General features: G+C 37.2%; 3 protein-coding genes across 4 annotated transcripts; 2 read left to right on the forward strand and 1 right to left on the reverse strand.

Annotated features, from left to right (window-relative positions):
- Positions 1-5,852: 5,852 nt before the first annotated feature.
- On the forward strand, positions 5,853-6,504 carry LOC122005191 (nudix hydrolase 8-like). Its single transcript, XM_042560141.1, has 4 exons — positions 5,853-6,036; positions 6,172-6,249; positions 6,339-6,388; positions 6,475-6,504. The coding sequence occupies exons 1-4, from the start codon at positions 5,938-5,940 to the stop codon at positions 6,476-6,478; spliced, it is 231 nt and encodes a 76-aa protein (XP_042416075.1). The 5' UTR covers positions 5,853-5,937; the 3' UTR covers positions 6,479-6,504.
- Positions 6,505-37,642: 31,138 nt separating this feature from the next.
- On the forward strand, positions 37,643-78,312 carry LOC122026036 (mitochondrial Rho GTPase 1-like). 2 transcript variants are annotated; one of them, XM_042584707.1, is made up of 15 exons: positions 37,643-37,996; positions 38,072-38,204; positions 38,296-38,445; positions 39,393-39,569; positions 39,700-39,951; positions 41,497-41,565; positions 42,370-42,425; positions 47,040-47,121; positions 54,823-55,034; positions 55,193-55,262; positions 56,188-56,300; positions 59,374-59,524; positions 60,568-60,754; positions 74,041-74,081; positions 77,971-78,312. In XM_042584707.1, the coding sequence occupies exons 1-14, from the start codon at positions 37,770-37,772 to the stop codon at positions 74,076-74,078; spliced, it is 1,917 nt and encodes a 638-aa protein (XP_042440641.1). In that variant the 5' UTR covers positions 37,643-37,769; the 3' UTR covers positions 74,079-74,081; positions 77,971-78,312. The 2 variants fall into 2 exon arrangements, with proteins under 2 accessions (XP_042440641.1, XP_042440640.1); XM_042584706.1 differs by lacking the exon at positions 74,041-74,081.
- Positions 78,313-99,988: 21,676 nt separating this feature from the next.
- LOC122026062 lies at positions 99,989-109,530 on the reverse strand. Its single transcript, XM_042584709.1, has 2 exons — positions 105,169-109,530; positions 99,989-100,951 (listed from the first exon to the last, which is right to left on the reverse strand). The coding sequence occupies exon 1, from the start codon at positions 109,528-109,530 to the stop codon at positions 108,169-108,171; it is 1,362 nt and encodes a 453-aa protein (XP_042440643.1). The 3' UTR covers positions 99,989-100,951; positions 105,169-108,168.
- Between the last annotated feature and the right edge of the window lie 34,649 nt (positions 109,531-144,179).

A 144,179-nucleotide genomic window follows, 5' to 3' on the forward strand; every position in this document is an offset into this window, starting at 1 on the left:
GTTTAAGTTTCAAATTAATTTAAGTTAATAATTAGTTAAGTTAGAAAATAATTTAGGTGGTTAACCTTATTTATTTTTTATTTGAATTTGAATTTAGAGTTTGAATTTAGAGTTTGGTTTTTTAAATTTTAATTAGAATTATTTTATTTTATTTTATTTTAATTAAATTTTTAATATAATTAAATCTAATTTAATTTAATTTATTTAGGTTAAGAAATTAATTTAAGAAACAAGTTTAAGTTTCAAATTAATTTAAGTTAATAATTAGTTAAGTTAGAAAATAATTTAGGTGGTTAATCTTATTTAATTTTGAATTTAGAGTTTGAATTTTGAGCTTGGATTTTTAAATTTTAATTAGAATTATTTTATTTTATTTAAATTAAATTAAATTAAATTTATTTTATTTTATTTTATTTTATTTTACTTTAATTTTTAAATTTTAATTTGATTTTTTAATTTAATTTATTTTAATTTGATCTTTAGTCATCTCTCCCGATCTATATTTTCAATTAGAGAATCCTATGATTTTGTGAGATGAGCTTGATTAAAATTCAAGGTTTGGTTTAACTTTGTGTTAGATTCAAGTTTAGCTTTGGGTTCAACAAACATGCATTCTTTGGATAAACTTCTAAGTTATGGTGAGTCACCTAGACATCATTAAAATAATCATGCTTTCGAAATTTTTCAAATAGTCTTAACCACTAAACTTAATGCAAACTTTGGTCTAACCAGTTATGATTCATAAGGGGTAGCTTCAGATAGTTCCCCTAAGCCAAATGCACTAAGTCGAAGTCATATCTTCCTAGACATGCATAGACAGAGTTTTCCTAACCTACTATCATCCAAAACTTCACCAGGATCATTTATCAAGTTAAATCTTTATCTCTTTTTAAACTAGTCCTAATTGTTAGGATATATACTAAAAGCCTAGCTTTTGTATGAACGTTTATTTTGAAATGAGAATCACATTGGTCAAATGATTGCATTTATGTTAAATGTAGTTGTCCATTTAATTTATATTATAGATAACATGGTGTGTGATGTCACACAGAAGATCATGTTATCAGTTCCTTATAAAGTATAAATAGTAGCTCACGACCAAGATGGATAGGGACAAACCATTGGAACGGTCGTAGTATAATTTGGTATTAGTTTATCTTAACTATAAAATTACACTAGTACACTATGAGTGTATTGAGCAGGACCATTTAAGGTTGTTCCTTTTATACTGAATGCATAAAAGAACATAACCTCTATTATTATGGATGTGTGTACTCTTAATCCGGATATAATAACAAGCACATATACTTAGTATTTATTTCTTTAATTTATCAATGGGTGAGATTTATTCAGTTGGATCAATAGGCCTGATAAGTTGGGAAATAATATTATTTATATGGTGTGTTGTTGATTATAGAAGGAAATTGTGTCCTAATAATCTAGGTTGATGATGTCCCCTTGAGGAGCTCATAAGGATTGTCATGTAAACCCTGCAGGTGGATCTAGTCCGGCATGACAATAAAGTTGAGTGGTACTACTCTTGGAGCTAGATGTTAATTAAGTGAGTGTCAGTAACTCATTTGATTAATAGACATTCGATATCTTAAACATAGGAAGATTAACGCACTCATAAAAAGAAGGAGCTCATAATGTAATATGGGATTGATGCGGTAGTTCAATAATAACTCTTTAGTGGTATGATTTATTATTGATGAACTTGAGTTGGATGTTCAGGTCGAACACAGGAAGCTCAAGCTCATCGGGAGACCAAAACCAATTCCTCCTCTCGATCCCTTGTATCCATAAAGTCGACTTCTTACCCAAGTAATGGATCGGATACATTCTTGCTTGGTGCAAGGGGGTCGGCCAAGAATTAGCTTGGAGCCCAAGAGGTAGCCGGCCAAGCTTGGTGCCCAAGCAAGGGGCCGGCCACATAGGATTAAAAGGAGAGATTTTATTTTTTGTTAAAATCTTTCCTTTTATAGCCATCCACATGGTTTTAAAAGAGAGTTTTAAATTTTAAAATCTTTCATTTTATAGCTATCTACAAAGGTATAAAAGAGAGATTTTAATTTTGTTAAAATCTTTCCTTTTGTAGTTATCTATAATGTTTAAAAAGAGATATTTTAATTTTGACAAAACTTTCCTCTTTTGTAACCATGATTTAAAAGAGAAGTTTTAATTTTAATCTTTCCTCTTTTTTTTGTAGTCTTCTACATTGTTTAAAAGAGAAAGATTAATTTTAAAACTTTCCTTTTGTAGCCATCACAATAAGAAATTTAAAAGAGAGATTTTAATTATTATTAAAATTTCCTTTTTTGTCATGACCAAGGATTATAAAAGAGAGGTAGAGGGTGCCTTAAAAATATACACATATCTCTACAATTTCTCTCCTCTCTTTTCCTTGGTGGTCGACCTCTCTCCCTTTCCTCTTCCTAAGGCCGGCGACACTTGTTTCTTCTCTCCCTTTCTTCTTTCTAAGGTCAGCACCCATCTCTTCTTAGTAGCCAAAACTTGAAAGAAAAGAAGGAGCACTAAGAGGTCGGTTGCTTGAGAGGAAGAAGAAGATAAGAAAGTTTCCTATTTTGGCATTCCTTGGTGGCCGGAATTTCTTGGAGGAAAAGAAGTAGTTCGGGTAGATTTCATCTTGGTAGATCATCGCCCACACGACATCCAAGAGAAGGAGAGGAATACAGCAGAAGATCAAGAGGTCTTTGTTTATAAAGAAAGGTATAACTACTTCTTAATTCTGCAACGAAACTAGTTTTTCTTTGTATGGATCCTGAAATACCAACACAAGAGGCTAGCGATTTCATGTTTCATTTTTTGTGTTTCGATTTAGTGTTTTGATATTGTGCTTCTATTGAGGTCTCTGTAGTTAAACTTAGGGTTACTGTAAGAAGTTTAAATATCCAATTTCTTTGAAAGGTTTTGTCTAGGAAGTGGTGGATGATCTCATACCCAAGAAGGCCGAGTGCCTCGCCATGTTTAACCTAGAAGTCAATCCTTGAAATAGATATTTAATCAACTTCTACAACATGGGATGAATTTGGATTAATAATGTTAAGTATCGTTTGCAATCTAAGTTTTAACTACTGAAGAACACATGAGTTGAATTTGAAGTAAAAATGTTAAGTTCCGTTTCCAATTCAAGTTTAACTCATGAGGAACACATAGGTTGTTAGGAAAGTTCGATGCTTGAACAAAATTTTGGTACAGGGGAAGCAGAACAGAATTCTAAGTAGCGACCAACAATTAGTATCAGAGCTAGTTTTCTACCTCTGTATGTTTGGTTTTCAATTAAATTATGCACTTTTCATACATAAATTTAGGTGGGATAATAGTATAATATGCAAATAGATTAACTCTGTGGTTACAGGCATCCTAGTTCCAACTATTATGGCCCTATTGTGTTTGTGTGTGATTGAACCCTCGGACATGTTGAGGGCATTTTATATGTGTGCATGATTGTAATTTTTAAATACAGCAGGAGCTGTATTAGTTTTAGGATTTAACATTTTTGTTCGATCTAGATTACATGTAAATTCCTTCGTGGAATATAGGATCGATAAATGTAAAATTTTATTTTGTTGCGGATCGTATCCTTGCGAGGCGTGGTGCTATTTGAGGACCGGAGGCATAGCGGAAAAGGAAGCAAGAAGGATGCAATGACATAAACCCTAGGGTCGACGGCCAGAGTTGGCGGTGGCTAGGGTTAGCGGCATACAGAGGATAGCTATGGATGAGACCATAATAGTTGGAAAATTAGTTTTCATATTTATTGTCTTTTATGCTGTGATGTGTGTGCTATGTTTGTATGCTTGTGTGCATGTTAAAATTCCTCGTTTCTAAATAACTAAGTGGGAGAGGAATTATTTAAATTCCACGATCTCTATTACTGGTTTGTAAGTGATGCATTCAAACTTGCGCGTTGGCTCTTATTGCCTTCCTCCACAACGGATGAGTTTGTTTGCGGATCACTAGATCAAACTTCCTTTATGGATGATTATAGGAAGTTATTTAGGTGCGTGTGATCTTCTCCAACTGAAGGGGCACACTCTTATTTATGGACTAAGTATCAAGTAATGGTATACACTTAGGCGCATTTAATAGTATCCACCTCATCGGAGTCACTGCTATTATTTGTGTGACCGAAGAAAAACCAACTATTAATTTTATTTGTCATAAAGTTAGGATGACAAGATAATAAAATTAATGGGTAAAACATCCTCTTACAAATGTTTGAATTTGTATACGTCCACACTAACGTGGCATAAAAAATTCACGGTGTTTTGAGGTGTTGGTGAATTTAAATGATATTTTTTGAGGAATCAATATTATTTTAAATTCTAAAGTATTGAAAAAATATTTTGTGATTCTTAGGATTTCAAATGGCCTTCAAACCTCCTGCTGTTATATTAAAGAATAAATTACAAGTCCCAATTATATTGATTGGAAACAAAAAGTAGACTGCCCTCGTAAAATTGAGAATAATAAATGTGTATCCTATTCATTAGTTGTTGAAACATGTTTAGTGGTGTTATCTACCGGTACCTAGTGTGTAGATACGGGAGTCACTGATCATGTCTGTAATTCATTGCAGGGGTTCCAGGAAACCCGACGACTACATAAAGGGGAAATCACCGTCTACATGGGCAATGCAACGAAAGTGGCGGTTGTTGTAGTGGGAGATGTTTATTTATCTTTTGATAGGAATAAAACATTGATTTTGAGAAATTGTCTTTACGTACCAAGTTTTAGAAAGAAATTGATTTCAGTTTCTAAACTATTTAAGGATGGATATTTTGTTTCTTTTGATGACAAAATTGTTATCAAGAAAAATAGGTTAGTTATCTGTTCTGGTACATTGGTTGACAAATTATATACTCTAAATCTAATAACTCCCACGATGCAATAAATGAAAATTAATAACACATCTTCTAATTCTAATAAGAGAAAGCAACGTTCAAAAATAAACCAAGCATATCTTTGGCATCTAACTACAAGAAAACAGGGTATCAGAAACAGAATTTTAACATGGGAAAAAAATCCATTTTAAATTTTAATAAATTATAAACGGATTTGCTACGGAATTATTAATTCGTTTAACTTTTAAAAAAATTAATATAGAAAAAAAATTAAAAAGGATTTTAAAATAAATTAGAAACAAAATTTATAAATTAATTTTTATAAACAAAAATAAATACGAATTAGCAACGAAATTTGATACAAAACTTTTTTTGTTTATAAATCTGTTTAAAGATATTGTAACCAGAAAATAAATCTGTTTATAAATTATATAATATGAGAAATAAATTATTAAGTAATTATAAATATATTTTATTTTATATAATAAAAAAATCCCTAAACCCAATTTGAGATTAACTTCACATTTTCTCTCCTAAACTCGCACATGCGATTTCTTCTTCGTCGGCGCACACACGATTTCTTCTTCGTCGGCGCACACTCAATTTCTTCTCCGGCTGCACGCATGCGATTTCTTCTCCGACTTGCATGCGATCTTCTTCTCCAGTCCCAAATCAAGCACGGCTCTGACTTAAGGGGCAAGCGATCTTCTTCTATGGCTCCAAATCAGGCTCGACTCTAAGGCGCACAACCCTCCGACTTAAGGCACACATAATCTTCTTCTCCGGCGTTCTTTCCACGATCCACTGAACAAGCTTAAGCTTAGGTAATCCTAATCTTCTTTTCCAGCCTTCTTCTCTGTTCTAGAATGCGCAACACCAGTTGCGTCCTACTCATGCGATCGAGGTCATTCGTGTGACCTAATCGCGCGGTGGCTGTTGCACATGACGCCAGTCGCTCACACGACCTAACACTAGGCAGGTTAATTAATAATGATTACTATTTAATATTTCTCCACTATTAATTTGCCAGGAGGGTTTTAGCTATCACCATGTTGATCCAAGATATGTAATGTTAACCTACTGGATTCCTGATGAACCTTGCATGCTTCCTGGCACAGCAACTCATCAAATTAGAGTAGGAGGATTTGTTATCAACGATAACAAAGAGGTTGTTCTTGAAAACTTTGAATACCAATAAAAGTTCTTCTGTGTTATTTGTTTTATTTTTTTTTAAATACAAATTCAGCATTATCTTCACAAGTTAATTCTCCAATATGCTGGTGTATTATTTCTCTCCATTCAGGTGCTAGTTGTGAAGGAAAAGAAATGCCCTTCAAGGTGCCATGGGATATGGAAATTGCCAACTAGGTTCATCAACAAGGTATTCTAATTTCCAAGATTTTCCAAATATACCAATGCAATTTCTTAAATGAGTAGTGCTAAATGAATTTTGTTACTCAAATTTCTCAGTCGGAAGAAATATTTTCTGGAGCTGTAAGAGAAATCAAAGAAGAGACGGGGTGAGGGGATTCGTGTGGTCTTGCTAACTTAAAACTAAAACTTCCCTCTGTTTTTTTTTCTCTCACAATGTTCTATGTTATTGTAGATAGTGTTATGAATGGAAAGCAAGTTATGTAGATAGTGAAAAGCTCGAGGAAGAACTTGAAGATTTTGATGAAGATGAAGAAACACAAGATGAAACAGATTGTGACTCTAATAATAGTGATAGTGAATTTTTGTAGTTTATTGTACTATTTTTTCCCTTTGGAGCAAAGTGTACTCAGAGTAATATTGTAGCTTTTGTATAATAAATGTTGTTGCTACATTGCATTCCTTGAGTATATATCTAGTTATTTTAATTTAGTTAAGATTGTACCAAGTTGACAAGTTGTTCTCCGAAATGATTTTGAAACTTAAATAGGTATAAGCTTCTCCATATCATGACATTTCTTTTTTTATGTAACGTGGCAAATTCTCTACATCATACAATTTTTTAATTAAATATATTGATTATATTTTAACAATATTGTAGGATGTCAAAGTAGAGGAAAGGATATTAGTTCTAACAAATAGAGATCAAGGGGAAGAGGGCGACGAAAATGGTAATCTTTGACGATACATGTAACGTCCGAAAATTCTCAAATTAATTTTAGAAATATTCTATTATTTTTCTGGAATTTTAGGATATTTTTAGGGAATTTTTGGAATAGCAGAAGTAGAAAAATTAAATAAAAACGTAAAACGGCCTAAGCGGGAATTGAACCCGCGACCTATGGACTCTATGACATATAGGGTGATTTAATAACCAAGGGGCCCCAGCAGGGGTGTGCTGAAAGAAGAGGAGAGAAATTTTATTTATGGTCGAGTTGTGTTATATTAATCACTTAATATAAATAGGGGATTTAAGTGGGAGTTTATGGATTTTGATCGACAACTTCTCTTCTCCCTCAAACCCTCACCGCCGAACCTCTCTCTCTCCCGCACCCTCTCTTCACGCCAAACCAAGGAAACCTAGGGTTCCATCCCTAGGGTCGTAGGAGCACTTTCCAGCGACAACTCCGGCACGAGGACGTTCCTCTCCGCAAGAAGAATGCGTAGACATAAGAAGATCGTCGAAGAGATCTTCGGCTCCGGAAATCTAGCGATCAGATTGTAAGAAAACTTAGCGCAGGAAGTGAGTAACCCCTCACCTGTAGTATAAGTAGTTAATTGTATGCTTTTATACCCTTAGTGCAGCCATATGCAGAATTAGAGCACGCCAGGTGCCCGATAAAATGCCTAGTACAGTTATATGCTACAGTAGGCATTTTAATAGTTCAGTTAAATGTCATAGTTACATTTTAAATAGCATACATAGGCTTGCTCAGTTTATATGGGACTACGGTCCAATGGGTGGGCTCCCATAGTCGTCTCTAGGTTCAGATAACCATGTAAGAGCAGGATAAGATCAATCAGCTTATAAACAGTATTTTACTTTTATCAGTGGCACTGTACTGGACTCTCAGATGTCCTTGGGTTGGGCTCCCATAGTCGTCCCTATGTTTAGATAACCTAGTAAACCCTACTAGATTCGGGACTAGCTACCTCGGGTTTAGTTAGGGATGCGCGCATAGCAAGTGCAGTTATCGAGCCCATCAGCAGCATGATTATTATTTTTACCTATTTATGAAAATATTTTTCAAACTTCACGAACCAGATATGTGAATACAGCTTAGCTTCAGTTTAGTTTTCTTTTTGATATAATCAATAGCTTAGCTTATGTATCGGTTTAGCTTGCTTGTTGATACAATGAATAGCTTTATGTTCAGTAATCGATTAGTACAACTTGTATGTCCATATGTCATGTTTTAGCATTTTCAGCATGATCATCAGCATGTATTTCAAAAAGCATCCTTGAAAGCATGATTTCTTCGAATACATGTTTTTGTGAGGTAGATGGTTCTTACTAAGCTCCCAAGCTTACAATTTCCTTTTTCCTTATACTGCAGATAAAGGTAAAGGGAAGATGGATTAGCGGAGGCTGGAGGGCAATGTGATCAGATGTGTGTGAGAATGAACCTAGAATAAAGATCTTTGGAGACTAGTAAACTTTAAAAAAAACTTAGTATTTCCTTATGTTGTTACTTCTCTGCACTTTTAGGATGCTAAGTATCATAAATTGTGAAACTAGCAAAGTATAAGTAATAACCTATCTAGTAGTATTGTTTTATGTTTTGGTTGAGTTCTGACAATTCTGTATGAGTTCGTGGGTGATTTCAGTGAAATCAGAAACTCAATCGATCAGTTGATCGATTGAGAAGTTCTCAATCGATCAGCCGATCGATTGGGAGGTAATTCCCCGCGAATAGTGAGCAGGTGAGTCAATCAGCTGATCGATTGAGAGGTCCTCAATCGATCAGCCGATCGACTGGGAAGCGATCTGCTGCGTACAGAAAGCTGATGAATCGATCAGCTGATCGATCGGCCACGAGTCGATCAACTGATCGAACGGGAATTTAATTTCCACGAACAGAGAGCCTCTAAATCGATTATCAGATCGATTGGCCAAGCTGGATCGATCAGCCGATCGATCCAGAATTGACCTCGTGCACAGTAGCACGCTGAATCGATCAATGGATCGATCAGACAACTCTAATCGATCAGTCGATTGATTGAAATGTCTGATTTCAGCTAGAAGTGTCTAATTTCAGCTTTTTGATCAAATAGAAGGTTAAGCCCCCTTCTTTAGCTTATGTACAACTTCAGAAGTGTATTCTGCGTATAATTTTCAGATTTTATAGTAAATAGCAAAGAGTTTTAAATTAGATCAGCTTTTCCGCACTTTATAGTTTAGTTTAGCATAATGTAACCCCCAGCCTCGCAGCCTAGACAGTAGGAGGCGGGTCGTTACAGAGTGGTATCAGAGCAAGTTTCATACTTCCTACACACACACATCAGCATTGAACCTGCAGCTTTCAAGTAAGAATACTTCTCACCTTATTTATGTTTCTTGCTTTCATGTTAATAGATAACTAAAGTTGGTTTATATATGATAACATCTAACATGATAATAGTAGTTATGTACATATGATTGTATTAGTTATGTATGTCCTCTATTTCTCTAGAAAATGGTACGAGGACGCCCAACTAGAAGGACACTAGCTACTGAGCCCCAGCATGAGGCAGACAGCTCAGTGCCTCCCCCAGACCTTACAGCAGTAGTGGCTCAGTTACAGAAACAACTAGTTGAACAGCAACAGGAGATAGCCACCCTAAGGGCTAATCAGCAGAACACTCCCACTGTCACTCCAGAACCTAACTTAGCAACCCCAGTAGTTATAGAGGTTCCATCAGTCCAACCTACCACACCAGTAGCCCCAGCAGCAGGGGCAAGGAGAGAAGTCTATCTGATCCAGTGGCAGAAGATCAAGCCAAAGAATTTCTCAGGCACCAGTGAACCATGGGATGCCCAAGCTTGGTTCAAAACACTGGAAAGTACGATGGAGCTTCTGGACTGGCCAGAGTTTGAAAAGGTGAAATGCACCTCCTTCTGCCTGGCAGGAGACGCACGTATGTGGTGGGAGAGAATTAAAGCGAAGCGCCCCGTGAACCAGATGACATGGGCCAACTTTTAGAGAGAATTCTTTGAGGAGTTCTTTCACATGCGGGTCACAAACCGCCACTACGACGAGTTCACTGAATTTCGTCAGGGCAACCTTTCAGTTGAGGAAGTCGTGAAGAAATTCAACAGACTGGCTCGTCTATGCCCTGAACTAGTTAACACTGAAAGAGAACGGGTCCGGTTGATGCTCAAAATGCTAAGGCCGAAAATAGCAATGAACGTGGCCAACGGCGTTCATAGGCCGCAAACCACTGAAGAATTGGTAAGTAGTGCTCTGATCACCGAGCACTACCAGAATAGCATCAAGCAGCAGAAGCAAGCCTTCTCAGAGTCCAAAGGCCAAGGAGGCTCAGGTACTCATAAGCATCAGGGCCACAGCTCTAATTGGAAAAGGAACTCCAGTCACAAACGTAAGCCAGGGAGTTACCCAAAAGGAGGACCAGCTAGTAAACAGCCTAGCTATCCCAAGTGTTCTACTTGTGGGAAATTCCACCCCGGAGTTTGTCGCAAGGGCACACGAGGATGCTTTGAATGTGGCCAGGAGGGGCATATGGCTAAACAATGCCCGAACAAGACCAGTTTTCCTCCACCACAGCCGATTCAGTACGGAGACAAACCAGCGCAGTTACACTGGATGCAGGCTGCTATAGATGGTCCACACATCAGTCAGGGCAGACTAGAAGCCCCCTCAGCCACGATGAACTCGAGGATCTACTTATTCACCAGAGAGGACGTAGCGAATGTCTCGACAGTTGTTATAGGTCAGATCAGTATTTTACAGCAAAGTGCAACTGTCTTATTTGATACTGGGGCAACCCATTCTTATATATCCAGGGCATTCGCCGAAAAATTAGCAATATCTCCAGAGGTACTCAGTGGTCAGTTTTTGACAACCCTACCTTCAAGAGAAATTCTGGTATCCACGCACTGGCTCCGAGCAGTGCCAGATATTATAGCAGACAGAGAGCTTTTTGGTGATCTGATAGTGCTAGATATGGCTGACTACGATGTCATCTTGGGAATGGACTTTCTGATCAAGTACGGTGCCTCCATAGAGTGTCGTAAACAGAAAGTTGTATTCCAACCCGAAGCAGGAGTGCAGTTTAGGTACATCGGAGAACCAAAGAGAAAGACCAAGAAGTTTCTCTCAGATCTGAAAGCACAGAAATTACTGGGTTCAGGATGTAAGGGATTCCTAGCACATGTAGTCAGTACTAGTCAGAACAAGGACCAAAAGCTAGAAGAGATCCGAGTTGTATGTGACTACCCAGCAGTCTTCCCTGAGGAGTTACCGGGCCTAGCACCAGACAGAGAAATTGAATTTGGGATAGAACTCATCCCCGGTACGAATCCCATCTCCAAAGCACCCTACCGCATGGCTCCAGCCGAACTGAAGGAACTTTAGGAGCAACTACAGGAGATGCTTGACAAGGGTTTCGTACGCCTTAGTCACTCACCATGGGGAGCTCCTGTATTGTTCGTGAAGAAGAAGGACGGGAGCATGTGCCTGTGTATAGACTACCGAGCACTAAACCAGGTCACGATTAAGAACAGGTATCCTCTTCCCATGATAGATGACCTGTTTGATCAACTAAAGGGAGCAGCAGTGTTCTCTAAAATAGACCTCAGATCGGGATATCACCAGGTTAGAGTTAAAGAAGGTGATATACCCAAGATGGCTTTCAGGACCAGATACGGACATTATGAGTTCGTAGTCATGCCCTTTGGCGTGACGAATGCTCCAGCTACTTTCATGGACCTCATGAACAGGATATTCAGAGAATACTTAGATAAGTTTGTTATTGTGTTCATCGACGACATTCTTATCTATTCCAGAACTCAGGAGGAACACGCAGAGCACCTGAAGATAGTACTGCAGAACCTTCAGCAGAATCAGCTATACGTCAAGTTCACGAAATGTGAATTCTGGCTCGATTAGGTATCCTTTCTGGGTCACATCATCTCCAAGGATGGTATCATGGTAGACCCCAGTAAGATAGAGGCTGTGAGTAACTGGAAAAGACCTAAGAACGCCAGTGAAATCAGAAGCTTTCTGGGACTAGCAGGCTATTACAGAAAATTTGTAGAGGATTTCTCCAGTATAGCCTCCCCACTGACGGCTCTCACCAGGAAGAACAGGAAATTTCAGTGGACAGAGGACTGTGAGAACAGTTTCATCGAGCTAAAAAGAAGATTAACCAGTGCTCCCATCCTAATTCTACCAGAAAACACAGACAGCTTTGACATTTACAGTGATGCCTCTAAATTGGGACTAGGAGCAGTATTAATGCAAAATGGCAAGGTGATCGCTTATGCCTCCAGACAACTCAAGGACTATGAGAGGAACTATCCTACTCATGACCTTGAGCTAGCAGCAGTTGTTTTCGCCCTAAAAATTTGGAGACATTACTTGTATGGAGCTCAGTGCAGAGTGTACACAGATCATCAAAGTCTGAAGTACTTCTTCACTCAGAAGGATCTGAATATGCGACAGCGCAGATGGCTTGAGTTGGTCAAGGACTATGACATAGACATCCTCTACCACCCAGGAAAAGTCAATAAGGTGGCAGACGCACTTAGCAGGAAGTCCAGTGCTACCTTACTATCCCTAGCAGTCATGTCACCGCCCCTACAAAAGGAAATTACATATTTCGGTCTCGAACTTATAGTGGGACATCTCTCTACTATGACATTAGCATCTACCCTACTAGGTGACATCCAGACAGCTCAGGATCAGGACCCTGAAATTCAGAAAATCAAGCAAGGGTTAGCAGAATCAGAAAGTGGAGAGTTCAGAGTATCTGATAGTGGGGTACTGTATTTTAGTGACAGACTATGCATTCCGGATCAGGAGGAACTACGAAGGAAGATCCTAGACGAGGCTCACAAGACTCCTTATGCGATGCATCCTGGTTCCACTAAGATGTATCAAGACCTAAAGAAATGTTTTTGGTGGTCGGGAATGAAAAGAGACATCGCTAGATATGTCAGTACCTGTCTGACCTGCCAGAGGGTCAAGGCAAAACACGAGAGACCAGGAGGAGTTCTGCAGCCTATTCAGATTCCAAAATGGAAGTGGGAGGATATTTCCATGGATTTTATAGTGGGACTACCCAGAACCACGGATGGTTTTGATACCATCTGGGTAATAGTAGACAAATTGACTAAATCAGTCCACTTCTTAGCTATCAGGATATCCTACTCCATGGAGCAACTAGCTCATTTATATCTCAAGGAGATTGTCAGACTGCATAGAGTCACATGGACCATTATATCAGACAGAGACGGTAGATTCACATCACACTTCTGGGAGTGTGTACAGTCAGCACTGGGCACCAGGTTAAAGTTTAGCACAGCCTTCCATCCTCAGACAGATGGTCAGACGGAGCGCATAAATCAGGTACTCGAAGATATGCTCCGAGCATGTGCCCTAGAGTTTAAGGGAAGTTGGTGCAAATATCTGAGTTTAGCAGAATTTACATACAACAACAGCTATCAGGCCACTATCAGCATGACACCTTACGAGGCTCTCTATGGGCGGAGGTGTAGATCTCCAATATGCTGGTATGAAAGTGGTGAACAGAAAGAACTAGAACTTCAGACGGATCTAGTAGCAGATACCACAGCAGCTATACAGCAGATCCGCCAGAGGATAGAGACAACTCAGAGTCGCCAGAAAAGCTATGCTGATACACAACGTCGACCCTTAGAGTTTTCAGTTGGGGATACAGTGTTCCTCCGAGTGGCTCCCATGAAGGGAGTAATGCGTTTTGGAAAGAAGGGCAAATTAAGTCCCAGATATATGGGACCATACCTTATCACCAGAAGAGTTGGCAATGTAGCATATGAGCTAGAGCTACCCCAGGAGATGTCAGCTATCCATAACGTATTTCATGTCTCTATGCTGAAGAAGTATATCCCAGATGTCACCCAGGTGATTGAGCCTCAGTCGGTACAAGTCCGCGAAGACCTCAGCTATGACAATCGGCCTATTCAGATAATAGACCGAGCAGTTAAGAAATTACGGAATAAGGCAGTACCATTAGTAAAAGTTATTTGGCAAAATCACACAACAGAAGAGGCAACTTGGAAGACAAAAGCTAGTATGAGACAGAAGTACACAGAGTTATTCTAAGTTCGAGGATGAACTTTTTATAAGGTATGGGGGATTGTAACGCCCGAAAATTCTCAAATTAATTTTAGAAATATTCTATTATTTTTCTGGAATTTTAGGATATTTTTAGGGAATTTTTGGAATAGAAGAAGTAGAAAAATTAAATAAAAACGTAAAACGGCCTAAGCGGGAATTAAAACCGCGACCTATGGACTCTATGACATATAGGGTGACTTAGTAACCAAGGGGCCCCAGCAGGGGTGTGCTGAAAGAAGAGGAGAGAAATTTTATTTATGGTCGAGTTGGGTTATATTAATCACTTAATATAAATAGGGGATTTAAGTGGGAGTTTATGGATTTTGATCGACAACTTCTCTTCTCCCTCAAACCCTCACCGCCGAACCTCTCTCTCTCCCGCACCCTCTCTTTACGCCAAACCAAGGAAACCTAGGGTTCCATCCCTAGGGTCGTAGGAGCACTTTCTGGCGACAACTTCGGCACGAGGACGTTCCTCTCCGCGAGAAGAACGGGTAGACGTAAGAAGATCGTCGAAAAGATCTTCGGCTCCAGAAATCTAGTGATCAGATTGTAAGAAAACTTTGCGCAGGAAGTGAGTAACCCCTCACCTGCAGTATAAGTAGTTAATTGTATGCTTTTATGTTCTTAGTTCGCTTTTATACCCTTAGTGCAGCCATATGCAGAATTAGAGCACGCCAGGTGCCCGATAAAATGCCTAGTACAGTTATATGCTACAGTAGGCATTTTAATAGTTCAGTTAAATGTCATAGTTGCATTTTAAATAGCATACATAGCCTTGCTCAGTTTATATAGGACTACGGTCCAATGGGTGGGCTCCCATAGTCGCCTCTAGGTTCAGATAACCTAGCTCTAGGTTCAGATAACCTAGTAAGAGCAGGATAAGATCAATCAGCTTATAAACAGTATTTTACTTTTATCAGTGGTACTGTACTGGACTCTCAGATGTCCTTGGGTTGGGCTCCCATAGTCATCCCTAGGTTTAGATAACCTAGTAAACCCTACTAGATTCGGGACTAGCTACCTCGGGTTTAGTTAGGGATGCGCGCATAGCAAGTACAGTTGTCGGACCCATCAGCAGCATGATTATTATTTTTGCCTATTTATGAAAAAAGTTTTCAAACTTCACGAACCAGATATGTGAATACAGCTTAGCTTCAGTTTAGTTTTCTTTTTAATATAATCAATAGCTTAGCTTATGTATCGGTTTAGCTTGCTTGTTGATACAATGAATAGCTTTATGTTCAGTAATCGATTAGTACAACTTGTATGTCCATATGCCATGTTTTAGCATTTTCAGCATGATCATCAGCATGTATTTCAAAAAGCATCCTTGAAAGCATGATTTCTTCGAATGCATATTTTTGTGAGGTAGATGGTTCTTACTAAGCTCCCAAGCTTACAGTTTCCTTTTTCCTTATACTGCAGATAAAGGTAAAGGGAAGATGGATTAGCGGAGGTTGGAGGGCAATGTGATCAAATGTGTGTGAGAAGGAAAATGGAATAAAGATCTTTGGAGACTAGTAAACTTAAAAAAAAAACTTAGTATTTCCTTATGTTGTTACTTCTCTGCACTTTTAGGATGCTAAGTATCATAAATTGTGAAACTAGGTATTATGCCATGCTTAGACTGCTTATTATCTTGATATTAGCTAGCAAAGTATAAGTAATAACCTGTCTAGTAGTATTGTTTTATGTTTTGGTTGAGTTCTGACAATTCTGTATGAGTTCATGGGTGATTTTAGTGAAATCAGAAACCCAATCAATCAGCTGATCGATTGGGAGGTAATTCCCCGCGAACAGTGAGCAGCTGAGTCGTTCAGCTGATCGATTGAGAGGTCCTCAATCGATCAGTCGATCGACTGGGAAGCGATCTGCTGCGTACAGAAAGCTGATGAATCGATCAGCTGATCGATCGGGCACGAGTTGATCAACTGATCGATCGGGAATTTAATTTTCGTGAACAGAGAGTCTCTGAATCGATTATCGGATCGATTGGCCAAGCTGGATCGATCAGCCGATCGATCCAGAATTGACCCCGTGCACAATAGCACGCTGAATCGATCAGTGGATCGATCAGACAACTCTAATCGATCAGCCGATCGATTGAAATGTCTGATTTCAGCTAGAAGTGTCTAATTTCAGCTTTTTGATCAAATAGAAGGTTAAGCCCCCTTCTTTAGCTTATGTACAACTTCAGAAGTGTATTCTGCGTATAATTTTAAGATTTTATAGTAAATAGCAAAGAGTTTTAAATTAGATCAGCTTTTCCGCACTTTATAGTTTAGTTTAGCATAATGTAGACAAGATGAGTATGTATATTTAATTATTATGAATGGAATACAATTTGATCACACTATTGATTAGTTACATAATATTACTTTAATAATGATGCATGTAGGCAACATGATACAACACATGGACTTGATAACATACCAAATGAAATACAGGTATGCTAATTTTATCTCGATATTGTATTTATTGAATAATTACTTATATTACCAAACAAGATATAACATAACATTAGGCAGGTTCCACATTCATAGAGAAATTTATTTTGTTATAACGTGTCACCACTCACCATAAAATACAAAAAATGACATCAAGTATATAGGGCATACAATTTTAATAGGGCATCAAAATTGAACCACGATGATCCTTAAAATCAAGAACAATACAATTTTAAGCCATCCCACTTAACAGATATGAGCATTAGTATAAAGGGCATCAAGTATACTAATGTTGATGATCAGTCTACTCGACCTTCATTAATTTTCTATTAGCTTACGTTAATTCTTACTTGTTGGTTTTTATATTTGTTAAACTAATACAAGCTCTTGTAATATGGACAGGAACAATATAAAGAGAAACAAAATGTTGATGATCAGTCTACTCGACCTTCATTCAATCTCAAATCATGGTGTGATGTGGTGGGTTACCCATGTAAGGGGAGGGTGTACGGATTTGGACGCAATCAACATTTTAGAAGATCATACAATGGAAGTTCCAATGAAATGTGCTTTCATGAGAAGAACAAGAAATTATCTCAAGAAATTAAAGATATGTGTGCTATTAGCGAGGATGGAGGAAGAAATTACTGAAAGAAAAAATAAATTGGAACTCGTTATCAAAGAAAATAGACAGGGGGAATAACAACTTATCGAGGAAGGTAGGCAAAGAGAAGAAAATTTAAAAGAGATGGTTCGTAAAATGATTCAAGAGGCGGGATATACAAATCATTTATATCCAGGAGGATCTGGTCCCCGTGAGTGCCGTGATAAGCGAAATAAAATTAAATTACTTTATCTTTGATTAATGGTTAAATGTATTTAGATGATATGAATATTTATTTATTTCAATATTGATTTTATGATACTTTTGCATTAGAAATTAATTGTTTTAAATATTTTAAATTTGTTTGAAATGTCTGCTTGTTAAAAGTATCATGTAGATGATAAATATAAAAAATAATATAAATTTAGTGATAAATTTAAAAATGAGGCTATATACAAATTTATAAATAAAATTATAAATGGATTAATAAACAGATTAAAATCATATTTAATATGTTATTTGAGACAAATTAACGATGGATTTAAAACAAAATTTGAGACTGAATTTATAAATCGAATTATAAATGAATTTATAAACAAATTAAAATTATATTTTTTTATATAATTTGAGACAGACTAATGACAGATTTAAAACAAAATTAGAAACAGAATTTATATTTTCAATTAATTTCATTTGGTCAAATAAAAACAGATTCACAAACAATTTTTTAATTTATTTTTTAAATTTGAGACGGAATATTTCCGTCTCAAATTTAGCCACGGAGGTTTCACTAACGGATATTTGAAACGGAATATTCCATCTCAAATATTTTTTAGAGGCAGAAAAATGACTTTCAGAGACAGAATTTTTCGTCTCTGAAGCCCTGTTTTCTTATAGTGTAAGGCTTTGTCATATTAACTTGAGTAGGATTCAAAGGCTAATAGCTGATGGACTTTTGGGTTCATTAGTGGTGGAAAAATTTCCAACATGTGAATCTTGCTTGAAAGGAAAAATGACCAAGAGACCTTTTAAGGTCAAGGGGTATAAAGTCAAAGATGTGTTGGAATTGGTTCATTTTGATTTGTGTAGTCCAATGACCATCCAGGCAAGAGGTGGTTTCGAATATTTTGTCTCTTTTATAGATGACTATTTGAGATACGGGTACATTTACTTGATGCGCCACAAGTCTAAGTGCTTTGATAAGTTCAAAGAGTACAAGGCTGAAGTGGAGAAACGTCATGGTAAAAGTATCAAGACACTACGGTCTGATCATGGTGGCGAATACCTCTATGAAGAGTTTAGGAGTTACTTATCAAAGACCAGGATTCAATCCCAACTATCTGCACCTGGTACACCCCAACAGAATGGTGTGGCAGACGAAGGAATATGACTCTTATGGAAATGGTTTGATTAATGATGAATTATTCAGAATTACCAAATTCATTTTGGGGATATGCTCTGGAAACGACAGTGTACATTCTGAACTTGGTACCTTCTAAGTTAGTATGCTCTACTCCCATAGAATTATGGAATGGGCATAAGCCTAGTCTAAAACATATTCAAATGTGGGATAGTCCAGCACAAGTGCTGAAGGGAGACGTTGATAAGTTGGAATCACGTACAGAAGTTTGCTTGTTTGTGGGTTATCCTAAAGGAACTAAAGGTGATTTATTTTATAGTACTAAAGATCAGGAGGCCATTGTTAGCACCAATGCCCGATTTTTAGAAGAAGACTATGTAATTAACCACAAGCCCATGAGTAAAATTATTTTTGAGGAAATAAGAGAAGACACATCTACTTTAGTACCAACGGTACAAGATGAGATACCACAAGAAACTGTAACATGTGTCACAAATGATGCACAACCACAAGTAGTGCCTCGTCGTAGTGGAAGGGTTGTTAGGCAACCTGAAAAATTCATATTTTGGGAGAATCTTCAGACTTGATCCCTAGTGAACATGAACCTGATCCCCGGGCATATGATGAAGCACTCCAAGATAAAGATGTAGCATCTTGGCAAAGTGCAATGAACTCTAAAATAGAATCTATGTATTCTAATCAGGTCTGGGAGCTTGTAGTACCACCGAACGGTGTAAAAGCCATTGGATGTAAATGGGTTTACAAAAGAAAAAGAGGGACGAACGGGAAGGTGGAAACCTTCAAAGCAAGGCTTGTTGCAAAAGGGTATTCTCAGAAAGAGGGAATCGATTATGAGGAAACTTTTTCGCCGGTAGTCATGCTCAAGTTTATTCGAATTCTTTTATCTATTGCCACTCATATGGATTATGAGATTTCGCAAATAGATATCAAGACAGCTTTCCTTAATGGAAGTCTTGAAGAAAACATCCATATGTGTAGGATCGAAAAGAATTTAGATATCTCCACAATGGTATGATATTGTCCACTTTGGGCCTAAGCCCTCATGGTTTTGCTCTTGGGCTATCCCCAAAAGGCCTCATGCCAATGGAGATATCTTTTCTCTTATAAACCCATGATCTTTTCCATGTGTTTTCAATATGGGACTATGTTTGTAACCTTGCAACCCCAACAATCCCCTCCCCCTCAAACAAAGGACCATAGGCTTTCCACGTCCGATCCTCGACCCACCAGGTCTTCCTGCCCCTCGGTCCACCCAACCTACTAGGACTTTATTGCCTAGTCGTAACTAGGACTTCCTGCCTGGTGTCTGGTCCTCTTGATCCGAACATAAGAGCCCCCACTTTCTTTGTTCGAGGTTAATATTGTACCCACATTTCTCAATCAGACCATAACTCTTATGCACAGTCGGCGGTTAAACCTTCTGGCAGTCCGGACTCTGATACTAATTGTAGGATCGAAAGAATTTAGATATCTCCACAATGGCATGATATTGTCCACTTTGGGCCTAAGCCCTCATGATTTTGCTCTTGGGCTCTACCCAAAAGGCCTCATGCCAATGGAGATATCTTTTCTCTTATAAACCCATGATCTTATCCATGTGTTTTCAATATGGGACTATGTTTGCAACCTTACAACCCCAACAATATGAAACAACTAGAGGGATTCATTGCGAAGGGCAAAGAGCATCTTGTATGTAAGCTCAATCGGTCTATTTATGGACTAAAACATGGTTCAAGATCTTGGAACATCCGGTTTAATGAAGTGATCCAGTCTTATAGATTTATTTAGTGTCCGGATGAGTCTTGTGTATACAAGAAGAGTGACGGAAATATGGTGGTATTTCTTGTACTACATGTAGATGATATTTTGCTCATTGGCAACAATGTCAACGTATTGTCAGACAAAAGGGTATGATTGTCCAAGCAGTTTGATATAAAGGACTTGGGAGAATGTGGACATATTCTTTGGATCAAAATTATAAGGGATCGCGAGAAAAAGATGTTGTGCTTATCCCAAGCTTCATACATTGATACTATCCTTGCTCGTTTTACCATGCAAAACTCCAAGAAAGGTTTCTTACTTTTTCGGCATGGAGTACCTTTATCTAAAGAGATGTGTCCTAAGACATCAAAGGAGATAGAGGATATGAAGGCAGTTCCTTATGTTTCAGTTGTAGGAAGTCTAATGTATGTGATGCTATGTACGAGACCGGATATCTATTTTGTCGTGGGCATGGTTAGCAGATATCAAAGTAATCCAGGACAGGGATATTGGACTGTCGTAAAGCATATATTGAAGTACCTGAGAAGGACTAGAGATTATATGTTAGTTTACCAGATAGATGATTTGCTCCCTATGGGTTACATGGATTCTGACTTCCAATCAGATAGGGACAATAGTAAGTCGACTTTGGGGTATGTGTTTACTTTGGGAGATGGAGCCATAACATGGAGGATTGTTAAGCAGAAATGTGTTTCAGACTCCACCATGGAAGTTGAGTATGTGGCAGCCTCTTAGGCCGCCAAAGAAGTTGTATGGCTAAGAAACTTCTTGATGGACTTAGATGTGATTCCTGTTTTACCCAAAATTATCACAATTTATTGTGATAATAGTGGTGCAGTAGCAAACGCGAAGGAACCACGAACCCATAAGGTAAGTAAACACATTGAGCGCAAGTACCACCAGATACGAAACATCGTAAAGCGAGGAGAAGTTGTTATCGCTAAGATTGCATCAGAAGATAACCTGGCAAATCCTTTCACTAAGGCCCTTCCGGCGAGAGCTTTTGATGGGCATATTGAGGGGATGAGAATCAGATGTATGGCAGCATAGTCTTTTAGTATAAGTGGGAGATTGTTAATATACTAAAAGCCTAGCTTTTGTATGAACGCTTATTTTGAAATGAGAATTACATTGGTCAAATGACTGCATTTATGTTAAATGTAGTTGTCCATTTAATTTATATTGTAGATAACATGGTGTGTGGTGTCACACAGAAGATCATGTTATCAGTTTCTTATAAATTATAAATAGTAACTCACGACCAAGATGGATAGGGACAAACCATTAGAACGGTCATAGTATAATTTGGTATTAGTTTATCTTGACTATAAAATTACACTAGTATACTATGAGTATATTGAGTAAGACCATTTGAGATTATTCTTTTTATACTAATTATATAAAAGAACAGGACCTCTGTTATTATGGAAGTGTGTGCTCTTAATCTTGATATAATAACAAGCATTGATCCCGTCCGGAGGCTGAGTCGGACAGAGGCCGGTCGCGGTGGACTGGGCGTTGACGGGAAGTCGCGGGCGATACAGGCTCCCCACGGGTGGCTGATGCCGCTACAGGACCCTGCGCACACTCAGACGATCTCCCCTCTCACGTTAGGGACTGAAACCCAGGGAAAAAGTCCCCGGATCAGGCCCTCCGACGCTCAAGTCAGGTCCTTTTTCCCCAGAAAGAACAGAGAGAAGCAGAAGGAAAAACAGTTGTGGAAAGAAGTGACCAGAGAGTGTGTGCGCGTACCTGCGTACGAGGGATTTCTCCCCTTTTATCCGTTCTCCTGCTAGAACCTGCCCTCCTGTCAGAAAACATTGGACGCCCGGCTTTGTCCTCTAGTCCTGGACACCTGTCGTGCTTCTATTTGTTGTGAAAGCATCTTTCTGTTTAGGAACCTCCGCCTTCGCACTTTGGGTTTTGTCCTGCACTTGGGTTTTGTCCTGTAGTGAGAGACAGCTGGCAGGCTACTACTGGCTACAAGGGCATCTTTTCGTTTCAAGAACCTTCGCCTTCGCTCGCATTGTTGGTATGTAATGATTACCCCTGACGGACCGTTGAGATTCTCCGCTCCCGTATTACTTAGCTCCTCCGATTCATTGTGCCCCCGCACCAGCCTGCACCTGTGGTTCGCATTTCCAGGCCTCCCACTCGTAGCCCTGCAGCCATAACTGTCTAGACATAGCTACACTGATCTTCAACCTGCATCCTGTGCTTTGTACTTCCTGGCCCTCAACCGCAGGTCTGTAGCTCGGGCTGCTTCTGAGCAGCTCTGCCGCTTCCGACCCATTGGCCTATACTTCCAGTTCTTGGCCTCTGCTTAGCTCTGCCGATACCGTCTTGCGTCCTGCACTTTGTACTTCCTGGCCCTCAATCGCAGGTCTGTGGTTCGGGCTGCTTCTGATCAGCTCTGCCGCTTCCGACCCATTGGCCTATACTTCCAGTTCTTGGCCTCTGCTTAGCTCTGCCGATACCAACGTGCATCCTGCACTTTGTACTTCCTGGCCCTCAACCGCAGGTCTGTAGCTCGGGCTGACTCCGCTCAGCTCTGCCGACCCTGACCGGCCTATGTGCTCTGTGTTTCCGGGCCCTCTACTGCAGGCCTGTGGATCGAACTGACTCCTCTCAGCTCTGCCGACCCTGACCGACCTATGTACTCTGTGTTTCCGGGCCCTCTACTGCAGGCCTGTGGATCGAGCTGACTCCTCTCAGCTCTGCCGCTCCCAACCCGCTTCTGCCTATGCTGAGCCCTGACTGCCCTGTCAGCCTGCCTTTTTGACCGCCAAGTCGCCATGACTATTGACCACCACCTCCTCGTGACTTTTGACTGCCACATAGCCTGGACTTTTCTAATCCTTTCCTCTTGGGCCCCTCCATCACTAACCGTATCAAGCATATATACTTAGTATTTATTTCTTTAATTTATTAATGGGTAAGATTTATTCAGTTGGATCAATAGGCTCAATAAGTTGGGAAATAATTTTATTTATATGGTGTGTTGTTGATTATAGAAGGAAACTGTGTCCTAGTAATCTAGGTTGATGATGTCCCCTTGAAGAGCTCAAAAGGATTGTCATGTAAACCCTGCAGGTGGACCTAGTTCGGCATGACAATGAAGTTGAATGGTACTACTCTTGGAGCTAGATTTTAATTAAGTGAGTGTCAGTAACTCATTTGATTAATGGGCATTCGATATCTTAAACACAGGGAGATTAACGCACTCATAATAAGAAGGCGCCCATAATGTAATATGGGATTGGTGCGGTAGTTCAATAATAACTCTTTAGTGGCATGAGTTATTATTGATGAACTTGAGTTGGGTGTTCAGGTCGAACACAGGAAGCTCAAGCTCATCGGGAAACCAAAACAAATTCCTCCTCTCGGTCTCTATTGTAGCCTCTATAAAGCCTTGTATCCACAAAGTCAACTTCTTACCCAAGTAATGAGTCAGACACATCCTTGCTCAGTGCAAGGGGCCAACCAAGTATTAGCTTGGAGCCCAAGAGGTGGCCGGCCAAGCTTGGTACACAAGCAAGGGGTCGGCCACATAGGATTAAAAGGAGAGATTTTATTTTTTGTTAAAATCTTTCCTTTTATAGCCATCCACATGGTTTTAAAAGAGAGTTTTAAATTTTAAAATCTTTCCTTTTATAGCCATCTACAAAGGTTTAAAAGAGAGATTTTAATTTTGTTAAAATCTTTCCTTTTTATAGTTATTTATAATGTTTAAAAAGAAAGATTTTAATTTTGATAAAATTTTCCTTTTTTGTAACCATGATTTAAAAGAGAAGTTTTAATTTTAATCTTTCCTTTTTTAGCCTTTTATATTGTTTAAAAGAGAGAGATTAATTTTAAAACTTTCCTTTTGTAGCTATCATAATAGGAAATTTAAAAGAGAGAGATTTTAATTATTATTAAAATTTCTTTTTTTACCATGACCAAGAATTATAAAAGAGAGGTAGAGGGTGCCTTAAAAATATACACATATCTCTACAATTTCTCTCCTCTCTTTTCCTTGGTGGCCGACCTCTCTCCCTTTCCTCTTCCTAAGGCAGGCGACACCTTGTTTCTTCTCTCCCTTTCTTCTTTCTAAGGCCGCCACCCATCACTTCTTGGTGGCCAAAATTTGAAAGAAAAGAAAGAATACTTGGTGGCCGGTTGCTTAAAAGGAAGAAGAAGAGAAGAAAGTTTCCTATTTTGGCATTCCTTGGTGGCCGGAATTTCTTAGAGGAAAAGAAGTGGTTCGGGTGTATTTCATCTTAGTAGATCGTCGCCCACATGACGTCTAAGAGGAGAAGAGGAATATATCAAAAGATCAAGAGGTCTTTATTTACAAAGAAAGGTATAACTAGTTCTTAATTTCGCAGCGAAACTAGTTTTTTTTGTATGGATCCTGAAATACCAACACAAGAGGCTAGCGATTTCGTGTTTCATTTTTTGTGTTTCGATTTAGTGTTTTGATCTTGTGCTTCTATTGAGGTCTCTGTAGTTAAACCTAGGGTTACTGTAAGAAGTTTAAATATTCAATTTCTTTGAAAAACTTTGTCTAGGAAGTGGTGGATGATCTCAAGTGTGTTCAAGTGTACACACCTTTAGAAGTATCCACAAGAACAAGAGATGGAGAGGAAACCTTAGAGTGTGCTAGCACTCCAATGAATCTCGGTAATGGAGGAAAAGAGGGAGAGCAAGAGAGGAGAGAAGGAAGAAGATAGATTGAATGAATGCACACTAATGTGATTCCTTAATGTGGTCGGCCACACATGGAGGTTTTTAAACCTCCATGTAATACCAAGAGTCAAGACTCTTGGTATTCCTCATGAGGTGGCATATCATGAAGTAACCTTGATGATGTGGCACATCATCATTGGTCGGCCCTATGCCAAGTTACAATGACATGACATTTGGTTAAGTCAAGGTCAAGTCAAACTTGACTCTTCATCTTCCCTCTCAAGTCAAGTCAAACTTAACTTAAATTCTCCCATGGTTGATCAAATCTAACCATTGATTCAAGCCAATTTGATTTAATGAATCTCTATTCATTAAACTAAATTGATTTAATGAGTCATAATCTAAATTAAACTCATTGGACACATGAATCAAATTGAGTCCAACTCAATTAGTTTAACTTGGATTACTCTTAATCCAATTTGGTTCATCACATGAAATTAATCCTCTTGGTTCATCATATGAACCTAATCTCCATCTAATTGTCCTTTGTGTGTGACCCTATAGGTTCTTGTAACGTTGGTAATGCTCCTAAACCCATTTAGAAGCATAAGTAATGAGCGGTATCTAGCAACACATCATTACTACCCAAGTTACAAAAATGTTGAGATCCAACATCACCTTGTGACTACTAATTGTGACCCTCACAATATATGATAATGTCCTTCTATCCTTGACATCTAGATTGATAAAATTGAGGCATAGACCGTGTCATCCTCTAATCAATCTATATCTTGAACTCCAAGTAGACTCACTCTAAACAAATAAGTTCAATATCTCATATTGACTCATTTGGGCATGGCCATGCACTTAGTGGTCTCACTCTATCAAGAATAATGATGTCACTACCGTCATATAGGAGGGATAGATCTCGTCTACATCACTCACATCTCTCCGCATAATTTATTACATACCCAGTAATCGCCTTTATGATCCACCCAACTACGGGTGACGTTTGACGAAGCCAAAGTATGCAACTCCTTATGTAGGGAACTATGGTGACTTCAGGTCCAAGGACTAATAGTCAAACTAATAGCCACATGAGAAAGTATATGACACTCATAAAACGATCTATGATACTTTCTCATGGCGGGTCATTCAGTATACATTCTCCAATGCATACCCATGTATCAACTTGATATCTCTATATCCATGACTTGTGAGATCAAGTCATCGAGTTGACCTACATACTAGTCTCATCGTATTAATATTGTCTCTGAATGTTAATACTTAACTAGGAATAATTAAGAGTAGTGTTCTCTATATCATCTCACTATCGATTCAACCAATCGATTGATATAGATAAGAACCCTCTACTTAAGGACGATATTATACTTAGTTATTTGGCACCAATACAAGTAAGTATAATAACCATAATGAAATGCCTTTATAAATATATAGGAATATGATACATCGAGTCCATACAATAATCATCATATGATTGGCTCTAGGGCTCTAACTAACAATCTCCCACTAGCACTAGTGCCAATCAGTGTAGGCTCTAAGGCCCAATGACCTAGTGTGACCATCATGCTTTCTCTGTGCCAAAGCCTTGGTCAAGGGATCGGCGATGTTAGCCTCTGTGGGTACTCTGCAAATCTTCACATCTCCTCTATCGATGATCTCTCAAATGAGATGGAAGCGCCGTAGTATGTGTTTGGTCCGCTAGTGTGAGTGAGGTTCCTTAGCCTGAGCAATTGCTCCATTGTTGTCACAATAGAGCTCAATAGGATTTGCAATGCTTGGAACCACCCCAAGCTCAGTAATGAACTTGCGGATCCAAACTGCCTCCTTTGTTGCTTCTGATGCAGCAATATACTCGGCCTTGTTGGATTGAGACGCGCTAGAGGGGGGGTGAATAGCGCTCGTGGCTATTTCGTTTTTCGAATCGCAAAACTAACGAAGTAATTAAAGCGCAGCGGAATAGAATAAGGACACACAAACAGAAGGACACAGAGAATTTTACTTCGTTCAGAGCCTTGATCGACTCCTACTCGAAGGCCCGCGATCCTTGATCGCTTTGTGTGGGCAACAACTATAAGTTCGATAAAATGATTGCAAGATGAAGTACAAGTAAATGCAAAAACTAATTATACCGACGATAAAAGTAGAATCTCGGAGCTTCGGGTCGTCGTAAACTTGTAGCAGTACTTTCGGGCGTCTTTCAGAGCAACACGTTGGAGACAGAAGACTTGGAAATCGTTGTAGTGAGCTGCTGGTCGAGACCCCTTATAAAGGCTGTTCAAGGCGCCTTCTACTGTTCACCAAGGCGCCTTGAATGAGCCGAGTCAACCGCGGAGATAAGTGCTGAACTGGTCGAACCTTATTAAGTTCAAGGCGCCTCCAACCACTCCAAGGTGCCTTCATGAAGCTGTCCAAGGCGCCTTGGCTTCCTTCAAGGCGCCTCCAAGCTTGCTTCACAGCCAGCTCAGGTTTTGCACCCGAGGCGCCTCCAAACTCCATGGAGGCGCCTCGGACACTGTTCATCCGAGAGTAATTGTGCACTTTGGTACCTGCAAGATATGTTAATCACACAAAATACCCTGCAGCACAAAGTTAGCATAAAATGACAGTATAAATATGATCAAGAATATTGTGACAGTCTCAGGACTGTCTGGGTCTGACTTCGGATTTCCGACCGGAAACCCTAGGTCGACCCGACGCCTACTGTTCCCTCTACGGGGAACGCGTCCTCACCTACTCCACTCAAGAGATTTTACCTGTTGTCAGTGCGATCCTCCAGATCGACTGGACTTTTGCTCAGCACTCGACGCTTCCGGACTTTCTGCTGGACATCCGCTTCCCGGCTAGTCCAATCTTTCACCTGGTTCGCGACACTAGGACTTTCCACCTAGGGTTACCACCCCCTAGGACTTTTGCCTGAAGCCATCGACCTGCCAAGACTTTCCGCATAGGGTTACCTCCCCCTATGACCTAGGGTTACCACCCCCTAGGGTTTTTCCCTTTGCCTAACCGCAGCTAGGACTTTCCTGAAATACTCAAGCAGACTTGTTAGATCACAAGGTACCTTAACTTTGAATCCTTTGTCATTATCAAAACACGAGTTCGATCGTCGGATACTTCCCGCATCAACAATCTCCCCCTTTTTTATTATGGCAATTCGAATTCAAAGTTAAGTAAACAGATATCAAACAAAAACATTTAAAGCAAGCTTAGCAAATTATTTTACTAAGGTAAACTTTATGAATTTAAAGTGTAGGCTCCCCCTTAACTGTTGCTCCCCCTTTAATATTCATTATTTTTAAGTTTGAAGTATTTGAGTTAAGTATTTGAATTTTCTACTCTCCCCCTTTGCCATATATCAAAAATAAGCAAAAATAGTCTTTTGATTTAACAAGATTTTGAAAAACATTTAATAGTTTAGCTAAGTGAGAAACTGAAAAATTATACAACTACTAGAAAGTGGATCTTTTTGATAGTTTAAAAGGCTAGTAAAACTATAATTTTTATTTAGAATACTTTTGAAGTAGCTTTTTAATTTTTGAAAAATGTGCTTTAAACAAGAGTTTATAAAAAAATAAAGCTAAGTTCTTTGCAAGTATTGGATTTTGAAAGCTATGGCTTAGAGAAAAAACTTAGCTTAATTTTAAACGATACTTATTAAATTTTAGGGCTAGGAGGGAGCAGAGTAGCTAAAAATTTGGTTTAGAAAGTCAGTTGGTCCTTAAATCCAAGCATGAGTCAAGTTTAAAAGATTGACTTTTAAGAGGTATCAGAGACGTAAAGATCAAAGCATGCTTAACCAGATAACTGAGTGTCCTTTACCAACTGTCTAACCTTTAGCTACTTGCTTATTGCCTACAGGGCAACAGCTTTCACATGGTTAGTCAAGTTAAGTCAATTTGGTCCAGTTAGCTTTGACTAGAGCTGGAGGACTTGACTTGATTGATGTATATTGCGTGTTTAACGCCCAGACTCATATTGATGCACAGATATAAGCATTCTTGAGTTCAGGTTGTACCCTATGCATCTCACACCATTCTAAGTCTTTCAAACACAATCAAGGTATACCTAGGTGTTTGTGAGATGCTCTGGCTTAATTCTAGGGGAACAAGATTTCTAGGGGTAAAGCCTAAATTAAAACCAACTTTTTAAAACTTCTAAGAAATGAGTTTTTTGAAAAATGTTTTTCCTAGAATTTGAAAAATTATAATAGGTAAACCCAGATTATTTGAAACTGAGTAAGTTGTTGACTAAGCATGCAAATAAGTATATCACTTCAAGAAGGTCTGACAAAATAAGTAGATAGTGAAATGAAGGTGTTCATAGGCAACAATCCATAGTACAATGCATAAGAGGGTCATATCAAATAGCAGGATCATCTACTCGAGGAGCATCAGCTGGCGGGTCATCAGCGGGAGGTGGTGCATGGGGCTGCTCGGGTGCTGGCTGACCTAGACGTTGTATCTCGTCACGGAGGGACGTAAATCCGGCAGCCATCTCGGATCGAATGGAGAGAACTATCCGACGTGTCTGGATGGACTCGACCTCGAGTCGAGCAAGTCTGTCCTCGACGGAGAGTGATGCAGAGGTCGAAGGTCTAGCTGAGGTGGATGGTCCGGCAGACGGGGCTGGATCCGCGAAAAGATCCTTAGCTAAGAAATCAGCCCACTCCTCTCCCTCGCCTGGAATATCCTCGGCTGCTGGAGCGATAGGGGCAACCGCTGGCTGTGGTCATCCTGTCCAGGCTAGAACTCCATCAGCGGTGATATCAGCACCGGCTAGTCTACAACTACGGGATCCTAGCTCGTCATATATAGTAAGAGGAATGACTGTCCCTCTGGTCACATCTATACCCTCTATGGTCGAAAAGAAGCGTGTCAAAATATGACAATAGGGCATGTCTACTATCCTGGAAGTGACTGTCCCAGATGCACAAATAATGTTCTGGAACATATGCAAGGCTATATCGATATCTAATCGATGACACAAGGCGTACAAGAAAAATGAGTGTGAAGGCCTCATCTTCGGGACATCCCGAGATGAGATCGGCAAAACGGCAGGTCCCTACTGGGGGAGTCGTTTGTTGGGATTTGAGGGGGAGTCGTTTGTTGGGGAGGATGTTTTCAGGAGGATCCAAACCCATGTCTACCGTTCCTTGGATATTCACTCGGATATTGTGCTCCATCAACCACCTTGATGTCTGCCACACTTGGAGGGAGGTCCTAGGGGAGCTGCACCAGCAGGTGGAGTGAAGGAGATTTTGGTATTATTTATTTTTGGTTTTTTGTTTTCTTTGTTGTCTTGGTTTTCATGCTATCTTGCTAGTATTGTACTGCTTGTTTTCTTTTGGGAGGAAAAAAAAAAGAGAAAAAAAAAAGAGAGGGAAAGAAAAAAAAGGGGAAAAAAAGGAAAAAAAGGGAAAAAAAACAAGGAAAAAAAAAATCAAATCAAAATCCGATTTCAAGCAATTCTGTGTAACTCCTCCTCTCCACCATTGGATGGTTGCAAGCTCCTCCTCTCCACCACTTGGAGCCACTTGATGTTTCATTCTTCACCACATGAAGTTTTGAACCTCCATAGATGATTGCTGCATGGTTCTGAGCTCATCTCTTCAAGATTGACCACATGGTTTAAAGTTCCATTCTCCACCACGTGATGGACCACATAGAGCCACTTGATGTTTCATTCTCCACCACATGAAGGTTGAACCTCCACAGAAGCTTGACACATGGTTCTGAGCTCCTCTCCTCAGGTTTGACCGAATGGTTCTAAGTTCCATTCTACACCACCTGAAGACTGCCACTCGAAGATTGTCCACATGGAGGCCACTTGATATCTTCAGCTCTTCCCTTTCACCATTTGGAGCTCACCTTGATGTTTCATTCTCCAGCACCAGCATGTGATGTTCTCCACTTCACAGAGAAGATGCAGTCAATGGGGGCCTCAAAGAGTGAGAGTGTGAGGTGAGGCCAATAATGTATGTGTGTGAGTGATCACATCTTGGGCATGTAGGGAGCTGTACAGAGAGGGGAAAATGAGAGTGAGGGCGGTAAGGGTGTATTTGGGTTATTGTGGGGGTGAGGTTTGGGTGAGGAAGGTGAATAGATCCACCATAACGATCTATCTAGTCCGCAGCAAACGGCTAGCGGTAAAGACAACACCAAATCCGTTGATGGCTGGGGTTTTGCCAAAAAGCCCAAGAGGGTGAATAGGTCCACCATAACGACCTATCTAGTCCGCAGCAAACGGCTCGCGGTAAGGACAACGCCAAATCCGTTGATGGCTGGGGCTTTGCCAAAAAGCCCAAGAGGGTGAATAGGTCCACCATAACGACCTATCTAGTCCGCAGCAAACGGCTCGCGGTAAGGACAACGCCAAATCCGTTGATGGCTGGGGCTTTGCCAAAAAGCCCAAGAGGGTACATAGATCCACCATAAGGATCTATCTAGTCCGCAGCAAACGGCTCGCGGTAAAGACACGACAAATCCGTTGATAGCTGACCACTTGCTAAAAGTGGGGCGACGACACTTTGATGCAGGATGACATCCTTGGCATGGTGACCTTGTGGGACTTTGCAGAGTCATTACAGGAGATGGACTGCACATTATAGCAGACGGATGCATTTACGGGCGGTTGCTACGGTTGAGAGCAGGGCAGTGGATGAGGTGCAGTTGAGTTACGGCCAGGGCCGGACACACCCTTGATGCAGACACTTGTGGGCCTTGCATGCTTGAGATGCAGGATACATGGAGGATGCTTGTGGCCAGTGCTGGGCCACCTTTGCATAGACCTAAGGCTGATGAGGTCAGATACATGGAGGATGAGCACGATGATCTTGGCACCTCATGGTATCTACAGAGCTTAGTGCAGTGGAGTGCGAGACATTGATTGTATTTTGGTGGATGGTATAGTGAGCACATGTGAGACAGGATGTATTTTGAGAGGATGGTACAGTGAGAGTACATTGCATGTACAGGGACTTCTTTGAGGCCATACCGCAGATAGCCATCTGGATCTGACACTTCGTCAGATCTGAATAGATATCCTAGGTCATGTAAATTGTACACATTTCTTTGATGATATATAATTTACCTTTCATCAAAAAAAAAATGATAATCCATATGAGCTCCTCAAGGGGACACCATCAACCTAGATAACTAGGACACAGTTTCCTTCTATAATCAACAACACACCATATAAATAATATTATTTCTCAACTTATCGGGCCTATTGATTTAACGAATAAATCTCACCCATTGATAAATTAAAGAAATAAATACTATGTATATGTGCTTGTTATTGTAGGACCGTTGGGTCGGCTAGAAGGGGGGGTTGAATAACCCTGTAAAAAAACAAAAGCAACCCTTCTCGAACTCTTAAACTAACACTTGTATAAAATTAGCTAAGCAGAAATACAAGAAAGAAACGAGGCACCATGTTTGACTTGGTTACAACCGGGGAGGTTGTTAATCCAAGAAAAGTGATCGCACTAAAAACTCCTTCGGGCGGAGAAGCCTCTTACACCGGTGAAAGCACAAAAGCAGAAGCTATACTAGAACAATGAGTGCACAAGTGTTTGGAATGCTAATTATTGAGTTGATCTGAAGCTTCTGGACCAAGGCTATATATATAGCCTTGGTCGGGCGCCTGGAAGGGTTTCGGGCGCCCTGGGGGGATAAAACTTTATCCCCCAACGTCCAGAACGCGAAAGATGTGTTCTGGTCAAACTTCATGTTCCGGGCGCCCCGGAGCAAAAAGTCAACTCTGGTTGACTTTTGCGTCCGGGACCTCTGCTCCGTTTCAGTCCCGTCTCGGTCCGGGTCTTCCGCTCAGGATCCGCTTACTTGGGTGATCTCTGCCATCCGGAATAGGGCTCACCTGAACCCAACTTCCGGTCTTCTCGAGCGTGCTTCCCTCCGACTTCTCGTCCCTCGGAATTGCCGCATGTTTCCTTCTCGTCCGCCAGCGTACTCATCCGCAGTCTTCGTCCCTCGGTCGTCGACCTTCTCGCTAGCTACGTCTCTTGCTCCCCGAGCAATCTTCCGCTCCGGCTTTCGTCCCTCGGAACCACCGCGCGCTTCCTTCTCGTCCGCCGATGTACTCTTCCGCAGCGCCTCGTCCCTCGGACGCACAGCGTGCCGTCCTTCTCGCTAGCTGCGTCTTCCGCTCGAGTACCTGTGCTCCTAAGCTCCTGCATACTTAGACACAAGGTTAAATACACACAGGACCTAACTTAACTTGTTGATCACACCAAAACAACCTTGGGGTTCCAACAATCTCCCCCTTTTTGGTGTGATCAACCCAAGTTAAGCTAGGGTAAAAATAGACATTTAATAAAATTAAATACATTAACTTAATTTACAATTTAAGTACAAAAAGATAGAAAAATCTATCTACCTACCTCCCCCTAGACTTATACTTTCCCTTTCTCCCCCTTTGATCACAAAAAATGGGGTTCCAAAAAAATAATCTAAGGGTTAAAAAAATATTTCTAAGTAATTTAAGCTGAGATTTCTTGTTTAAAAAGATTCTTAACAAAAAAAAAGTGATTTTTGTGAATATTTTAAAAAATTCTAAATAAGTAAATTTGAAATAAAATGTTTTGAATAACCTTTTTCAAGCACTAATTAATTCTTGTATTAATGCTTCATTAGTAAGTTAATTAAACATTTATTTCAATATTTTGGCTTCCAGGTCGTGGCGAGGCACTAGGCCTTCTTGGTTATTGGAGCAACAACCACTTCCTTAGACAAAGCCTCATAAAGAAATTATTTGTTTAATTTTCTCACTTAAAGCGCTAATTTTAATTTTAAAATTAATTTAAGCATGATTTAGGAACCCCATATAGGTTCCAACCTACTGGATTAACTAAAAAGTTTTTAGGGACATGTTTTCTTGAGATGTTCCTAATTTGTCCCGAGTGATATTTAAAGTACCAATTTAAATTATTAAATCTTCTAAAATTGGTTTTAGATGAACATGCATAGTTTTTTAAGTTATCTATTTGAATTTTCAAATTTTGATTTTCTAATTCCAATTTTTCATTTTTCAATTTTAATTTATCTAATTCTTCTAAGAGACAAGACTTAGCTAGAATTATATTAAAATTTTTATTTTCACTTTCTAATTTGCAGCAGTCTTTTGTTAAAAGTTTAACGAACTTAAACATTTTATCGGGAGGAAGAGATCGTACCTGACTTACCTTGTCGATCTCGTTGTCCGTTTCTCCCCCTGAGCTGCTGCTTTCTTCCGACGTGTCTCCCCCTTCATCGATGCTCTCGATGCTCATTTCGGAAGAGCTTGAATCGTAGTCGTCGTCTTGATGGCTCGCCATTAGTGCGAGTCCGGAAAATGCTTCGACTTCCGATTCGGATGACGTATCGTCCCACGTCGCCTTCAGGGCCTTTCGTTTCTGGATAGGCTTCTTACCCTTCTCCTTGTCTTTGTTCTTTAGCTTGGGGCAGTTGTCCTTGACGTGCCCTTCTTCGTCGTAGTGGTAGCAGCAGATTGTCCTTTTCTTCTTTCCCTGCGGATGGTCAGTAGATCTAGATTTACAAAGTTTCTTAAATCTTCTTACCATCATTACCATTTCCTCGTCGTCGAGAGAGGATTCTGACTCAGGTTCGTCTCTCGAAGCTTTGAGGGCGACATTGTTCTTGGGCTCCTTTATTCCTGCACATCTTGACTCATGGACTTCAAATGTTGAAAAAAATTCTTCTAATGAAATTTTTTCTAAGTCCTTAGAAATGTAAAAAGCATCTACTAGTGATGCCCATTTTGAATTTCTTGGAAATGAATTTAAGGCGTACCTGAGCGAATCTCGGTTACTTACCTTTTCTCCGAGATTCGTGAGTCCGGTGATGATTTCTTTTATTCTGGAGTGCAGATGTGCGATTGTCTTGTCTTCCCCAAGTCGCAGGCTGGTGAGCTGATTGCGAAGCAGATCTCGTCTAGCGAGCTTGGCTTCGGACGTCCCTTCGTGCAGCTCAAGAAACTTCTCCCAAAGTTCCTTTGCGGAGTTGTATCTACCGATCCTGTTGACTTCTTGAGGCGGAAGAACGCTCAGTAGATGGTACTCTGCTTTGCCGTTTGCCACGAAGTCGGCCTGCTCCTTTTTTGTCCATTTATCTATTTCCTTGTCCTCTGGAGCTTCAAAGCCAAATTTCATTGTTAAAAATAATTTAATATCTGTTGTAAGAAATACCTGCATCAGTTTTTTCCAGGTAGCGAAGTCCCCTTCATATTTCGGCGGGTGGATGCTTGGTCCGGCCATCGTGTTGCTTCGTTCGGCGGTTAGTCCTCCTGAAGCGCCTTGGCTCTGATACCACTTGTAGGACCGTTGGGCCGGCTAGAAGGGGGGGTTGAATAACCCTGTAAAAAAAATAAAAGCAACCATTCTCGAACTCTTAAACTAACACTTGTATAAAATTAGCTAAGCAGAAATACAAGAAAGAAACGAGGCACCGTGTTTGACTTGGTTACAACCGGGGATATTGTTAATCCAAGAAAAGTGATCGCACTAAAAACTCCTTCGGGCGGAGAAGCCTCTTACGCCGGTGAAAGCACAAAAACAGAAGCTATACTAGAACAATGAGCGCACTGGAATGCTAATTACTGAGTTGATCTGAAGCTTCTGGACCAAAACTATATATATAGCCTTGGTCGGGGCGCCTGGAAGGGTTCCGGGCGCCCTGGGGGGGATAAAACTTTATCCCCCAACGTCCAGAACGCGAAAGATGCGTTCTGGTCAAACTTCATGTTCAGGGCGCCCCGGACTGTTCCGGGCGCCCCGAAGCAAAAAGTCAACTCTGGTTGACTTTTGCGTCCGGGACCTCTGCTCCGTTTCAGTCCCGCCTCGGTCCGGGTCTTCCGCTCCGGATCCGCTTACTTGGGTGATCTCTGCCATCCGGAATAGGGCTCACCCGAACCCAACTTCCGGTCTTCTCGAGCGTGCTTCCCTCCGACTTCTCGTCCCTCGGAATTGTCGCATGTTTCCTTCTCGTCCGCTAGCGTACTCATCCGCAGTCTTCGTCCCTCGGTCGTCGACCTTCTCGCTAGCTGCGTCTCTTGCTCCCCGAGCAATCTTCCGCTCCGGCTTTCGTCCCTCGGAACCACCGCGCGCTTCCTTCTCGTCCGCCGGTGTACTCTTCCGCAGCGCCTCGTCCCTCGGACGCACAGCGTGCCGTCCTTCTCGCTAGCTGCGTCTTCCACTCGAGTACCTGTGCTCCTAAGCTCCTGCATACTTAGACACAAGGTTAAATACACACAGGACCTAACTTAACTTGTTGATCACACCAAAACAACCTTGGGGTTCCAACAGTTATTATATCGGGATTAAGAGTACGCGCATCCATAATAACAGAGGTTATGTTCTTTTATGCAGTCAGTATAAAAAGAAACAACCTCAAATGGTCCTGCTCAATACACACATAGTGTACTAGTGTAATTTTATAGTCAAGACAAACTAATACCAAATTATACTACAACCATTCCAATGGTTTGTCCCAATCTATCTTGGTTGTGAGCTACTATTTATAATTTATAAGGAACTGATAACATGATCTTCTGTGTGACACCACACACCATGTTATCTACAATATAAATTAAATGAATGCATTTAACTAAATGCAGACATTTAATCAATATGATTCTTATTACAAAATAAATGTTCATATAAAAAGCTAGGCTTTTAGTATACATTCTAACAATGATAACTGTCAAGAAGATGATTATAAAATCCCCGATAAAGACCAACTCTTAAATAAAATTTAAAACTCTAAATGATACTCTAAATTTAATATGAAATCAGGATTTTAGTAAGTTAAAATCCATTCTGATTTCATTGAATAGACAACCTTTTTCTGCTCTGAGGGATATTTTGAGTGGCTTGTTATGCCTTTTGGTCTTAAGGTAACCCCTCAAATATTTCAAAGAAAAATGGATGACATTTTTCGAGATGTTTCTCTTCTTACTTGTGTATATATAGATGATATTCTAGTTTTTTTTCTAAAACTAAACAAGAACATTATGCTCATCTTCATATTTTTTTTAAACTTATTTGGAAAACATGATCTTATTATTTCTGGAAAGAAAATGACAATAGCAACTACTCATATTGAGTTCCTAGGAGCTGAGATAGGCCAGAGACAAATAACCCTTCAACCTCATATTTTTATTAAAATCTTTACTTTTCCAGATAAAATGAAAGATACTAAAGCTCTAAGAGTTTTCTTAGAACTCTTCAATTATGCAAGACCTTATCTAAAAAATATCGATAAAATTAGTGACCCCTTATATAATAAGATTTCCTTAACAGGACAAATACATTTTAATCAACAAGACATAATACTTGTACAACAAATTAAACAATTAATAAAAATATTTTTTATATTAATATTTCTATTTAATTCTGACTATTTAGTTATTGAAATAGATGAATGTAAAATAGGATGAAAAAATATTTTATTTAGAAAAATTTCTAAATATGATCCTAAAATTATTAAAATCTTATGCTCTGAGAAATTTTAAGAAAAAAATATTTAATTTTATTATAATAATAATAATAATTATAATAATAATAATATACGAAAAAGGGGTATTTTACCGATACCAACAGCCCTAAAACCTCTGCCTCGCCTCCAAGTTCTCGGACGCCTTGATTAATTAGGGCACCTTCCTCGGCGCCGCCTCTTGACTGTCAATCCCTCACCATCCTCCAGCAGGCGTTTGCCAAATCAATCAATGGCCAGTGATCCAGCTGCAGCAGCTGGTGGAGGGAACTTCGCTGGCCAGGTGAATGTCCGGGTGGTTGTGGTGGGGGAGGCCGGCACCGGTAAGTCTAGTCTCATCGTAACCGTCGCCACGGAGTCTTTCCCGGAGAACGTTCCCCACGTATTGCCCCCAACTCGTCTCCCTTCTGATTACTACCCGGATCGCGTCCCCATCACCATTATCGATACCTCCTCTAGGTATGTACGCACAATGTACCACCTTTCTTCATCTTCATCCTCTTTACTTGTCGTTCAGATGCTGTTCTGTTCCAGACCGGAACACAAAGCAAAGCTGATTGCGGATTGCAAGGCCGCCGATGTCATTGTCTTGACCTATGCCTGCGACCGACCTTCCACCCTAGACCGCCTGAGTACTTATTGGCTTCCCGAACTCCGCCGACTGGAGGTTCTCTAATTATGCCTCTCTTCACACGGATTAGCTCTGCATTTAGTAGGTCTTATTTTCATCTCTTCTATTTGATTTACCGGATGGGCAGGTAAAGGTGCCAGTACTTGTGGTTGGATGCAAGCTTGACCTCCGAGATGATCCACAACAAGTTAGTCTGGACCAGGTTATGGCTCCAATCATGCAACAATTCCGGGAGATCGAGACATGCATAGAGTGTTCTGCCGTCAGACAGATTCAGGTTTGAGTTGGTTGTATGTTTTAGTTGTTTCTTTGGTACATCTGGCTAGTATTTATATTATCAGGATGGGACATAAGGCTGAGTTAAATCAGTTAACTGATGGTTGAGATAGACAATGGCAAGGATCTGCGCAGTTTGTTGATTTGCCAGGAGTTCTTACGTCATCCCTTCTTACTATTCTCATGCAACTTAATGCTCTTGTTTGTGCAAATATGTAATCAATGCTTTGGTTATTCTTGTAGCATCTCACTAGCAAAGACATTACTTATGCTTCATCTGATCACTTGACCACCATATATTAGCTTATGAAACTTGAAAGTGGATGTCTAGCTCTTTGATTGGTGCTAGTGAAATCCAGTGTTGGAGGACCTGTCCAATGCACTAGGTCATATAACATGCCACATAATACCAATGGGGAATGCCTACAAATGTAATTGTCAATATTCTTGGCGCTCAAAATCATGCAACTATAATTCAATATTTTAGCAACTAAATTCAATTATTTTAGGAACATACAGAATACAAAATTAGAAAACAGGTATGTCTTAATTTCTTATTATCATCGTGAAAGCTTAGTGAATCACATGAGATACGTGAACATGTAGGCCAATTTCTTATTATCAACCTTATTAGTTGGAATAAGATTATAGGTCTACAACCAAGTATTCATGCATAATGCTTGTGCAAAGTTCATTGACATATCTTATGTAGAAGCTGTACAGCCATGTCTTTTGTGAACTTTGTATGTGAAGGTACGTCTACCTCTACAATCCTATCACATACTGCACTTACACAAGCAGTTGTAAATACAATTTTGGAACATTAGTATGCCATGCCATAAATTATCGGCTCTCTTTTATCGTTTATGTCAACTGCTTAGATTTATTAATCATTTTTTGATTTTATCCTACAATCATATTTTGTTTGGGAATATTCTTTTGTTTCAGGTCCAAGAAGTCTTTTATTATGCTCAGAAAGCAGTTCTTCATCCAACTGCTCCACTTTTTGATCAGGAGACACAATCATTGAAACCTCGATGCACAAGGGCCTTGAAAAGAATCTTCATCTTGTGTGACAATGATAGAGATGGTGCACTAAGTGATGCTGAATTGAATAACTTCCAGGTTATACTATGTTTTGCCTATGTTGTTTTTTCGTGCACTAGATTAAGTTCATTAAATGAATTTTAGAACAGGGTTTGTTATTAGTAATTTATTAGATAAATCATATTAATTGTGTGTTAAAACCTTTCAGGTTAGATGTTTTAATGCTCCTCTCCAGCCATCCGAAATTGTGGGGGTTAAGAGGGTTGTCCAAGAGAAGATACCTGAAGGAGTTAATGACCGTGGCCTAACATTGACTGGGTTTCTTTTTCTACATGCTCTTTTCATAGAAAGGGGCCGCCTAGAAACAACTTGGTCGGTCTTGAGGAAGTTCGGTTATGATAATGATCTTAAACTCAAAGATGAACTCCTACCAACAACATTCAAACTTGCTTCTGATCAGGTGCTCTTGATTTTTAGCACTGTTCATTACTTTATTTGATCCAAGATTGTTTTTAAATGACTCATGTGGATATTCACTGTTTAATTTTCCTGATTAGACATGAGGGTAATAAATTGTTTGGCAAATTTTCAACTTCACATTTGTTAGTTGTTCCATGCTAGGCTTGTAATCTTGATTGGGTTCCTCTTTCAGTGCTCAATCAGATTAGTATGAAGTCCATGTATCAACATGGTACTGAATAGTGTTCAAGAGCTAGGTTTAAAATTTCGATCCGTGCCGAGGTTTCGGTCTCAGGCCAGAACGATACGGTTTCAGTATCGTGCCGTGCCGATACAGTTTCGATATTTTTTTATTAATATATAGTAATTATTAGATAGATATGTTTATTGTATATAATTTTAAAATAAATTGTATATTGATTTTATATAAGTTGCTTGAACAACTTAATATGATTAAAAAAAATAATTAAATATAATTTTCTTTAAAGATGTATTAATTACTTGAATTAAAATTGATACGTCATAATTATATAAATTAATTGTTTATTCATTTAATTAATTATTAGTTTAAATCTTATATATTTAAAATGGTAAAAAAAAATTAAAATATAAATTAAACAGCAAAAAAAAATAAAAAAATAATAATAATAAATTATTAGAATATAAATATGATTTATTAGAATTTTTTATTTTTTTTAAATTTTTAAATAAATTTAAAACAGTAAAAAATATTTTTTTAATATCAATTAATTTTTTCTAATTTTTTTTAAATTTTAAATATATTTTATAGGGATAATTTATTTAGGGTTTATAAAAGCCTATTCAAAATATCACACTTGGGAATTGTTTAATTAATTAAAAAATTTTCGTTTGTAACAGTGCGCCCGATCCCGCGATCCCGATCTCGAGATCGCGCGTTGCGGAGCGCGACGCCTCCGCCAGCGGTGGAGGCATCGCGCGACGCTTCCGGCTCCGGTGGAGGCGCCGTGCGATGCTTCCGGCGCCGGCGGAGGCGTCGCGCGATGCTTCCGGCGCCGACGGAAGAGTCCTGCGACGCTTCTGGTGGCAGCGAAATTTGTTCTCCTACTGTGCCGGTTTCGGTTCGTCACCAGAACGGTAAATTTCGACTGTTTCGGGCGGCACGGCTCGGCACTTCAAACCCTGTTCAAGAGAACCCATCAGTGGCATTAGGTGTCCCAAGTTGCATGTTTGCACTCTAAATTGCAATTCCAACTTATATCTTAGTATGCTTCTATTTTTCCATGATATATCCATCTAGGATCTCCTCTGTCTACTCCATTGTTCATTCCTTCCACTATTAACTAAACTTTTTCTTTCATCATCTTTATAACTAACCTGCTTGGCGCTTATTTTGAGTCAAATATTGGTTCATAGATATAATTGATGATTTCTCTTCAAAATTGTGAAATGGTAATTTTCAGTTTGTGTTTATCCTGGTACAATTTGCATTACATTTTAATTGACTTTTATTTTATTTTATTTTATGTTATTTTATTATTATTATTATTATTATTATTATTTTCAGACTGTAGAGCTGAGGGATGAAGCATTGGATTTCCTGAAGGATATCTTCCACATTTTTGATATCGACAGTGTATGGAATCATTATATCTCTTCTGATATCAGGACATGTTCTATTTAATTTCTTGGATTTTGCACTGGTGAATAAATTAGGTGTTTATTGCATTTGTATCACTGTATTGCTCCTTTGTAGGCATCTTAAGAATGCGTTGAGTAATGAGGGGAAATTTTCATGTGTTTTTTTGTTCTTTTCCTCCGCCCTCCTGTTAATCCATCAACTAAACAGATTGGATGCCTCTTCATTTATGTTTTGGAAATTAGTATTCTTTTGTTTACATTGAGGTTCTCTATTTTGTATATTTAATGCAGAAATGGGAAGTTGATTGGGTTTTTTGTTCTCTTCATTGCCAAAATATTGGTTTCATAACACATGCAACTTATATTGATGTATAATAGTTTGGTCAAATGTAAGTGACTGAGATGAGATACAACCCAACGCAATTGCATTTTAAACACTAAACCAATGAAAATGATTTAGTTGTAGTATATGGGTTAACTTGTACACAACTACCCAAGCTGGAAATGACAAGTTAAGATAATTCAGTTTCAAGTGTTTAACTATTGTCCTTGAATGGAAATCCTTGCTACAGTTTAGGTTTGATTCAATTTTTAAGTTGAGATAATTTTGTTTCAAGTGTTTACTTCTTTATCAACAGTTCAAGACTGCAGTTTTTAGCTTATTGAAAACCAATTGGAATAATGTATCTACGAATTGTTGGGACACAATCATATTTATGGATTGATGATGCAATGTTTATTCTTATACTTCATCATGTTTACTTAATACAACCTAAATATGTATATGATCATTTGGTAGGATGGGGCTCTGCGACCTTCTGAACTCGATGAGCTTTTTTCAACTGCTCCAGAAAAGTAATCATCTCACAAATAGATAAATATATTGCATTAGAAATACAATGATTTTCCTGTCTTTAGATTCAAGAAAAATATTTTACACATTGATTTATCCTTTAAATGGATCTGCTTGACAAAACTTTTGTCTGGTAAAACCTAGTATGTTATGCATTATAGCACTCAATAATTGCTTTAAAAGCTAGTTGACTTACCTAAATGAAGCTAGTTTACAAGGTCAATTCATGTTAGTATCTTTAGGAATATATTAGACTTGAATTTTAAGTTGATATAGTTTTTAATTATTTCATCAATGTGATTATAAAGAATCAACAAAATGAGAAGGAATTATTCCTTGGCTGAATCTTACTTTCTTTGAATCTTCTAGTTTTTCCAAATTTTTTTAATCTCATGTGAGGTCAATTCTTTAAGAAAAATTGTGCCAACATTTGCTGACACATGTTTATCTCAGGCTATCCATGTCACTATTGGTTGATTTTATCAATTGTTTTTTTTTCCAAGTTGCTACATGAACTAGAAATCTAGACTAAACTATGACTATAATAAAACAAAAAACATAGCAGATAAATCAAATCCTTCCTACTTAATGAAGCAAGGGTTGTTGAACACTTTGTCCTTAGATTTGCAAAGCTTTCGTAGTAGTCAATGGGGTAGCGGGTGGTCAAGTTGCGAACAAAGACTAGTATTGGCGGTGCTTGTGTTCTCATGAGGCACTATAGTCAGTAGTTGGTCAATTCAAGTCATGCATAGAGGAAGCAGAAGCATATTGGTGATGCTCATATCAATGCGAGTTGTGGTTGTTGGAGGCTTGTGGATTGAGAGCAATTACTGGTAGTGGTAGTGCTATTGTTCCCTCGGAAGTTCTTGCAATGAGCACAAGAAGGCAGTAGGGTTGTGAGTGGAGATTAGTAGTGCAGTGATCCCTTTAGCTTAGTTTCAATGTTGTTTTTCAACCGTACATGACCACAAATTACTCACCAAAATTTCCAATAAACTTACTTTCACAATGACCTTTTTTAGAATGCCTAAGGGAGGGGAAAGCTGAGCATACGTAGTGCTCTATGCAAGTGGAAGTCTTCTTCAGGAAAGCATTGATGGAAAACAAAGAGGATGAGGATCTGGAGCCACTAGTTCTGGATATGGTGTGCCAGAGCACTTGAAGGGAGACTCCTTGTTAATACATGATGGAGAAGCAGGATGGCGAAGGAAGATTATAGTTGACCTCTACATTTGGTAATGACTCATGAAGGAGCCACCGAGGAATGACGCTGACTGGCACTCGAATCATAGTTCCTGTCCTTTGCAATTCATATTTTGTTCTTTTGGCAGTGGTGCAACAAAGATGCATGCAACCGCATCACAACGACGATAAATTGTTGCACATGACAACAAAGAGGGGATGTGTTATGCCAATCTTTAGCTTGGCTATATGTGGTAGTTTTTTAGGTGGAAGGAAGAAAGTTGGCAAGAAAGCTTGGGCTTCACATGCAATTGTGGATGCAGTGTAGTAGAGAAGTGTGGCCAAATGTGAAGAAGCTTACAACATTGCCAGTCATCGTTGAGAGTGTGTATGCATGATCTGCAGCAAGATGAGGATGCCAACTTGCACACATGTCCACATATAGAAGGGAGGCTTTGCATGGGAAACAATACTAGGTTAGAGTAATGAAGGATTAGGCCTCCTTATGGGGAGTATTTTTAGAAAACCTTACCCTACAAAAGGACTCCGATACCATGTATTGCATTAGATATGAGATAACCATCACATGAGTATATATAATCTCATGACAAATTCCCAACTTGCACACACACCACACATGAAGGGAGAAGAAGGGGGGCTTTACATGGGAAACAATACTAGGTAAGAGTAGGGAAATGAAACATGATGCCTTTATGGGGAATATTTTTATAAATGATACCCTAGAAAGGGGCTTTGACACCTTGTTGAATTTAGGAAAAAGATATTATATTGAATATGATATAAGCATCATGTGTATGGCAAATATCTAAATTTAGAACTCTTCTATACGATTAAATCCACTAGAGTAATAACTCTTGTAGTCTAATACCTCTAACAATTTTTTGGTTAGATAATTACATTTGAAATACTGGTTAATAGTAAGGATTTTATGTGTTTAAATCTTGTTTAATCAATCATTTTAAATATGACTTTGAGATTTCTTTAGCCAAAATTGCTATAAGATACCTGTTATTAGTTGTGTAAATTGAGATTAAGAATTAATGGAAGACCTTCCATGTATATATTCAATGTTAGGTGATTAAAATAATCCACCATTGCCTCACCATGAAAAGGATAATTTACATGATTTTATTGTGCAGTTGCTTAAGCATTAAGCATTTGCAGCAAGGGACTGCATCATATGTAGCTTATATGGTCTTATATCTATGGTTGATTTTATTGTGTTGCACATTTCCTACTCAGAATTGTATGTAGTTTATGACCAAATATGTTTACATTTAAAGAAACTAAAATTTGGTTTATTTTTAACTTGCCTTGGTTGAACCAAATTATATATCTAGTACTTTCTTAAAAAATAAGTGATTTTATCATTTTTTTTCTTTTTTGAGTATGGTTTCAAGTGCCAATTGATACATTGGCGTAACCAAAACGGATCATTTCAACTACCAACCAATGATACGATGTTGATTGAAGTGTCATTGTCCATCTTTGTTGATATAATATTGATTGTATTTATTGAAAGAATGCCTATCATAGTTGATATTCTCTTCGCATGATGCTCCCTTCAATCCAATTTTTCAATCACGAGGACAAGATAAAAGCACTATTAAAAAGATGGGAGATTATAAGAGGGGAAGAAACAACTAGAGCACTGGCAACAATAAAGACAAGTGATGTTGGAGTCGAAGTAATCGTGGTTCATCTATTATCTATGTTTGTTCTAGTTCAGATTATATTAGTCTAATTCTAACTTCTAATGGCTGCTGAGATATATTTATAGACATGAGAAATCAATCCAATGCTAAATGTCCACAGAATATTATTTTATTTAATTCTTGTAAACTATATGGATGATACCAATACTAAATGTTGGATGCACAATTGTAATTTTATTACTAGTAATATTTAATTGTTGCTTGAGATGCTTGTGATATTCTTTTTAATTTGATCTATGATTTAATTTATTTGACTTATTTATAAATATCTAAGGGGTAAAAAACCTACTTGCAATATTCCCTATTTGTCATAATAAATAAATAAAGATACAGGGGGCTACCTTGGATTTGGATAAAAATTTCCCTAATCACAATCTCTATTAGTTTATATTCAGAGATAAGTGATTATAGGATTAGAACTCATTTGAGTTGCTATATGCATGAGTCTAAAATGTGTCAAATTATGTCAAGTGTCAACATACACAATACCTAATACCATTTTTACTGATTATAGAAACTATGACATTGAATAATACTTCGACCCTTGTTCAAAGGATTTGCTCTTGTAATTGTGAAATATTTTTGTTAGCAAGTTTTTGGTGTGGTAACTTATAAGTGTTATTTAAGAGTTAGTTTTTTATGTACTAGATCATAGACTTATTCCATATATATAATGTGTTCTACATTTTTATAATTTAAATTGTTACATATTTATTTGGTTGTATGTTTATATTTTTTTACATGGAACTATTGAATGGATAATTTGACTAGTATACTATGTTCTGGATACTTTTAATGTAACACTGATGGAGACAGGATATTCTTTGACTATTCTAGTTTGGATTGATTTATAAAGGGAGGTATTTGTGGGCCAAACATGGTGTATTTAGTATATTTTGGTTTTAAGGAGCATGCTTTTAGTATTCCCGAATTGCTGTATGCTGTTTAAGAATACCCCAAACTCCATGTGTGGTTTTGGAAATTTTCCAAATAAATTCATAAAGGAGCAAGTGAAAGTCCTCTCCCACTTTTAAAAAATATATATGTATGTATTGTATTATTTCCACTACTTTCTCCTTATCTCTTGCTTTTTCCCTTATACTAATAAAACAACAACCTAGCCTTATCCCACTAGATGTGTTTTTCCCTCGTACTAATATTTCTTCTAATTTGGGATTTCCTTGCCAGGTGTTTTTTTTTTATTGTGTGGTTGATTCACTTATAAAATTTATATTTCATTGTGTTCCTCGGTTTAGTTTTACTGTAATTGTAGTCTGGACTCTCAGACATTGAAGCAAGTAGCACATATTGAAATTTTAGCCATCATTTTTCCAACAATGTAATGGTTTGAAGCAAGTAGCATGTGTTGAAATTTTAGCAAATCATTTTCCAACAATGTAACGGTTTGAAGCAAGTAGCACAAATCGGAGATGTAACCAATCATGTTCTGAAATGCATGTCACTAGCCTTTTCGTTCCTTACTTTTGTGATCAAAGCTATGACATGGCGACAAAACTTATAATCCATAGTTGCCCGGCTTTGATAATTTGATCCCTGCATGTATTACATGAATGCAGTTTGTTAAAGTGCTTAGGCTATTTTTTGCTAAATTATGATTTCATTGGTGTGAAATACAATATCTTTTCTCTTGTGCTTCTTTTGGTATCTTTTTCCCTAAGTCTGTTGTGTTCTTTATAGCCCTTGGTCCGAATCTCCTTACAAGGATTCTGCAGAGAAGAATGTTTTAGGCGGTTTGTCACTTGATGGATTCATTTCTGAGGTACTTCTATTTTGTAATCTTAACATTCAAGATTTTTTCTTTTTACCTGAAATGTTAATATGTATGCCCCCATTTTATTGTTCTGTGCATATGGGGCTTCCTTTTCTTCCATGTTTTAGTGAGGTTAATTACCGAGTCTTTTTAGATTATGATTGATCTTTAACTTGTAATGTATTTAGCAAGGACAAGGGAGAATATAGTCTTCAAGATAGAATAGGGTGCTGAGGTTAAGTTGTAAAGGAAATCTGATGGATTGCCTCCCAGAAAATTGTTAAAGGATGGCTTAGGCTTCCAATAGACTGCCAAGGAGTCACTTCAAGAGGTGGTCTGTTGCAATATTGGATGATTATTAAGCACATCCTTTGTTTTATTCTATACAAGTCGATTGGACTGGTTCCTTTAGTTAGCAAACTTAGACCACCAATTTCATAAACCAAGGTTGACTAAGAATGATGTAGCCATCATCAGTAAGAGGATCAAACTATTATATGATATAGTCTCGTATTTAGATGAATCACTAGACATGTATAATGATGTTTGATTCATCCAAACAACTTTCTATGTTTGAGGGTGAGGTTCATGTATGAGTTGTATTCTATTAAGTGCATTAATGGTTATTTACAGTAATACAACTTTTACTACTATGACAACTTTACATAGCTTATCTCATTTTACTAAAATGTAAATGGTGCTTCTGCCTATGTGTGTGAATCAACAGTATTAATGTTAAATTGTAAAGTTATTAGGGTTTATACCTAAAGTAATTCCTTCCAACTTTATATATAAAAAGGACAGTTCAGTGCACACAAAGCTCATGCCAGTGTGGTCCTAGAAGGGGCAAACCATATTTAGTTTATTGTATGCAGTCTTACCTTTCATTGTAAGAGATGGTTTTTGTGACTCGAACTTGTGATCACAAGGTCATACAGCAATAACTGTACCATTACGTTAAGACTCCCCTTCTTCCCTACAACTTTATATATATATATGCTGGGTGCTACTTGAAATACCGTTCTGTTCCTCTGTACAAAAAAAACATTTGTACAAGCACAGAACTTTTCCTAGCAGCCCATGTGCTATTCAGAAGTTAAACTTGGATTGGAAACGAAACTTAACATTTTTACTCCAAGTTCGTTCTTCAAAGTTAAACCTGGATTAGAAATGAAACTTAACATTTTTACTCCAAGTTCAACCCTTGTGTTCTTCTAAAGTTAACCATATTAAATATTTATTTCAAGGATCGACTTCCAGGTCGTAGGCGAGACACTAGGCTTTCTTGGTTATGGGATCATCCACCACTTCCTAAACAAAGCATTTCAAAGAAATTGAATATTTAAACTTCTTAGAGTAACCTTAGGTTTAACTACAGACCTCAATCAAAGCACAAGATCGAAACACAAATTGAAGCACAAAAATGAAAACACGAAATCGCTAGCCTCTTGTGTTGGTATTTCAGGATCCATACAAAGAAAACAAAACTAGTTGTACTTTGGAATAAATAACTAGTTGTACCTTTCTTTGTAGACAAAAACCTCTTGATCTTCTTAGACGTCATGTGAGCGACGATCTACCAAGACAAAAAAACACCCGAACCCTTTTTGTTTCCAAGCCGCCTACCACCAAAAGATGCAAAGAAAAGAACGCCTCCTTCTTCTTCTTCTCCTCCAAACCGCCGGCCACCAAGGTGCTTCGTCTCTTCGTTTTCTTTTCCTCCAAGCTTCAGCCACCAAGAGAAGATGGGGCGCCGTCCCTAGAGGGAAGAAAAGGGAAGAAGAAAAGAAGTGGGGCGCCGACCCTAGAGGAAAGAAAAGAAAGAATGAGGCGCCGACCTTAAGGGAAAGGAGAGGGTTTTTAGTTGTGGAGAGAAACTTATCAATTCTTAATTGAATTGTTGATGGTTGTGGCACAACCTCCTCTCCTTTTATAACCCTTTGCCCCAGATAAAAAAGGAGAAAAAGTAATAGATTTTTGTTTAAAAAAAATCTCTAGAAAAGAATTAACATAATTCTTTTTAGAAAAATTTCTTAAGAAAGAATTAGTATAATTATTTTTAGAAAATTTCTAAAAAAGAATCAACATAATTCTTTTTAGAAAAATCTCTAGGAAAGAATTAACATAATTCCTTTTTGAAAAATTTCTTAAGAATTAATACAATTCTTTTTAGAAAATTTCTAAGAAAGGATCAACGTAATTCTTTTTAGAAAAATCTCTAATTCTGTTGAGAAAAGATCTCCCTTTTTTTTTTTCTTTTCCTTTTGGTTTGGCCGACCCCTTGCTTGGGCACCAAGCAAGGCTTGGCCGACCCATTTCTTGGGTAGGAAGCAAGGCTTGGCCGACCCTTTCTTGGGCACCAAGCAAGGATGTGGTCGACCCCTTTCTTGGGTAGAAAGCAAAATCAAAACGGGTGAATGCGAGACTTTATAGGGGCTACAACAGGGACCGAGAGGAGGAATTGGTTTTGGCCTCCTGATGGACTTGAGCTTCCTGTGTTCGACCCGAACACCCAACTCAAGTTCATCAATAATAACTCATACTACTAAAGAGTTATTATTGAACTACCGCACCAATCTCATATTACAATATGGGCTCCTTCTTATCATGAGTGCGTTAGTTTCCCCGTGTTTAAGATATCGTATACTCTTTAATTAAATGAGTTACTGACAACTCACTTAATTAACATCTAGCTCCAAGAGTAGTACCACTCAACCTTATTATCATGTCGGACTAAGTCCACCTGCAGGGTTTACATGATAATCCTTATGAGCTCCTCAAGGGGACATTATCAACCTAGATCACTAGGACACAGTTTCCTTTTATAATCAACAACACACCATATAAATAATATTATTTCCCAACTTATTGGGCCTATTGATTTAACTAAATAAATCTCACCCTTTTATAAATTAAAGAAATAAATATACTAAGTATATGTGTTTGTTATTATATCGGGATTAAGAGTACGCACATATAAGGTTTTGTTCTTTTATGCAGTCAGTATAAAAAGAAACAACCGCAAATGGTCCTACTCAATACACACATAGTGTACTAATGTAATTTTATAGTCAAGATAAACTAATACCAAATCACACTACAACCATTCAATGGTTTGCCCCAATCCATCTTGGCTGTGAGTTACTATTTATAATTTATAAGGAACTGATAACATTATCTTCCGTATGACACCACACACCATGTTATCTACAATATAAATTCAATGGACAACTGCATTTAACTAAATGCAGACATTTGACTAATGTGATTCTCATTTCAAAATAAATGTTCATACAAAAGGTTTTTAGTATACATCCTAACAATACACACACACACATATATATATATATAAGCTTAACTCTGAACATAATAGTTTTTTTTATGTATTCCAAGTATCTCTCTATCTGACCTAAAACCTCTATGCCAACTGCTGCAATTCACTTAATCTTCAGTTTGAAAGCGTCAATATAAATCTTGCTGAAAACTGTCATCGATTATGATGATTGATCCACATAAATAATAAGAAGAATATGTTTCAGATAGCACGAGTTCGGATCCTGGAAACAACCTCTTGCAAAAAGCAGGTAAGACTGCGTACAATGGATCCTTCCCCGGAACCCCACATGGCGGGAGCTTCGTGCACCGGACTACCCTTTTTTATGTTTCAGATTGACAAGCAAAAATTGAAATACTGAATGAGCTAATACACTCTTGATTGCTAAACTGAAGAAGAATTTAACCATGTTTATTAGACCATACTCTTAAGAATTGCTTCAGCACATATAAATACTTTTTTTACATTAGACAGATGGTAAGCTTCCTATAAGCAACTAACATAGAAGGTTGGTCCATATATGTGTCCCCATCTAAATTATAGTGAAGTAAAGGATTCTTGATTTCTGATTGATTTATTAACTATTGAGAATAATTGCAATTGTAGGGAAAAGAGAACTGAAGCAATATATTTATGTAGTTAACACCATATATCTGTGTACATCATTTTGCCACTAATCTAGTTTTAAGTTTGTCAATCAAGCCGTTAGAGAATGTTTTAATGATAAACATTCATTTGCAACCCAAAATAGTTTGCCAAACGAAGAACAATAAGTTTGCCATGTACCATTAGAATCTACCATCTTTCCAATCATCGGTTGTCTACACCTTTAAGTTAGTTTGGAGAATTCTAAAAGAATCTAACATGGAAAGACAAGTAGAATACTAAGCCAATGAAGCCTAAGAAATGTATTGGGAAAGAGGATGTAAGGTGTTAAACTTATGAGTACCATTAAAGCAATGGGAAAGTCAAGGCCTGAGATAGGATTTGAACAGTAGGCGGTGCTATGATAAGAAGGGAGTTTGAAGGGCTATTTATGACATGCTTGACTCTTCACCCTCTACTTAAGACTTTGATGACTGTGGCTCTGAAATTGTGTTCGTGTAAGAGAAGGTGGTTTAGGAATAGATAATAGTGATAAAATAGATAAATCCGTCACAACAAACTTGAAAATAGATGGTTTGATAGAAAATAAAGAATAAATTCAAATAAATTTTGATTTGTGGAGACAATTGTATATTGTAGCAAGGATACCCCTTCTATATATGGAAATTATCTTGGAGTATTGTTTCTACCATGAGATAAAGAATATCAAAGCAAGTATTATACACATAGGGTGGAATTAAAGGGTATCAAAGGGTAAAACAATTGAGGAAGACATGTGATTTATAAGGTAACATACTATAAAAATGATATCATCCCAAAACTTGAGAGGATCTCCCTTGCAAATAATAGTGTACAAATTGTCTAGATGCATATTTTTCTTTCAACAACACCATTTTGATAGCGTATAGCTCTATGCAATCTTCTAAATGACAGTTGAGGTGGCTGCCTAGGCGGGAGGCAGACCTCAATCCTACCGCATTTGTGGAACGCGGTGATTTAGGTGGCAATCAAAGTCAACCTATGTGCTGCCTCCTTCTGCTCGAACCATCGTTGGACCGTGCCGTTGTTAGGTTAGGCATTTTGGTTTCAGATGCGTCGTCGAACTCGGGTGGGTGCGTTGCCGAACCGGGCGACACGTCCAAGTTTGTCACTGGGCTCGGCAACGCGTCTAAGCTTGTCATTAGGCCCGAGCGACACATCCGAGCTTGTCATCGGGCCTGGGCAACGCTTCCAGGCTTGCGTGATGGGTTCGGACTTGTCGCCCCCCAAGTGATGGGTTTATTAATAAACTCCTAGCTATTATTGAGATAATTTAAATATGCTTAATTAAATCCTTATAAAATTATCCTATTAATTTAATATATATATATTTAAAAAATTATTATTCTATATATATATATATATTAAAAATATTTAGATTAACTTTTTTATTTTAAGTTAATATATTTTATAATAAGTTTTTTTTTCTAATTTTTGATCTTTTATTTAATTATTGAAGTTGATGGCGCAGAATGAATAGTTAACATAATATTATCTATAAAAATAGTAAAAAAAAATTCAACTGCCTAGGCGGTAGGCTGTGACTGACTGTTTCACCACCGCCTACCGCCATTTAGAACATTGGCTCTATTAAAATTATTCTCAAGGAAGATTTACCTAATAGATCTTGAAATATTTAGTTTCGACAATGAGATAAGTAGTCCAAAGCAAGTATACTGGCACAGTGGAAATATAGAGAAGATCTTCACTTGTTGATCAATCTAAATTCTGATAATTTATATATATTACCTGCGGTAATAAGGATTCTAGGATGTATACACAGTTATCTCTCTTGCGTTTCTTTTGATGGAGAATGCAAAGATTCCTAGGACAATCGTGTTTTACTATTTTCTACTTTAAAATTTATAGCCAATAGGTTCAGGTGTTACCCTCAGCAACACAGTGTTGCTGGAATCTTATTTTTCTTTCAAGACAAGATAGGGGTAGAAGAGTGGGAAGCCAATTTGACTGCAGTTTTCATTTTAGTATCTGGAAGAACATTTCTTTTTGCCATGGGTATTTGTGGGGAAATCAATTTGAAATTTTGGGTTTGTTCTGCATTTTTTATTTTTATTTTACAGAGTTTTAAAATTTTGAATTTTCCTGGAAAGTTTATTATATATTTTCTGGGATATGTTAGGTCAGTTATTTTACAAAGAATTGGGTAAGCACTGGATCCCACGTAATTGAATTAGCTTTCATTCTATCATTTTTTTTTTTTCCTTTTTTCATAAGTTTTGAGTGGTCTTGGTGCTATATTAATAGACTGATTAGCCTGGTGCCTTGTCAATTTACTTTTTGGCGTGTTTGTGCTGCATCACTGGATTCATTGACCCACTGGAGTCAGGATGGCAAGCAAGAAGTCAGTGATCCATTAGTGTTGCTATAGTCAATTGGTCTTGTTCATTGGAGGTCTTTGCTAGCCATTTTGCTTTTATGGAATTTTTCTCCCTAGGTGCAACCAATCTCACTTCAAACATATATGCAATGATTAGATACTGGTCCTGTCAGTCTCTATCTGCATTGTATCAGTATGTACCAGATTCCAAAATATAAAATGACTTAGCCTGTTTGGTTTAATATACTGGATCACTGGTGCATGAACTATAAAGAATATATTGTGCACAAGTTTTTAGTAGGGGTGACAATTCGGTTCGGGTTGACAGGTTCGGGTTGGCAGGTTGGCGGGTTGGCAAATGACAACCTGAACCCGACCTAATTATTATTTCGGGTCAAAATATTCAACCTGAACCTGATCTGTTTATTTGCACTTGACCCGAACCCGAACCCGACCCGAACCCGACCCGTTTGACCCGTTTGACCCGTTTAACCCGCTTGACCCGTTTAACTCGTTCGACCCGTTTGACCCGTTTAACCTGTTTGACCCGTTTGACCCGAATATGACCTGAATTCATTAAATAAAATTTGTATATTTAATTAAAAATTAAAAATAACATTTATCTACACAAATTGAAAATTCATATCATAAATGATAAGCCACAGCAACATTGCAATCAATAGCATAACATATCTCTATGTTTAGGGTTTTTAACTTTTTTAAATTTGTAATTTTAGTTTAAATTTATAATTATTTATAAACGGGTTCGCGGGTTGTAATCGGGTCATTTCAGGTTGACCCGAACCCGACCTGTTTATTAATTGGGTCAAATGGGTCGACCCGATTTCGACCCGAACCCGAAACTACCCAACCCTAACCTGATTTTTTCGTGTTCGGTTCGGGTCGTGTTTTCGTGTCGGGTCAAAAATTGCCACCCCTAGTTTTTAGTGAAATTTATTTGGTGATTTGTCTTTTTATTATCTTTTGATTTCAAGATTTTGAATTTCCTATCCCACTTTCTTCACTTGTGTTTTTGTACTTTTACAGGCTATCATAGTAACTCGTCGAATGTTCTAAACCTCACCTTAGCCTACACTTTATCTGAAGTTCCTTTACAACACCATTGTTAATCATTACAATTTTTTGCATTAAGATTGAAGTTGATAAATCTCATTATAACTTCTTGGAATTTTCCTTGTGCATGAATTTCTTTTTACATTACTAAATGTGATCTTTTGTTTGTAACTGAATTTTCTCTATTGTGATAGATGTTAGCATATTCTATGAAATTTCTTAATCTTGTTTTTTTTTTGTTCTTAGCTTTATAAAAATTTCTTGATGCATCACTTTTGGTTGTGCTTTGTTATTGACCAACATAGCCTATCTGTCGCAGTGGGCTCTTATGACACTTCAAGATCCAAAGGCTAGTTTAGCTAACCTGATTTACATTGGATATACTGGTGATCCTGCTTCAGTATTTCATGTAACAAGAAAAAGGCGTTTGGATCGAAAAAAGCAACGTACACAAAGAAATGTTTTTCAATGCTTTGTCTTTGGTCCTAAAAATGCAGGGAAAACCACATTGCTAAATTCCTTTATTGGAAGGTGAGCCTTTACTTTTTTGATTTTTGCAATAAATTGATCAATCAAGCACTTGTTGTCTCATTATTGTTCACAGGTGCAGGTTAACTGTTCACAAAGTTTGTTATCTTTTAACATGGCTTCTTAGGAATTATATCTTTATTTCATCCTTTGTCATGCAGGACATTTTCTGAGAAGTATGCTCCTACAACATCTTATCGTTTTGCTACAAATGTTGTTGATCTTCACAATGTAAGTGCAGCTGAACAAAGAAGCACCATTTGTTTTATTACTGCTTTTAGTGCATCATTATTTTTTATTCTAGAATCTTTGGCTAAATTTCTAGTGATCTTGTTGTAGCAATGATGTGAATGCTAAGATGGATCTATGTAGCTAAGGAAAAGACAAAAAAAACTGTGTATATTTATTAGAGGTAACTCTAATAGATGGTACAATAAAAGAAATCAGCTTGAGATGATATGCACATGTTCAAATAACCAATAGATTGTATATATCTTTTAAAGTAGGAGTTGTAACAGGTAGAGAAGGCTTGTTCATCTTAATGATGGTGCACACTAATTTGATCAATTTGACTATAATTTGAATCCAGTTCAAGCTGGCACCAATCAAATTGAGCCCACACCTCACTTGATTTAATACTCAATCTAATCCAAATTAAACCTTGAATTGTTTTTTTTTTCACATTTTACATAGTTTACATGAATTAAAAGCTTACTTAAAACAGCTATACATGCAGCCTAAGTTGCCTCTAGTTCCAAACTTGTTTGATAAGTGGATCCTCGAGGGAATGGAGTTGTGGGTGAACTCAACCAAAGTTGCTGGTCATTTTTTAATTGTTAAACTTCATATCCTTTTAAAGCTCCCTTTTCTGCCCCCTTCCTCATCTTTCTTTTCTGCTAGCTCTCGTCTTCTCTCATACTGATCAATTTTATTTGTAACTGTCTCATACAGCATGAGTTGTGCCTGTCTCGTTTCTTTTTAATCACCAATACATATACTTGAAGACCTATTTTCATAATCTTTCCATAATCCAAGACTTGATAACCTGCACAATGACTTTTTTTCTCCCATCCGCTTTTCTTTTTGCAGAATTAGTTTACTTATTTTTATTTTTATTTTTATTTGCATTTCTAATTCTGTATCTGTTGTTTTGTAGGGCACTAAAAAGATACTTGTAATGCGAGAGATACCTGAACAGGAAGTAAAAAACCTGCTTTCCAACAAGGAGTCTTTGGCAGCATGTGATATAGCTGTGTTCATCTATGACAGGTACTATGCTCTAACTGTAGTTGTTAATTATGAACTTTTCATCCTGCATTCACACCATCCAAGAACTTTGATGAGTGGATTGGATAATGAATTCATTAATCATTAAATTTTATTGTGATTTTATGTCTTTTATTTGTGATATTAATTAATATTGAAACAGAAAGCGTACCACTCTTTTCTTATTGTGCATCTAACTAATAAGACAGCATAGTCTTGTTCAATGGAGAGACAGGGTCCAATTAGCTGAACCTAATGGTTGGTGTGTAAGACTTGTTCTAGCTAAGATAACTAAATCTATGTTCGTTTAGATCAACCATGTAATGATACTGGCATTATTTGTTGAATTAATTGGAAATCAATCCAATTGACTTCAGATGATTCTATTATAATGGATGATTCTAACTGATTTTAATCGATCCCATGAGAATTTGATCATGGTGATTAAAAAAAGGAGACAAAGATGTAAAGCAATTCAACAATTACAATAACTAAGTCTTATCCTATTAAGTGGAGTCGGCTATATGGATCCTTGAAAGATGTAAAGCAATGAATTAAGAAAAAAAAATTAAATGAGAGGATAAAAAGTTAAGGGGGCGCTTGGTATATATTTGGCAATGGGAATGATAATGGGTTTTGATTGAGGGGTTAATGGCAATGAGAATGATTACTGGATTGATGGTGCTTGGTATAGATACTGGAATGGATATTATTCCTATTAATGTTACTTGGTTTGACTTAAATTATGGAATGAGAATCGGCCAAAATTCTCATTTTACCCTTATAAGTAAAATACAAAAATAATAACACGTGCAATCGATTTGTCCTCCTTACTTTTTATTTGACGAATCCTACTTCGACGATATGCAAGTTTTGCAATTTGATAAAGTATGACAACCAAACAATTCGTGAGCATTCCATACATATTCCACAAAGTGCATAATAATCTACGTCTTCTATAGTTTAACGGTGGTCGTGCCATGTTTATCTACATCATATAACAACCGATGCCACCAATAATAAGTCAGAACCAAAACCATACATGAATAAATATCAAATAGCTCATGCATACATAAATAAATAAGGAACCAAATCATAACAATGCTCAACATTTCAGATAAAAAACATGTAACCTCATTGACTTATGTCTCCTATCTAGAAATTTGGGATATAGAAAAGTGGTATAAATTTAGGTCATAATTAAATAGTTTGTATGTTTTTTTTTCTTTTTTGCTGTGGATTCTTTACTTCACATAAAGTAAAGTATACAATCATTTCAAAAAACATTTATAGAGTAAATGAACATCATAGGAAATAAGAGATGTCATGACGAAATGATCGAACGAAAATGATAAAACTACATCCACTGAAGAGAGAGATCTCAAAAGCGACGATCGAGTTCCATAGTCCTAGAAAAAGGACCACTGTTGTCACCAATATAAAATAAAGAGGCAATAGAAAATAAAGGACACTAATTCCGATTGATGAAAATTAGGTAAAAAAAAAAGATGCTGAAATGCGAAAATCAAAAGAGAAAGAAAGACGAGTTGAGGCAACTGACTCACCTTTGACAAACCAGACCGTGGCAAAGAGGCGAGTTGAGGCGCAACGGCGAGTGAGGAAGAAAGACGCAGAAATGGGAAAATCAAAAGAGAAGAAAAGGTTCGGCTGAGGGGCTGGGTCGTCAAAAAAAAAAATCACATGAATAGGAAGGAATGAGTTTAACAATAACCTAGGGGTGGGTGGGTTATGAAAGTAGGGGTATCAAATCCATATTTTGATTCCGATTCCCATATACCAAGCATCAGGAATGGGAATGAAATAGATTTCATTCCCATTCCAGCATCCGAAACCCGACTACCAAGCACCTCCTAAGTGTTCTAGATGTAAGAGGGAACCCGGATTTGAATTTTCAAATCCATAGATGCAGAAAATAGGATAAGTTGGTTTTTGTTCTCCTCATAGATGAGTGCAATGTTAAAAAGGTTCCCTAAGTGCATTGTATATATATGTTACTTAGACTTGTGAAAGAAAGAGTACATCCATATCCAAGTTGGATATGAGTCTTAGGTACATGATTTTCTTAGGCATGAGATTTTCTCAAAATGAGGAAAGAATTGATCTTAAACTTCAAATACTAATATTTGATCAAATAATAGCTAATTATTTTATATATCTTATATGTTATATAACCAAACTTTTAAATTATATAACATATAGTATATAGTAAATTAGTAATTATTATCATATAAGTATAACTTATATCTGAATTTATATTTTTAAAATATGAATTTATATAAACTAACTTATATAAGTTATATGCTCCATAACCCTAACCCACCTTTAGTTCCTCTCAATGTGAGCTACTCCCTTTCCTCCAGAGTCAAGCTGCTCCCACAGGCCACCTCCTTGTGACATGAGAGCCAAACTCCACCGCTGCAAGAAACACTACTGAACTTTGAAATCCCTTCCCTACGTGCAAGCGTTGGGCCACCTACTTGCAACATGAGAGCCAAACTCCACCGCTGCTAGAAACACTACTGAACTTTGAATCCCTTCCATAACCTGCAACCGATTCAATAACGCTCTCCTTGCTCGTGCATGTCACTCTTGAACTCCAGATTTTCCCACCACGCAAGTCGCTGGTAGGTTTCCTTTGTTTCTTCTTGCTCTCATAAGCAAGGATGACTACTCAGACTCGTGTATCATGTTTGTGTCCAACTACTCCGACTCGTGTATCATGTCTGCATCCATGATGTGTCATGTCTACACAGCTATGGTGGGGTTAAAGGCTAAATTTTGGGTAACAAAGTTGTGTGCTCTCTTTCTGCTTGTTTTGGACTTGTTGCTCTCTTAAAAGATCCATATGTTCCTTTCACTTGTCCATGCTGTTACATGTTTCATCTTTTAGCTTCACAATTTAGAATGGTCTTGTTGCTGTTCTTTTGGACTGAATAAACCCAATAAAGTTGTTAGCTACTGGGTGTTGCTTTGCAGTTATCTTCAATTTTTATGCATTTCTACTGTTTTATTTTTTTTCCCTAGGGCATTTAAACATCAGTTATTTTATTTTTAGTTTCAATGAAGAATCTTGGAAGAGAACGAAAGAATTACTGGAGCAAGTTGCGCATCATGGAGAAAACACTGGCTTTGAAGTTCCTTGTCTTATTATTTCTGCGAAGGATGACCTTGATGCCTATACCTTGAACATACAAGATTCAACTAGGGTACTTCTAGCCATGTTTTGTTCATTGTTATTTTTTTTTGTCTATATTATTATATTTACTTTCATGGAAATTTGGAATTGTAATGTAGCATTAAGTTGCCATTGCAGGTTGGGATCACTAGTCCCTTTGATACCATTTAATAAGGTTAGAGATCATTATACCACTAATTAAAACACGCCACTACAAAGTACATGCTTGTAAATCTATATCTGGTGACTCTAGATGTAGAATACTCTTTACTCCAATGCCATGTGGTGGGATGTTTCCCTTGGTAGAATGACACATAAGGACGATCAATTTAACGTGGTTCAATGTTACCCTATTCCATGAAGAAAATCCAAGTCTATATGAGTGAAAAATACAATGTAAATAGGACAAATCAATGTCTATTCTGCACCTTGCATAATATCCCCTCAATTTACCCTACATTTCTCTCTCAATACTGGTGGAGAAAAATAAGAAAATTTCACCTTGAACACCTGGACACAAAATTCCAAAAAAATAAACTTGTCTTCTCCACAAGAGATGATTTCCCATAAGCTTCCAAATGCAGCCAAGGTGTTGCCTAGGTTCTAGAATGCTCCATCGATGAAGATTCATAGCCATTGAAAAATTCCAACCTGTCACATGCAAACGAGATCCCATAATAAGAAACTGCTAGAATGGGCCCTAAAACTGGGTTATCATGCGCTTGGCCACAGGCACATGAGGCAGTAAATGCTCGGTTTTCTGTGCCAGCAGCTGGTACAAACCCAACACTGCCTGTATACTTTCCACAATTTTATAATGTTACCATAACATCCTTTTAATTGAAAGTAATCAAACACCTATATATTCAATTAAAAAGAGATAATAGTACATCCATATATAAGATTAAGATAATACCTTATGCTGGTATGTCCATGTGGGATTAAATTACATTTTCTAATGCTTTTGATTGTGGATAGTTGGTTCCATTATGTTCGATGACCTCTTCTTTTTTTGAATGAAGTATGAGCATTTGCTACATTGTTGATCCTAATTTTATGTTTTTTTTCTGCAAGGTAACCCTTGAGATGGGAATCGAGTCACCTATACCCATCAGCATGAAATTACGAGATCATAATGATGTTTTCTATCGAATAGTTAGTGCTGCACAACAGCCTCATCTAAGTATTCCGGAAACTGAAGCTGGCAAAAGCCGCAAACAATACCGACGCTTTATCAATCAGTCTCTTGTGTTTATCTCAGGTACCATTAAAACCTTTCAATAGCACCTGTTTATTTCTTGATTCTTCTTTCTTTTCTAGTGTTTTGAAGCTGCTCATGTTTATTAAGTTACATTATGGAAAAAAACTTGAAAGACGTTATAATTATTTGGTTGTTTCCTATTTTTATGTGTACCTTCATATTCTTACTCTTCTTACTGATCCATACATTTTTGTAATCCATCAGAAATATTGGACATATGTTTTGTTGGAATAAGCTGTTTGCTGCTGCTAGCAAATTGATCCATAATTTTCCTAGTAATTCGTTGCTTGAATTTCTTTAAGTAGTTGGAGACAATTTTATGATGGGTTTGGTTTGCAGGAAAAGAAATTCTATTCTATATGAATTCCCCTTAAATAGGTATCTATATTTGATTATAAAAATTATTTTAAAATATCAATTCTCATGAATTTTCAGTTCCTGATGATCCTCTATAAGTTATTGCTTGTACGATTATAAGTATACTTTCCTACTCTATTCTATTCCTTAGAGAATACATATTCTGAGTAGGTGGATGCATAAGGCTGTTGAGCAAATCGAGAGAGTTAAGCGAACCAAAGTCGTAGCGTAAATCAAATGAGCATGTAGATCAAGCTGGTCAAGTGAAATGGACAACCATAGTTGGAATTGGGTGGGATAGATAGACCAAATCATTTGGTTGAGTTGGGTCCGATGGATGAGACATACTAAAAGGAATGAATGTTTTAACTTCTGATTTTGTGTTTAGCTAGAGTGGTATAGTTTTGACATTGTATTGTGTTAACAAAGTATTAAAAACTACAACAACAACAACTAGGTGGGGTCGGCTAAAGTATTAAAAACTAACAAACATTATTTTAATTCATCTTTGATCCATTTTATAGCATTTCAAGGGGTGTCAAATCTGAGCATAACGCTATTTATTGATATGGTTGACACAACGATAGAAGATGGGTTGAGTATTATCGAGTTTATAAATTTATCAGAACGATAAGTTTTGATCATGCAACTCAGCAAACTGAGATTTTAGAGTATGGTGGAGACTATTCCTTGTCTCTTTCTTGTAACATTCTAAAAGTTAGGTAAAAGAATGAGAATATACCATCTCCTCCATTTCATAACTAAACTAAAGAATACATATTCTTATTTTATTTATTCTATATTTCATTTTTAGTGAGTATTTTGTTTCTGACAATTCAATTTCGTGAACCAAATTCACCATTAGATGAATATAAGCAAATTAAAAATGTAGAATAACTTCATTGGACTAATTGAAATGTACACTAAGGAAATATTGGAAACCGATGCTTTGACATTAAAGATTAGTTATGATATTCGCACATAGAAATCCCATTATTAAATTTCGGTATTAGGAAATCAAATTTGAAAATTTATGGAAAGTCTCATTTTAAAATACAACAACAAAATCTTATCCCACTAAATGGGGTCGACTTAAATCTTTCTATTATATTATTATTTATATTTAAATAAATTTTAGTTTGTTTTATTATTGCTAACCAAGTCCTTTTTTAATTCTCTTCCTCATATGATTTGTATATTTATCGTAATTTTACATAGCCTAACTGGAGCATTTATTGGTCATCTAACATGTTTATATCATTTTAAATGTGTCTCTCGGAGTTTTCCCTTAATAGGTGCAACATCGACTCTCTCTTTAATATTTTTATTTTTTAACCTGTCCATTCTTATATGTCCGCACATGCATCTTAACATCCTTAGCTTTGCAACTTTCATCTTTTGCTTGAGCCATAGTGAAAGTCATATAAAATAAAAATGAAAAATTGAAAGAAAAATAAGACTATATTTTAAAAATAAAGACAATTTTACATATTCATAGACAATAAAACAGTAATTTTTATATTAAAACTTACAATTTATTTCTTTTGGTAGTTTTATTGAACCAAGGGTAAAAGAGACACTTATGAGGAGTATCCGTTTAATAAAATTTTATAATGGTGTGCCTCCTTATTGATTTGGTTAAAATGGTGTATTAATTCAATTTTTGCACCTTTTGTTTTAGTATTGGAGTGAAATCATAATTTTGTTGTTTAAAGTGTGGTTTATGGATGCACATGTTGGATCGCCCAGAGAGACTCCGTTTGGGGGGGGGGGGGGGGTTAATAGGCTCAACCAAATTATTTTGGTTGTTTATGCTTGTCTTGATGTATTAATAGTTGTATGATGGAAAAAACACAAAGAAAGACAAGATGTCACAAACTAGGATTTAACATGGTTCACGATTTTCCTAAGAATTAGTATGCCCATGAGTTATAATTTATCGGTGGATCATTTCTCGTACAAACTAGAATTTAACGTGGTTCACGATTTGATTTACTGTGGTTCACAATTTTCCCAAGAAGTAGTGTCACGCCCCGAGGGTATACTTGACCACCAAATCAGACGGTACCCTCTAGTGACAATATAGAAAATATGATATCGAACCAATTCAAGCCAACACAAATACCAATGTGATATAATAATAACCTCAAGTCACAAATGACAATGCGTGTATATATGCATGAACAAGTGATCATACTAATTATCAAGCTAAGAACAACACTCAATCATTTAATACAAAAAGAAAACGGTAAATACAAGCAGCAAAAAAATAACCCAAATAACTCGAACAAAAATCTGAACGGTGGGACTGGCAGCCAGAACCTTTGAGCGACACAACACTTCTCTATCTGTAAACTGAAAGTCAGAGGAAAAGCAAGGGGTAGTGAGTATAACAACTCAGTGGGTAACAGAAAATAGCACACGAATAATATACAGGCAAGAGATCAAAGGATGCAGTCTCAGGTAAAATACTTACTAACCAATATAGGTGTCCCAACATAATCACCAGCTAACTAAAAATATAATCAATAACATAGCACCTCGCTAATCTCCTCAATCGAGTATAACCAACAAATCGGGAGTACATACAGTACATCGAAATTACACGCACAAATATATGACTGACATATAGTAAATATATAATAAACATTGACTGCGGGAGAACACTCTACCACGGATGGCCCCGTGGGCAGTTAGGGTAAATGACTAATCACTGTCCGTGGGAGAATGCTCTACCACGGATGGTCCCGTGGGCAAACAGGGTATATACCAATGGTCACTAACGACTCTCTCACCCACGCATGGGAGACAAAATATATTAATGGTCGCTGACGACTCTCTCAACCACGAATGGGAGACAATGGTCGACAGGAGGTATAATACTACTAATGTATAGGCATGAGCCTATATAACAAATAAGAGTCTACTAGGATACTTAGTACCCTATATTACGATATAATTCTACTAATATATAGGCAGGAAATAGATAACCACGTCCCCAATTTACTAGTCTCCTAGCATTAATATCTCGACTAATTGCATGGAATCATCGCAGATATAGTAGACAACGGAATCAAGATCAAATAATCCTAGGGGGCTGATTCAAAGGGGAAAGCCTAGTGGAATACAATACCCTTCCACTATAGAGTGATTTCCATCAAGTATAGGTCAGTGTAATCTCTCTAACATATATGCCCTTGCATACAACTATACTACCTATAAGATCAATGACCTATAAGCACGAACCTAAGTATATAACCATACTATAACATAATTTCACCAACATAAGTTATAGACCCAATTAACAGCAAGGGTCTATTAAGATACTCCATATCCTACACTACGGTATGAAATAACAAACAAAGGTTTAGCAAGATGCTCGATATTCTATACTACGGTATGACCATCCAACCATAAATGCAAACTCAAATCTACCAAGAGGTCTAGCAGAATATACAATGTCCTATACTATAGTAAGGTAATCTCATGCATATCTATAAACACCATCATGAATATCAAATATAACTGCATAGCTATCAACCATAGATCAAAACATACAAGGATGAACAATAAAGTATCAAACTCAGGAGTGATATAAGGCAGACTTAAGGTAAACGAGTATTTGTGACCTCATCAAAACATGACAGTAAATAATCATGCACTATAATCAATGCTATCAAGAAGATAAGCAGAATCTACCCACCTCAATTGTAAATCATCCCAATCGTCTTTGGATCCAAGAGCATGTCTCTAGCTCAAATCTCTACATGTAAGGTACACCAAGAAGTAATCCATTAATCAACCTATTTATTAATTAATTATCTACTAATTAATTAATCAATCCATAATGATCAATTAATCTAATTATTAAACTTTAACACAGTTAAATCAACTAACTGTTCATTAGTTTCTTACATATAATTAATCAAATATTAATCAGTTAACTAATCCTAATTACTAAATCATATTGTAATTAAAGTATTGTTACCTCTACGCCATCGTCGGAACAAGAGCGATGGTTGGTCGATACCGGCGTGGGAAGTGAACCGGGAGGTCGGCTGCAACCATGGCAGAGGAGGCGGCGGCGACTAGGGCAGCGTTGTTCTGCCTGCGATTGTGGATCGTGACTGTGGCGGCAGCAACAACGATGCTGGGTTACGACGTTAACTGATCAGCGTGCAGTCGGCGGTGACGAGCAGTAGCCGACTGCTCAAACTCTGCTCGGATTGAGGAGAGGAGTCGGTTGGCGTTGGCGGCTCGCAAGGATGACCGATCCTCGACGATGGCGAGGCGCGCAAGGGCAGCGCCTGTCGGACGTGCGACGTTGTGTGGGATAGCGCCAACCCGACTGTGGGCGGCGGGACCGGCGGAAAGCGAGGAAGGTGTCCGACAGGGTCGGAGAAGGTTGGCAGTGGGCTTCAATAGTAGTGACATGCACAATGCCGGCAATACGTAGCGGCGAAATCGCGACAGTGGTGTGCACGCGACTGCTCGTGGGGAAGGGGAGGAGGCACGGTGACGACTGATGATTCGGGAGAAAGGTTGCGGGTGCGGCAACATTGCACAGGCACGAAGCATGGCGACGATTGACGATCCGGGAGTGGCGGCCACAGTGTGTTGTCGCGACCGAAGGGTGAGACTCGAAAGAATGAACTTAGGTTTTGATTAAATAAACCTAACTTTTTTATTCAATCAACTCCTCGTTTAAATGAGTGTTTTAAATAGACTTTATTTCTTACTTATTTATCCCCATAAAACATGAAAAGATTCCTTTAAAATCTAGAAAAATTTCAGTAGATTTAATAAATTCATATAAACCTATTTCCTGATAAATTATCTGTTAAATATATTTATTTCACTTAAAATGATTTAATTATATCAATCTTTAATTATTTTAAATCCTTTGCTATATTTTTGGTATATTACAAGTAGAATGTCCACGACCTATAATCTGTTAGTGGATCACTTTTGGTATACTTTTATTTTTCTCCTTTTTTGGATACCTTTTGGAAATAGAGAAACTTCTTATAGATCACATTGCCAGCAGTCTTTTCTTACAAATTTTGCAGAATATAAAGTTCAAGAGAAGACAGAATACAAAAAAGATCACAACAACATTGAAACAAAATGTTCTCACAAAATAGTATCAGAATGTCTTGGACGAAGCCTTGTATATGGAGATTGAGATCCAGCTTGTTTTCTAAGTGTCATCTGGCCATCATTTGACTCGTTGTAACACATTAATCAAATGCTGCATAAGATTCGATTAAAATATAAAATTTTCAACTTATCTTTTAAATCCTTTATACTGAAACAGTATGAGCTGATTGTTGCACAGGAGTAGTCAAACAAACATTCTGTTCTTTTTGATCATTTAGCCTTGTCGAGTGATTAATTGATTGTCAAACAACGTTCTGTTTGCTGCTAGTAATTTGATCTCAGCTGACGGCAAACATTCTATTTGCATTTAATTTGACCCAAAGCACAAACTGAACAACTTTTATGGTTACAATAGTCGACTATCTTATAACCATCAGTTGATTGGGCTAAAACTATAAAACATACCAATATTTATGGTAACACCATACAACTACCTTTAATTGATGTTCACAAAGCTTACCAGCACTTGTTGTAACATCAGTTGACTTTGGTATCCTAGTACTCTTAATATTTGCCACGTGTAGTGTTTAAAGGAAATATCACGTTTAATACCATGTAAGTTAGGGAAATGCAGAACAGTCAACTGCACTAGTTGACTAGCCTTACAACGTTTAATACTCTACCAGTTTAAGGAAATGCAGGCCAATTGGCTGATAGAGTACTTCATACCTCCAACCGAAACCTCATATTCAGGGGAACCATAAAGTCAACTCTACCAGTTAAAGAAAACTTTCTAAAAGGTTCAATTTTAGTTGCAATCAACTAGAACAGTTGACTGTAAAATATTTTGTAACGATTGATTTTAATGCTAGTACACTCTCCAGTTGATTGCAAGACATTCCATGGGTTTCGAAATTAACATTAGCAGATTGTTCCATTCGACTGATATGTCCTTAGCTATGTTCTTTGGTTTTGTGATTGTGCTAGTCAATTGATGCATCTCAATTAGTTGACTAGTAGTGTTGAACATTTGTGAAATTCTAGAGGTACATTATATACACAAAGCTTGGAATGTTTAAAAGATTAGCCTTAATCCTCTAACATTATACCAAAGTTCTAGATTTTCTAGACTTTTAAAATTGTTTTAAAAATTATTTCTATGGGATTTCCAACTATGATAGTTGGACTAGGTGCATATTAATTATACAAAAGTCTTCTCTATAGTTGGTTAAGTTAATGATAAATGGAATTGGATGATATCTTAGCTTAAAGTGATGCATCATAATAAGCATCATGAACCAAAAGCATTATGCCTCTATGGGTTGGCGTAGTTGGTGCTTGCATGAGTGTTTGCTTCAATAGATCTTAAGGCCAATTCTCAGTAGGTGTAAAATGCCTTGTTCAGTGCTTGACCTCCCTCATGCAAAGGGCCACTGTGCTAGAGCAAAATGCCTCTGTGATTTTCCTAGCTGTATTTTGCCATGGGGCCGGCGATATTGGGCGCTTGGGGTGAGCGATATCACCTTTTGCTCCAATGAACCAAAAGCATCATCTTTCTATGTTCATCAATATAAAAGCATGATTTCCTTAGGTTATTATAAGATGTCTTAGATATAACTCTACACTATTTGTTCATGCAAGGCTAAACGATCTAGTTCACTCTATATAACACTTGCCAATGTCCCTCGTAAGAGTATTAAATCCCTAATGAAGAGTGAAAATGTGAGCTATGTTTGATTTTGATTTAATATAGTTGAGTACAATGTCATTTCTAGCTACATAATCCCTAATAAAGTGATGTTTAACATCACTTTTACTATGCTTCGTTCTAAAATGACGCATCATATTTTTTTTATTAGATTAATAGTGCTCACATTGTCATAGAACACTTGGAACATTCTTAGAGTTAAATTGATAATCTTCAAGTATGTGCATCATCCAAAGCAACTGGACTATACACTCATCCATAGCTATATATTCTGCCATGATTGAGGAGAGTGCAACATAATGTTGCTTCTTACTACTGCAACTTACTAGGGAAGAGCAAAGGAATCGACAACTTAGTCTTTTGTGATCCAATTTATATCCTACGTAATGAAAATCATAGTATCCTACTAACTCAAAAGTTTCAGTTCTAAGATACCACAGTCCAACATTGATAGTACCCTTGAGACGTTTTATGACCCTCTTAATGACAACTAAATGATACTCTTTTGCACAATGTTGATATTTTGCACACATATCCACTGAAAATAAAATTTCAGGTCTACTAGTAGTGAGATAGAGAAGGCTACTTATGCAACTCTAGGGTGCTAGTGGCCATATTAGTTGGCTATTCCTTGACACTTTCCATTCTTTTGGTGGTATAAATCTCTTCCTTTGTATGTTTAATTTGAAGCCTTAAGAAGAATTGCTAATTCTCAAACTCACTCTCCATGTGAGTAATGAACTCATTTAAGAGTTGTTTGTTTGTTGACCTAAAAATAATATCATGGGCAACAAAAATGTTCCTTCCCACTTATTTGTAAGAATACTATGGATCTATTTGACCTCTTCTTAAGCTCTTTGACATAAGAAATTTTGAGACTTTCAGAGTAAGCTTAGGGAGCTTGCTTCAGACTAAATAGAACTTGCTTAAGCTTGAACATCTGATTTGTGTAGTTAGTGTTTTCAAACTCCAATGACTGCTCAATGTACATCTTTTTCTTAATAAATCCATTTAAGTATCATCAACTTTACATTCATTTGATACAACTTAAAGCCTTTGTGAGCAGTATAGACTAATAACATTTAGAGTGCGTTTGGTTCGAGTTATCATGTATAACCTTGGTTATGGGGAATAAAATATAACCAAATGTTGTTTGGTTCAATCTAGGTAATGCAACAAAAACTTGTTTATTTGAAGGTTTTAATGAATAACCTAGTTTAATATTTTACAATATTACCCTCAATTACAAAATCAACTATACATAATAATAATAATATTATTATTATTTAAACTACTATATTTTATTATAATTTCATGTTTTTCTTTATATATATATATATTATTTTGTTTATTTTTTTAAATTTTTTTATGTTTTTATGTTTTTTTTTGCATTTTTTTCTATTTTTTAATGTTTTTTTATTATTTTTTATGTTTTAATTTTTTTTAGGTATTTTCTATTTTTTAATGTTTTTTCTCATTTTTTCATTTTTTAATGTTTTTTTATTTTTTAATGTTTTTTTATTTTTTAAAAGTTTTTGTACAATTTTTTATTTTTTATTATTCTTTTATGGCTTTTATTTTTCTACATTTTTTTAATTTAATGATTTTATTTTTTATATTTTCCATTTTTTTTCTTTACGTTTTTCTTTTTGTCACATTTTTCTCTTATCCGAGGGTATTTTGGGTAAAAAAATTCGTTACCCTCGGAATCGAGAAAAACCTCAGTTTTTCGAGGTTTTTCGATTCCTGGTTGCATGCCCCTTTTGCTGACGTGTCGAGCATGGAACATTACTCGGGAATCATCGATTACCTATAACCAAGGTTATCAAGAATAACCCCCAACCAAACGCACCCTTAGTTAATTTCAAATGACTAAGAGTGCATAGGTAGAGAAAGTCAGGATTGTGCCCCCGGGGCAATGGTGCAGCGACAGGGTGCCTTCTTAGGCATTTAAGAATTGAGTCCCATTTTCAGTGAGAATTAACGGGTGAATTTCCTTTAATGGGCGGTCGATTTAAGAATGTTGGGCTAATGGGCCGTCTGTTGTGAGCGCTTCTCGATTTGCCCAATTGACTGGTAGGAAACTTCCGTGCCAACTAAAAAAAAAAGAAAGTCAAGATTGCACCTATTGTAGAAAAACACCAAAATACACATTTAAGATGACATGGATATGTTTTTTAAGCGATCAATAAATGTCCTAGTTACATGATGTGAGACCATGAAAAAATACAAATTAATCGAGGAAGAGGAGACCTAAGAAGAGTTGGTTATCGATGATAAAACATGATAAAATTCATATAAATATAAATGATAGAGTAGGAGATCGAGGATCTATATAGTTGATCCCACTTAGTAGGATACAATATTGACTATTGTTGATGTTGTTGGGCTATGATGCGTAGTTCTTGTTGTAATCCAATTCTTTGACCTGGTTAAACCATCAGACTACAAGTCACATCTTTTATTTCTAACTACTACCTTATTGTCTAATTTATTTCTAAAGATCCACTTTGTGTTGGTAATTGAATTTCCTTTGGGTCTAGGAATCAAGTACCATACTTACTCTCGAATTAGGTCATATCATTTTGCATGGCTAGAATCCAATCCGAGCTAAGCAATATCATCTACTATCTTAGCTTCAATCTGTGATATTAATGCAATTTTATTTCACTCCTTAAGAGATGTCTCCCACGACTTATTCTAAGGATGCTAAGGAGTATTCTAAGGATGCTAAGGAGTGACTTGAGCTTGTCCTATACGATGTTGAGGGTTTGAGTTGTGTTATCTACACCCTCAAGAGAATCCTCTAAATCGTCTCCAACTTCCTCTTGAGCTTTGTCCTCTAAACTTAACTTCTTAAGTTTAATATTAACACTTTCATTGGATGGGTCATTTGGGTGTAAGTTTGAAGTTTCATCAAATACAACATTAGAAGATTCATCAATTATGAAGGGTCTCTTACTGTATACTCTATATACCCTACTTGTTGATTAGTACCCAACTAGGATAGCCTCATCTGTCTTAGTTGATGACTTTCCTTAATTGGGCTTTGTATTAGGATATACACCTCACTATAAAATACCCTATAGTGCTCTTTGATACCAAAAGAAAATGGCGAAAAGAAAGTGGCGAAGGCAGTGACAAAGAGCAGTGGCGGAAGAAGAGAGAAATGGAGAGAAAAGGAACCAGAAACTTAGATTAAAACTGCTGAATTTTACAGAGAAAATACCTCAGGTAAGACTCAAGTGGATGCTTGATGCCTTGCAAGAGGAGTGATACTCTTATATAGCAAATGCTGGGTGCGCATGGGGCCCCATCGGCACGTTTGGTATAGCTAAGAGGAATCACTTCTTTACATAAAGGACTCCCTTTTGTCAGGGAATCTTTAAAGCACTCCACTACTTAAAGTACTTTACTACTTTCTTTACATAAAGGACTCCCTTTTGTCAGGGAATCTTTAAAGCACTCCACTACTTAACATAAAGACACTATTAGTCACGAGAAAGTCACTTTATCAGGGTCCATCATGCTTGCTGCTTTTATACTTTAAAATTCTTCATTCGTGAAATGCAATCCTGGAGAAGATATGCTGATTGGGAAAGTTGATTATCACACTGTTCTACTGCAGGATACCAGTCATTCCATCAATTATCATGTCCCCTACTCCTGATGCATTCTTGTCGCTTTAGTGAATGGATAAGTCTGTGTTGGTGGACTGCATTAATGGCTCGCGTTTCTGTTTGCTGTTCCAGCTGATGTAGCTCTTCTGTGATTTGATGGAATTCGTCAAGAGAGATGGGCCGGCCGTGACGCTTGTTAATTGTCTGTTGGTATTGTTTAGCGAAGTCGAGAGGGTCCAAAGGGTCTTGCTCAACGTCTCCTGGACCTTCAGATTGGGATGCTCCTGGAGTTCTTTGATTGCTGGTGCTACCATGGCTAGCTTGTCGAGGTCTTGTTCCGGTCATTCTGTAAAAATTAACACGGTTATTAGTCGAGACAAGGAGTCTGCTACTTGATTATTTCTTCCATCAATGTGCTCGAATTGAACTATTGGTCCGGCTCCCGTTATATAATCAGTAAATGCTAACCACTTGACCCGAGATGGTTTATGGTTAGAAGTTTTGCCAAAGAAACTTATTATGGCTTGGCAATCTGTTCTGATGAGAAGCTCTTGTTTGTCAAGGAAGTAAATCTTCAAAGCTTCCATTGTATTCATTACCGCATAAATTTCTGCATCAATGGTGGACTTTGGAGGATTAAATTTTCTACTGGAATATGCACAAATTTTTTCTGAAGATATAGGGTCGAATTTCTGTTTTTTCCATTTGCATATTCCTCCCCAACCATCCATACATCCATCTACTTCCAAGATTATGTAGCATTCTGGAGGAGGGATCTCCAAGTCTGGGAGCTGTTTTACCTTTTCCTTTACCTGGTGTATTAAATCCCAATCTTGCTGGTTTAACCTCTTCTCCCCGTTAGGTGATGTTTTGGCATAAAGAGGACTAAGAAGCTTTCCAAGATTTGGAATATAATTTCGGGCATAATTTAATAAACCAAGCCACGATCTCATACCTTTAGTTGTTTTGAGATCATTGTCATTAAAATCAGCAATTTTTGAGATAACATGCAACTGAAGTTTAATCTTGCAATTACCAATGATTGCCCCAAGGAATTCAATTTCTTTTACTGCTATTTTCATCTTTGTTGGGCTTAAGATCAACCCATTTAATTGGCAAATATGAAGCATTTGCCTTAGATGCTGTTCATAGGTTCTTTTGTCTGGAGAAAATACCAGTATATCATCAATATAAATTGCTATGAATTCTTCTGTCCCTTTAAAGCATAGATCCATTTTTCTCTGAAATACTACAGGTGCATTTTTTAACCCAAATGACATTACAAGCCATTCATATAATCCGTGAGGCACCCAGAAGGCTGTCTAGTCTACTGAATCAGGATGTATGGCTACCTGGTGAAAATCACTCTTTAGATCAAATTTAGAGAATATACAGCTATTACTGACCTTTTTTAGAATGGTATTGATGCCAGGTAGGCTATATTGATCTTTATGGGTGATATCATTAAGACGCTTGTAATTGAACACCAGCCTTAATTTACCCTTCTTCTCTTTGCCGGTAACTCGGTCAACTGTGGTTCCTGAGTTTACTATTATAGCAGTAGTTCTGTGTCTGCTCTTACTTGGTCGAATAATCCCCAAGTCTAGTAGGGCCTTCACATGCTTGGAAAATGCCTCCTTTTGTGATGGAGTTAGATGTTTTAATGGCCTGTCTTCAATTATGAACTCTGGATTTTTGATATCCAGTTGGCATGTAATCTTATTTTTCTGCCAATGCTGTAATGGATTTTCCCCAATAATGCCTTGCCTTTTAAGCTCCTGTAATAGAGGACCAAATTTCTGCTCAAATGTAGGGCTTATTCTTCCTGTTGAGAAATGAACCATTTCTTTGATTTGTATGTATTCATCCTCATCCATTTCCAGTTCTTCAATAGCTGCATGCACAGATGGTAATGTATTTATTGTAGTCAAATTTTTATAAAAGGTTACCGTATTCCCTTCAATTCGAAGTCCGTCTTGCATTGCCCGAATGAAGTTGCAGCCTATAATAAATTGAATATTGTCTCCTAATACCATTGGGAAACTGTATGTATAGGGAACACGAAAAGTATTGTCGCCAATAATCATTCGTCCAGCCTTTAGTTTCATATTAGCTGTCTGCTGAGAATTGATTCCACTAAAACTTACCACAAAGATATTCCACTCTAATGCTTCTTTAGGAACGGATCTTTGATCTACACAACAGGTGGTTGCTCCTGTATCTAGAATTGCCTTTAACTTGAATTTTTAAATTTCTGGAATTTCAATTTCTACGGTTAGATTTTATAACATATTTTTTACTAATCGTGGGCTGGATGTGACTGCTACTTCTTCTTCGATAAGCATGTTTGCAGCTTCCTCATTTAATTCCTGAAAATCCTTTTGGAAGTCTTATTCCATTTGAAGGGCCTCAAATTGGGCTTTATAATATGCAACTTCCTCCTTTAGTCTTTTTATCTCCTCTTCACACCAGATTATGTAATTTCTCTGTTCCTGTATCAGGTTCATTGGGTAAAAAGGAGTTGAAGGAGTTGGGGTAACAGGTACCTCTTTATTGAAGTAATATGGTCCACATAAGTTGCATACGGTCAGAAGGCATTCAGCACAGTGTATCCTTGCTCTTTGAATAGTAGCCCTTTTGCAGCATGTGCATATGTGAGATTGTGGGGCAAAAATTCTTTCATTATGCTTCCACTGATGTAGGCAGCTTGACTGATCATCCGTCAGCTTAATTTGTTGCCTGTAACCACCATCTTCCAAACCAAGCATATATATTATATTTAATTGTAAGGTTTGAATAGAACGTTGTACCTCAAATATATCATCTTCCCCTTCTGAGATGCTGTAAATAACATCACTTTGCGCTTCTCCTTCTTGTACAGAAAGTATGTCACAGTCTTCTGGTAAATCCAATTGTTCAAAGATAGCCACTCTTTTAACATTCCTTTTTTCATTAGGACAATCTTTAGCAAAATGTCCTCCCTGGCCGCATAAATAACATTTACACTTCTTGTTTCGGAGTAAATGTTTTCGTTTCTCAATCCTTGCATGTGATCCATGAGGCTTGCATTTATACGTTCTTGATTGTCTTATCCCAACCTTTCTTGGTCCTGATCTTTGATAATTAATCGGGATAGGAATTTGACTGCAAAATGATAAATCTTTCAAGGACCTTTTAAAAGCTGCATCTTTGCATTCCTGTTCCAGGAATTTATGGGCAAAAATTATTCGTGGGAAGACTCCAACGGTGAGTCCTGGGTGCTTTGCTTCAAAAGCCGCCTTAATTCTATTACCAAGGTCTCCCGACATTTTTAACCAAAATTTCTCTGAAAGTTCTGGTCCAGCATATAGCCTTCCTGTTTTTGTTGCAAGACGCATATAGTCATTAATATATTGAATAATACTCTTGACGTTATCATAAGATAATTTTTCCAGGTCTCTATACGCAACATTTTGTATTTATGTAGACCCCTGGGTAGGATCTTCAGCGGAAAAAACCCGTCTCATTTGAGATAAAATGTTTTGAGTTCCTTCTCGTCCTTCACTGATAGATATTAGAGCATCATATTCAGTAGAGTAAGTCATCATCCACTGTATCCATGTAATCTTCTCAATTTCTCCTAGTAAATTTTCAATAAACTCAATCTTCTCTTTTGAATCTGAGAATGCCTATGATGCTACAAATTCTTTGTGATTGATTCCCATCGTGAGAAGGCGTCATCAAATAAATTTATTTGTTCTGGTATCACAAATAAGGCTCCACTCTGCTGTTGTGCTGATGGTAGAGTCCATAATTCATTATTCATGCCTCCCTTGAATTTCGCCTTTAGGGGTTGTTGCTCATAAATAGGTTGAAAATTTGGAGGCCCAGTTGCAATACCATTTGCTGGGGGTATCCTGGTGGACCCATTGCCGTGTCCACTGGTGGTCGATATGGGGATACCACTGTACTAGTAGAATAAATTTGCTCAGTGGTTGGTGTTACTCCTACTAATCTTCTCAAACAAGGGTACTCCATTTCACAGTTTTCTGCAATTAGTTCAACAAACTCCTCGCAACTTGATGAAATTAATTCAAGAAACTCCTCTTGGACCTGGACCATAACTGGTTAAGCAACTTATTTTTGATAACACCATTTATCACCGAGGACATCAATTGAATAACATAAAAGTCAAATTTCTTTGCATAAATAACTTTTGTATATTGACTATTTTCATATGTATAAAACTTCATTAGACAAAATGAAATTTATACTAAATACCATAATCAAACATTATATACTTGAAATAATCCTGCAGGGATAGATGGGAGATCTCCCCGCCAAGGCTAATTTAATCTTCGTTTGATTATGTGTGGGGAATATTTGAACTATATTGTTGCAACCGTTGGTGATTCAATTTTATAGTCCTAAGATGATCACATACAATATTAAAAGAAGTGTGCTAAGGGGTTGTTGCCCATCTTGGCTCCATCGCCAGCCCCAAAGTTCTTTTCCATATTCTAACACTTTTTGTACACATAAGAAATCATCTAATGCCCAAAACAAATAAAATAAATAGGGCTTGAATGTTAACTTGATTCTTCTAGTAGTTCCAAGGATGTTCCTCATATTTTAAGCTCGTTGGTCAATGGAAAGTTTCTCTGATGCTTGCGTTAGGTAGGACTTTGGTACTCTGTATCTTGTTATTATACCTCTATTTCATAGGACATAAATTTTTTCCAAAGGTTTTTTTTTTGTTATTTGTGATGTAGATAATCTTAAATCATCTTGTCCAAAGAAATATCTACCTAAAGCATGATCAATGACATTCATTGCTAACATATTCCTCTGATAATATATCATTTGACTTGTCTTATATGAAAAGTGCAACACTCCTGTATAGTATGTTGCAAACATGAGCTTTAACCATCTATTGAGAATATATATAAGATCATGAATATACAATAATAGAAAACATCAAATAATGGAGGAAAATTGACTATATTGAAAAGGAACTTAAAGCGGAAGTTGTGCAAAGCATGTTGCACCACTGTCTTCTTAATTTTCATGTATTCCTCTTGCTTTGAACAAGACCTGCAATTGTGAGGTTTCCTGGTGTTCCTCGCTCGCATAAGCCTTTCTCCTCCCTCAGGTTCCCTCACATTGTGTTACCAGCTCTTTGTGTGAGGTTGCATGGTGAACTCTAACTCAATTTTTTTCTTTTTTTTGCTTGACCATCAATCAATCCCTCTCCTCTATTGCCATCTAGTAGCCGCACATCGACAACCTTATAACATCCATTCCTTGTGAATTTACCTTAACCCCATTTGCCCTCACCCTTTTTAATAAGATTTGGAACCAAATTTGTTATCCCCATTCCATTATTCTGCTTAATATCTTTATTTCTAATCATTGTCTATACAATTCAACTTTTGGTTTTGGCTGGACAAACCACTCACAATTAGCTTAATCTTAGTTTTATAAAGCAATTGCTTGTGTTATGAAGGTGAACATATACTTGCATACATAGGGGAAAAAAATTGTTTGGTTCATTTGGATCGGTGTAGATTGAAATACAATTAAACCATGCCATTTGGCATAGGAGAAACTTCTTGTTTTGTTTGTTGACTGATGCAAACTCGAGATGGCACTTAGGCTTCAATGACTCCTTGTGATGATGATGTTGACCTCATGAGGCTTGGACAAGGTCTTGAGATGGTAGTGATTTCATCTGAGGTTGGCAATGACTTTGTGTGAGATCTTTGAGGATCAAGGTGACAACAACTACCACTGGGTCTTGAAACAGTGATGACTTGGCTGTGGTTTACGATGATGGTGACTTCTTTGCTCATAACCTGTAATGACAGCAACTTCACTTGAGGTCTATGATGCTTCCTCAAGGTTGTTTTCCTCAAGGTCCCAAACAACGTCATCTTTTTTCTCCATTATTTCCTCTTTTCTCCTTTGGCTACTTGACACTCCCAGTCCCAGTTACTCTAGCAGCTTGATACTTCTTGAGCTGATTGAGTACCAAGACCCTAACTTGGCTCAAGATTTCAAATATTGATTTAATTAGTTTTGCAGCTGATAGAATGCCTGGCTTTCACCGGGAACCAAGTGATCCTTCAAATTTTGTTCTTAATCAGTTCCAAATTCCAATTTATTAGCCTCTACTCCATCTTTTTTATCCATCTTAGTGGGATTGCTCCTCTTTGCATGCATATGTGCGTATCTGCAAGGATTTATTTAGTTTGGAGGGCATTTTACCATATAAAATCTTTGGGACTAAATTTCACAAAGGGTAAAGTTTGAAGGCATTTTTTTTTGTTAAAAAAGGGTAAATTAGGAGGCATTTTACAAAGAGCTGAATTCTAATTGCAAAATGTTATCTTTGCTTGTGTAACTCTGTCGTCTTTAATTCTTTATTTACTTTTGCCTGTCTTGCCATACAGTTGGAGCTGCTGTTGCAGTTGCAGGACTGGCTGCTTATCGAATTTATGCAGCAAGAAAGAACACGTCAGGTTGATGTCACTATCATAAAATGCGATGGTACTCGGTTTGCTATGTTTTGGAGCTTTCCCAATCATCAAGTTTTCTCTGGTTGTATAGCATCAGTGAACACGTAGCTTCCTTTTTTAGTTGAGTTTGTTATTTTAATGTTTCCTTTTATACTTGAGGGTCAACAAAGCAAAACCAATCTACTTCTAATTGGTTTGTAAACTCACACTACTTAAATCTATGTTTTTTATGTACTCAATCACCGTGATAATATATAAATTCTGATAATTTGGTGACGAGGCGAGCAATGTTAATCCTATGGAGGTGTCGTGCCACAAAAGCGACTCTTCCTGCGCATAGGAACGACAATTAAATAATAGTCTTTGATAGACTGCTAGCTACGCTTTCACATTGAATATGATAAATGTCACGAACTTGGTAATTTTTTTTGGTTATATTACCTTGGTGATTGTCATGAACATTTTATGCAAGCGAATGGTCATTTTATGCACCTTAGATTTCTACTTTTCGAGAAGGGTACCCATCTCAAGTCATTTATCATGCTCGATTCATTATTTTTAACCTTCATCAACACTTTCTCCCTGATCGCAATTTGAATTCAGCAACTCGTCATTTTCATACAGAAATCTATAGATCAAGTCAGCAATATGTACACAGGAAGTCAGTTGAACAAGTCTATCAATGTGATTAAGTTGCCCTCAATAAAACTAAGCATTTTTAGAAGTAAATATCAATCAATAATCAATAATGAGAAGGAACTTGCTACAGTGCTAGCTGTGCAACAGTTGACTACTTAACACTCAGTATTAGTCAATTCAAATCTTATAATACAACACTATAGAAATGTGACAAGGCAAAGAGCTGACGAACTAAAAGCAAGTGCAACTAGGGATGATGACATTGAATATGATATGTTGTTGTACTCGACTTAAAAACATAATTAACAAATACAAAACTCAATTGGCATAATGTCTTGAATATATAAATGAGTAACATAGATTGGCATAATATGACTTTAAAAGACTTTTTTTTGTTACCCATTTACTTTTATGAAGTTTGATTAATCTAAAAAATAATGATAGTTTTGAACTAACATAGTTTTGAATTAACACAGGTAACACAATCCATTTATGAAATGATCAGCACATCGCTATTGAAATTGTCACCCCATGGTTAGGGGAGTTGAAGTTGTTGATCTCATTATTTGAAATTTAATCTGATAGGCATAGATTGTTAATTTGGAAGAGCTTAAGGGATGTTTTATTATTGTTATTGGTTTCTATTTATCTTGAATTATAACATGGTAATTAGATCAAAAGTGAACTCAGAACTTGAGTGCTATTAATATATTTACCATTATCTGGAATCTATTTAGGTTCATATTATCACAAAAATAAAAAGAACGCTCTTTATTATTGGAATCATCAAAAGAATATTTCTTTTTTATTTATTATCAAAACATCCCATCTCACTTGAACATATTTTTATTTTTGGCATTGTTATAATAGTTATGGAATTATAGTTGCTACATCATGAACACTTGATTAACATTAATAATACTTTATTATAACAACTACAATTTATAATCGTTACAATATGAACACTTTATCTTTGGTTAAATACAAATCAATATTATATTATAATAGCTATAAATCATAATTGTTACAATATACATAATTTATGTTTACTTGACACTAATCAATATTATATTATAATGACAATGAGATCATAGCTGCTATATAGATAATTTGTGGTCAATATTATATTGTAGCATGTATAAATCCTAGTTATTACAATATAAATAATTTATTTCTAATCAACATTATATTATAGCGGCTTCAAAATTATAGTTGTTACAATAGTATAGTAGTAGCAGCTATAATCTTATAGTTGCTACAATATCATCGAAATAAGGATATCTTCGAAAATAAATAGGTCAAGGTGGGATGACCCATTATTTTGATAATATTTGAAAAAACTCCCTTTTGATTTTTGCCCTTGATATTATTAAAACCATACTGATAGTTAGGGGGTACAAACGAACTGAATCAAGTCAAATAATATAAAAATATTGATATTTGAGTTAGACCTCAAAAATATATATGATATTCAAATTCGATACAAAGCTCGAAAATATAAATCATTTTGACTCAGCTCGTTTCAAAATAAAATTTGAGCTTGAGTTTGGTTCGAATTGTTGGAATTTTGATTCAAGCTGAATTGAATTATAGTTTGAAATGATTTAAATTTGAGTTTGGTTCAAAATATTTACACCTTAATTTGAGCATATTTAAATTAAAATTATGTAAAAGTAATTAGACTTTAATTTGGGTTTGGTTTACGAGTGTCTCATGAACAATCGAATAAAATATTATAAGTTTAATTTAATTTGAAAAATTTATCGAACATGTTCGAATTTGACTCAAATTCGATAATTTTGAATACAAATTAAATTTTTTTTTTTGAGTCGACTCGAAAAAATTATACTCAGTTTGAATATATTACAGATGTCATATATTGCGAGCCATCCTCGAGGGAACCCGACTTAGTTTGAATATATTACAGATGGTAGTTGCTTGGGTTTTATTAAAATTAAGGGTGTGATTTTATCTATATATACATTGGTATTTGTCCTGATCCTTCTAAGTGTTATCGGTGTATGTCTTACGGGTTGATTAATACTCCTCTTATAAATACCATTCATTACCTTAAAAATATTTTTAAAAGGAGGAGACTTCAAATTATTTTTTCAAGTGGAGAGTTTAAAATTTATTTTGAAGAGGAAGGCTCCAAAATATTTTTCAGAGAAAAAAAATTAAAATATTTTAAAGGAGAAGATTTCAAAGGGCTTTTTCAAAAAGAGGAGTTTTTTTTAATATTTTAAGGGGGAGCTCTAACTCTTCTGAAAAGAGTTTATGAAAATATTTTTAAAATTTTGTTTTGAAAACACTTTACAAATGTTTTCAAAGATTCTTTTATTTCCAACAAAAGGGGAGAAAGAATATAAAATTTAAAATTAAACATTTTGGGAAGTTTTGATGCGCATTGCAGGCTCTTATTTTATGCTTGTATTTTTCTTAACTTTAAATAGGTTATCAAACATTAAAAAAAAAAAAAAAAAACGAAGAAGATTATTGATATAGATAATTAGATAATTGGATCAGAATTTTCATATATGATAAAATATTTAAAGTTAGGTATTGAAGGTTCTAATATATATTATATTTGAGAGGTATCCTAATATAATCATCTTAAATATTATATTATTTATTGGATAAATAAATTTACTATTTATATGATAACGATCTTAAACTCAATTAATGAAGTCTGCAGTACGATTCATAATATGAAAAAAAATTATAATTAGATCACAATTAATGAGCATCTCTACATGTGTAATTATGAATATATTAAAATAATTTTTAGTTGATGAATTGATAAGTTTATACATTATCGATTTTGAGAGACTAGAACATGTTATACTTCTTGGTTTATTCAAGCAGCTACTCCTGTCATGCCCCGAGGGAGTCTCTGTCCGAAGAAATTTCGGCAGCATCTCCCCTGTACGGGTGACAATCTGAAGCACTTCTACAGGCATAATATACCTCAGCCACATGCGGCTGGAATCATAACAATAAAAGAAAACAACCACCACGCAGTTAATATCAAATTAAGCCTCTGGCTGACACAACCACGCAGTTAAAAGTAAAGCAGCCCACTCGGCTGTACCAAAACCAAAACACAACAAAAACTGACAGAAACCAAATACAACCAAACACAAAACTGCTAGCCGGCTAGGCTTACACAACCAACAACATAACACCCGGAAACAAAATCAGAACACAAATCGAAATACAGAAATTTCATACACCAAGATAAAACAACAGAAAGGCAGCGATATGTTTTCTGATGTGACGCGGGGACCAGCAGACAGGATGCTCCAAGCGACACCATAAATAACTTGGTACCTGAAAAGATAGTGTCCACGGGGGTGAGTTCAACAACTCAGCGAATACCAATAGACATGCCTAGTAAGATATATCTAACAGCAATAAACATGGAATACAACTTCCGAATAATATATAGGAAATATACAAAACTGAAAAGTAACCAAGGAAGCTGTACTCACCAGGAACTCCTATCCTGAACTAAAGGGTCATCAAACCGATACGCAGTATGTCTCCTGTATGCATGTCAAACAAATGCATCCACCAAAATGCAGCATATAAGTGCAGCAAACACAAACAAATAAAAGCAATCAATGCATGTGATGACCGTGCACTCTAACATCACTGCTCCTGAACAGTGACCGAGTGGACGGAATGCTGTCGGAGTACTCCTGTCCTGTGACCCCAAATCATAAATGGGGGAGCTCAATGCTCTCATCTCCCGGTACACGATGACGGGGAGGAAATCTCTGCCGGCTACCACGCTGAGTCACCTGACCAACGGAGCCAAACAGAGTCCACCATCTGCCGGCTACCACGCTGCTACACTAAATGCCAGCGGAGCCAAACAGAGCGGAACTGACTGCCGGCTACCACGCTGAGTCATATGACCAACGGAGCCAAACAGCAGAACCGCCACACACCTGCCTGATATACCACTAAACCATGAGTGGGGGTGTGTGCAGTACATGTAACTGGCGATGGGCTCAACCATAGTGGAGCCGACAATCGCACAACATGCAATCATGATGCATGTCACTATACATAGCAAAAACTGATCAACATAACCATATCCATATATACAAAATGGGTACTGTAAAAGCGATGGTCACATACCAAAATCTAGAGTACACAGGTCAGATAGAATATCAAAACATATGTCCTGAACATAACAAGTATGGTATATCCTGATCAGCATAGAAAAATCCATATATATATAATATGGGTACCACAGTATCAGTAGGTCAAATCCACGGATCCAGGATATACAGGTCCTCTCTGGTATAACAACCTAGATCCTAAACATATCCCCCTTCCATAACCTATGTACCAACAATATGCACAGATCAAAGAACAAGGTCTAGGTACACGAACCATATATGACAAACAAACAGAGGTACACAAGCCAGTCATGACATAAAAACCTAAGTATCAGATAATCTAGATACACATGACTAAAACCAAAAATCCAGAACCTAGTCCTAACCTCAGTAAAACATGGTATGTCACTTACTCTAGAAACTAAGATACATAAGGTAATAAAGTACTCATGGCAATAAGATACTCATGGCAACAAATCATGTGATATAAGCACGAATACATCACAGGCGACAAACCTAACATGCTATGGATATCAAACAGTGACATACCAAAGACAAACATGTTCATTGCTTGTAGTTATAAAATACTATGCATATCCAATGACAATATCATAAAAGATAAGTCAAGAGGTACCCGCCTTTAGATGTAGATCGTGTCAAACTAATCCCTTGTCGAGACGCTCGTCCCGAATCCAAGTCCTGCGATCACAGTATATTTTATTTAGCTAATTTCATCATGTATCCAACATTTCTTTCACAACCATTCTCCTTATAAATTAATCCAGTTCAATTAGTTAACCATTCATGTCAATATACTCCAACTATCCAATCCAGACATGAAACTAGCATTCATTCAGATTAAGCTATAAATTACGGTAGCCACACCTTGTTTAACCTAGTACACAACAACTGCCAGAGTACCACCAAGAAGAATGGATGTTGGATCTCTACCACTGGAATTTCAGTTGCCGACACTGCCAAGGAGCCACTGCCAAGATGTTTCATTCCTAATAAACACCACATCCGAAATCTCAAACCTCTACATCTCAAGACTAAAAAAAAATCAAAATCCCTTACCTATGTGCCAATAGTTTCTTCCCCAAGCTGAAGTCACCGAAAGGGGTTGTTGAGGTCGGCAAACAAGGGCTCGCCGGTGGTGGTTGTGCTGCCAAGTTGCAGCAGAGAGGGCGGCCGGCGCTAGGACACAGGCATCGGTGGCGCATGGTCGGACTGGTGGCAGTGGCCGGTGGCGACTAGGGCAGACGGCACGGAGGGAAAAGAGAACTCGGCAATGTGGCTCGGGCTCGAGGGCAGAGGAAGGGTGGCCGGTACTCTCCGTTTGACGGCGGCAGAGGATCGGCAGCAGGGGAAGAGGATCGGCTCGGTGCTTCTCCAGGCGACGTCGGCTGTGGCTAGGGCACCAGATGAGAAGAGATCGGCGCCGAGTGAGAAGAGAGGAAGAAAGGGGAACTGCTCGGGGTCGGGGAAATAGGGCACGCATGGCTCGCAGGGAAAGAATAAGAGAAGAAGAAAAGAAAAAGGAAAAGAAAAATTAATCTTTTCCTCATTAAAACAGGGTAGCCTAAACAAGCTTTCCCGGGCCCTATTTTTATTCTCATGAACTCGTCTATACGAGCTCCGAAAAATTCCTGAAAAATTTCCAAAAATTTCAGAAAATTCCCTTATTAATATTCGTCTATTTTTGGTATTTTACATTCTCCCACACTAATAAAAATTTGGTCCCCAAATTTTGTTCTCTACCATCAGCAAATACTAACAACAGGCAAAGAGTATAGATACTGAACGGTAAATTTAACCACATACCTCATATGAACATATGGGGGTATCGAGCTCGAATAGTAACCTCGAGCTCCCAAGCAGCCTCCTCGTCCGTATGATGCTGCCATCCGACTTTAACCAGCCGGATAGTCTTGTTTCGCAACTGACACTCTTTCCGGTTTAAAATCTATACCGGAACCTCCTCGTAGGTAACACCAGGCTGAAAAGGAACTGAGATATCTGTCAGCACATGTGTCGAGTCGGATATATACCTCATCAGCATAGACACCTGGAATACGTCGTGATCGCCCGCCAACGCTGGTGGTAGCACTAAACGATAAGCTACCGCTCCAACCCTTTCCAAGATCTGGAAAGGTCCAATGTATCGCAGGCTAACTTACCTCTGAGGCCAATTTCTTCACCCCTTTCGTGGGTGAAATTCACAGAAATACCTGGTCGCAAATGGAGAACTTTAAAAGTCTCTGACTCCGGTCAGCATAACTCTTCTGGCAGTCTTATGCCTCTAACATCCTCCGTCCGATAGTATGGACCAACTCTGTCTCAAGCTGAGCTCTATGAGGTCCTAATAACTGGGCCTCCCCAACCTCATCCCAGAGGATGGGTGTCCGACAAGGCCTACCTTACAACGCTTCAACGGTGGCATTTGGATAGCCGAATGCAAACCGTTGTTGTAGACGAACTCTAACAACGGCAAATGGTCCTCCCAACTGCCTCCAAAATCTAGTACACAAGACTTCAGCAAGTCCTCTAGAGTCAGAATGGTCCGCTGTGACTATCCATCTGTCTGAGGATGGAAAAACTGTACTGAAACAGAGCTGCGTGCCCAAGGTCTGCTGCAGACTCTGTCAAAAATGAGACGTGAATCGGGGTCTCTATCCGAAATAATAATCAATGGGACACCACGTGATCTGATGATCTCCCGGCAAAACAGATCTACCAATCGATCCAGGAAATCTGTCCTCCGATTAGCTAAAACGTGTGCGGATTTGGGTAATTGATCAAAGATTACCCAAATCGCGTCATGGTCTCGTCATGTCCTCGGCAAACTCACCACAAAGTCCATAGTAATATGTTCCCATTTCCACTCGGGAATAGGAATCCGCTGAAAAAAACCGACAGGTCTCTGGTGCTCGGCCTTCACTTGCTGACAGACAAGACATCTAGCTACAAAATCCGCGATGTCTCCCTTCATGTCGTTCCACCAATAGAAACACCTCAAATTCTGGGTACATACGGGTACCACCAGGGTGGACAGCAAATCATGAGCGATGAGCCTCCGGAAGTAACTTCTATAAGACCGGATGAGACTGAAATACGCAAAATCTGTCTCAAAAGTGTATAACACCCTCCTCGTCTCGTGTGAACTCGGTCTGCTGCCCGGAAGCTATCTAGCTGCAAATAAACTGCAAATACTGATCAGCAGCCTAGGGCTCTCGGATCCTCGTCCTGATCGACGACTAAGAAGCCATGATAACAAGAATACCCTGCTCTGTCTATAGCCACAACTCGGTGGCAAGCCAAAGTCACTCTAGACTTCCGGCTAAATGTGTCGACAACCACATTAGCTTTTCCTGGGTGATAGCTAATGGTACAATCAAAATCCTTCAGGAACTCCATCCATCTTCCCTGTCGGAGATTAGATTCCTTTCTAAGTGAACAAATATTTGAGACTTTTATGGTCCGTGAGAATCTCAAATGTAACACCGTATAGATAAGGCTGCCAAATCTTCAAGGCACAAAATAATGACGGCCAGCCACAAGTCATATACTGGGTAGTTCTACTCATGCTCCTACAACTGTCGAGAAGCATAGGAGACTACTCTATCGTGCTGCATCAGAACAGTGCTCAAACCCTGAATAGATGTGTCGGTGCAGAGGACATATTCGTCCTCTCCAGAAGGTAAAAATTCAAAATCGGAGCCGACACTAGTCTCCGCTTCAGCTCCTAGAAGCTGGTCTTGTTATCCTCAGTTCAAGTGAACTTCACGCCTTTCCCAGTCAGGCGTGTCAGTGGCATAACAACGCGTGGAAAAACCCTCAACGAGCCTCCGATAATCACTAGCTCGACAAAGGGAGTTGCGAGTCTCATGTATAGACTATGGTAACTCCCAACTGGTATCAACCTCTATCTCCTGTGGATCCACGGTATACCCCTACTGGTGACCATGTGTCTCAATCATCTCACAGAAGACAATCAAAATACGCACCACTGATCTTCACATATAGATATTCTCGTCGAATCATCTCTAGATCTATGCAAAGGTGGTGCACGTGACTCACCTCGGATCCGAAATAGATCACCACATCGTCAACAAAGACAATGGAAACCAATCTAAATATCCTAGGAATACCCATATCATCGAGTCCATGATAACATCTAGGGAACCGCAAGCACGAATGGTAAAACCAAGACATATAATGTCCGTATCACAGACATTCCTAACCATAAGATCCACCACAATAAACAGATCTAATCACCAACGATATATAATCACCAAAGAATAGCTCCTCCAGTGTGAGAGCAATGCTCCATCACACGAAATACTACATATGTGGGAGCAACGCTCTACCACAAGAAATCCTCAATATGTAGGAGTAACACTCCACTATAAAAAATCCGTAACATGTATCTACAATAAATATGGGAGCAATGCTCCACTACAAGCAATCCGCAATATGTGGGAGCAACGCTCCACCACAGAACAATCCCTAAATATGTGGGAGCTACGCTCTACAACAACAATCCAGAATATGTGGGAGCTACGCTCTACCACAAACGATCCATAACATGTGGGAGCTATGCTCTACCACAACAATACATAAGTACCCCAAAGCACCTAACTATCTAGCTAGAGATCGCACTAGATCTCTCTACCACAGATCACTGTGGGTAGCCTAGGGTATAGCCACCCAGTAAGCAAATCAAATCCATAGTCAACTCTATCATCCTCCTAGTGGGTCGGTCACCCACTAATGAGAGAATTAGTTGACAGGGTAAAACAACCAATATCATAATGTAGACATTTAATACCATACATTTGACACACGTGCACACACAACATATGTATGATCGCCATAATCCTCCAACTAGTACACACCAACATACTCATAACACATGTAAAAATCAGTGTAATACCCTCAACATTACATATCGAACCCGTGTGCATAATCATCGTAGGTATATTCGACAATACACCTCAAACAACACTCACATGACATATATCCGTCTATGCCAAGAGTATAATCAACATCAACTTCCAATAAAGCATGCTAAACCCAGGTGCACTCACATATCAAACATAAGCAACAATATACCTCAGATACCACACCAAACACATCTGCTCATATCACAACTCAGATTAAATCGATAAGATATCTCCAATAAACCAACCAGACCACTCGGGTATAATCTACTAGAAACCCACAACTATCATAACTGGAAAAGTATGCACCCACTACATGCAATTAGACCGTCCATCAAAACGCTCCTACAACCCGTAATAATCGCCTGTACACACTACAGAGATATGCAGAATCAGCATATTTAATCCAATCTACCACACAAATCCTATGCCACCTTCTAAGTTATCCAATTAGGTACATACAGTCTAAAATTAAAGTACCCATGGAATAAGATACATCGATCCTCTTTAGACTGACCAAACCAATAATGGTATACGGCTAATTCAGTATTTTCCATGTCAGTATGAGTCATATACTGAAATGTGCTCTAGATACCTAACTAAGCACAAATAATCCAAAGATTCGAACCTCTAAAAGTAAAGTAGGTCAATCCCCTACTGATCGGATCAACAAAACTAAACGGTCATCAACTAACTAATCAAGAACAAATAAAACCTCTACAAGCGTCTAAGGTATATCAATATACGACCACTCAAATCAACAAGTGTAAATCAGACTTCTACTGACCAATCTAACAAGAGTAAACCAATATTTACTGATGAAATTAACTAAGATAACATGATATACTACTGGCTAGGTCAACATAAAGATATAGATACTATCCACTACCCAGCTAATAATAGCAGAGGCCGGTATGTGCCTCAATCTGCTAACCAACTAGTAATAACAGAAGCTAAAAAGTACTGGTGTATGATATGATAAATCACCAGAAACTGTAACCCTTAACCTCTATCAAGGTCGATCATCATCAGTAGTTTACCTAATGCATAAAATGTATGATATATCAACTAGACAGGTACTAGTAAAGAGTACTAATACATGTCATAAACTGTAATAGTCAACAGTGCATATACTAACAAAAATGTAGAATAACAGTATACCAACATACCTCCTATAGCTTGGAGATGTCCTGCTGCTGCCAGTTCCCAAAACCCGAAAAGTCACATCGAGAAGACCAAAACACAAAATCCGAAACACAGGGAAAATAAGACTCGTAAGCCGATCTCTGATACCAAATAAATTGGTATCAGATAAATCTCGAAAATCCAGAACACATAGCAAGTATCGTATACCTGCTCTGATACCACTAAATTATCACGGCCCGAGAGAGTCTCTATCCGAAGAAATTTCGGCAGCACCTCCCCTGTACGGGTGACAATCTGAAGCACTTCTATAGGCATAATATACCTCAGCCACTTGCGGCTGGAATCATAACAATAAAAGAAAACAACCACCACGCAGTTAATATCAAATTCAGCCTCTGGCTGACACAACCACGCAGTTAAAAGTAAAGCAGCCCACTCGGCTGTATCAAAACCAAAACACAACAAAAACTGATAGAAACCAAATACAACCAAACACAAAACTGCTAGCCGGCTAGGCTTACACAACCAACAACATAACACCCGGAAACAAAATCAGAACACAAATCGAAATACAGAAATTTCATACACCAAGATAAAACAACAGAAAGGCAGCGATATGTCTTCTGATGTGACGCGGGGACCAGCAGACAGGATGCTCCAAGCGACACCATAAATAACCTGGTACCTGAAAAGATAGTGTCCACGGGGGTGAGTTCAACAACTCAGCGAATACCAATAGACATGCCTAGTAAGATATATCTAACAGCAATAAACATGGAATACAACTTCCGAATAATATATAGGAAATATACAAAATTGAAAAGTAACCAAGGAAGCTGTACTCACCAGGAACTCCTATCCTGAACTAAAGGGTCATCAAACCGATACGCAGTATGTCTCCTGTATGCATGTCAAACAAATGCATCCACCAAAATGCAGCATATAAGTGCAGCAAACACAAACAAATAAAAGCAATCAATGCATGTGATGACCGTGCACTCTAACATCACTGCTCCTGAACAGTGACCGAGTGGACGGAATGCTGTCGGAGTACTCCTGTCCTGTGACCCCAAATCATAAATGGGGGAGCTCAATGCTCTCATCTCCCGGTACACGATGACGGGGAGGAAATCTCTGCCGGCTACCACGCTGAGTCACCCGACCAACGGAGCCAAACATAGTCCACCATCTGCCGGCTACCACGCTGCTACACTAAATGCCAGCGGAGCCAAACAGAGCGGAACTGACAGCCGGCTAGACCAACGGAGCCAAACAGCAGAACCGCCACACACCTGCCTGATATACCACTAAACCATGAGTGGGGGTGTGTGCAGTACATGTAACTGGCGATGGGCTCAACCATAGTGGAGCCGACAATCGCACAGCATGCAATCATGATGCATGTCACTATACATAGCAAAAACTGATCAACATAACCATATCCATATATACAAAATGGGTACTGTAAAAGCGATGGTCACATACCAAAATCTAGAGTACACAGGTCAGATAGAATATCAAAACATATGTCCCGAACATAACAAGTATGATATATCCTGATCAGCATAGAAAAATCCATATATATATAATATGGGTACCACAGTATCAGTAGGTCAAATCCACGGATCCAGGATATACAGGTCCTCTCTGGTATAACAACCTAGATCCTAAACATATCCCCCTTCCATAACCTATGTACCAACAATATGCACAGATCAAAGAACAAGGTCTAGGTACATGAACCATATATGACAAACAAACAGAGGTACACAAGCCAGTCATGGCATAAAAACCTAAGTATCAGATAATCTAGATACACATGACTAAAACCAAAAATCCAGAACCTAGTCCTAACCTCAGTAAAACATGGTATGTCACTTACTCTAGAAACTAAGATACATAAGGTAATAAAGTACTCATGGCAATAAGATACTCATGGCAACAAATCATGTGATATAAGCACGAATACATCACAGGAGACAAACCTAATATGCTATGGATATCAAACAGTGACATACCAAAGACAAACATGTTCATTGCTTGTAGTTATAAAATACTATGCATATCCAATGACAATATCATAAAAGATAAGTCAAGAGGTACCCGCCTTTAGATGTAGATCGTGTCAAACTAATCCCTTGTCGAGACGCTCGTCCCGAATCCAAGTCCTGCGATCACAGTATATTTTATTTAGCTAATTTCATCATGTATCCAACATTTCTTTCACAACCATTCTCCTTATAAATTAATCTAGTTCAATTAGTTAACCATTCATGTCAATATACTCCAACTATCCAATCCAGACATGAAACTAGCATTCATTCAGATTAAGCTATAAATTACGGTAGCCACACCTTGTTTAACCTAGTACACAACAACTGCCAGAGTACCACCAAGAAGAATGGATGTTGGATCTCTACCACTGGAATTTCAGTTGCCGACACTGCCAAGGAGCCATTGCCAAGATGTTTCATTCCTAATAAACACCACATCCGAAATCTCAAACCTCTACATCTCAAGACTAAAAAAAAAAAAAAAAAAAATCAAAATCCCTTACCTATGTGCCAATAGTTTCTTCCCCAAGCTGAAGTCACCGAAAGGGGTTGTTGAGGTCGGCAAACAAGGGCTCGCCGATGGTGGTTGTGCTGCCAAGTTGCAGCAGAGAGGGCGGCCGACGCTAGGACACAGGCATCGGCGACGCATGGTCGGACTGGTGGCAGTGGCCGGTGGCGACTAGGGCAGACGGCACGGAGGGAAAAGAGAACTCGGCAATGTGGCTCGGGCTCGAGGGCAGAGGAAGGGTGGCCGGTACTCTCCGTTTGACGGCAGCAAAGGATCGGCAGCAGGGGAAGAGGATCGGCTCGGCGCTTCTCCAGGCGACGTCGGCTGTGGCTAGGGCACCAGATGAGAAGAGATCGGCGCCGAGTGAGAAGAGAGGAAGAAAGGGGAACTGCTCGGGGTCGGGGAAATTGGGCACGCACGGCTCGCGGGGAAAGAATAAGAGAAGAAGAAAAGAAAAAGGAAAAGAAAAATAAATATTTTCCTCATTAAAATATGGTAGCCTAAACAAGCTTTCCCGGGCTCCGTTTTTATTCTCATGAACTCGTCCATACGAGCTCCGAAAAATTCTTGAAAAATTTCCAAAAATTCCGGAAAATTCCCTTATTAATATTCGCCTATTTTCTGTATTTTACAACTCCTCACTGGTTGAAGATATTGAGACGTCGAGAGTTAAACATGGATGCTAGTTAATGGTAACTAGTTTATTAGAGTGACCTGCCATGAGACTTCATATGGTTATATACATATATAGCTATGTCAATGAAGATCTCATTACAGCTCGAGTGCAAATTTCCTTTAACTTGAGATATTCAAGTTGTCTTGGTCATAAAGACTTATGTTTTGATATCTTAAGCAAACATCTCCTTGAAGGTGTGGACCCGGGATGATTGTATAAAAGTTAAAGTGTCCGAAAGTGATTAAGTAGCTTATAAAGGATTCACCACTCCTTTTATTAGGAGATGTATACCCTACGACTTCTTGTTAGGATTATTATTCATAAGTCTTTGACTAAAGCATTACATGTCAAGAGGATGATCTTCTTGGATATGTGTTTAAGTAATTTTAATCCGCAAGACAAGGAACTACTACTTGGGCTAGGTGTAATGTAGTTAACCTAGTAGGGGCTGACATATAGACCATATCCTGAATTAAGTGGATATAAAATGAGTGAAAGGAATAGACACACTGATTACTGTAGATGCTAAAGGGTTCAAAAGTGGTTATAGAATTAGTTATAATTTTCTAATTAGTTAGGGATTATGAAGTATTGCTTGGTGTCACTCATAATTGATTCATAATTAATCGTTAATTATTAACGACTAATATAACCAAAAATCTATTAAGTGACACACACTACGAGTATATCCGAAAGACTTAAAATAAGTTTGAAAATTGGATTCTTATATTGAGAGAGACTAAGTCTGGTATAATGAGACAAGGAGTAAATCTGGAAGGTGTTTGGCGTAACGGAAGCAATGGTGGGCCATGCCTTTTATAGGCAAGGTTAGATTCATTATGATTTAATAATAAATGAAAAGAATTTGATTTAGTTATGAATCGAGATGGTTTAATGATAAACCAAAAGGGTTTGATTTAGTTATGAACCAAAATAGTTTGGTTTTAAATCAAATTTAATTGTAATGGATCAGGTTGCTAATGGGCTATTGGGTTTGGGAGATGACTTGCTCCCCAAGTCATTGAAGAAGTATATAAATATATCCCTCCATAAGGAGAATTGATCACTGGAATTGATTGGAGAGAAACCTAATTGGATTAGGGACTCTCCTCTTCTCTTCTCCTCTCCTCTCCCTTTTCTTCTTGCCGCCAACCACACAAAGAAGGAGTTCATTATCCTGTCAGTGCCCTAACTTCCATTGGCTAACCACCTTGTCATCGGAAGCAGCAACCACCACTGATAGTAGCAATCACTGCCTATAGCAGCAGCCACCGTTGATAATAATAGCCATTGCCGACAGTAGCAGCCAGCCAGTACTAGTAGCAGTAGCTAGCCACTGTTGGCAACAGCAGTCACCGCTATTAGCAGTAGCCATTTGTAGGATCGAAAGTGCTAGAGGTGGGGGGAGGGTGAATAGTGCTCGTGGCTTTCACGTTTGTTTCGTAAAACTATCGATCAAAGATAAGCAGTGGACATAATAACAAACACACGAACAATAAGAGTTTTACTTGGTTCGGATCTTGTGGCGACTCCTACTCCAAAACCCACGCTCGTTGAGCGTTTACTTTGGGTAATCACTATCAGTTCGGAAAATTATAGTTTTGAATTACAATATTAAAGTAATAAAGGAAATTATACTGACGACTTAGAACAGTAAACTTGAAGCTTCTAGTTATCGGGGTTAAGTTACAGCTTTGTCGGATAGATCTTTGAGTAGCACACAGAAGAATGATTGTCAGATTTCGTTCTTGCTATTGGTTGAACCATGCATATATAGCCTGTTGTGGGTGCCCTCAACCTCATTGAGGGCGCCTCCAATCCCCGGGTCAGCCGCGTGTGGATAAGCCCTGCTTTGTCACTGCTTATCCTCCTAAGGGCGCCTCCAAGCTCCATGGAGGGCACCCTCCATCAACATCTAGGGCGCTCTCAACCTCCATGGAGGGTGCCCTCCATCCAGCCTCCAGGGTGCCCCCAAGCTCCATGGAGGGTGCTCTCGTGCCTTGCCGAGGGGCTATCGACCACGTGACCCGAGGTGCCTCCAAGCTCCATGGAGGGCGCCCCGAGACTATTCATCCGAGGTTTTCTTGTTCACTTTACGTCTTGCAAGGTATGTTAGTCTACAAACAAAGTATACCCTGCAAAACAGAGTTAGCACAATAAAATAAGACAAATAAAAGTAATTTTGACAGTCACCAGACTGTCCGGTTCTGACTTTGGATTTTCCCTCTAAAAATCCTAGATCGAACTGACGCCTACTGTTCTCTCACTGAGGAACGCGTCTGTAACACCCCACCCTCCTCGCTACTGGACTGTGAGGGCGGAGTGCTACTGGACTACTAACTTATCTTAACTAACATTGCACACAGGTTGATAGTAATTCCTAAAACTCTCGGAGAACTCAAAACATACAATTAACTAGCAGCGGAAGACTAAATGACTCATCTAATACATTCTTAATAAATGACACTCTTAATAAATTCTTATGCTATATCCCAAGGCTTCTATAGTCCAGGCATCACACATCCATCCGCACCTCCTTGTCGCATTCCTTTGCTATATCTTTTCCTTTCTTTTATCTGCAGTAAGAGGAAATGCAAACTATAAGCAAAATTGCTTAGTAAGCGCTATCTAACTCACAAAACTCGAATATGCATGTAACTGGAAGAAGTCTAAAACTGAATGCTCAGAAAGAAATACTACTCATACTCATCTAACAACAAAGGAAACAAAGCATATTGGAATGCTAAACATGTAAAGCAAATCTAAACAAACATGCTAGCATAAAAGAAAACTAAACTTGCTGGATTTTAAACTTATGTGAAGCTTATTTCTTTTGTTTTAAAACTTATACTTTAATTCTTCAGAATAATAAGTTTAATTGAACTGATACATAAGCTAAGCTAAACTGATGCTAGTCTAATGCTGAATCTGAACTGTATTCACGTAACTGATTTGTGAAGTTTTGAAAACTATATTCATAATAGATAAAAATAATAATCATGCTGCTGATGGGCCCGACAACTGTACTTGCTATGCACGCATCCCTAACTAGACCCGAGGTAGCTAGTCCCGAATCTAGTAGGGTTTACTAGGTTATTTAAACCTAGGGACGACTATGGGAGCCCAACCCAAGGACAACTGAGAGTCCAGCATACTAAGTTATCTAAACCTAGGGACGACTATGGGAGCCCAACCCAAGGACAACATAGTCGTCCAACCCAAGGACAACTGAGAGTCCAGCACAGTGTCACTGATAAAAGAAAAATACTGATTTATAAGCTGATTTATCTTATCTTGCTCTTACTAGGTTATCTGAACTTAGAGCTAGGTTATCTGAACCTAGGGGCGACTATGGGAGCCCACCCATTGGACCGTAATCCCACATAAACTGAAGCAAGACTAAGCATGCTATTTATAAGAATTGTAGAATGAAATGCTAACTAATTGAAATACTGCATACTAAAATTCTGCACTGTAAACTTAATAAAATATGCACTTGTAAGCTTAATAAGGTCTGCACTTGTAAACTTAATAAAATCTGCATTGGAATGTTAATTAAAAATCTACACTTGTAGCTCTAAAGGGATTGTTCATGCTTAGTTATTCAACACAAAACTAAATCCATTTAAGGTCCCCAGCAACCAGAGAAACAAAATGCTACAACATAGCTATTCGACACTAAAAGTCTGTTAAAGCTTGATACCCTTGTAAAGCTTATGCTTTTATAGAGCAATAGAGATCTTTAAACATGTTACAACATGATCTAAACTGGTTTACTAAACCATAAGCTCAAACCGAAAACTAAATCTACAGAATGAAAACCTAAATCTAAATCTGAACAAGTAGTAGGGTAATAAGGAAAACATGAGGGTTGTTCAAACCGAAATCTAAACCTGCAGGAGGAAAACCCAAATCTGAATCTTAATGCACTACACCAAACCTGAAATTTAATGCCACGGCAAGGGAGAAAAAGGGATTGCATTACCACCCATAGCCATTCAAAACTAAACCATTTACCCACTTCCAAATCTAAATAGACTAAATTTGATTTCATGGCAACAAGCTTCAAGATAAACCGCAAGGCTAATTGTGAGCCGGTCATGTCCAATAATATAACAAAGAACAGTTAAAATCTGAGATGCTAATTAATGTAACAAGGAAGTCTAAGTTTGATATGCTAACTTTAAGGGCAACTCTCTTCATTGCAGCAAGGAAGAACATGAACAAGTCTAAAACCAAGATTCATGGCAGCAAACCAAAATCTTTAAGCATGTTACAACATATATGCAAGGAAGAAGGAAAAGGAAACTTGAATCTATCTTTAACTCTCTAACAAACAGGTTCTGTACAGCCTATTCAAACATCCAATACGAGACCAAATCCTTTGCATTTCACAATTCCTTACAACCTAATCCGAAAGCCAAAACAAAACCAAATCCCTAACAAATCACGAATTCCGTTCAACTCATTCCGAAAACTCAAAGAAAACACTGAATCGGAGTTCGTAGCTACTCTTCTGCAGGTGAGGAAAGCACTTATAGCGGTTTCTGGGACTCACAGCCGAAGAGAGGCAGCTAGGGCTTTGGGAAAAACTCGAGCTCTCGACCTCTCCTTGCGCCCACTTGCTCTTCTTGACGAGGGGATCACGAAGGTGTAGATGGCTCTCGGAGAGCCCCCTCGATCGGCCGCCAGAGTGATGCCCTAAATCCCCTTCGTTTCCGCCCAAGAGGAAAAACGCCATCGCACGCGTGAGGAGGAAGATGAGAAGGATTTCGGGTTCGGGGAAATTATCAAGCCCTAAGTTCCTTTATAACTCCGGTATTTCTGTTAACTTGTTAAATAATTTTGCTATCTATTCTAAACAAAACCGCCCGCTTGCACACTTGGCTAGCTGCGTTTTGACCGGGTCAAAGGTTGCAGGTTCGATTCCTCAACCGAACCTTTTATTCTCCTTTTATTTTCTATTTCCTAACTACTGCTTAATTATATTTCTTTCCCTATTCGATCAGCACGCCCGCTTGGGTTTCTTGGTCAGCCGGATTCGCTTAAGGCTTGGCTCGGCTGGAGGTCTCGGGTTCGAATCTCGACTTGAATATTTTTTTGTCGAAACTTCTTTCGTTTAGTAAAAATACCAAACGACCTCCAAAAATTACATAAAAATAATCTAAAAATTTCTGAAAATCTCTAGAATATTTCTATAGCATTTTCAAATATTTTTAACCACTATTAGAACTCATAATGATGAATTTTGGGTCGTTACAACGTCCTCACCTACTCCACTCAGGAGTGTTTACCTGTTGCCAGTTGATCCTCCAGATCAAGTAGACTTTTGCTCAGCGTCCGAAGTTTCCGGTCTTCATACTGGATGTCCGCTCCACGACCTGTCCAGTCTTCCACCTAGTTCACGACACCAGGATTTCAAGCCAGGGTTATCACCCCTAGGATTTTACTCGAAGCTCTCGACCCGCCAAGATTTTTCGCCTAGGGTTACCACCCCCTAGGACCTAGGGTTACCACCCCTTAGGATTTTCCCTTTGCCTAACTGCATCTAGGACTTTTCCTCACCTAGGGTTACCACCCCCTAGGACCTAGGGTTACCACCCCCTAGGAGGGGTTATCACCCCCTAGGGTTTTCCACCTGCCTAACCGTAGCTAGGACTTTTGCCTAAGTACACTTAGGACTTTCCTACAATCTCATTCAAACTCGTTAGATAACAAAATAACTTAACTTTGGATCCTTTAACATAATCAAAACACAGGTTCGATCATCGGATGCTTCCTGCACTAACAATCTCTCCTTTTTGATTATGGTAACATGGTTCAAAGTTAAGTAAAATATAATAATAAATAATGGAATTCAAACAAGAGCATGAATGCAATAATTCAAAAAAAACTTTATGCTCCCCTTTCATTATGTTTAAATTCATAATTAGTTTAAATTCTTAACTTTAACTTTTCTCTCCCCCTTTGACATAAATAAAAAATAATATTAAGTTGAGAGAAAAAATATAAAGATAAAAATTTTTTAGCTCCTCCTGAAAGGTAGCTCTTATTTGAATATTAGTTTTACAAGAAGAAAGAAAAACTTAGCAAAAATTTTAGGGTGTGTTTGGTTTAACTTATCATGTCAAAGGGGAATAAAACATAACCAAATGTTGTTTGGTTCAATTTAGGTAATGCAACAAAAACTTTTTTGTTTGAAGATTTTAATGAATAAGCTAGTTTAATATTTTACTATATTACCCTCAGTACATAATATTATCGTCGTCATTATTATTATTATTATTATTTAAACTCTACTATATTTTTACTATATTTTCATGTTTTTCTTTATTTCTATATATTTTTTTATTTTGTTTGTTTTTTATGTTTTTTATTTTACTTTTTTTTTATTTTTTTTATTTTTAAGGTTTTTAAAAAAATTTTATGTTTTTTTTACATTTTTTTATTTTTTTATTTTAAAGGTTTTTTAATTTTTTTTTATGTTTTTTTACATTTTTCTATTTTTTAATGTTTTTAACTTTTTTTTAATTATTTTTTACTTTTTAAAATTTTTTTACGTTTTTTCTAATTTTTTTATGTTTTTTTTTCTATTTTTTAAATTTTTTTTTATGTTTTTTCTATTGTTAATGTTTTTTTTATTTTTTAAAAGTTTTTTTACAATTTTTTATTTTTTAAAATTATTTTTTTATGGTTTTTTATTTTTTATTTTTTTTTACGGTTTTTTTTTAAAATTTTTCATTTTTTTCTTTACATTTTTCTTTTTTGTCACATTTTTCTCTTATCCGAGGGTATTTTGGGTAAAAAAAATTTGTTAACCCCAGAATCAAGAAAAACCTCAGTTTTTCAATTTCTGGTTGCATGACCCTTTTGCTGATGTGTCGGGCATGAAACATTACTCGGGAATCATCGATTAGCTAAACCAAACATGATTTTTGTTGATAACTGATAATAGCCTTCTTGCATGTCACGTGGCACATCAAATTAATAAAGAGTGGAACTCATTAAGCATAAAGACAAACGCTGTAGTATGGAGTCCCAAGTCGTATTTTTCCAAGGATCAACTAATGAGTGTGTATTCAATCAATAACCATGCAAAATAGAATTAACGCAAGGAAACCTCTTCAACAGTCCTAAGAAGATTGAAACGGATTTAATAATTGAACTTCTAACAAATGAGAAGAAACTAAAGACTAACTCAAACCGATCCAAAACTCTCTTCACAACCTCCCTCTAAGTATTCTTAACCTCACAGCATCAAATAAGAAAATGAAAAGGCAACAACACTTAATCTCAATTTGATCAACAACATTCACTTTAACTGCTACTGAATTCCAGGATCAGAAATCATATTAAGAGGTTAAACATTTAATCTTAGCAAATCAATCCTCAACTCTAGTTCTAATTCAAATTGCTTCACCTAGAATTACTTCCTTGACCTAACTTCACCGAAACTACTCCTCATCAGTTCAATACTGATTGCAACTGATCTTGCCAAATGAAATTCAGAATTCAAATTAATAATTGATTTTGCTGTCAAAGATTAAGAAATGAACTTGTGATAATTAATTAGTTTGCAATGAGAGCATAGCTAGCTAATGGAGCTCCTGAATTATTAATGAAACTAGGCAACTAAAAATTCTAATGCAGAATTGGAAGCAAACATGTTAGTCTCAGTTATTCTATGAAATAATATTCAAATCTGAATGTGGTTCGGTGAGAAGAACTGTAAGTAAATTGAGATTTCGGACAAACTCAGATCTAAGTGAAAGAAACCATTCTTAAATTCAAATCTAAGATCTAATCCTGGAGATTGATACTTCAACCGAAACTCTAACAGAGAACTAAAAACAGAGTTTAATTCTAAACTAACTTAGAACTGCAACATTTAGAAATGGGTTGTGTTCAATGAAACAAACAGAAACAATAAAATTCTACAACTGAATCTAAGATCTAGGAAAAGAAAACACTGTAAAACATTCTCAACTCCAGATCAAAGACCAAAATTCCTTCTCGTCGCTGATTTGCGAAGAAGCCGCAGAGAACGCCCTTGTGGCTCGCAACAGCTTCCTCTGAAATCTTCAGCTAGTGGCTAAAAACCTCCAAGCCGCAGAGAACTCCCTTGTGGCTGGAGATCCTTTCGCGTGAAGAACAGAGTATGGAAGTGGTGCTCGGAGCTAGAATCGACTGATCAATCCGATTTAAAGAACTCCGAATGAAAATGAAAGAATAACGATTGAAGGAACTACTGGAGAACTCTAGTAAAGCTCCTTGAACGCCAGAAAACCTCAGATCTTGGGAACGCCCTTGGATCCGAGGGTGATGCGGAACGCGAATGATTGCAATCTAGAGAACGCCCTTGGATTGTGATGTTGCTCAACACTTGCTAATTGCCGTAGAGTCCTGAGTTCGCTGTTGTAGTTGGAATCAAGGTCTAGATCTGAAGAAGAAAATGGGAGCTGCGGCGTCGCGCGGAGAAGGAGATGGAATAGTGATTGCGTCGCGAAATCGAGCCCAGGAGCTACTGTAGCTTCTCAACGTTTTTAAACCTCACCTCATCTGATCCAACGGTCCAGAAAAATCCGGGCTTGATCAACGGTTGGATGAGCTTAGATCTAGATAAAAATCTCTGGATCTTCATCAATGGTCCAGATCTACCCCTCCTTAGGTTGGATGAACCAGATGCTTGATGGATGGCTCAGATCTAACTAATCTTCAATGGACGGTCCAAATCAATCCAGAGCTTGATCGCTCTTTTAAGCCCAAGATTTGAGCCCAAGTTTGGTTCAGATTCATCCCAATCCAAGATCCTTTGATGCCTACAAGATAATAAACAAATATTAGCATCAAATTAACCCATAATAAAATAATTTACAATTAAGTCCAAATTCGATACAATGAATAAAATGTGATGTAAATATGGGTTATATATTTGAAAACTACATCAAACCACTATTATATGAATGAGATTAGTATAGTAAAATCATGGTTATCAAATTCTCCCACACTTACTCTTGAACGTCCCGTGAAAATCAAGAAAACTAAAAAAATCCTACTTAAATGGCACCCCCTAAACGAATTCCTTAACATGATTAGAAAATAAAGAAGGTAAACCATCTAAGATTATCGCATTCCAAAATCTCAAGCATTCATAGACTCCAACTTTACTCTTAGTTAACAACGTAATAACTTCCATCTATCATGAGTAAATTGAAATTGATTTCACACTAAAAATCTCACAAGATAAAATTTTTGTGGCCCTCATTCTATCTCACATGTAATCACAAAAGTGGAGGGCGCTCATGCTACTTATGCTTCTTACCCTACCATATGCTTGCTTATCTTCTACTCTCTACCATGATCATAGAAAACAATCACATTTATAAAGGTTAATCATTGAAAAGAGAATGCAAAAATATGAAAAAGGAAAGATGAAAAAGAATGTATTGATTTAAGTTCTAGTGGAAGACATGGATACAAAGAATGTTATCTAATGAATACCGACCATTCTTCTTTATTTCTCTTCCCTTTCTTCCTAGACTAAAATTGTACCAATTCTGTTGGAGTTCAATGTAAGCAAGAACCATGTCATCAATTCTCTGTTAAAGTACACCAGCTTCATTTCAATTCAATTCTCAGCTTTTATGCATTTTCATTCCTAATCAGTCCTACATAGTTCCTGAGTCAAATGTTCATTGCTCACTTAAGTTTTTTTTTTTAGGTTCGCAGCAATATCAAATCTGAATTTCAGTTTTTACTGTTTAAAGTACCACTTCTCTAATGTTCTAAGAATTTCAGAACAAACTTTGAAACTTAGCCAATTCTGCACAGTGAGCAACTCAGCTTCCCTTCTCTAAATCTTTCTTCTGAACCTAATAACTACTGGTCAGAATTTGCAACACAATCTTTGCACAAAACTGATACTTAATTTCCTTTTCCTGAATTCAATCTTAACATTTCTGCATTTCTTGGATTCTGCTTTTCCATCTTCTCTTCAGATTTCAGAGCTTTCTGAATTAAAGAAATGTCAACCCAAGAATCTGCAAGAGGTTTCTAGATACATGAGATGGAATGGTTTTCTACAAATTATTTTCGAATTTTAATCTATTTTGATCAGATTAAGCAAGCTCATTGTTGTTTCAGAGCTTCTAAACAGTGAACATTCCATTTTCAGATTGTTTCATTTCCAGCATTACTCAATTCCATAATTCAAATCCACTGCTCGAATTCAATTAAAGCTCAAGCTCTCCCCCACACTTAAACTTCATTCCGTCTCGGATTGAAAATGCCACCATATTTATTCAATTTATAACCTAAACAGATGCAGCTGCAAATCTCAACTCTAGGTTCTGAAATTCTGGGCACTTCCAGGTTATGAAATTTCTACATTCTGCAGCCATTGATCCTTTAATACCATTTGTCTATTCATGTTGCCAGGTTCCCCTTGAACTTTATCAGATGTTTGATACTACTTCCAACTTTTGATACGCATTGGATACTTAAACATCATTTTCATTATATCTGGATCTACACTATTTCAGCAGATTCTAATATCCACCCTCTGCTGCATCCAGTTCCAAAACTACATTCACAGATTGTAGCCTTCAACGTTTAAACAGTTTCAAGTGCTTCTTGAATTTGTACAGCATCTCCAGAAATTACTGCAACCAATGAACTATTTCAAATATCTTCAATTCTGAAATTGTTTCTTTTCATAATTCTGCAACTTCTGAACAGCTTATCAAAGCTTGTTCAATCTTCAATTTCCGTGTTTGCAGTATTAATAGAAATCTAAGATACCATTTGTTACTGCATTTTGTAGCATTTCCTTTTAAGCTTATCCTTTATTTAAAGGTCACTTCAATTTCCGGCACAACATTGATACTAAGCTTTTCATTCTCATATCCTGCACAATACAATGTTCAATCTGCACAGTTCTCTCATTTAAAAAAAAATGCAATTCATTTCAGAACACCAGAACATAATGTTATTACCAACCAAAAGAAATCCTTCAAAAGAATCAATCACTTAGCACTTTCACTTCCCATTCTTGAACCACTCCAATGTTCTTCATGCAAACAAAATATAATCCACAAATATCATCCAAAAATTCCTTCCCCCACACTTTAACTAAATCCTCCTTGGCCAAAATATTCATCATATGACAAACCATGTATCCATATTTAAAAGATTCACAAATGAAAAGGCATAAATTGACATGATGATAGCAAGAAAGAATAGCAAGAATTTGTGTGGAACAAAGAAACAAATAGATTTACCTCCAAAAACATGATTTAATCTATTGGATTGTGGTTTTGAAAGAATCAAAGCAAGCGCTAGAGTGTAATAACACAAGTGCATCACTCAATTAAGGTTCATCCTCACTAGGTATGAAAAAGTATCAATTCAATTACCAATCAAATGTCCATTCTTAAGTTGCAACCTTGAGAAAATTAGAAATCCATAATTGACATTAAGCCCCAAAAATAGATATTCAAATCTAGCTCACATTCTCTACTTCTAATATGTTATAGAAAAATTGCTAAGGGGGTACCATTTTTATTCACAGTAGAGAGTTTATTTTCTTACACTAAACTATTATTTGTAAACCAAAGAATTTATTAAGAAACTAAACATGCCATAAGGAATGAACTAAAAGCTAAGTTGTGAAAGCAAAAGAATATTATTGTGTGAAAGCAAAAATAAAAGCTAAGTTGGAACAAACTCCCCTTTAATTGGGTAGATGGCATCAACGTGTTTCACTATCTCCATTTCCATTTGGTTATTGGTTTCATAAAAAACTTTAAGTCGATGCCCATTCACCTTGAAAATCCGGCCCGAAGACTCCTCCCTAATCTCAATAACTCCATAAGAGAAAACATTAGTAACAACAAATGGACCTTCCCAACGAGATCTCAATGTACCTTTAATAAATTTGAGCCGTGACCTATATAAAAGCACCTTGTCACCAATATGAAATTCCTTACCCACAATGTGCTTATCATGAAAGTTTTTGGTCTTCTCTTTATAGATCCGTGCGTTCTCATAAGCTTCCAACCTAATTTCTTCAAGTTCTTGAGTTGTAACTTCCTTTCTTCTCTTGCTAGGCCAACCTCAAAATTGCAAGCTTTCACGGCCCAAAATGCCTTATGTTCAATCTCCACTGGAAGATGACAAGCTTTACCATAAACCATTCTGAAAGGAGACATTCCTATAGGAGTCTTAAAAGCCGTCCTATAGGCCCAAAGAGCATCCTCCAATCTCTTGCTCCAATCTTTCCTATCAAGCCTCACAGTTTTCTCAAGAATTGCCTTCACTTCTCTATTTGATACCTCAGCTTGCCCATTTGTTTGAGGATGATAGGAAGTAGAAATTCTATGTGAAACCCCATATCTACTCAGCATAGCCTTCATCTGACTGTTGCAAAAATGTGTCCCTTTATCACTGATGATTGCTCTAGGTACTCCAAACCTGCAGAAAATATATGACCTGACAAAACTCACAACAACTGAAGAATCGTCAGTCCTGGTGGGAATAGCCTCCACCCATTTGGAAACATAATCAACTGCCAATAAAATATATGAAAATCCAAAAGAGACAGGAAATGGACCCATGAAATCAATACCCCATACATAAAAAATCTCACAAAATAACATATAATTTTGAGACATTTCATTCCTAGGTCCTATGTTCCCAGTTCGTTGACAACTATCACATGATTTACAAAAAACATAGGCATCACGAAATATGGTAGGCCAATAAAAACCACACTCTAACACTTTCCTAGCTGTCCATTGTGGTCCAAAATGGCCACCAAACTCAGATGAATGACAGAATGATAATACAGACTGAAACTCCAAATTAGGTATGCATCTTCTAATGATTTGATCACCACAAAATTTCCACAGATAAGGATCATCCCATACATAATATTTGGAATCACTTTTCAATTTATCTTTTTGAGCTTTTGAAAATTGTACAGGAAAAACTTTACCTACTAAGAAGTTAACCAAATCTGCATACCATGGAGACTCACCATGAACCCTAAAAAGCTGCTCATCTCTAAAATCATCATCAATAGCTGTGTGATCTAGTTCCCCTTCAATTCTGCTCAAATGATCTGCAACCAAGTTCTCCTTCCCACTCCTATCACGAATCTCCAAATCAAACTCCTGGAGTAGAAGCATCCATCTAATCAATCTGGGCTTAGCATCAGGCTTCTTGAGGAGAAACTTCAAAGCTGCATGATCAGAAAATACAACCACGTGAGAACAAAGCAAATATGAACGAAATTTATCCAAAGCAAAAACAATAGAAAGAAGCTCCTTTTCTGTCGTAGTGTAATTGGCTTGAGCCGAATCCAAAGTCTTCGATGCATAGCAGATCACATGTGGTGCTCCTTCTACTCTCTGTGCCAAAACTGCCCCAATGGCAAAATTCGAAGCATCACACATAAGCTCAAATGGTAATGTCCAATCCGGTGGCCTGATGATAGGTGCAGAATCAAAGCCTCCTTCAATCTCTTAGAAGCTTCCTTGCACCTCTGATCAAATTGAAACTCCACATCTTTTTGAAGAAGCTGTGACAGTGGAAGAGCAATCTTGCTGAAGTCTCTAATAAATCTCCTGTAAAATCCTGCATGACCAAGAAAAGCTCGAACATCCCGCACGCATGCAGGGTAAGATAAAGAAGATATAGCACTAATTTTAGCAGGATCTACCTCAATTCCTCTCCTAGAGACTATATGTCCTAAAACAATATCATGCTCAACCATAAAATGACATTTTTCAAAATTAAGTACCAAGTCTGTCTCGATACATCTATCTAAAATCCTAGACAAATTTCCTAGACATGCATCAAAAGATGAACCATATACAGAAAAATCATCCATAAAAACCTCCATGCAATGCGCTAATAAATCTCCAAAAATACTCACCATGCACCGCTGAAAGGTTCCTGGAGCGTTGCAGAGTCCAAATGGCATACGTCTATAAGCGAATGTACCGAAAGGACAAGTGAAAGTAGTCTTCTCCTGATCCTCTGGTGCGATGCAAATATGAAAATATCCTGTGTAACCGTCAAGGAAGCAATAATGTGACTTACCCGCCAATCTCTCCAACATCTGATCAATAAAAGGCAAAGGGTAATGGTCCTTCCTGCTTGCCTGGTTCAACTTCCTGTAGTCTATACAAACTCTCCATGAATTCTTCACCCTGATAGGCACCAACTCATTCTCTTCATTAGCCACAACTGTTACTCCAGATTTCTTTGGTACCACATGAATAGGACTTACCCACTTACTATCAGAAATAGGGTAAATGATACCTGCCCGTAGAAGTCTAGTCACCTCTTTCTTTACTACATCAAGCATCAGTGGGTTAAGTCTTCTCTGGGGCTGTCTCACTGGCTTCACACCCTCCTCCAAATAAATTCTGTGCATGCAAATAGAAGGACTGATACCAGGAATATCTGCTAATGTCCATCCAATGGCCTTCTTGTGCTGTCTCAGAACCTCCAATAATCTGCTTTCTTATTCTGGTTCTAAATTCTGGGCTATGATGACAGGTAACTGCTGGTTCTCTCCTAAGTAAGCATACTTCAAATGTGGAGGAAGTGGTTTCAACTCATCCTGTGTCTGATCAATAGAAGGCGATTCCAGGGGTAATGCTTCTCCTAAGCAATCCCCTACGCATACTTCTTCTTCTCTGAACGATTCTAGGGATAGAGCTTCTCCTAAGCAATCCCCTACGCATACTTCTTCTTCTCTATGAAATAATCCACATGACCTATCATCCACTCCCAAATTTGTATCATTTTCGAAAACTGTAGTCAAAACATCACTTGAACCAATCTTTGCAAAATCTGAATCAATCATTGAAAAGAAATCCACACTATCCAGCTCCTCTGAGATATCCAAACTAAGAATAGAATGATCCTCTCTAGGATGCTTCATAGCGTCAAGAATACTGAATCGGACCACTGTATCACCTATCTCCATAGAAAGTGTGCCCGCATGAACATCAATTTTGGTTCTTGCAGTCTTCAAAAATGGTCGTCCTAGAATGAGTGGAGATCTACTGGCCAGATAGTCTCCCTCCATATCAAGAATATAAAAATCTGCAGGGAAAATGAGTTCTCTCACCTTAACCAATACATCTTCAATAACTCCGGCTGGGTGAGTCTGACTGCGGTCAGCTAATTGAATGACTACTCCTGTAGGTTGTAATGGTCCAATGCCCAAAGTCTGAAAAACTGATTTTGGCATCACATTTATTGAAGCTCCCAAATCCAACATGGCATCTTTAAAAAGACTACTCCCAATCTCACAAGGAACTGTAAAGACTCCAGGATCTTCACATTTCTGAGGGACTGTTTGAAGGAGTGCAGATACATTTTTGCCCATGCTAATTAGCTCATTCCCTTTCAACTTTTTCTTATGCACACAAAGATCCTTCAAATATTTTGCATATTTTGGAATTTGCTTAATCATTGTGAGTAAGGGGACATTAACCTCTACCTTACTAAATAAATCCACAAGCTCTTGAAACTCCTTAGCTTTCTCCTCCTCTGCATCTCTTCTTGGTTGAACTTTGCGTTGAGGAAAGGGTAAGGGAAGGCTCGGATCTGAATCTTTCTGAGTTGACTGTTGATACTCTGAAATTCCAGATTTGTTGAAATATGGGGTTCTTGCTGGAACTGGCTCAGCTGGACAAAAGCTGCTGGAATTTTTCGAAATTAAGCTTCCATCTCCTTGTGAATGCTCCAAATTTAATGGATCAATGTGAATTGGAATAGAACTTGAAGTTGGCACATTTCTAACCTCTGGAATTTCATTTATGCTGGAAATTAGTTGCGGATCTGCTAGAAAAAATTCCTGATTTGCTGGATCTTCATCACTTGCACTCTCTGAAATTCTTCTTCCACTTCTCAAAGTTAATGCACTAACATTCCCTTTTGGATTAGGAGTTGTTTGGGAAGGTAATTGACTTGATCCTTGTGCTTGAATCTGATTTATGCTGGAAGCCAATTGCCCAATCTACCTCTCTAAATTTTGAAGAGCAGAATCTGTTCTTTGCTGGTTCTGATTTTGCTGAAGGATTTGTTGCATCAATTCCTCCAATCTAGCTTGCTGTGGATCTGAATTTGAAGCATTATTGGAACCTCCTTGAGTTAAACTCAATCTTACAGGTGCTGGAATTGCTTGCTGTGGCCAATTCTGCCCTTGCTGGAAATTCTGATTTTGAGATTGATAATGCTGATTCTGATTCTGAAATTGCTGATAAGGCTGATACGATTGCTGATATTGATTTGTAGGGTGGTAATGCTGCTGAAAACTTTGCTGATGCTGCTGGAAACCTTGCTGAAAATTCTGATTATGCTGCTGATTTGGCTGATTCGAAGATGGTTGTTGATAAAACGAATTACCATACCTCAAATTTGGATGATCTCTCCAACCCAGATTGTATGTAGAAGAATGAGGATCATATTTTTGTTGGAGTTGGGCTCTAGAAAAGGCTGCCAAAGACTCATCCTGATGGAGATTCGGACAAAGTTCTGAAAGGTGATCTTGACTTGAACAAATGCTACACACTACACTTTGTTTACATGGAAATTGCATAGTTGGCACATTAGAAGATTGCGTTGCGTTGTTCAAAGCTAGTTGTTTCACCAAGGTCGTTAATTCCATCAATAAATTTTTTATCTCCTTTTGATCATTTGAAACCATTTGAACTTCACCAACTCCTCTGGTCGTGAGTGCTCTACTTCCAAATTGCTGTGAATTTTCAGCCATGTTCGAAATTAGTTCCCTTGCTTGTTCTGGAGTTTTGTTCACTAAAGCTCCTCCAGCCGCTACATCTATCATACTTCTATCCATAGGTAACAAACCCTCATAAAAGTATTGAACTAGCAACTGCTCACTAATTTGGTGTTGAGGACAACTTGAACATAATTTCTTGAATCTCTCCCAATAATCATAAAGTGTCTCTCCCACCACTTGTTGAATCCCACAGATGCTTTTCCTAATAGTTGCAGTCCTTGAGGCTGGAAAGAATTTCTCCAAGAAAGCCTTCTTCATATCAATCCAAGAAGTGATAAATCCCGGTGGTAAATAATACAACCAATCTTTTGCTGCTCCAGTAAGTGAAAATGGAAAAGCCCTTAGCTTGATATCCTCTTCTGAAATTCCTTGTGGCTTCATGGTTGAACATACCACATGGAATTCATGCAAATGTCTATTTGGGTCTTCTCCAGACAATCCTTGATATTTCGGAAGCAAATGAATCAATCCTGATCTCAACTCAAAATCTCCTGCCAAGGTTGGATAAGTGATGCATGAATACTTGAATGCCTCATCAGGAGCTGCAAGCTCCTTCATTGTCCTACTATGATCAGCCATAGGGGTATCTGAAGATGATAAGGAACTTTCTGAGTCCTCTGAAACTCTCTTGAATTCTCAAAGCCCTGAAAGTCCTTTCAATCTTTGGATCTAACTCAAACAATTTATCTGTCGAAGACCTAGTCATGAAAAAAAATTCAATTGAGCATTCAAGTAGATATCCTGTGAAAACAAAGAATATGCAAAACAAAGAAACTAAAGAGATGCACATTCTAAAAACAAACACACATTACTAGTTGAAAACCTTCCCCGGCAACGACACCAAAATTTGATATTAGCCTTCTTGCATGTCACGTGGCACATCAAATTAATAAAGAGTGGAACTCATTAAGCATAAAGACAAACGCTGTAGTATGGAGTCCCAAGTCGTATTTTTCCAAGGATCAACTAATGAGTGTGTATTCAATCAATAACCATGTAAAATAGAATTAACGCAAGGAAACCTCTTCAACAGTCCTAAGAAGATTGAAATGGATTTAATAATTGAACTTCTAACAAATGAGAAGAAACTAAAGACTAACTCAAACCGATCCAAAACTCTCTTCACAACCTCCCTCTAAGTATTCTTAACCTCACAGCATCAAATAAGAAAATGAAAAGGCAACAACACTTAGTCTCAATTTGATCAACAACATTCACTTTAACTGCTACTGAATTCCAGGATCAGAAATCATATTAAGAGGTTAAACATTTAATCTTAGCAAATCAATCCTCAACTCTAGTTCTAATTCAAATTGCTTCACCTAGAATTACTTCCTTGACCTAACTTCACCGAAACTACTCCTCATCAGTTCAATAAACTGATTGCAACTGATCTTGCCAAATGAAATTCAGAATTCAAATTAATAATTGATTTTGCTGTCAAAGATTAAGAAATGAACTTGTGATAATTAATTAGTTTGCAATGAGAACATAGCTAGCTAATGGAGCTCCTGAATTATTAATGAAACTAGGCAAACTAAAAATTCTAATGCAGAATTGGAAGCAAACATGTTAGTCTCAGTTATTCTATGAAATAATATTCAAATCTGAATGTGGTTCGGTGAGAAGAACTGTAAGTAAATTGAGATTTCGGACAAACTCAGATCTAAGTGAAAGAAACCATTCTTAAATTCAAATCTAAGATCTAATCCTGGAGATTGATACTTCAACCGAAACTCTAACAGAGAACTAAAAACAGAGTTTAATTCTAAACTAACTTAGAACTGCAACATTTAGAAATGGGTTGTGTTCAATGAAACAAACAGAAACAATAAAATTCTACAACTGAATCTAAGATCTAGGAAAAGAAAACACTGTAAAACATTCTCAACTCCAGATCAAAGACCAAAATTCCTTCTCATCGCTGATTTGCGAAGAAGCCACAGAGAACGCCCTTGTGGCTCGCAACAGCTTCCTCTGAAATCTTCAGCTAGTGGCTAAAAACCTCCAAGCCGCAGAGAACGCTCTTGTGGCTGGAGATCCTTTCGCGTGAAGAACAGAGTATGGAAGTGGTGCTCGGAGCTAGAATCGACTGATCAATCCGATTTAAAGAACTCCGAATGAAAATGAAAGAATAACGATTGAAGGAACTACTGGAGAACTCTAGTAAAGCTCCTTGAACGCCAGAAAACCTCAGATCTTGGGAACGCCCTTGGATCCGAGGGTGATGCGGAACGCGAATGATTGCAATCTAGAGAACGCCCTTGGATTGTGATGTTGCTCAACACTTGCTAATTGCCGTAGAGTCCTGAGTTCGCTGTTGTAGTTGGAATCAAGGTCTAGATCTGAAGAAGAAAATGGGAGCTGCGGCGTCGCGCGGAGAAGGAGATGGAATAGTGATTGCGTCGCGAAATCGAGCCCAGGAGCTACTGTAGCTTCTCAACGTTTTTAAACCTCACCTCATCTGATCCAACGGTCCAGAAAAATCCGGGCTTGATCAACGGTTGGATGAGCTTAGATCTAGATAAAAATCTCTGGATCTTCATCAATGGTCCAGATCTACCCCTCCTTAGGTTGGATGAACCAGATGCTTGATGGATGGCTCAGATCTAACTAATCTTCAATGGACGGTCCAAATCAATCCAGAGCTTGATCGCTCCTTTAAGCCCAAGATTTGAGCCCAAGTTTGGTTCAGATTCATCCCAATCCAAGATCCTTTGATGCCTACAAGATAATAAACAAATATTAGCATCAAATTAACCCATAATAAAATAATTTACAATTAAGTCCAAATTCGATACAATGAATAAAATGTGATGTAAATATGGGTTCTATATTTGAAAACTACATCAAACCACTATTATATGAATGAGATTAGTATAGTAAAATCATGGTTATCAATAACCTTGGATGGATAACCAAGGTTATTAAGAATAACCCCCAACTAAATGCATCCTTGAGTTTTTTTGAAAGTGACTTAAATTTAGCTTTTGAAAATAAGTACCTTGAAATACATTTAGATTTTTCAAAAAAAAAAAAATTAGCTTTGAAAATTACTTTAAACAAAACTTAGCTAATCTTAGGTTTTGAAACTTAGCTTTTTCCAAAAAAAAAAAAAAATTAGCTAAATTTTAGCTTTGAAAATAATTGTTTTGTCAAATACTTTAGCTTTCAAAAAGAAGTTGATAAGAACTTTAGTTTTAATAATCAATTTTATAAAGATTTTGAAAAAAGACTTAATTAAAAGTACTCAGCTTAAAAAGAAAAAATACTTTACTTTTAAGAATATTGTGGTAAAACTTCATTCCCTTTTTTTTAAAAAAAATATTTTAATAAGCACTTAGCTTGAAGAATATTTTGTTAAAAAAAACTTAACTTTAAAAATATTTTCTTGTAAAAATACTTAGCTAAGTAAATGATTTTTTTTAAAAAAATTAAAATACTTTATCAAATACTTAGTTTCAAAAAAATGATTTATTTTTCATTCCAAAAATAGTTTAAAAAATGAATTTTCGTTTTCAAAAATATTTTGAACTCCCCCTTTTTTTTAAAGAAAACTTTAACCAACAAAAAAAAACTTAACTTGACTCCCTTCACTCCCCTTTGATTAATGTCTTAAAAATTTTGAGAATCCTAGAGTTGAAGCATGTAAATAAATAATAATAAAAACTTATTATTTTCTTGATTTTCCATTTCACTCACATTCTAGGTTATCAAGCATGTTCAGCTTATGAGTGCTTGTGAGATGAAGTTAACTTTATTTTAATTTTATCAATAAAAGTATGAGTTTAAAATTTTAAAATATAAGTTTGAATTTCAAATATGAGTTTAATTAGATTTAAACATTTGATAATAATTAAAATTTTGAAGATTTTAAAAATATATTGAAAATTAATTAAGTTTGAAATTATAAACTTACATATTAATTTTGATTTGAAAATTAATTATCTTTTAAAAATAATTAAGATTTTAAAAATCTAAAAGTTAATAATTTGAAATTTAATTATGATTAATAACCAAATAATTAAGATGTTTGAAATTCATTATGATTTAAAAATAATTATAATTTAATTATGATTTTAAAATAATTAACATTTTGAATTTAATTAGATTTGAAATTAAACTTTTTATAATTAATTATATTTTGAAATTAATCATGATTTTATAATTAATTATGAGCTTTAATTTAATTAATTCAAGTTTGGTTAACTAGTTTAAACCTAGGCTCATCATTTTCTAAATTTTTAATCAGGGAACCTTAATAGTTTTGTGAGATGGTTAATTTAATCTTCAATTTAAATTCTAATTTAAGGATTGATTTACAATTGAGTTAGACTCAGGTTTTTCAATTAGTCAATTAAATATTCATTTCAATGATTGACTTCCAAGCTGTGGCGAGGCACTAAGCCTTCTTGGGTATGAGATCATCCACCACTTCTAGACAAAGCCTTTCAAAGAAATTAGATATTTAATTTTATTTTTGAAACCCCTAGGTCTAACTAGTCAAGTGTAAATCACGCCTAAATCCTTATCTAACCTTGTCTTGGCTAAGCAATTATTAGTTAATTTTAAGTTATAACTTTAAGTAGTTTTCAAGTTGTGTTTTAAGTTGAAAGTTATTAATTTATGATTTATTGGTTAGTTTCATAATTAAAAGGCACTTGATTATAACTTGATTTGAAGGGTTTAAGTTTTACCTTAGACTTGAAATCCAAGTCTAGATTTTGTAATTTGGTTAAATTATTAACAATCTTTTCTAATTTATCTTTTAAAATATTGTTTTGTATTCCTAATTTTCTAAGAGTTAATTTCTTATTTTTATTGAATAATTTTGAGTTATTCTCAATTGAATCAACTTTATTCATTACATTATTATCATGCATATCTAATTTTAAAGAGAAATCTATACTAGAGCAAGCAGAATTAGTTAGAGTACATACATGTGTTGCAAAAATTGGATTTTCATATAATGTAAATTTACTTACCTTAATTTCTCCTCCTGGATTCTTGGGTCTTCTTTTTGGACATTGTCTTTTGCAGTGATCCATTTGTTTGCACTTGGAGCATTCAATGTGTTTCTTCGATTTCTGGATCAATTGCTCCTTCTCCTCCGGTTGTGCTGGCCGAATCTTAAGAGTAGGACACTTGTTTCTATAGTGCCCTCTCTCCCTATACTTAAAACAAGTTATGTGAAATTTACAATTTGAATTTATAATTTTACCTTTTAGATCCATGATAGGATTCTCCCCCTCGACTGTTGCCATCTCGAATTCGGATTTAGATTTAGATATCTCTTCTTTGGCCATCAATGCTATGAAATCGGTCTGATCTGATTCTTCTGAGTCTGGTTCGGAGGTTAACTCTAGAGATTCGGCTTAGTCTTCTGATTATGAAGGAATCTCATGAAGCTTGATTAATTTCTCCCAAAGCTCCTTAGCATTGTTGAACTTTCCAACTCAATCAAGCTCTAAATTTGTTAGTCCACATAGGAGAGTATATGTTGCTTTTGCATTTGCCTCAAATTTTCTTCTTATTTGTGCATCCCACTTGTCACAGGCGATGGACACACCTTCTTCAGTGGGGAGTCTAAATTCAATCTGGACTATGGTCTATAGCTCCATTTGGGTCTTCAGTTGGTGCTCCATCTGGTCTTTCCAGTATCTGAAATTCTCGTTGGACAAGAGTGGTAGGCGTGCGATGTTGTTGCCTTCTTGGTGGGCCATTGTAGAAGAAAATCTCGCACACAAAAAGTAAAAAGAAACAGATGTCCCAAGACTTGGTCTTGAATTAGTAGTGCGGGTGAAAAATAAAAATAGTAATTTACTAAGTTCGAAAAAAATAATAAAATATCGATAAAATAATAATAAAATATTAATAAAAATATTAAAAAAATATTATTACAAATTTGTGAAAATGCGATATTTCGCTAATACTGACCAATGGTGAAAAGATGAAAATAAATTTTTCAAAAATAGTTTTGGAGGGAAAAAATAAAAAGCGTATAAGAACGAACGAAAAAGCGACGAATAAGAATGCTCGAATAGTAGTTATACCAATTCAGAGCGACCCCGCTTTGATACCAATTGTAGGATCGAAAGCGCCAGAGGGAGGGGGGGAGGGTGAATAGCGCTCGTGGTTTTCACGTTTGTTTCGCAAAACTATTGATTAAAGATACACAGTGGAGATAATAACAAACACACGAACACCAAGAGTTTTACTTGGTTTGGAGCCTATGGTGACTCCTACTCCAAGGCCTATGCTCGTTGAGTGTTTACTTTGGACAATCACTATCAGTTCAGAAAATTACAGTTTTGAATTACAATATTAAAGTAATAAAGAAAATTATACCACCGACTTAGAACAGTAAACTTGAAGCTTCTGGCCATCGAGGTTGAGTTACAGCTTTGTCAGATCGATCTTTGAGCAACACATGGAAGAATGATTGTCAGATTTTATTCTGTTCTTGTTGCTGGTTGAACCAGGCTTATATAGCCTATTGAGGGTGCCCTCAACCTCATTGAGGGTGCCTCCAATCCCCGGGTCAGCCGCGTGTGGATAAGCCCTGCTTCGTCACATCTTATCCTCCTAAGGGCGCCTCCAAGCTCCATGGAGGGTGCCCTCCATCAGCGTCCAGGGCACCCTCAACCTCCATTCTGGGCGCCCTCCATCCAGCGTCTAGGGCACCCCAAAGCTTCATAGAGGGCACCCTCGTGCCTTGCTGAGGGGTTGTTGACCACGTGACCCGAGGTGCCTCCAAGCTTCATGGAGGGCGCCCCGGGACTGTTCATCCAAGGCTTTCTTGTTCACTTTATATCTTGCAAGGTATGTTAGTCTACAAACAAAGTATACCCTGCAAAACAGAGTTAGCACAATAAAATAAGATAAATACAAGTAATTTTGACAGTCATTGGTTGTCCGGTTCTGACTTTGTATTTCCCCTCTAGAAACCTTAGGTCGAACCGACACCTACTGTTCCCTCACCGGGGAATGCATCCTCAGCTACTCCACTCAGGAGTGTTTACTTGTTGCCAGTTGATCCTCCAGACCAAGTAGACTTTTGCTCAGCGTCCGAAGTTTCCGGTCTTCATGCTGGACATCTGCTCCACGATCCGTCCAGTCTTCCACTAGGTTCGCGACACCAAGATTTCAGCCTAGGGTTACTACCCCCTAGAATTTTGTCTGAAGCTCTCGATCTACCAAAACTTTTTTCCTAGGGTTATCACGCCCTAAGACCTTGGGTTACTACCCCCTTGGGTTTTCCCTTTGCCTAACCGTAGCTAGGACTTTTCCTCATCTAGGGTTACCACCCCCTAGGACCTAGGGTTACCACCTCCTAGGACCTAGGGTTACCAACCCCCAAGGGTTTTCCACCTGCCTAACCGCAACTAGGACTTTTACCTAAGTACACTTAGGACTTTCCTACAATCTCATTCAAACTCATTAGATAACAAAATAACTTAACTTTAGACCCTTTGACATAATCAAAACATAGGTTCAATCGTCGGATGCCTCCCGCACCAACACCATCCACCTGTTAGAATATATACTAAAAGCCTAGCTTTTTGTATAAACATTTATTTTGAAATGAGAATCACATTGGTCAAATGTCTATTTTAGTTAAATGCAGTTCCTATTTAATTTATATTGTAGATAACATGGTGTGTGGTGTCACACAGAAGATCATGTTATCAGTTCCTTATAAATTATAAATAGTAGCTCACAACCAAGATGGATTGAGACAAACCATTGAATGGTTGTAGTGTAATTTGGTATTAGTTTATCTTGACTATAAAATTACACTAGTACACTATGTGTGTATTGAGCAGGACCATTTGAGGTTGTTCCTTTTATACTGACTGCATAAAAGAACAGAACCTCTGTTATTATGGATGTGTGTACTCTTAATCCCGATATAATAACAAACACATGTAGTTAGTATTTATTTGTTTAATTTATCAAAGGGTGAGATTTATTCGTTAAATCAATAGGCCCGATAAGTTGAGAAATAATATTATTTATATGGTGTATTGTTGATTATAGAAGGAAATTGTGTCCTATTTATTAGGTTGATGATGTCCCCTTGAGGAGCTCATAAGGATTGTCATGTAAACCCTGCAGGTGGACTTAGTCCGACATGACAATGAAGTTGAGTGGTACTACTCTTGGAGCTAGATGTTAATTAAGTGAGTTATCAGTAACTCATTTAATTAATGGACATTTGATATCTTAAACATAGGGAGATTAATGCACTCATGATAAGAAGGAGCCCATAATGTAATATGGGATTGGTGCGGTAGTTCAATAGTAACTCTTTAGTGGTATGAGTTATTATTGATGAACTTGAGTTGGGTGTTCGGGTTGAACACAGGAAGCTCAAGCTCATCAGGAGGCCAAAGCCAATTCCTCCTTTAGGTCCCTGTTGCAGCCTCTATGTATAAAGCCTCGTATCCAACCAAGTCCACTTCTTACCCAAGTAATGAGCCAGCCACATCCTTGCTTGGTGCCCAAGCAAGGGCCAGCCAAGCTTTTCTTGGAGCCCAAGAGGTGGCCGGCCAAGCCTTGCTTGGTGCCCAAGAAAGGGCCAACCACAAGGAATTAAAAAAGGAAGTTTTATTTTTTTTAAAATCTTTCCTTTTATAGTCATCCTCCAAGGGATTTAAAAGAGAGATTTTAATTTTAAAATCTTTCCTTTTATAGCCATCCTCCAAGGGATCTAAAAGAGAGATTTTAATTTTTTAAACTTTCCTTTTATAGCCATCCACAAAGGGATTTAAAAGAGATATTTTAATTTTAAAATCTTTCTTTTTTTGTAGCCATCCACAATGGTTTAAAAGAGAGATTTTAATTTAAAATTTTTCCTTAATTGATTGCCCAAATAAGGGTCAGCCACATATAATAGGAATTAATATGAAGGTTTTAATTTTAAATCTTTCCTTTTTTGCATTCACCAAGGATTATAAAAAAGAGGTAGATGGTGCCTTATGGTAGAACACAACCTAAGCTCTCTCTTCTATTCCCTTGTGTGGCCGACCCTCTTCCCTCTCTATTCTCCCCTTGTTTCCTTTACCAAGGGTCGGCAGCATCAAGAGGCTCCATCTTCTTGTGGCCGGATTTTTGGAGGAGAAGAAGAAGAGAAGGAGGCTCTCTATTCTAGCATCCCTTTGGTGGCCGAAATTCTTGGAGGCAATTGAAGTGGTTTGGGTGGTGTTGTCTTGGAAGGTCATCACCCACACGACGTCCAAGAGGAGGAGAGGAATATAGCAGAAGATCAAGAGGTTTTTAAGATACAAAGAAAGGTATAACTAGTTAATTGTTTCCGCTGTGTACTAGTTTTGTTTTCCTTTGTATGGATCCTGAAATACCAACACAAGAGGCTAGCGATCTTATGCTTTGATTGTGATTTCTGTAGTTAAATCTAAGGTTACTGTAAGGAGTTTAAATATTCAATTTCTTTGAAAGGCTTTGTCTAGGAAGTGGTGGATGATCCCATACCCAATAAGGCCGAGTGCCTCGCCAACGACCTGGAAGTCAATCCTTGAAATAGATATTTAATCAACTTTTGTAATATGGTTTAACTCCTGATAAACACATGGGTTGAACTTGGATTAATAATGTTAAGTTTCGTTTGCAATCCAAGTTTAACTTCTAAAAAGTACATGGGTTGCTAGGAAAAGTTCTGTGCTTGTACAAATTTTGTACAGGGGAAACAGAACGGAATTCCAAATAGCACCAAACACCACCGTCAGCAGCAACAACCATCCACCTCAAGAAGAAATAGCCACTGCCGGCGGCAACCCGCCACCTTACCGCCGGCGGCAGCCAGCCACCACTGGCAACAACACCACCCATCTCTAGATAGCAGCACCTTGCTATCCTCTTCTCCCTTGTAATGACCAAGAAGTTGGCCAGACCACGCTATGTGCTGCCAGGTTGACCTTTTCGCTAAGCACAAAGTCAAGTTCGAGATCTCTCTTTCTAATTGCTTCGTCTCTACGCTTGGCTAGTATCAATCATAGATGAAAAACTTATGGCTTAGCGAAGCCATTTGAAGAATGCCATCAAGAAGGTATAATTTTTTTTAATGAAATTTATGTTCTAGGGCTATGTCTACACATGTTGTATCTTGTATATGTATGATGTGCATATTGTAATAGTTTAGAAAATTATTAGGCTTCCTCTGCTTATTTAGGAAATAAAATTTTAAAATGCGCATAGAGACACCCAATAGTGGTATCAGAGCCATAGTGTATTTCAACATAGATCATAAATCTATGTTTCCATGCATAAGTTATCATAAATGTTGTTTATGAAATTTTAGAAAATTTTAGATATGAAAATTGTTTCTTAAGCCAATATAAAAATATCCAGCTTTGGAAATATTTTCTAATATGTTAGGAAAATCCAATTTTAAAAATATTTCTTAATAAGTTAGGGAAAAATCTAATTTTGGATATTATTTTCTAATTTGTTAGAAAATTCCAATCTTAGATATTATTTCTTAATTTCTTAGGAAATTCTAATCTTGGAATAATTTCTTAATTTATTAGGAAAATCCAATCTAAGAATTAGTTTTCTATTTTGATTAGAATTTTCCTAATTTGAAAAAGATTTCCTAAATGAATATTGAATTAGATTTGAATTTTTTTCCCTAATCTAATTAAGGGATTGTGTTTTATGGAAAACAAATCCTTTATTATATTTATTTCTAAATTAATTTATGACAACTATGGCATTATTTATGTCATATTTTATGCCATGATTTATACCATGTTAGATGTCATGATTTATGCCATGACAGATGCCATATTTTATGTAATATTTGATGCCATGATTTATGCCATGATGATGCAATGATTATGCCATGTTATACCATGTAAATAGCTTATAGATTTTTATAACTTATATTTGTTTTGTAAATTGCATATTTTTGTATACCCTTTTTACATGTGTGATTGATAAGACCTAGATTAAATAAATAAAGCCCTTATAAAATTTTTAAAGCTTACACCTATCATTAATATGGTAAGAATTAGAGTTTAATTTCAAGTTAGTGTTGTTGGACTATCTCCAAGCCTAACTTGAAATTAAATATATTTGGATCATCAAGATATGATATCATGATTAATGGGTCGACTTTAACTTGAAGCATTAATTTGTTGGACTCTCTAAGGTTAATGTGAGAGGTGAAGTTGGATGATATGCATATGATATATATATGTTAATGAGTTAACAATTTAACATTTATGCAAATATAAAAAAGTTGATAACATAATGTGATAGTTATATATATGTGATATATAATTGGTATGTGTGATACCTACCATTAGAAATAAGAATGACTTGTTGGATTCTCTCCAAGGTTGTTCTTATCTGTAATATATATTAATCCACTTGGAGAAAACCTACCATCTTTCGAATTTAAAGTAAGGGCTTTGCAACTTGATAAGCAAGTGGGACCCCTTTTTATGTATGTGAGTTTCTTGCATTACATAAATAATTTATCTCTCTTATATGCTCAATTTTATACTTCTGAGTTAATAGAATAAGAATGCATTTTTTTGAATTTGTGCTCAATTTTGGATACGAATAAATTGACTGGGCCGAACTTGTTGGACTGGTATCGAAACTTGAGAATTGTTCTCAAGGTTGAGAAGATAACTTATGTCCTTGAACAACCTCTTCCCACGAGTCTAGCCGATGATACAACTCCTAACAAAATGTTGGCCTATCAGAAACATACGACTAATTCTAAGCTTGCTAGTTGCATATGCTAGCTTCGACGTCTCCTAAATTACAAAAGTAACATGAGGATTTGGATGCCTATACTTGTCTATCATCTTTGTGAGTTGTTTGTTGAGCAAGCGAGATCCGAACGGTTCAATGTATCCAAGTTCCTCTTTAGGTCAAAGATGCGGGAGGGTTTATCTGCAGTGAAATTTGTACTTAAGATGAATTACTACATTGAGCAGTTGGGATCACTTAGTTTTGCGATGAATCATGAGTTAAGTATTGACTTAATTTTACACAGTTTGCCCAATAGCTATTCACAGTTTATGATAAACTATCAAATGGACCAACTTGAATCCATAATTTCTAAGCTGATCAACATGCTTAAGAAGTGGAGTCATCGGTTAAGAAGGAATTAAAAGCTATGATATTGTTTGATTCTTCGATAAAAGGTTTTAAGAAGAGAAAATCCATGAGATACGTCAATTAAATAAAATTAAGAAATGATCTTATAATTTTTTTTGAGAATTTATAAGAATTTTATGTGGCTTTTTCTATAGTTTATGGAGATAAACGAGATATTGGAGAGCCTATTTTTAGATACCCTAATTTATAGGAGGAAATGTTTTATTTTTGAAATGCAATTTTATTTATTACCTAATTCCTCTGTCGAACCCTTTGGCTCTCTTGCGTCCCCCCTCTCTCTCACTCTCACGACCATCGCCATGCCACCCATCGTCGATGCCGCTTGATCACCCGATGTCGGTCGACAACCAACCTTTCCCCCTTCCTTCAAATGACAGTGAGAACTAGTGTCGGGCCACCTCCCCATCAGGCTGCCCTTGCGCATGATGATTGTTAGGCTATCCCTATACGCCCCCGCCCTCTCTACCCGACAGCGTCATCACCGCCACGCTGCCACTGCCAGCGGTTGACATTTCAGATAGGGGCCACCGTCGGCTGTTGTGGACATTGCTCGAGACTTGAGACGCGGCTGCATTGCCAATCTGTGGCCATCTCAAGCCGACGGACCTCGGGCAACAGTTCCTATTGCTGCCACAACTACTGTCGTCGTGCTGCCACTCTCTTGATTGCTAGCCCAACTAGTCGTCACCGGAACAGATCTCCCCACAACCGCTGTCGCTAGCCACATCAGTTGCCAGTGTCATGGACATCACCGCTGGCCACCGCAGTCCTTTCCATGTCACCACTGTGAGCAGACCCTGATGTCGTTGCCAGCCATCTTTGCAGTAGACAGCCCTGATGGCTCTTCCCTCAATCGATATATCCATTGCCAATGTTTCTTCCTGCACCCATCGTGTGTGCAACCGCCGACCGTGGTGGAAGTGAAGTCGTAGGGTAACAAACTCCTCTACCATATTAGTGCTCTTTGTTTCATTTCTTGCTACAATCAGATTAGGAGGAAATTTATGGAGGAATTAGATGAGTAACAATTATGTTTAATGTAGGTATTAGAAGTAGATTTGGTGGATTGTGTTGATTAAACATTGCTAGAAGTTGATCAGTTCGATTGTTGATTATCGCATGCTAGTATGGCGTAATTGAAAACCCTATTACTGATTTGGTTTGAAGGATAAAAAAAATAACTAATTTGTGTTAGTTACAGATTTGCTAGATTTATAACTAGAGTAATTAAGTCATATATGGATATTTTGAGTAAAGGATTAACAATCTGTTAAGAAAATTTGGACATCTAATACTAAAAGAACGGGGTATGGATTAGTTATTGAGTTTTGCTATCAGTATTAGATATACTTAAATAGGTTATGTATTTCCACTTATAGGATTCAGACTCGAGACTGAGCGTTGGATCTGAAGACGACTAAGACTTTCTACTTTTGAGGTGGGTCGTTCCCTCTTGTTCTTGTTTAGATCCTTTGTACTTGGTGCATGATTTTATTTCATTGTTATGATAGTATACATAGCTTACTTTGACTCTATGTTTGATTGATTCTTGTTATTGCTATTTGTTTTGCTTGCCCTTATGTTTATTCCATTGGACATCTATGCAGTCTCCTTGTTGCTATGTTTTGTTGTTTATACACATACAATACCATTAGATAGTGATATAGCTAGTGGCGTGTGCCCTAGTACAGGGTGATACTTGTTTCTTGTTCTTATTGATTGGGTATTTGTAGACTTTGATTGTCCATGGACTCATTCATGCTAGCATCTTTGCCCACAATCTGTAGCTAGATAGCCACGTTCATGCTATGTCTGCCCACGGGACCATCCGTGGTAGAGTATTTTTCTGCAGGTAGTGGCCACGAGTCTGCCCACGGGGCTATTTGTGGTAGAGTGTTCTCCTATAGACAGTGATGTCTTACATGCTCTGACTGATAGTTTGGCTGTAGTTAATAGTTGTTGTATACTTATTATATGTATATGCCATGTTTCCTTGTTCAAGTTTGTGGATTTCTAGGTTGGTGCTTTGCTCTTACCTTTGCTAGTAAGTGGTATACTTGAGACGGTTCCTTTTGCCCTTTTACCTTTTAGCATCATGTACTATCTTCTTATACCTACTGAGCTATTGCACTCACTACCCATTGCTTTTCCTCTAACTTTCAAGTTAGCAAGTAGAGGATGTGTTGTGTCACTTAGAGATCCCGATTGCCTGTTCCACATCATACTCGAGATAGTGTTTTTTCACGTTATGTTTTGTTACTTTGTATTTACACTTGATTTTGTTTGTAGATTTTAGTTTTGTGGTGTGCTTTTATCCAGTTGTGATATTTGTTATGTTAAGCCGTGTTGGTACGTAATCATTTATGTTTTCTATATTTTGTGGGGATTGTGTAAATCCTTTTATATTGCAGTCGCTATATTTTATCTTCAGCTGTGTATTTATGTCCGTCTTGTGGATTCATATCATATTGTATCGTACATTATCACTAGGAGGTACCGTCCTTTCCGTCCGATAAGTATACCTCCAAGGTATGACAATTTATTGGTATCAGAGCCATAGGTTGCGATGCCCATTTTGCGTTTCAGATTTCATGATTTATTTTCTCGATGTGATTTTTGAGTTTTGGATCTGACAATGACAGGACATCTTCGAGCTTTAGAAAGTAAGATATATCTATAGTAATGTTATACCTTTTGGATTCACTACTTTGCTTAGTTTACTGTTAGATCAGTTGAATATCTATTGGGTACTCACTGACTTGGTTTAGCATGATGACACTTAGTGAGATAGTTTACACTTGTTAACGTGGTTGAAGTTGACCACGGAAGCGACCAATTATCACTGCAGGCTACTATAAATTACCTTTATTAATTGAGAAAATTATTAAGGTTAACACTTAAAGTCGTCTCAACTTATATATATTACTTAATTACCATTTACATTTGCATCACTAAGTTTGGTATAGTTACGCTAAAGATGCAACCTATCTACAATTAAGACATTGTCGATACATATTGCCATTTTGGGCACAGTGACAAAGCAACTCGAGGACATGTGGGATGTTCCAGTGTTGACTTTTTAATGCCATGTAGTTTTGTGTGGAATCTCCTACTATAGAATTTAATGTAGCATGGCTTGTTGGTGGAAAAAAGAAAACAGAACGTCACAAGTTATTTAGGAACAATAACACGATTAAAAATTGTAAATAAATATTAGAATTTTTCAAATGATATACTAGGCGGCAGTATCAGAGAATGCTTAGACTTATTATCTATCTGAAGAAGGCCATTTTCTAGTGCATTAGTTTACTTAACATATTGTTATTCATGGAACAACTGGATGATCAAAAGTCAGTAGTACAACATGGATGGCTATATTTTCTCTGGAATATGCCACATGGCAATATGCATTAGTTTTATGGACCCGATCAAGGTTGTCAAGAGAGATTCGACCTAGGACCTTTGAAAGGCTCAGGTTCAGGTTCCAGTTAGAAATTAAAAGAATTTTGTGTAATTGGAAGTTTTACAAAAATTAAAATAGCAAGCTTTAAAATGTCAAAAATATTGGAATTGTGAATAGAATAAAGAGGTGAAAACAAGAGATTTTATTGTGTATGGGTTGTTAGTCCCACATTAGAAGTCTCTTAATTTTATTGTTGGTTTAAATTATGGCACATGTATTGATGTTTTAAATATATGCATGGGGAGAGATTCTCTCATGCGTGGGTGCGCAGGGTGAGTGCAAATTCAAGATCCGGATTGTACTGAACCAAGATTGACTCGTGTGCGAGCACGACCGACGCATGTTGAATGCCAGACCGATCGAAGCAAGATTTGCCCAAGTGAATAATCCAACATTTTGCCACCGAATCTCTTTTTACTATATGTTCAAGTGGGCAATAGAAACATTAATATGAAATTAATCGTAATTCTGTAACGTCTCAATATTAATGACAACATTAAATTCATTAATAGTCACTTCATAACGTCTCATCATTAATGGTGACATTAAATCCATTAATAATGATTCTGTAATACCTTGATATTAATGAAGATATTAAATACATTAATGATGATATTAAACCCAACATTAAATGACCATAATTTGGTTATTCATTGCAGGCAATGTGAGGACTCCTATATAAGGATGCTAGATCTTGAGCAAAAGATAGAGAGTAGCGGAAGATAACGAAAGAGAAAGCGAGAGGAAAAGCAGGAAGCAAACATCTGTCCACCCGTGTTCTCCCACAAAACTCTCTCAACTGTGCATCCGTTCGGTTGAACTACTCGTAATAACACTTAGGTGCATTCTAAGTTTGCCATGAACAACTAGTGCTTGATTATGTGCAAGGTTTTACCATTGTATCCTGGGAAATAGACGACCAAGAGAATCTCGAAGCATAGCCGAGGGTGGGACGAATCTGTTTCAATGAAACTGCGTTGAACTCAGACCTTGATATCTTAGTCAGCAAATTCTCTTCCCGATTCGACGATCGACTCTTGATTCTGCTATGCACCACATCAACTCCACAACTCGGACCACCATCAGCTTGGTAGAACTAGCTCCGCTGGTAGCCTGAGATTATCCTCTCAGATCATCTCAACAGATAAATTAGAATTGATTTTGTGTAATTTCAATTAAGTAACTTGTCCAATATCTCCGTCAATAGATTGTCCGACAATCTTGAAACAAATTTTGTTCTTTTAAGATGGCCACAAAATAAATTGTTAAGGTACTCTGCCTTGATTGGAATTGTGCCAATCACCATAAGGAAAGGCTGGAGAAGTTTTGTAAAATACGGTGCCCAAATTTATAATTAAATAATAAGGTTTAACGGATGAATAACCTTAACAGAATTTTTAGAAATTTTTTAAAATTTTCTGGGATTTAATCAGATCTCGTATGACGTATTTAGAGGGAATACACTTGTGAGCTCGAGAAAAGCCTGTTTGGAATGCCCGAAGGTGAGAGTTGATTGAGAAACCGATCTAGAGTTTAATTTAAAGTTTTCTAAGTTATAAATTTGTAATTGCTGTGCCCTAACTCCCTCACCGCGCCGAGCTTATTCTCCCTGTTGGCCACTACTCGGAATTCCGTTCTGCTTCCCCTGTACAAAAATTTGTACAAGCACAGAACTTTCCTAACAACCTATGTGTTCCTCATGAGTTAAACTTGAATTGGAAATGGAACTTAACATTTTTACTTCAAGTTCAACTCATGTGTTCTTCGGTAGTTAAAACTTGGATTGCAAATGATACTTAACATTATTAATCCAAGTTCATCCCATGTTACAGAAGTTGATTAAATATCTATTTCAAGGATTGACTTCCAGGTTAAACATGGAAAGACACTTGGCCTTCTTGGGTATATGATCATCCACCACTTCCTAGACAAAGCCTTTCAAAAAAATTGGATATTTAAACTTCTTACAGTAACCCTAGGTTTAACTATAGAGACATCAATAGAAGCACAAGATCAAAACACTAAATTGAAACACAAAAATGAAATCACTAGCCTCTTGTGTTGGTATTTCAGGATCCATACAAAGAAAAACTAGTTTCGCTACGGAATTAAGAACTAGTTATACATTTCTTTGTAAACAAAGACCTCTTGATCTTCTGCTGTATTCCTCTCCTCCTCTTGGATGTCGTGTGGGTGACGATCTACTAAGATGAAATCCACCCGAACCTTCTTCTTTGCCTACAAGTTTCGGCCACCCAAAGAATGCCAAAATAGGAAACTTCCTTCTCTTCTTCTTCTTCTCAAAGCAACCGGCCACCAAGTGTTTCTTCTCTTCTTTCAAGTTTCGACCACCAAGAAGAGATGAGTGCCAACCTTAGAAAGAAGAAAGGGAGAGAAGAAGATGTGTGTCGTCGGCCTTAGGGAAGAAAACAAGGTGAAGGGGAGAAGATGAGAGAACCGGCCACATAAGGAGAAGAAGAGGAAGAGGTGTCGACCCTAAGGGAGCAAGGGAATTATGGAGATGTCTATCCCCTAAGGCACCCTCTACCTATCTTTTATAATCCTTGTTCATGGCAAAAAAACAGAAATTTTTAATAACAATTAAAATCTCTCTCTTTTAAATTTCCTATTGTGGTGGCTACAAAAAGAAAGTTTTAAAATTAATTTCTCTCATTTAAACAATATAAGAGGCTACAAAAAAGGAAAGATTAAAATTAAAACTTCTCTTTTAAATCATGGTTACAGAAAAGGAAAATTTTATCAAAATTAAAATCTCTCTTTTAATCCTTTGTAAATAGCTATAAAAGGAAAGATTTTAAAATTTAAAATTCCCTTTTAAAACCATGTGGATGGCTTCAAAAAAGGAAAGATTTTATCAAAATTTTATTTTAAATAAAATCTCCTTTTCTATCATGCTATGGTCGGCCCCTTGCTTGGGCACCAAGCTGTTAGAGTGTATACTTAAAGCCTAGCTTTTTGTAAACATTTATTTTGAAATAAAGAATCACATTGGTCAAATGTCTACATTTATGCTAAGTGTAGTTGTTCAATTAATTTATATTGCAGATAATATGGTGTGTGATGTCACACACAGAAGATAATGTTATTGATTCTTTATAAATTATAAACAGTTGCTCACAACTAAGATGGATAAGAACAAACCATTGGAATAGTCGTAGTGTAATTTGGTATTAGTTTATCTTGACTATAAAATTACACTAGTACACTCAGAGTGTATTGAGCTAGACCATTTAAGGTAAGTTTTTTTATATTGACGGAATAAAAGAACAAGACCTTTGTTATTGTGGAAGTGTGTGATCTTAATCCTGATATAATAACAAGCACATATATCTAGTATTTATTTTTTTGACTTATCAATGGGTGAGATTTAGTTCGATAAATCAAGATGCCCGATAAGTTGGGAAATGATATTATTTATAGTGTGTGTTGTTAATTATAGAAGGAAACTGTGTCCTAGTAATCTAGGTTGATATTGTCCCCAAGAGGAGCTCATAAGGATTGTCATGTAAATCCTTCAGGTGGACTTAGTCTGACATGACGATAAGGATGAGTGGTTCTACTCTTGGACTAAGATATTAATTAAAGTGAGTTGTCAGTAACTCATTTAATTAGTGGGCATTAGACATCTTAAACACCGGGAGATTAACACACTCATGATAAGAAGGAACCCAAAATGTAATTTGGGATTGGTGCGGTAGTTCAATAATAATTTTTTAATGGTATGAATTATTATTGATGAAATTAAGTTGGGTGTTCGGGGCGAACACGGGAAGCTTAATTTCATCGGGAGACCAAAACCAATTCCTCCTCTCGGTCCCTATCGTAGCCTCTTATTTATAAAGTATTATACCCACCTTCTTACCCACCTTAAGGTGGTCGGCCAAGCCTAGCTTGGAGCCCAAGCTAGGGCCGGCCAAACCAAGGTGAGTTGGTTTGCTTAGGTGGCCGACCCTAGCTTGGACCCAAGCTAAGGTGGCGGCCGACCACAATAAAAAATAAAAGAATTTTATTTTTAAAATCTTTTCTTATGTGGAAGCATGTTTTAAAAGAGAGTTTAAAATTTAAATATTTCCTTTTATAGTTTTCTACAAAGGATTAAGAGAAAGGTTTGATATCTTTCCTTATTTGTAGTTAAAGGAAGATTTTAATTTTTGGTAAAACTTTCCTTTTTTAACCATGCTCATGATTTAAAAGAGAGTTTTAAAAATTATAAATCTTTCCTTTTATAACTTTCTACAAAAGATTAAGAGAAAGATTTGATATCTTTCCTTATTTGTAGATTGAAAGAAAGATTTTAATTTTGGAGAAAACTTTACTTTTTGTAATCATCCACATGTTTTAATAGAGAGATTTTAATTTATAAAAGTTTCCTTTTATAACCAACCATGAAGGGAAATTTTAAAGAGAAATTTTATGTTAAAAATTTTCGGAAATAAATTAGGAAGTTTTAATTTTGTATTTAAAACTTTCCTTGTTTGGAGCTCAAGGTGGTGGTCGGCCATTGAAGTTTAAAAAGGAAATTGTTGTTTAAATTTTCCTTTTGTTGGCAAGGAGAATAAGGAAGTTTTTATTAAAACTTTCCTTATATGTCAAGACCAAGGAATATAAAAGAGAGGGTAGAGGTGCCTCACCTCATAACCTAACATCTATCATTCCCTCTCTTCTCGTCCCTGGTGTGGCTGGCCCCTAGTCTCCTTTTCTCTTCTTCTTTAGTGGCCGGTGGCACCCTCTCTTGGAGCTCTTGTGGTGGCCGGATTTTGCTTGGAGAAGAAGGAGAGAAAGGAGGTTTTGTTCTAGCATCCCTTGGAGCTTGAAGGTTGGTGGCCGAAACTTACAAGGAGGAAGGTGGTGGTGGTTCTCGTCTTGGTAGATCGTCGCCCACACAACGTCCAAGATAAGAAGAGGAATACGATAGAAGATCAAGAGGTTGTTGCTTATAAAGAAAGTTATAACTAGTAATTCTATTCCGCATCATACTAGTTTTCTTTGTATAGATTTTGAAATACCAAACACAAGAGGCATATGATTCTAGGTTTCAAATTTGTGATTCGAGTTTGTGTTTTTTTTTTTATTTCTTCGAACTTGTGATTCGATTGTTCCTTTTGGTTAAACCTAGGGTTACTATAAGGAAATTAAATATTAAATTTCGTTGAAAGGATTTGTCTAGGAAGTGGTGGATGCTCCTATACCCAAGAAGGCCTAGTGCCTCACCATGTTTAACCTGGAAGCCAATCTTTGAAATTAATATTTAATTGAATTTGTAACATGGGTGGATTTGGATCAATAATGTTAAGTATCATTTGTGATCCAAGTCTAAACCTCTAAGAATAGATAAGTTAAATTTGGAATCAATAATCTTAAGTTCCGCTTGCGATTCCTAATTTAATTTCTAAAGAACACAATAGGTTGTTAGGAATGGTTCAGAACTTGTACAAAATTTTTGTACAGGGGAACCTGTATGATATTTCGAGTATCAACCAACAATTGGTATCAGAGCTAGGATTTGTCTCTGTGTGTTTGGTTTTCAGTTTAATTATGCGCATGTCATACATAATTTAGGCAGGATAATAGTAGGATGTGCTAACTCTGTGGTTACAGGCTCCAACTACTATGGCTTATAGATATTGTGTGTGATTGAACCCTTGGACATGTCAAGGACATTTTTGTATGTGCATGATTGTATGTATTAAATACAGCAGGAGTTGTATTAGTTTTAGGATTTTACATTTTTGTTTCGATTTAGACTACATGTACATTCTTTTGTGGAATATAGGATCGATATATGTAAAATTCTATTTTTATCGCGGATCGTATCCTTGTAAGGCATGGTACTTTTTGTGGACCAGAGGTGCAGCGGAAAAAGAAGCAAGATAGATGCGATGACTAGACCCGATTACGGTGGCTAAAGATGGTAGTAGTTAGGGTTGGCAGCACACGGAGGACAGTGATGGAAAAGGCCATAATAGTTGGAAAATTATTTTTCCATATTTGTTGCTTTATTTGCTGTGATGTGTGCTTACATAGTTAAAATTCCTCACCTTAAATAACTAAGTGGGAAAGGGATTAGTAGATAAATTCCACGATCTCCATTACTGGTTTGTAAGTGATGCGACAAACTTGCGTGTGTAGGATCGAAAGCGCTAGGGGGGGGGGGGTGAATATCACTCGTGGCTATTTCACGTTTTAGAATCGTAAATCGTTCGAGTAATAAAGAAGCGGAATAAATAAAAAGAATCACACAAACATAGAAGGCACAGGTCATTTACTTGGTTCGGAACCTATGGCGACTCCTACTCCAAGGCCCGGGATCGTTGATCGCTTACTGTGAGCAACAACTATATTGCACAAAGAGTTTGTACAAATGTAAGTTACAATAAGTGCAATAATTAAAGAAAAACTTATACCGACAACACTAAGAGGAAAACTTGTAGCTTTGGGTTGTTGAAAACTCGTCGTAGCTTCGCCGGGTCATTTTTTGGCAGCACGTTGATGAATAACAGCTTTTGAATTGATGTTCTGAGCCTCTACCTCGACCCCCCTTTTAAACAGTGCTGGAGGCGCCTCCAAGCCTGTTCGAGGCGCCTCCAGACCGCCAAGTCGCACGCGTGGATCAACTTTGATCTGGTCACGCCTTATCTCATTGAAGGCGCCTCAAGGCTGGTCCAAGGCGCCTCCAACGCTTGGTCCAAGACACCTTCAGCTTCCTCCAAGGCGCCTCCAGCTCCTCTGGACAGCTGGCTTCGGTTTGCACCCGAGGCGCCTCCAAGCCCCAAGGAGGCGCCTCGGACACTGTTCATCCGAGGTCAAATGTGCTTCTTTGTTCCTGCGAAATGTGTTAGTCCCAAACACAAAACCCTGTAAAACAAAGTTAGGACAGACATATTATAAGTGATATAATCGACAGTCATCGGACTGTCCGGGTCTGACTTCGGATTTTCAGCCGGAACCCCTAGGTCGACCCAACGCCTACTATTCCCTCTACGGGGAACGCGCCCTCACCTACTCCACTCAGGAGATTTACCTGTTGCCAGTGTGATCCTCCAGATCGACTGGACTTTTGCTCAGCATTCGAAGCTTCCGGACTTTCTGCTGAACCTTCGCTTCCCGGCCTATCCAGTCTTCCACCTGGTTCGCGACACTAGGACTTTCCACCTAGGGTTACCCCCTAGGACTTTTGCCTGAAGCTCTCGACCCGCCAAGACTTTCTGCATAGGGTTACCACCCCCTATGACCTAGGGTTACCACCCCCTAGGGTTTTCCACTTGCCTAACCGTAGCTAGGACTTTTACCTAAGTACAACTTAGGACTTTCCTACAATCTCCATGAACTTGTTAGATCACAAGACTACTTAAATTTGAACCCTTTGCCATTATCAAAACTTGGATTCGATCGTCTGTTGCTTCCTGCACCAACAATCTCCCCCTTTTTGATTATGGCAACTCAAATTCAAAGTTAAGTAAAACAAAAAGCATAAATAAACATAAGCATACTTTTAAATAAGGAGTTAAAGCACAAGCGTAAGCATACTTAAGTAACAGGTTAAGTACAATTAAAAAGGATTTTAAAATTTAAGGTAAACTTAAAGTTTCCAGAGTTAAGGCTCCCCCTTAATAAGAGAACTCTTATCCTTAGTTTTAATTTTGAATTTTTTGTCCTACTCTCCCCCTTTGCCATATATCAAAAAACTTTGTAGAAAAAACTTTGTAAAACTGTTGAAGCCCAAAAATAACATTTAAAATACCTGGCTTTTAAAACTTTGTAGGAAAAAACTTAGTGAAATTTGGCTAAGTAAAAATAGTTTAAGTGCAAAACAACTATGTTTTAGCCAAAATCTTGAAAACTTAAGCTTTTAAAGACTTTATTTAAAGATTTTTCATTAAAATTTTAAAAGTCTTTTTAAAAGGGATTTTCTTAAGTAAAAAAATTGAATTAAGTTTGGAAAAATTTTTTTAAAGAAAACTCTTAGCTTTAAAGAAAGGATGTTTGGCTAATTTTCAAACACTTAGCTTTTTATAAGTAATTTTCATTGTAAAGCTAAATGTCTAAAGAGATAATTTTATTTCAATTAAGCTAGTAGAAGGTTTACTTTGAAAAGTAACTTTAGCCAATTTTGAAACTTAGTTGAAAAATACATTTTTCAAACTCTGTTAAATAGATTCTAAAGGCTTTTATTGGTAAATATTCGTTGAACACGCCTCTTTGAATACTAACTTGGAGAGAAAAAAAAATAAACTTCACTAAATTTTCAAATGACTTTAAAAAGTGTATAAAAAAATTAAGAAAGGCTAACAAAAATATTTAAATGAATAATAAATTTCAAAATACTTAATGGCCAAGGAGGAGCAATAAGTTTAAACCTTAATGTCCAAGCATGAGTTGAGTTGATTGCAAGTTAATTAGGTTCTTTTAGTAAGGTATCAGAGCCCTAATGTGCAAGTTGAGTAACCATGACAATTCAAATACTTAATTTCTTGGCCACATGTCTAACCATCTAGCTACTAGCTGATTGTCTAGAGGACAACAACTTTCACTTGGTTAGTCAAGTTAAGTCAATAGATCCAGTTAGATTTGACTAGGGCTGGATGACTTGACTTTATTACTGTATATTAGGTATTTAACACCCAGACTCATATTGATGCACAGATATAAGCATTCTTGAGTCTAGGTTATACCCTATGCATCTCACACCATTCTATGTTTTTCAAGCACAATCAAGGTAAGCCTAGGTGTTTGTGAGATGCTCTGGCTGATTTCTAGGGGAACATGATTTTTAAGGTAGAGCCTAGGCTAAGTCTAAATTTGAAAAACTAGTAAAATTGGGATTTTGAAAACAACATTTTGCCTAGAATTTAGAAATATAATTTTAAACTTAAGCAGATTTTGAAAACAAGTAAAACATTTAAGAGTAAAGGTAGGTAACTGATTTGAAAATCAAAATCTACTCTACCCAACACATTCCTATTTGTCTTCTAAGAGTAGAATTTAACAAAAAAAACTAGTAAGCATAAATAAGTAGAGTTCAACTAAGCACCAGTACAGTCAAACTAGACAATATAGGTGTCTATCCAAGATACATCAAATGATAGAGTCATAAAGCAGGATCATCGAAGGCAGGATCATCAGCTGGAGGGATGTCAGCTGGAGGTGGTGCAAGGGGCTACTTGGGTGTAGGCTGAGGCTGTCCCTGGCGATGTATCTCGCCTCGGAGAGAGGCGAACCCTGCAGCTATCTCGGATCGTAGAGATCGGAGGAAGCGATGGCTCTCTCGAATAGCGCGTCGAGTCTCAATGGACTGAACCTCAAGACGGGCAAATCTGTCCTCGACGGAGAGTGATGCCGAAGTCGAAGGATCGACTGATGTAGAGGGCCCAGCAGAGGTGGAAGGTAAAGGATATGCGAAAAACTCCTCTGCTAAGAAGTCGGGCCACTCCTCTCCCTCGCCCGGTGCATCCTCGGCCTCTGGAGCAATAGGAGCAGCGACTGGCGGCGGCCGGCCCTTCCAGGCTAGAATCCCCTTGGCGGTGACCTCTATACCGGCTAATCGAAGACTACGCTGCCCTAACTCATCGTATATGGTAAGTGGGATGAGTGTCCCTATGGTCGTATCTATCCTAGAGGTGGAGAAAATCTGGGTCAGGATATGACAGTAGGGCATATGGATCACTCCAGACGTGACTGTACTAAATGCATGAATGATGTTATAGAACATATGCAAAGCAATGTCTATATCTAAGCGCTGACTAAGAGCGTACATAAAGTGTTGGAGTGTATACTGAAAGCCTAAGCTTTGTAAACATTTATTATGAATAAAGAATCACATTTGGTCTAATTGTCTACATTTGTTTGTAGTTGTTCATTTAATTTATATTGTAGATAACATAGTATGTGGTGTCACATACAGAAGATGATGTTATCAGTACCTTATAAATTATAAACAGTAGCTCACGATCAAAATGGAAAAGGAACAAACCATTAGAAGGTCGTAGTGTAATTAGGTATTAGTTTATCTTGACTATATAATTACACTAGTACACTCAGAGTGTATTGAGTAGGACCATTTGAGGTCGTTTCTTTTATACTGACTTTATAAAGGAACAAAGACCTCAGTTATTATGGAAGTGTGTGCTCTTAATCCTAATATAATAACAAGCACATATATTTGATATTTATTTCTTTAATTTATCAATGGGTGAGATTTAGTTCGTTGAATCAATAAACCCGATAAGTTGGGAAATGGTATCACTTATAGTGTGTGTTGTTGATTATAGAAGGAAACTGTGTCCTAGAGATACTAGGTTGATAATGTCCTCAAGAGGAGCTCATAAGGATTGTCATGTTAAACCCTGCAGGTGGACTTAGTCCGACATGACAATAAGGTTGAGTGGTACTACTCTTGGACTTAGATATTAATTAAATGAGTTGTCAGTAACTCACTTAATTAGTGGACATTCGATATCTTAAACACAGGGAGACTAACACACTCATAATAAGAAGGAGCCCAAAATGTAATTTGGGATTGGTGCGGTAGTTCAATGATAGTTCTCTAGTGGAATGAATTATCATTGATAAAATTAAGTTGTGTGTTGGGGAACACGGGATGCTTAATTTTATCAGGAGACCAAAACCAATTCCTCCTCTCGGTCCCTATCGTAGCCTCTTATTTATAGAGTTCTATACCCACCTATACCCACCTTCTATACCCACCCAATAAGGGGCCGGCCAAGCTAGCTTGGGAACCAAGCTAGGGCCGACCTAGGTATATTATTGGGTGGCGACCCTAGCTTGAACCCAAGCTAGTGGGGGCCGCCAAATTAAATTAAAAAGGATTTTAATTTTAATTTTTATTATGTGGAAGATATAATTTATTAAAGAGAATTAAAATTAAAATATCTCTCTTGTAAAAGATCTATAAAAGATTAAAGAAAGAGATTAGATCTCTTTCCTTATTTGTAGATTGGAGAGATGTTTTATTTTTTCTTTAAAAATTATTCACATGTTGATAAAATTAAAATTATAGAAATTTCCTTTTATCAACCATGAAGAGATTTTAAAGAGAAATTTTATTTTTAAAATTTCCGGAAACAAATTAGGAAGTTTTAATTGTTGATTAAAACTTATCCAATTTGTTCTCCAATGATGTGGCCGGCCATTGAAGATTGATTTGGAAAATTTATTTTATTTTTCTAAATTAAATCATGTCAAGGAAATTGAGGAAATTTTATTGTAATTAAATTTCCTAATTTGCCTAGGCCAAGGAATATAAAAGAAGGGGTGAGGGTGCCTTCATGTGAGACAACATCTATTATTTCTCTCCCTCTTTTGTTCCTTGGTGTGGCCGGCCAGCCTCTCTCTCTCTTCCTCTTGTGGTGGCCGAACCCTACTCTTCCATTGGAGCTCTTGTGGTGGCCGGATACTACTCGGAGAAGAAGAAGAAGAAGGAGAGAAAGCTAGCATCTCTTGGAGCTTGGTTAGTATTTTGATTTTCTTCCTTGGTGAAGCTTCCTCTTTGTTGGCCGAACCTAGCTAGGAGGAGAAGAAGGTGATTGGTGGTTTCTCGTCTCGGAAGATCGTTGCCCACACAACGTCCGAGGTTAGAAGAGGAATACGGTAGAAGATCAAGAGGTTTTTCTACAAGTTATAACTAGTAATTTTTATTTCCGCATCATGCTAGTTATTTATGGAAATAATACCAAATACAAGAGGCTTACGTTCTAGTATTTCGAATATGTTTTTCGATGTTGTGTTCTTTTGTTTTCTTTCTTTTCCTTGTGATTTGATTGTTCTCTTTGGTTAACCTAAAGTTATTTTAGGAAATTAAATATTAGCTTTCTATTAAAGGTTTTGTCTAGTCGGTGGTGGTTGCTCCCATATCCAAGAAGGTCATGTGCCTCGCCACGTCAGTACTGGGAACCTTTTATGGAAATTAATATTTAATGGAATTAATAACTTAAGGAGACTTGGGTCGAACGTGTTAAGTTCCGCAGGAGATCCAAGTCAAAACCTAAAAGAACAAATAGATTAAGTTTTGGATCAAACGTGTTAAGTTCCGCAGGCGATCCAAAATTTAATTTAAAAGAACACATGGTAGCTAGGAAAAGGTTCAGACCTTTGTACAAAATTTTTGTACAGTGGAACCTATAGGTTTTCCGAGTAGCAACCAACAATGCATATGGATCACTCCAGACGTAGAGGTTCTTACGACAGTGGAGAAAATCTGTCCTATGGTTCTTACACTTAGAGGTGGAGTGATCCATAAGTATTTTTAATACAGTGGAACCTAACTCATCGTATATGGTAAGTGGGATGAGTGTCCCTATGGTCGTATCTATCCTAGAGGTGGAGAAAATCTGGGTCAGGATATGACAGTAGGGCATATGGATCACTCCAGACGTGACTGTACTAAATGCATGAATGATGTTATAGAACATATGCAAAGCAATGTCTATATCTAAGCGCTGACTAAGAGCGTACATAAAGAATGAGTGGGATGATAGCATCTTCGAGAAGTCTCGAGATGTGATGGGCAAGATGTGTAACGCCCGCCCTTCAGCTTCTTACGAAGGACGGGGTTACTTGAAACATACACAAACATACATGCGTATATGGCAGCGGAAGTAAATAAATAAAAAACTAATATAATATAATCATGTTATCATAGAAGCATGCCCATTATCATAAAGCATACTAACATGGAACATGGAAACAAAAGTTCATAATGAGCATGCACCATCAAAAGCATCATGTAGCAAAATAGGATCACAAGTAAAGTTTTAAAACATATAAGCACAAAGCAGATCTATTCCACCATGCCACTGCCACACACATCCTTGCCCTTCCTACTGCTCCCCTTTTAGTTTGACCATTCTTTTCCTTTTTCTGTAGTACAAGGGAAATTAAACTATAAGCACATAGCCTTAGTAAGATTCTTTCCTACTCACAAAACATGAATCATGCATTTAACATAAAGTAGTATTCCTTTAACCGTCATCTAGGTATAAAATTCGCATGCTAGCCTAAAGTAGTATCATACTCATTTAAGCAAATCATAACATAGCATATGAGAGCATATACATAAAGTAATAGCATGATCATCTAGGCATCATAGACATGTTTTCAAAAGCATTTCACTAAAGCATAAAGGAAACCATTTATCATGAATAAGTATATGCAAGATGTCTTTTTTTAAAAAAAAACATGTATCATGAAATGAGTATACGCAAGATGTCGTTTTGAAAATATATATCATATAAGTACTTAAACATAATCTCAACATGAGGGCCCAGCTTTGTACCACATACATGAATTTGCACGCATCCTAAATAGATCCGAGGTAGCTAATCTTAAACCTATTAGGAACTAGGCCCGTTTCCTTGACCATCGACCTAGGGGCACTTAGGAGCTCATCCCTAACTAGGCCCGTTTCTTTTACCATCGACCTAGGGGCAACTTAGGAGCCCATCCCGGTACAAGTCATACAAAGTAAAATAGCATATTATGTTTCTTATCATATCATGACATATCATGTTCTTGTCATATCATAGCATATCATGTTCTTGTCATATCATGAAGAGTGCTCTTAATCCCAACTTAAGGGAAGCATCTCTTAGGCTTTTCATCATACATAAGCCTTGCATAAACATAACATGATAACATAAAATGCACATAACATATAGCATATCGTAGAGAAAACATAACATGATGCCATAAGTGCACATAACATATAGCATATCATAAGGAAAACATAACATGATGGCATAAGTGCACATAACATATAACATGGTGACATAAAATCCATATCACATCATAAGGAGTCATTATCATGCATGATTGAGGTTTTGAACTTCCTACAAACCCTAACTCATGATTTGGCTGAAACATATGAGCATGAATAATAGATTTCCAAGCAACATAAAGCATGAAATCAATAGCCTAAGTTCTCATAATACAAAACATAACATGGGGGACCTATTAAGAACCCTAGGTAGCTCCTTAACCTAAATCCCTTGTCTTGGCTGAAACATGTAAGCATGATTCTAGTTTTCTTCTAACAATTTAAAGCATGAAACTTTTACACCATGCATAGTATAGCAAATGAGACTCTTAGTAGGCATAAATGAGGTTCTAACCCTAATGTTCAATCTTGGCCGAAACCTCTAGAAGTATAATTCTAAATTTTTTTACTTGTAACATAAAGCATGGAAACTTAAACTAACACTATCAAGAAGATCATACATCATGAGGAAACATAAGCAAACATAATTTAGGTCTAAAGACTTTCTATAACCTTTTTCATTTCTTTGGCCGAAACCTAAAGGTAAGGCTTTAGGTTTTTAATGTAACATAAGGCATGGAAACTTAGACTAACATTATATAGAAAGTCATTCATCATGAGGAAGCATAAGTAAACATAATTTAGGTCTAAAACTTTCTCTAACCCTTTTCATTTTCTTTGGCCGAAACTGTAACGCCCGCCCTCCCTGCTAACCCTAAGGGACGGGGCTACGATACTCCATGTACAAATTTTTCTTTTTAAAACAGCGGAAGACTTAAAATAATTTTCTTAGTTTAATAAAAACTTTTATTTTGTTTTTCTTTTCATCAAATCTGAACTACACTATCATGGCATCAATAATCATGATATCAAAATTAGTAGAAACATAACATCAAGTTACACATACGGTACTACAATTCATGATACCAAAGCATAGTTCTTTAAAAGTTTTTAAAGAAAGTTCTTATTTGGTTGCCTAGCCACTGCCACACACATCTCCTTGCCTCTCCTGCTGCTCCTTCAGCTCATCCAGCTTTTTCCTTTATCTGTGGTACAAGGAAAGTAAGCTATGAGCTCTCATGGCTCAGTAAGTTCCTTTCCTACTCACTAAAACCGAAAATCATCACATGATCAAAGAATGTCTCAACATAACATGATCTCAACTAGTCATGGCATAACATATCATACTCTTTAAGCATATCATGCAACATAACAAAATCATAACTAGTCATGGCATATCATCTCTTAAAGCATAGTATGAAACATAACATAATCATATCTAATCATGGCATATCATAGTATCATCATAAGGTGGCATGACATATCAAGCTCTTAAAGCATAGCATGAAACATAACATAATCGTATCTAATCATGGCATATCATAAATCATAGCATCATCACAACATGATCATAAGGTATATGCAATATGATTTTGAAAACATGTATCCGAAAAACATGTGTATGTCTCATGATCTTTAAAACCATTTCTTCTTACATATATACTTGAACATAATATCAACATAATCAGAACCCCGGCTTGTACCACACATAGATAAATCACGTAGATATGCGCGCTTCCTAAGTATATCCAAGGTAGCAAGTCTTGAATCATACTAGGAACTAGGTCCGGATCACACAGCCATAGACCTAGGGCCGTATTAAGGAGCCCATCCCTTTGTTTTTACTAGCCTGGATCACACAGCCAAAGGCCTAGGGGCTGATTAGGAGCCCACCCTTGGTACAAGCCTTACAAAGTAAAGTAGCATGTATAAAAATGCATCATTTAGTCACATAGCATATCATAGAAGTATGCATCACTTAGGCATACGTTATGTCATAAAAGTATGCATCACTTAGGCATACATCATGTCATAAAAAGTATGCATCACTTAGGCATACATCATGTCATAAAAGCATGCATATTTTCACCACATAGCATATCATGAGAGCATGCATATTTTAGGCACATAGCATATCATCAAAGCATGCATATTTCTATCCACATAGCATATCATGAAAGCATGCATATTTTAAGCACATAGCATATCATCCAAGCATGCATATTTCTATCCACCTAGCATATCATGAAAGCATGCATATTTTAAGCACATAGCATATCATCAAAGCATGCATCTATCCACATAGCATATCATGAAAGCATGCATATTTTAAGCACATAGCATATCATCAAAGCATGCATATTTCTATCCACATAGCATATCATGAAAGCATGTATATTTTAAGCACATAGCATATCATCAAAGCATGCATATTTCTAAGCACATATCATATCATGGAAAGTATAAATCACAAGCATACATGTTTAAGCATAAGGGTGTATCATGTGATTATACTATCATAAGAAACATGGTAACATAGTTAGCTTGGGTTCTAATCTTCCTAATCCCTTGGGTTCTTATCATGGCCGAACCCCCCCCTTAGATCTCAATTTAGGTAAAAACAACCTCCAAGCATGTGGAACCTAAATTATCATCACATCAATTTCATAGGAAGCATTATAAGCATGATTAACTTGGTTTCTAAGTTCTCCAAGTCCCTAAACTTCATGTGGCCGAATCCTATCAGGTGTGAAACAAGGTCCCAAATGTCATGAAAGCATGGAAACCTTAAACCATATTTATAGCATTTTTTTCCAAGTAACATAGTAAGCATATTTGAGCTAGTTCCTAAGTTCTTCAAGCCCTTAACATATGTCATGGCCGAAATTTAACAAGTATTCATTAGGGCTAAAAGCAAGCATACAAGCATGTGAACTTGAACTAACATCATGTATAAATTCATAATAAGGCATCATACAATGGGTATGGCCGAAACTTATCCTAGCCTCATTTTAGGTCATTAAACAACATATAGCATGAGAACTTTGACTTTCTACTTATCATATTTCATGTACAGTGACATGAGCATATTTAATTTTTGTTCTAGGGTTTCTAGGGCATCTATCCCTTCATGGCCGAAACATACAATGGTCCATTTAGGTCATGGAAAAATTATACAAGCATGTGACTCAATCAACATATTATCATATTTCCATAAGAAGCATTTTTAACACAATTGGTTTCAATTCTAAGGCCTCTAGGTCATTTAAACCCTACTTGGCCGAGACTCATCAGTGTTTAAATTTGCTTCAAATAGCCTAAAAGCATAGGAAGTCATACAAGTTTCATAGCATGTATAAAGACAAGCATAATAAACATACATGTGAATTGTGTCTTAGGCTTCCTAGGTTTCTTTCCTTTTTCTTTTATTTTTCCTCATGGCCGAAACCTACCAATCTCTAAACTAGGTTTTTAAGTGGCCTAAAGCATGGAAAACCTAAGTAAGTTTCATGGCAAAAATTACTAAGAACATCATATACAAATTTGGTTCATAAACAAGCTAGGACCCTTGTGATCTTACATGTCATATATCATGTAACTAAATTCTCTATACCCTAATTAATCATGAGAGCATTTAAACAACTTTCATATCTTAATATCACAGAGGTCTTGAGCATGTTAAAATTTTGTTTAAGCTTTTCTAAGCTATCCATCTTATCATGGCCGAAAATCTTAATGAAGAGTTCATGAATTTCTAGCAATATTCAACATGCAATTCTTTAAGAGAACTCTATATTCTATCATATAAACATGGTTACTTAAATTTAAAGGTCTTCCTAACCCTAAGCTCTTTTCTTGGCCGAAACATATGAGTGGATTTCTTTTGGTTCCAAGTAACTTTTTGTAACGACCCAATTTTCCCTATTTCGAGTTTTAAAAGTCCATAAAAATATTTAGAAATACTTTTAAAATATTCTAGAGATTTTTAGGAATTTTTAGAGTATTTTTACATAATTTTTGGAGGTCGTTTAGTATGTTTACAAAAAAAGAAAGGAGTTTTGACCAAAAATGTTGAAGGTGAGACTCGAACCCAAGACCTCCGGCCGAACCTGACCCAACCGGACACAGCCAACCAACTGGGCTGCGCACGCTTTGTTAACCAAATATGAAGAGATAGATATTTAAAGTATAGTTATAATGGAAAACCCTAGATTTAAAAGAAGGCTTAAGTTTCTCCCGAACCAAAAATCCCGAAACCTCTCCTCCTCCTCGCGTGCGCCGTTTCTTCTCGGGCGAAACCAAAGAAACCCTAATTTCTTCTCCGGCGGTCGGCAGAGGGTTGTCTTCGAGAATCCTTCACATTCTCGTGATCTTCTTGACGTGGAGAGCACGTAGACGTGAAGAAGGCACTGCGATTTTGAGTCTCGTCCGAACCCTAGAAGCCTCTTTTCTTCTCTGGTTGTAAGTTCTAAGAGCAAGAGTAAGTACTACTCACCTGTGGTAGGAGTTGCTCCGATCTTTCGATTTTCGTTTCCTTGTTTTTTTCTGAGTTTCTTGAATCTGAAACATGCTATAAAGATTTTGGCTTTGGGTGTTCTGCCGTGGGTTCCCTTTGTGTTATTTTCGGTTGTAACATGCCTAAAGGTTTCTGTGATTCTGTGAAGGTATAGTTTTGAATAAGTTACGTGGGTTTTGTTTGTAACATTTCAGCAAGAAGAATTATGCTAGGAAAGGGGCACGATCAGCCTTGTTACTTGGTTCCAGTAGTAGATTCTATGTTATCTGTAAAGCGTACACATTGCTATGTGTTTATTGAGTTCTTTAGATTTGGATTTCTTAAGTTTCAATTCAGCAAGTTGGATTCTTGCTTTTGGGTGGCTGCTGTGAGTTGATAAAAGGGAGAAGAAGGGATTTGAATGGTTTTAAGTCTGTTCTAGTTTAAAGCATGTGGTGTTAGCTTTAGATACTTGCTGTTTTAGATTTCTTTTGAATTTAGTTCATTCCTGTGGACTGAACAGTAGCAATTCTTCAGCTTTCTTTTGGCTGCCGTGAGTTTTATAGGAAGTTGAGAAGAGGTTTTAGGTAAATGGAGTAGTTTCCATTAGAAATTAGTTGGGCAGGTGTAATTTCCCCTTGCTGCCATGAAACTTAATTTAAACTGTGTAGTATTGAACAGCTTATTTGTAGCTTAGTTTTACCTTGTTATATTAAGCACAAACAACATACATTTAGAGCACCTTGTAATTCAGTTTTCCTGGCCAAAACAGGGCACGAACAGCTATATATAAAGTGTGTTTTGTAGCATGATTAATAAGATCAAATTAGTCTTCCCTTGCCCTATTTCACAGCATGTTTAGTAAGCTCAAAGTTGCATTCTTTTGTCTATTTTACGGCATGTTTAGAAAGTCCAAGTTAGCTTTCTTTTGTTCTATTTTACGACATGTTTAGAAAGTCCAAGTTAGCTTTCTTTTACTCTATTTTACAGCATGATTAGTAAGTTCAGATTTGCTTTCCTTTGCTTTATTTTATATCATGCTTAGAGAGTTCAGGTTTGCTTTCCTTTGTGTTATTTTCATGTAGCATGCTTGGTTAGTTGTAATCCTATACTTGTTAGATATATCTATAGGATTCTAATAGGCTCTAATAAAGGATTATAAGAAGCATGAGTAAAGAAAAAGACTAAAGTCTAGTTAAAAAGAGATAACAAGTAAATTAAAGTAAGAGGCTAGTACCCGACTTCCGAGGTTGTCGTTAAACAAATCCAGGTGACCAATTCCGAGGTCTTGGCCCTGGTAAGACCGAGGTCTCTATCCTCATAGGGCTGGAGGCTCGCTACCCCAGTCACTATTAGAGAGCGCGCAAAAACAAAGATGGTACTAAGCCTGGGCCCAAAGAAGAAAAGAAAAGAAAAGAAGAACAAGAAGAAGAAAGTGAAAGAGAAATTAAAAGATTAATTTCTAGTATAAGAAAAGTAAGAAG

The sequence above is a fragment of the Zingiber officinale genome, chromosome 1A, assembly GCF_018446385.1.
Source record: "Zingiber officinale cultivar Zhangliang chromosome 1A, Zo_v1.1, whole genome shotgun sequence".
Taxonomy (NCBI): domain Eukaryota; kingdom Viridiplantae; phylum Streptophyta; class Magnoliopsida; order Zingiberales; family Zingiberaceae; genus Zingiber; species Zingiber officinale.

Coding starts and splice junctions, on each gene's coding strand:
- LOC122026036 (XM_042584706.1), top strand. CDS start 37,770: ATGGCCAGTGATCCAGCTGCAGCAGCTGGTGGAGGGAACTTCGCTGGC. Junction 39,952..41,496: donor TCAAACTTGCTTCTGATCAG/GTGCTCTTGATT, acceptor TATTATTTTCAG/ACTGTAGAGCTGAGGGATGA. Junction 47,122..54,822: donor TTGATGGATTCATTTCTGAG/GTACTTCTATTT, acceptor TATCTGTCGCAG/TGGGCTCTTATGACACTTCA.
- LOC122026062 (XM_042584709.1), bottom strand. CDS start 109,530: ATGGCTGATCATAGTAGGACAATGAAGGAGCTTGCAGCTCCTGATGAG.
- LOC122005191 (XM_042560141.1), top strand. CDS start 5,938: ATGTTAACCTACTGGATTCCTGATGAACCTTGCATGCTTCCTGGCACA. Junction 6,037..6,171: donor TTATCAACGATAACAAAGAG/GTTGTTCTTGAA, acceptor CTCTCCATTCAG/GTGCTAGTTGTGAAGGAAAA. Junction 6,250..6,338: donor CAACTAGGTTCATCAACAAG/GTATTCTAATTT, acceptor CAAATTTCTCAG/TCGGAAGAAATATTTTCTGG.